The 121,896-nt window shown below is 42.8% G+C and overlaps 2 protein-coding genes across 6 annotated transcripts; one reads left to right on the forward strand and one right to left on the reverse strand.

Moving 5' to 3' along the window:
• Positions 1-18,000: 18,000 nt before the first annotated feature.
• NICOL1 (NELL2 interacting cell ontogeny regulator 1) lies at positions 18,001-47,565 on the reverse strand. 5 transcript variants are annotated; one of them, XM_063125908.1, is made up of 5 exons: positions 47,219-47,565; positions 33,061-33,173; positions 30,613-30,759; positions 22,532-22,620; positions 18,001-20,224 (listed from the first exon to the last, which is right to left on the reverse strand). In XM_063125908.1, exons 2-5 carry the CDS (start codon positions 33,158-33,160, stop codon positions 20,153-20,155), a joined length of 408 nt encoding a protein of 135 aa, XP_062981978.1. In that variant the 5' UTR covers positions 33,161-33,173; positions 47,219-47,565; the 3' UTR covers positions 18,001-20,152. The 5 variants fall into 5 exon arrangements, with proteins under 5 accessions (XP_062981978.1, XP_062981979.1, XP_062981980.1 ...); XM_063125909.1 differs by having other exon boundaries at positions 33,061-33,288; XM_063125910.1 differs by lacking the exon at positions 47,219-47,565 and adding an exon at positions 46,960-46,978.
• Positions 47,566-47,570: 5 nt separating this feature from the next.
• Positions 47,571-99,522, forward strand: NELFA (negative elongation factor complex member A). Its single transcript, XM_063125907.1, has 11 exons — positions 47,571-47,822; positions 62,413-62,584; positions 77,613-77,774; positions 78,409-78,498; positions 81,708-81,838; positions 84,856-84,925; positions 85,538-85,626; positions 87,248-87,371; positions 91,530-91,756; positions 98,187-98,286; positions 98,928-99,522. The coding sequence occupies exons 1-11, from the start codon at positions 47,571-47,573 to the stop codon at positions 99,110-99,112; spliced, it is 1,602 nt and encodes a 533-aa protein (XP_062981977.1). The 3' UTR covers positions 99,113-99,522.
• Positions 99,523-121,896: the final 22,374 nt, after the last annotated feature.

The following is a 121,896-nucleotide window of genomic DNA, read 5'->3' on the forward strand; positions in this document are numbered from 1 at the left end:
TCTACTGTACAAGTGTGATGGCTGCTCTGGATCATTAAAGTAATGTTAAAAGTCATCAAAAGTATCCCGATTGCTATGGCAACCACGTGTTGAAAACATTAATAACGCTGTAATAGTGCAAGAGGCTTTTGCTAATTACCAAAACACTTTAGTTAACTGTTGTAAAACTATTAAATTAAATTCTAAATTATGGATATTGAAGGGTATAATTTGTTCAAAAAGAACAGAAGAAAAAGAACAGGAAGTGGAGTTATTATTATTATTATTATTATTATTATTATTATTTATTTATATAGCACCATCAATGTACATGGTGCTGTACAGATTACACAGTAAATAGCAAGACCCTGCCGCATAGGCTTACAATCTAATAAAGTTGTAGTAAACAATAAGGAGGGAAAGAATGCAAACAGGCACAGGGAAGTGTAAACAGGCACAGGGTAGGGTGAAGCTAACAGTATAGAGTCAGAACAAACTCAAAGTTTAAAAGCTATAGGTAAAAGAAAAGTTTTAGCTGAGTTTTAAAAGCTGTGATTGAGTTGGTAGTTCTCAAGTGTTCTGGAAGAGCGTTCCAGGCATGAGGGGCAGCAGAGGAAAAAGGACAAAGCCGAGTAAGGGAAGTGGAGGTCCTTGGGCAGGCGAGAAGCATGGCATCAGAGGAGCGAAGAGCACGAGTGGGGCAATAGTGTGAGATGAGAGAGGAGAGATAGGCAGGAGCTAGACCGTGAAAAGCTTTGAAGGTCAACAGGAGAAGTTTATATTGGATTCTGGAGTGAATTGGAAGCCAATGAAGAGATTTCAGAAGCGGAGTGACATGGTCAGAGCGGCGGGCCAGGAAGATGATCTTAGCGGCAGAGTGGTGGACAGAGACCAGCGGACTGATGTGAGATGAGGGGAGGCCAGAGAGAAGGAGGTTGCAGTAGTCCAACCGAGAGATAACCAGTGCGTGAACGAGAGTCTTGGCAGAAGAGACAGACAAAATGGTCGAATCCTGGCAATATTATACAGGAAGAAACGACAAGATTTAGCTACTGCCTCGATATGAGGAATAAAGGAGAGCGAGGAATCAAATATAAAGCCAAGACTACGAGCTTCCTTGACCGGAGTAAGCGTGACATCGTTGACAGTAAGAGAGAATGAGAGGTGAGGAGAAGGTTTAGGAGGAAAAACAAGCAGTTCAGTTTTTGCCATATTGAGTTTCAAACGGCAATGAAGCAGCCAGGCTGAGATATCTGAAAGACATGCCGAGATACGATCGTGGACATCAGGAGAAAGTTCCGGAGATGAGAGATATAGTTGTGTGTCATCGGCATACAGGTGATATTGGAGGCCATGAGATTGAATAAGTTTACCCAAGGGCAGCATGTATAGAGAAAACAGCAGCGGGCCAAGCACTGAGCCTTGCGGAACCCCTACTGAAAGGGGAAAGGAGGAGGACGAGCTGCCGTTAGCCGACACGCTGAAAGAGCGACCCTCTAGATAGGAGGCGAACCAGTTATAGACAGAGCCACAGAGTCCAAGGTCATGGAGGGAATCTAAGAGAAGATCGTGATCAACCGTGTCAAAGGCTGCGGTTAGATCAAGGAGAATAAGGACGGAATAATGGCCCTTAGACTTGGCAGTGAGAAGATCATTGGTGATCTTGGTAAGGGCTGTTTCAGTGGAATGCAAAGGACGGAATCCAGATTGAAAGGGATCCAGAGCAGAGTTACTAGAGAGAAAGTCAAGACAACGAGAGTAGACCACACGTTCCAGAATCTTTGAGACAAGGGGCAACAGAGAGACAGGTCGGTAGTTAGACAGAGAAAGTTGATCAAGAGTGGGTTTTTTGAGAATGGGAGAGACAGTAGCATGTTTAAAAGCGGAGGGAAATGAGCCAGAGGACAGAGAAGAATTAATGATGTGAAGCAAGGACGGGAGGATAGCGGGGATAAGATTAATAAAGACGCGAGAGGGAATCGGATCACGGGAACAAGTGGAAGGCTTCGACGAGCGCAGTATTTTAGACAGTTCATCAATTGATAATAAATGACAAAGAAAAGGCTGAAATACTCAATTCCTACTTTGGCTCAGTCTTCTCCCAAAAGTGGGTCTATGACCCCCACTGGCAAAAGTGAAGTACAAGCTGAAGTGGAAGGATTGCAGTTTGAGATTGATAAACAAATGGTCAAGAAACACCTAATTTCTTTGAATGAGCTCAAATCTCCAGCGTCCAATGAACTGCATCTTAGAGTAATAAAGGAACTAGCAGAAGAACTCTCAGAACCACCATGATCTTTGCAAAATCATGGGAGTTAGGAGAGGTGCCAGACGACTGGAGGAGGGCTAACATCCCTATCTTCAAAAAGGAGGCACCTGGGAACTATAGACCAGTTAGTCTGACATTAATCCAAAGGGAGAGGCAGGTAATAATAATAATAATAATAATAATAATAATAATAATAATAATAATAATAATAATTATTATTATTTTGGAGCAGATTATAAAGAAGTCAGTCTGTAAGCACCTTGAAAACAATGCAGTGATTACAAGAAGCCAGCATGGATTTGTCAAGAACAAATCTTGCTAGATTCATCTGGTCTCATTCTTTGATTGGGTAAACTCCCTTACGGACTCTGGGAATGCTGTGGACATAATATATCTTGACTTCAGCGAAGCTTTTGACAAAGTATCACATGACATTCTGATCAGCAAACTAGTTAAAAGTGGGCTAATGGAACAAGTATTAGGTGGATTCACAATTGGCTAAAAAATCGGACTCAAACAGTGCTTATCAATGGTCCCTTCTCAAACTGGGGGAGGTAATGAGCGGGGTACTGTACAGCTCAGTCCTGGGCCCAGTGCTCTTCAACATTTTTATTAATGACTTGGATGAGGAGGTACTGGGAATGCTTATCAAATTTGCAGATGACACAAAATTTAGTGAGATAGCTAATACCCTGGAAGACAGAAGCAAAAAAAGTGATCTTGATAAGCTGGAGTGCTATTTGGGCTGCATTAATAGCTTCCAAATCATGCAAAGTACTGGTTCCCCTCTATTTGGCACTGGTTATGCCTGATCTTGAGATTACTGCTGAATTACTGAATATTTTGATATCAATGAGGGCACTGCGAGTTATTGTGCCATGGAATGGGAGGCCATCAAAACCTTTATCCAGGTCCAAATCATTGCTTATGCTGCATTAAAAAAAAAGACATAGAATAGCACAACAGGTGCTTTTAGAAAAGAAGTTGAAATCTCTTACAATCCAGTTCGCTAGTTCTCTATCAGTACAACTGCATCAGGATACAAAAAGTTAAATGAGAACTAAATATTTTTTCTCAGCAAGCGGAATTTGCCTTAACTTGTTTGAGACAGTTATACTGGGAAAATGGGGGACATCCTGGTAAAATTCTGGCACATCATCTTAAACACCAAAAGCATCGAAATATTATTTCTGCTATTAAAGATGGAAAAATATGATTCATACTTCTCCTGTAGATATAAATTTACAATTCTTAAGGTTTTATACAAAGTTGTATAGTAAGGGTAGTGACATATCGGAGCAGGATATGAATACTTTCTTTGCTCAGATCAAGTTCTCTTGCTTAGATTCTTCACAAAGGCAACACCTTATGGCTCCTATCAGACGCGAAGAGATAACAAAAGCAATTACGAGTATGAAAAATGAAAAATCCCCAGGTCCAGATGGGTTTCCAATTGAGTGGTATAAAACCTTTTCTACTTTTCTAGCTCCAAAACTTTATCAACTTTACAAATATATATTTGATACGGGTTTGTTTTCCTCATTAAATGATGCTTAAATCACAGTCATCCATAAGCCTGGCAAGAATCACACTAACTGTGGTAATTATCAACCAATTTCACTAATAAACATTGATATTAAAATATTAACGGCAATTTTAGCTGTTAGATTGCAACAGGTTATTATTACATTGGTTGGTCCAGATCAAGTGGGATTTATTAAAAACAGACAGGGGGCTGATCATTTGAGATTAGTTATGGATCAGATAGCTTTAAATAGAGATAGAATGGACCAGGCAGCCATTGTCTCTTTAGATGCTGAGAAGGCCTTCAACAAAATACATTGGAAGTTTATGCTTGCTACACTGCATCATTTTGGCTTTCCAATAGAATTTTTGAAGTGGGTTAGAATTCTATATTCAACGCCAGGAGCAAGAGTTATGACCAATGGTTGGTTGTCGCCATTTTTCATGCTTGAGCGAGGTACTAGACAAAGATGTCCGTTTTCCCCATTGATATTTGATCTATGTTTGGAACCCTTGGCTTGTGCTATTAGACAGAATAGTAGTATTCATGGGTTTGTACATACTGACTTAGTTTAAAATTATGCTGATGATCTTTTATTGTTTATTTCTAAACTCCAGGCATCTATTCCTGCTGTGATGGAATTGATTAACACCTTTGGTGATCTTTCCGGCTACTCAATTAATTGGTCAAAGTCAGAGTTGATGCCGACTGGAGGTAGTATATTTCCTAGTGTGTTGGATAATGGTCTATTTCTGTGGTGCCTTGATTATATTACCTATCTGGGAGTACAGCTCCTGACTTGGAGCTGAGCAGAAGCAGGGAAGAGCAGCTGGCCCAGATGAAGTAGAAGGTAGAAAAGTAAGCTAGTTCCCAGAGAGCGAGCGAACAGGAAGAGCAAACAGGAGTTTGACAGGGGGAGTGTAGGGGAAGAAGAGACCAAGGTAAGGGGGAGAAGAGAAGCCTCAAGGAAATCCAGGAGGCTGCCAATTCAAAGAGACCATGTGCTTGCCATGTGCTCCTGAGTGCTGAGGGAAGAAGGGAAGGGGTGGGTGTGGAGAGTGTTGGGTAATCACTGTACTTATGCGTGCTGTAAATTACAGACCCACAGTGATAGCAGAGTATACAGGTTTACGGAACAATGAGAAGGGAGCTGCTGGGGGCGGGGTTAGCGTCTTTGCATCTCTCTGACTGGCAGAGAGGAAGGAGAGAGGCTGGAAGCAGACAGGGCTAGCCCGGAATCGCATTCTAATACTCTTAACTATGAACACAGCAAAGACCAAAAAATATAAGGCAGATTTTTGTTTGTGGTGTACAAAAATAAATACTTTACTGACAGAAATAATTTAGTTATGGCAAAACAATGTACAATTCAATACTCACACATGGTCACAGAAATACAGCTTACATCAGGGTTCCCAGCAACGAGAGTGATGATTTAAAGAGATTAACAATGGTTCCAAACACTCTCCTTATATACATTTCTCTGTACAAATGATGCAACCACTAATTGGCAATCATAGGAACATTAACGCTATGTCATAGTCCAATTATTCAATCAAGCCCATCTGCAAAGTTGACCTTTGTCTTTTGCTGACTCTTCACTTCTTCCAGGATTTGCAGAATAGTCCAGAAATATGGAAAAGGAAAAAACAGTCCAGTTTTTCGCTGCAGGGCCTGAAGGGGGTGTGGCCTGATTGCTGATTGTTCTCAGCAATCAGTGGCCTGATTGCTGTTGGCCTCCCAGTGACCTCATTCTGTTTCCTGACTTGGAGCTGAGCAGAAGCAGGGAAGAGCAGCTGGCCCAGCTGAAGTAGAAGCTAGAAAAGTAAGCCAGTTCCCAGAGAGCGAGCGAACAGGAAGAGCAAACAGGAGTTTGACGGGGGGAGGTCAGCGGGGGGGGTGTCAAGGGGGAGGCCTCTAAGAAAAGAAAAAGGGGGGACAAAGGAAAACATCTAGAGAAAAAAACAAACCCCAAAACACACACACACAAAAACCAAAAAATCTATGACCCCCCTGGAAAAAGTGAAGCAGAAGTTGAGGGGGCAAGATTACAGTTTGAGATTGATAAACAAATGGTCAAAGAACACCTAATTTCCTTGAATGAGTTCAAATCCCCAGGGCCCGATGAACTGCATCCAAGAGTAATGAAGGAGCTAGCGGAAGAACTCTCAGAACCTTTGTCTATTATCTTTGCAAAATCATGGAAGACGGGTGAGGTGCCGGACGACTGGAGGAGGGCTAACGTTGTCCCTATCTTCAAAAAGGGCAAAAAGGAGGAACCTGGGAACTACAGACCAGTCAGCCTGACATCCATCCCTGGGAAAATTCTGGAGCAGATTATAAAGAAGTCAATCTGTAAACACCTTGAAATCAATGCAGTGATTACTAGAAGCCAACATGGATTTGTCAGGAACAAATCCTGTCAGACTAATTTGATCTCATTTTTTGATAGGATAACCTCCCTTGTGGACTGTGGGAATGCTGTGGATGTCATATATCTTGACTTCAGCAAAGCTTTTGACAAAGTACCACATGACATTCTGATTAACAAACTAGCTAAAAGTGGGCTAGATGGAACAACTATTAGGTGGATCCACAGTTGGCTACAGAATCGGACTCAAAGAGTACTTATCAATGGAACCTTCTCCAACTGGGGAGAGGCAACGAGTGGGGTGCCGCAGGGCTCAGTCCTGGGCCCAGTGCTCTTCAACATTTTTATTAATGATTTGGACGAGGAGGTGCAGGGAACGCTGATCAAATTTGCAGATGACACCAAATTGGGTGGGATAGCTAATACCCTGGAAGACAGAAACAAACTTCAAATTGATCTTGATAGGCTGGAATGCTGGGCTGAAAACAACAGAATGAAATTTAATAGGGATAAATGCCAAGTTCTACATTTAGGGAATAGAAACCAAATGCACAGTTACAAGATGGGGGACACTTGGCTCAGCAATACTACAAATGAGAAAGATCTTGGAATTGTTGTAGATCACAAGCTGAATATGAGCCAATAGTGCGATATGGCTGCAAGAAAGGCAAATGCTATTTTGGGCTGCATTAATAGAAGTATAGCTTCCAAATCACGTGAGGTACTGGTTCCTCTCTATTCGGCCCTGGTTAGGCCTCATCTAGAGTATTGCGTCCAGTTCTGGGCTCCACAATTCAAGAAGGACACAGACAAGCTGGAGCATGTTCAGAAGAGGGCAACGAGGATGATCAGAGGTCTAGAAACAAAGCCCTATGAAGAGAGACTGAAAGAACTGGGGATGTTTAGCCTGGAGAAGAGAAGATTGAGGGGAGACATGATAGCACTCTTCAAATACTTAAAAGGTTGTCACACAGAGGAGGGCCAGGATCTCTTCTCGATTCTCAAAGAGTGCAGGACACGGAATAACGGGCTCAAGTTAAAGGAAGCCAGATTCCGGCTGGACATCAGGAAAAACTTCCTGACTGTTAGAGCAGTGCGACAGTGGAATCAGCTACCTAGGGAGGTTGTGGGCTCTCCCACACTAGAGGCATTCAAGAGGCAGCTGGACAACCATCTGTCAGGGATGCTTTAGGGTGGATTCCTGCATTGAGCAGGGGGTTGGACTCGATGGCCTTGTAGGCCCCTTCCAACTCTGCTATTCTATGATTCTATGATTCTATTATTCATTTGGGGCATAAACATTAACCAACGTATATGCTTTACCTTCAATTTGACCCTTTATCATAAGATATCTGCCATTGCTATCCTTTTTTATGTTATCTAAAATAAGTCCACTTCTTTTTGAAATCAATATAGCCACTCCATTTTTTTTGAAGTCCCCAATGACTTTTCATAGTAGACTGACCATTTCATACTTATTTCATTTACCCCATCCCTTACTTGGTGTGTTTCTTGCAGGAAAATAATATCAGATCCTTCTCTATTTAGCATTTGTTCAATTCTCCTCCTTTTCACGACTGCCCCCAGACCTTTAACATTAAGCGTTGATATCTTTATTTTCTTATCCATATTCAGCCTTTTAATAATCCTTCTGATCCCTTGTGCTCTGCAACTCAAATTCACATACATAAAAACATAAAAACCCCTTCAAACCCCTCCCTCCCACCCAACCATAACTCTCCCCCCCACCCTCCCCCCACCTCTTCCACCCCCTAAATCCCCGTAAGTCTATCACTCTGGCCATTATTTTACCCTTGGGGGGGAGAGACAGCCCACAGCCCTGAACCAGTAAGCCCTCTATTTTTTTAAAAAAAACTTCTATACTATTATCTCATTATCAATTTATTGAAAGTATCACATCCCGGATGCTCCAGCTTCACTTTCTCCCCCACCTACTTTTTTTGGACTTGCGCCATCATGCAACCCCAGACTCTTCAACAACTCCTTGCCCTGATCCAAAGAGGTTACTCTGCATTGCTTCCCACCATGCGTAAACCTTAGAAAAACAGGGTAACCCTAGGAATACATTATTACATTCTTCCTTAATATTTCAGTTATTGGTTTGATGCTGCGTCTCCAGTTAGGTGTTTGCTGACAAAGATCGTTGTAAATTTGCACTGAAGTGCCTTGAAATTGCATCAGAGCCAAAGACCTCAATTTCTTCATAACTTGCTCTTTTTTATAATAGTTGCCAAATTTCATCAGGATATCTCTTGTTGCACCTCTGAATTTTAATCCTCCCACCCTGTGAACCCTGTCCACTTCACAATCCTTTATTTCCAAATCAGGCATCATTTCTTTAAACCAACGCAAAATTACTTTTCTCAAATCTCAATTCTCAAATATTTCAACAAAAATTTTAATCCGAAGCGTAGATCGGCGATTCTGGTCTTCTAATTGGATCAATCTTTTCTCATGGGCATCAAACTCCAAGTTATATGTATTTTCAAATAGCTCCTGACGTTTCTCCAGTAAATTTACTCCTGCTTCCAATAATTTTATGCCCTTGTCATTTTGAACAATCTTGCCAGCTAACTCATCCGTTCTTTTCTCAGCCTTTTCCGCATGCTCATCCATTTTTTTTAAAATGGTGGCGTTGTTACTAATTATAAACTGCTTGATTTCTTCCATGGTAGCTGGCTGCTTTCCAGATTTTGTCGCCATTTTCGTTTCGCAGTCTGAATCTTCCTCCGAAGACAAAGACTGTTTCTCGAGCCGAGCGACGTTATGGTTTGTGGGACGATTGTGTCTTTGTCAGATAACCTTATCCGCTTTCTTTTTTGATTTTCTAATGTGCGGCATAAGGCATAAATCAACTATTTAATGTTCCGGGCAAAGATCAAAACAACTTCCCAATCCGTCAGAATAAACAAACTTCTCTCTCTCACTGCTTCCCGGTGGTTAGATTTATTACCAATTACTTGCTCCGCACAGATAAGGAGTGATATATTACAGCAATTTTAACTCAGTTGTCGTTGGAAGAGATCCAACAATAACAGTCCCAGTCACTTTCATTCTCCACTCCTACAAACTTATTTGCTGAGACCTACCAAGCCGCGTTATTTACACCACTCCGTATACAAACTATGCTTTCAAAAAGACCACCAAATCTTCACCACCATCAGCTGAGAGAGCCATAAACATTTACATTAGAAATTCTTGCCCATTTAATTGAGATAATTATACTTTCGGCTTCCCGGTCCGGGAGTCTCAGAAGAAACCTTACCGGTGCATTGGCTGTCAGGCTCCGCCCCCCTGAGGTGTTTGTGCTGATATGCTGTGTTTGGTTTTCGCCAAACGTGGTGCTGTGCATTATGGCCAAACATCTCCACTTTGGTCTCGTCTGTCCAAAGGACATCGTTCCAGAAGTCTTGTGGTTTGTTCAGATGCAATTTTGCAAACCTAAGCCGTGCTGCCATGTTCTTTTTAGAGAGAAGAGGCTTTCTCTTGGCAACCCTTCCAAACAAACCATACTTGTTCAGTCTTTTTCTAATTGTACTGTCATGAACTTTAACATTTAACATGCTCACTGAGGCCTGTAGAGTCTGAGATTTAACTCTTGGGTTTTTTTGCAATTTCTCTGAGCATTGCATGGTCTGACCTTGGGGTGATTTTGCTGGGACATCCTCTCCTGGGAAGATTGGCAAGAGTCTTGAATGTTTTCCACTTTTGAATAATCTTTCTCACTGTAGAATGATGGACTTTAAATTGTTTGGAAACGGCCTTATAACCCTTCCCAGATTGATGGGCAGCAGCAATTGCTTCTCTAAGACCAGTGCTGATGTCTTTCCTCCTTGGCATTGTGTTAACACACACCTGGATGCTCCAGACCAGCAAACTGAAAAAACTTTGGCTTTTATAGAGGTGGTCATACTTGCTGATGATCAATTAATCACAGGCATTTGATTAGCAGCACCTATCTGCTACTTAGCATCTTAATTCCTATGGAAGCATTAAGGGTGTACTTACTTTTTCACACATGACTTCTCCATTTTGGCTTTATTTCTGTTAAATAAATCATGACACGGTGTAATATGTAATGTGTTGTTGTTCATCTGAGGTTGTATTTACCTAATTTTTAGACCTGCTAAGAAACAGATGATTTTTATTATGTCCTGATATGTAAAATCACACAATTCCAAGAGGGTGAACTTTCTTTTTCACATGACTGTACCTCGAATTCTTTATGTTATGCATGGGATTCCTTTACTTATACCTGGCAAATGTTTTCAACAATTTAATGCTTTGTTTCGTAATTTTTTCTGGGGTTCTTTTCCACCTTGAATATCTCTGAAATGGATGCAGCTTTCAATTAAAGAATGTGAGTTTGGTTTTCCAGACCTAGCTTTGTACTGTCGGGCTTACCTATTGGCTTGTACTAAGTTCTGGTCATCTTCTGCTTCCTCAGAAGTGCCACCATGGTCATCTCTGGAAGCCTTATGGTTAGAACCTCTTCCCAAATGGACAGCCCTCAGTTCTCGTTATATCAGAATAAGTAACCCCAGTCTTACAATTCTTTTTTTTTTAAGATTTATTTTCTACAATACTTAAACATACACCATTACAATTAAAACAAAAACAACATACTATATAACTGTTGAATAACATCAATATCATATCTATATACCGTATTTCTTCGATTCTAAGATGCCATCGATTCTAAGGCGCACCCCATTTTTAGAGATGTTAATTTGGGGGGAAAAGGGCATCTTAGAATCAAAGAAATACGGTAGTTTGTTTCCTGTCAAAAGCTGCCTGAATTTCCTGTCTGTGTCTGCCCTCCATCTCGGAGTTTTGTTTCTGCTGCAAAGCAAAACCCCACCGCCCTCCCTGCACAAACGCAGGACGAAGCCAGAGCCCTTCTGCCACCCTCCTGCTTCCTCCCCGCTGAGCCCAGGATCGCGGCAGGAAGGAGCTGCAGAGGCTGCAGGCAGGAGGGGGCCGGCCGAGGGGCAGCCTGAAAGGTTCGGGGGTCCTGAGCACAGAGGGGGAGACGAACCCCGAAAGGCCTCCAGCCGCTCTCCGCTGCATCCAGGGCGGGAAACACCAGAGTTTGGTTTCGTGCCTAAGAAGGGAGGGAGAAGGGGCGGGGAAGACGGGAATGGGTCCATTTCCTTTATTGACTCGGAGTGACTTCTGCGCCGCCTCAGGCAAAAGATCCTCCTAAGTGCCGCCACCACCACCCCAAACCCTCATATAGGGGGGCGGATTCAGTCGTTAACCCTCGTTGGAGCTCAGAGGTTAAAGCAGCAGCAGGTTTCCAGGAAGGAAAAGCAACGCCCCTGCAGAGGAACTTAACCACCAGGACTAAATAGCTTTGGATAGCCTTCTCCTCAGAGGATTTATCAAACCCGCTTTTGAGCCATCCAAATCGGTGATGGGACGTACTAAAACAAAGGACAATACCGTATTTCTTCGATTCTAAGACGCCATCGATTCTAAGACGCAGTCCATTTTTAGAGCTGTTAATTTAGGGAAAAAAGTGCATCTTAGAATCAAAGAAATACAGTAACATAATCAAACTTAACATATAAGTGCACCCCCCACCTCGGGATCTCATTCCTGATTCCAAAATCTCATACTTTCTTCTGCTGGTGGTTTCCCACTTCCCTTTGAAAACACAAATATTAGGAACTGTTTCCAAATTCCTTCAAAATCATTTGTTTTAGCTATACCTCTTCTCCATTTAATATTACAAGTCAATTTATCATTAATAGCTATATCCCATACTTCTTTGTACCATTCTTCAATACAATATTCCCCTTGAATCTTCCAGTTTCTAGCTACAATCAATCTTGCTGCAGTCAGCAAATTCGATATCAATTCCTTAATTTCTTTTTTACATTTTAAATCTTCAAATAGTGACAGTAATGCAACTTTTGGTGTTCATTCTATCTTCATTCCCACAATTTCTTCAATCTCCAAAAACACCATCTTCCACAATTTTTGTACATATTTGCATTCCCACCACATATGTAAATACGTTCCTTTCCCCCCACATCCTCTCCAACAATTTGCTGAGTGCTGATTATTTATCTTATTTAATCTAACCGAGGTTAGGAACCACCTCCATATAATTTTAAAGTAATTCTCTTTTATTCTTACTGACATGTTTCTCAACACTCTTTGTTTCCATAGTCCCTCCCAGCTCTGTTGTCCTATTTGCACATTCAAGTCTGTCTCCCAAACCATTTTACCTGAACTATCCATCGACCCTTTCTCCAACAGTATTCTATATATTTCACTCATTAACTCTTTTGACACTGTTCTTTTTCCCTTATCATTTTCTTTCTTAACTATTAATTCCTCAAACTTCGTCAATTATCTACAATCTCCATTTTCTTTTACCCACTTTTTGGTCCACTGTTCTAATTGCCAATAATTTAACCAAGTTAATTTTATATCTTTTAAAACCTCTTCCATATCCTCTCTTGTATTCATTTCTCTTAACCATTCCCTTAGTTTCATTTTATTTTTTTTCTATTAAAACTTTACTTAATCCACTCTTTAATTCCTCCAGGAAATTCTTTAACATTATTACCAGTGATAAAGGTGAGTTGCTCGAGAGCAACTCCCCTTTGTATTTACTCCAAATTTCCCAGTGAAACCTGAAGAGTGGATTACCTATACTTTCAACCCATTTTTTTCCCTTCCCTAAAAAATATTTTCCAAATTAATCTCTATATTACTTGTAGTTTTATCATCCATCCAATCTAATTCTCCTATTCCTATAATTGCCTCCACAATATGTCTTAGCCTATTAGCTATGTAATATAGTTTAATATTTGGGAGACCCAATCCTCCCTTTTTTTGACTTAAATACCATTTATTCTTATTTACCCTCACTTTCTTATCTCCATTACAATAATTATTTATGATTTTTTTGCCAACTTTTTATCTCTGATTCTGAAATTTTTATTGGTAACATCCTAAACATAAAATTAATCTTTGCTAAAATCTTCATTTTTATTAATGCTATTCTTCCAAACCAGGATAAATTTAATCTTTTATATTTTTCCATTTTTACTAAAATCTCTTTTTTTAAACTATTTAAATTCTTTCTCTAAACTCTCTAAATTTTGTGTAATTTTAATTCCCAAATATCTAATCTGTTCCTTAACTCTCATTTCTCTTCCCTTTTCTTCCCAATCCTTCTCTTCCTTTTTAGTATAATTAAATAGCATCATCTCTGATTTGGACCAATTTATTCTTAACCCAGTAATTTCCTCAAATTCTCTCAATTGCTGTTTAATTCTTCCCATCTTTCCTATTGGATTTTTAATAGTTATCTGCAAACATATTCAGTTTTATTCTTTTAATACCACCTATTCCTTCTATCTCCCCATCATCTCTTATTGCATTCACCAATAATTCCATAACCATTACAAATAGGACCGGTGAGAGTGGACATCCTTGTCTTGTCCCTCTGGCTAGTCGTATCTTATCCGTAACTCCATCATTCACTACCACTATGGCTGTATTTTGAGAGTACAACTGTTCTATTATAGCTTTAAATTTATTTCCAAATACCATTTTATTTAAAACCATCTTTAAAGCTTGCCAGCTCACACAATCAAAAGCCTTGAAAATATCCAATGCCAAGATTCCCGCTTTAATTTTAGACTTTTTTATCACCTGTATTACATTTAAAACTCTTCCCACTAAATTATGCATTTGTCTTCCTGCTACAAATCCACATTGATCTTCCCCTATATATTCAGCTATAAATTTATTCAACCGCTTTGCTAAAATAGTTGAAAAATTTTTAGCATCTTGATTTATTAATGAAATAGGTCTATATGAATCAGGGACAGTCAAATCTTTATCTGGTTTTGGAATTAAAATTATTAATGAATGTTCCCATGATTCTGGTGTCCTCTCTCCTTCCAATATGGAGTTGTACAGCTTCAATAATTTTGGTACTAAGAAGGTTTTAAAAACCTTATAATATTCCGGTCCTAAACCATCTACCCCAGGTGATTTACCCACTTTCAAATTCTCAATTACCTCTTCAATTTCTCTTTGAGTTATTACCTTCTCCATTAACTCTTTATGTTCTATTTTTATTCCCTTCTTTATATACTTTTCTATATAGGCTTCCAACTTCTTTTTTTGGATATCCTTTCCCTTATATAATTCTTGATAAAATTCTTGAATTTTTTTTATTTTACTCTTCATTATATGACAATAATTCCCTTGTTTATCTTTCACTATTCCTATCCCATTCCTAGCTTTTTCCTTTTGTGGGAGTCTGGCTAGCAATCTAGAATTTTTATTGCTATTTTCAAAATATTCCCTTTTCATATAAATTAAATTTTTCTGAACTTCCTCCAGGTTTATATTTTCTAATTCTCTTTTATTTGCTTGTATTTCTATTAGTTTATGTTTATTTTTAAATTGCCAATAGTCTTTCTCCAACTTCTTAATCTCTACCTCCAACGTTTCCTGCGCTGCAAACGGTTGCCTCCTTAAATTACACATTTCTCTAATACAAATCCCTCTTGCTACTGCCTTCATGGTATCCCAAACAACTGCCCTTGTTGTTCCTCCCTTCTCATTAATTTCCCATGTCTCTGACAGTTCCCTCTGCATTTTTTCTACCACTTTATTATACTTCAAAATTTTTGTATTTAATTTCCATCTAAACGCTTCTTTATAATTTTTTCTAACTGTAAACTCTAAAGTTAGCAATGCATGATCTGTTACCTTTATTACCCCCGTTTCCATTTTACAAACCTTAGTTGCAAACTCTTTTGAAACAAAAATATAATCTATCCTAGAGTATGTATGATAAACTGGCGAGTAATAAGAAAAGCCAGGATTCGCCCCACTAAGTAAACGCCAACAATCCACATAATCTTTTTCTTTTACTAATTTATTCAATATAGTAATATTATTTCTCTTTTCCGCATTAGTGGGGTTTGACCTGTCCAATCTATTATCCATTACCATATTAAAATCCCCAGCTAAAATAACATACCCCTCCTTAAACTTTTCTATTTCTTTAAATAATTCCATATAAAACTCTCTATGTCTCTCATTGGGGGCATAAACATTAACTAATGTATATGCTTTGCCTTCAATTTGTCCCTTTATCATAAGATATCTACCATTATCATCCTTTTTTATAGTTTCTAATATAAATCCGTTTTTTTGCAATCAAAATAGCCACTCCATTATTTTTTTTTGGTGTCCCCAGTGACTTTTCATAATAAACTGACCATTTTGTGCGTATTTCATTTACTCCATCAAACCCCTGATGTGTTTCTTGCAGCAGGATAATATCAGATCCTTCTCTATTTAACATTTGTTCAATTCTCCTTTTCACGACTGCCCCCAGACCTTTAACATTAAGCGTTGATACTTTAATTTTCTTATCCATATTTAACCTTTTGATACTCCTTCCGATCCCGTGTGTTCTGCAACTCATAATCACATACATAAAAACAAAAACCATAAACCCCCTTCAAATCCCTCCCTCCCACCCAATCAGACCCCTCCACCTTCCCATCCCACCCCCCACCTCTTCCCCCCCCAAATCCCTGTAAGTCTACCACTCCGGCCGTTATCTACCTTTAAGGGAGGGGGGGAGGCAGTGCTCCGCCTGACCAGCAAGACCTCTATATTTTAACAACTTTTATGTATTATTATCTCATAGTCAACTTATCAAATTTATTGCATCCCAGACGCTCCAGCTTCACTTCCATTCCCAACTGCAGCTTCCGGACTTGCATCATTAAACAAACCCAAACTCTGCAGCAACTCCTTGCCCTGATCCAAAGAGGTTACTCTGTGCTGCCTCCCACCATGTGAAAATCTTAAGAAAACAGGGTAACCCCAGGCATACTTTATTGCATTCTTTGTTAATGTTTCAGTTATTTGCTTAATGCTGCGTCTCCATTGGAGTGTTTGCTGACAAAGATCGTTGTAGATTTGCACTGCTCTGCCTTTGTATTTTATCAGAGCCATAGACCTCAATTTCTTCATAACTTGCTCTTTTTTGTAATAGCTGCCAAATTTCAATAGGATATCTTTAATTGCTCCTCTGTAGTTTACTCCTCCCACTCTATGAATCCTATCCAGCTCACAGTCTTTTATTTCCAGATCAGGCATCATGTCTCATTCCGGTTCCTGACTTGGAGCTAAGCAGAAGCAGGGAAGAGCAGCTGGCACAGCTCAAGTAGGAGCTATAAAAGTAAGCCAGATTCCCAGGGAGCGAGCGAACAGGGAGCGAGCTAACAGGAGTTTGACAGGGGGAGTGTAGGGGAAGAGGAGACCAAGGACAGGGGAAGAAGAGAAGCCTCAAGGAAACCCAGGAGGCTGCCAATTCAAAGAGGCCGTGTGCTTGCCATGTGCTCCTGAGTGCTGAGTGAGAGGTCGGTGTGAATAGTTGCTGCAGGAGCTGAAGGGGGAGTGGCCTGATTGTCAGTTGGACTCAGCAATCAGTGCCTAATCGACAATATGGATGGAAAGGAGTCCCTAGAGGTGGTGACCTGCAAAGGGTGTGCAATGTTCGTGTTTCTGCCTGAGCTCAAAATGGCGTATACCTGCAACAAGTGCAAGCTGGTGGCACTTTTGGAAGAAAAAGTGAGGGGACTTGAGCAGCGAGTGTCCACCCTCCAAGGAATAAAAGAAGTCGAGGAGTTCTTAGACCGAACGGTGGAACTGCAACAGCAACAAGAAGCACATGAGATTGAAGAACAACAGCCAGCTGAAGCAGAAGTGGAGTATGCTGAGGGGAGGAAAGCCAATGAAGAGGAAACTCCTTGGAAAAGAGTGACAGTTAGGAGAGGAGGAATTAGAGGGCGTTCTGCACCGGTGGGGCCATTGGAGTTAAGCAACTTGAAATTATTTCCAAGCCTTAGAAGTTCTCTGACTTCTGCTTTTACTCTTCACATGCCCAGAGGAACTTCAGCATAGCTTTTAGATTCAAATAGTGCAGGAGGAAGAGTAGGGAGAGTTAAGTACTATGTTTTAGTATTGCAGAAAATGTTTTAGTTTAGCTGTAAATCGCAAATAATAAACAGAAGCAAAATAGGAGGAGTCATAACAATGCTAGAAGCTCAAGCCATTATCTTATTAGCTAAATTTGTAATACCTGCTTTGGCAATTGCAATTCTTTTACTTAATCTTGTCTTTACATTTCATTCTCTTTTCTTGTAACCACAGAGAGAGAGAGATTGTATACATATAACCACCATGCCAATTTGTTTAATTTTACAATTTTTACAATAAATAGATTCTTATTTACAATCATGTTTGTGGTGGTATTAAATGTTTGTCTGTTTGGATTAGCACTGATTACCCACTGGGGTGTTTTGGACCCAATTTGGTGTAGGTTCTGAGGTTAAAAGGACCAAATTTACAGGCAGGGCGGAAATGGAGAGACAGGCGGAGAGAAGAAAAACAGTGAAATTCAACTGAAAAAGTGGAAGGAAGAAGGAACAAGCAAGGAGAGAGGCTGAGTTGTTCCCTGCAGTGATGGGACTTCCGAGCAAGGTGGGTGGGGTGGGAATGTTTCTCTGTGCCTGATGGTCTCCATGCCCTTTCCTTGCTGACATCCTCGGCCCAAGAGGGGGCCATGAACCAATGTGTGCCAGATCTGCCTCCTGGGTGGCCAAAGCTACCCCCAAATTGACTGAGGAACTGGGCTAGGGACACGTCTTCAGGCCCTTCAGCCGACCTGGTGCAATCTGTACAGGGAGTTCATATGGAGGCCCACTCTCTTCTTTCATCAGCAAGACACGCCCCAACAAAAAACGGGATGGTCCAATATAGCACAAGGACAGCAATACATGGGAGAGAGGAACAGCTTTATTGCGCATGGAGGGGAAAAAACAGTCTTTCCCTACTGCAAAAAGAAACAAAACATAGAGGGGAAGAGGCAAAATGAGTGCAGGACAAGGACGTGATGTGAGTAGCGGGCTGCAAAACCGCATACCAGGCATGGCGAGTGTGTGATAAATCGCTGGTGTGATGGAGTTCTTAGTCTTAGCTTCGTACCTTGAAATTAAGAAAAGAACTGAGTCTTGTCACCAGAAACAGAATGTAGTTTCTCATGGAGATAACAGCTGCAATAACTATGTCAATTATTGCTTCTATTATGTGTGGATCATATTTTGGTCAATCACATTTGGTACATAAGTACAAGGATTTTCTTTTGAAGGACATATAAAAATTGGAGCAGAAGTCAAATAGTGCTTCTGATTTCTGAGCATTCATATATCATTTATTACATGTTTCCAACCTAGCTGCAAGTTTATTTTGTCTTCTAAAATGAAAGTGGACATTCCCTGAACTGGTTCTTATGAAAACAGCATAATAAGAACAAGAGAACAGCACAAAATAGTCCAAAAAAGTAGAAGGTAAGTGCCAGAAATGGTGCCAAAAATATTATTGCAAATATCAGCTTCGCAATAAAAATGCTATGAATTTGAACACAGCAATGTAATGGCATGCTCTCATATCATTATTTTTAAAAGTACATCTCTCCAACGCTGGGGGACTTTTATTGGATTTTATTCCAAAACTGGGGTACAGTCCAAGGGTGGGGGGGAATTATACAGTAGTGGAAGAACATCTGGTCAACCAAAGTCTTTAAGGCCATTTGTCCAAACCTATGAAAGTTTAACCTACAAAGTGGCATGGAAATGGTATATGACACAATGCAGATTACATCATATACTGAGGCACAAAAATGTTAGCAGCAGTGTGGCCAGAAAGGGTCTTCCATATGCCTGTGGTGAGAAGGTGGGAAAGTGAAAGCTTTCTGGATCATCCTCAGTAACTTCTAAAAAGCTATAGGCAGTTCCTGAAGGCCCACTGTTTTGTTTAAAGAAAAATCTTGAGGATTGAGCTTGTTTCATTTCATTGGTAAAGCTGTTCTTGACAATAAATATGATTTTCAAAGCTGTAAAATTTATTGAGAAATTTAATTCTTCAATTATTGGAACCATTTATTTATATTATCAAATCATCTCAGGTTTGCTTTTTGCTTTTCTTTATTTTTATGTGTTACTATGAATCGATCTAGTGGAATACAGCAAAATTTTGGTGCAACATACTGAGACAGAGAACCATTTACTTATTTAGTTTAGGGCAGCAACATGACTAAAGACATTTTAAACAATGGTTCATATGAATTTTAATCTATTGATCAATTAATCTAGCAACTGCATTTACAAATGGAGATAAACAGTATTTCTAAAACAAGAAGTATCCTTTTTTTATTTTTTAGATGTTCATAGCAGATTATAATCTTAGAAGAGGCATTTCCCCTGTGTGTCAGAGAAAGAAGAATACCTCTTTTAAGATGGTGTTTCTCACCTGCAATTTTTATAACCACCTGACTGTTTTGAAATTTGAAAAATCTGCTGCCTGATAAATGGGGGACACATTTTCAGTTGATTAAACAAACAAACAAACAAATTAACTAATTGATTAAATGCTGCACAGCTAGTTTGCTTCATTTGTTTTGCTTCATTTTCCTTTATTTTCTTAATCTCCTTTGTGTAAATTATTATATAGTTATTTCTGAAATGCAGGGGAGGGGAGAAAGTGAGGAGAAAATCTGAAGAATCCTGATGCACTGATGTGTTTTGAGTTTCTCTTCAGTAGGGGAAAAATGGAAACTTAAAAAGGAGATTCCAAAAATACATTGTTCATATTTTTGCAATAAACGCTAACAGCACCCTTTTCAACTTTTGCCTTTTTTGGGGGGAGGGGGGCATCTTGGTATTTATGATGACATCAACACAGGTGGAAAAAAGGGAATTACATAAGCATTCAGAAGCCAGATCTACAGCTATCTCATACCGAAATTGTAAGATTCATAAGTGCCCTGTGGATTACATGTTTGCAGTATTTTATTTCCTACAGCTGTCTGCATTAACAGCAGCATTCTAGAAGCTGTTGAAGTACCAGTGACTCCTAGATGGATCGCCAGTATTCAGTTCAATGTATTTGCAGTTAAACAGTCACACAGAGTTCTCTTCTCCACTTTAAAAAGCAATGTCTCTGTCTGCATGGAGGGAGAGGGAGAGAGAGAGAGAGAGAGGAGGAAGAGGAGGAGAAGGAGAAGGAGAAGGAGAAGGAGAAGGAGAAGGAGAAGGAGAAGAAGAAGAAGACAACGTTAAGGGCAAAAACTTTGCATCAACAGGTTAGCTCACAAACTCCTGCTTTTTGTTACAAATGAGGAAACTTGAGAAAAGTAGCCGGATGTGTTGTTTACTGTTTCCAAGCAGCAATTAAGCCTCCCTTCAATATAGCACTAATTTTATACAGCTATATATAATTGGGTGGGCTATTTAAAGGTGGGCTATATAAAAACAGGCTCTCCACATGGTGTTATGCGCATAGCCCAGCCACATAGCACTTGACTAGCATTGCCAATTGACAGCAGCCCGTTGCATTAGATGGAGGGCTCCCCAATGCCTTCCACCTCGCACTCCTCCAAACAGGTGAAAAGCACTGTAAAAGCTCACCTCTGCCAATAATCTGTTTGCTGCAGCACATAGTTTCTAGTACTAGTATCCTAAGGCTTGAAAGCGGCCTTGTAGGCCAGATAGTTCAACCCCCTGCCTGATGCAGGAAATCCAGTGCTGGAGCATCCCCAGCAGATGTTTGTCCTGCTTCTGCTTGAGGGCATCCAGTGAGGAAACTAAACACATCCAGTTCCTTCAACCAACCTTTCCTCATAGGATTTATTTTCCATTCCAATGATTAGGCTGACCATATGAAAAGGAGGACAGGGCTCCTTTATCTTTAACAGTTGTATAGAGAAGGGAATTTCAGCAGGTGTCATTTGTATGCATGCAGCACCTGGTGAAATTCCCTCTTCATCACACCAGTTAAAACTGCAGGAGCCTTGCCTACAGTGACCAGATGCAAAAAAGAGCAAGGCTCCTGTAGCTTTAACTGGTGTGATGAAGAGGAAATTTCACCAGGTGCTGCATGCATACAAATGACACCTGCTGAAATCTCTCTACAACTGTTAAAGATGCAAGAGCCCTGTCCTCCTTTTCAAATGGTTATCCTACCAATGATTATGTTTGTTGTCCTCATCTGAACCTATTCCAATTTATCTATGTCCTTAAAGTGCAATACATGGAACTGAACACTGTACTTAGAATCATAGAATAGCAGAGTTGGAAGAGGCCTACAAGGCCATCGAATCCAACCCCCTGCTCAATGCAGGAATCCACCCTAAAGCACCCCTGACAGGTGCTTATCCAGCTGTCTCTTGAAGGCCTCCAGTGTGGGAGAGGCCACAACCTCCCTAGGTAACTGATTCCATTGTCATACTGCTCTAACAGTCAGGAAGTTTTTCCTGATGTCCAGCTGGAATCTGGCTTCCTTTAACTTGAGCCCGTTATTAAAGGAAGCCAGAATGACATCTGACTTGTCCAGTGTTAGGGGGTACCTGCAAAGATGAACTGTCATGGGAGAGACCATAGCTCAGTGGCAGAGCACATGCTTTGCATGCAGAAGGTCCCAGGTTCAGAATTTGTTTGTTAGTCTTTAAGGTGCCTCAGGATTCTTTGTTGCTCAAGTCTCTGCAATGGCTTAGGAACCAAGGAGCTTGCTCTCCCCACCCCCACCCCTTCCCCTCAAAGCTATTGCAAAGGCTTGTGCTAGACTGGATGGAGAGTGGGTGGGGTGGGCAGGAGGGAATTAAGCTACGAAGAATTATATCCATTTATTTATTTATTTATTTATTTATTTATTTATTTATTTATTTACTATATTTATATCCCAAATTTTGACTCTTGCAGGAACCCGAGGTGGCTTATATAACCCTCCTCTCTATTTTATCCTCACAACAACCTTGTGAGGTAGGTTAGGCTGAGGCCTGGTTCAGACAACACACTAAACCATGCTGCTTAACCACAAAATGGTAACCATTTTGTCGTTAAGCAGCATGGTTTAGCGTGTTGTCTGAACCAGGCCTGAGAGTCAGTGACTGGCCCAAAGTCATCCAGTGAGCTTCATGGCTGAATAGGGAGTAAAATCTGGATCTCTTGAGTCCAGTCCAACACTCTAGCCACTACAACACACTGGCTTTCCTATGAGGCAAATTCCCTTCCTCCACACAGACCGCAAGCAGAAGGAAAGCAAATGTCAAGCTCTTACTTCTCTTCAACCTGACTCTAACTTCCAGAAGCTTAAGGCTTGTGTCTGTGCATTACTCTCTACTGTTAGTGTCATTCCACTATCCTTGCCTCCAGATCCCTCAGAGAGGCCCTGCATCCCCAAGCTGACTTCAGCCAACTTGCTGTCTCCCAGTTCAAGCACTGCTTTTTTGCATGTAAGAAGATAGAAGCCTTACCCGTGAATCTAAATTGTATGCTGTCTTCTTTAAATCTTGCAAAGCCCTCTGCATGAATTCAAATGCATGACAATCAACACACGGGCGACCTAGAAGTGGATTTTAGTAACGTTATTGGTAAAGAAAGATGAAATATTGATGAGAATGAACGCAAGGGCCTTTCAGACAGGGCTCTTAGTGCTAACAATGAGAAAGTACAGCTATACCATCTTTCTCTCCTTAAAGGACACAAAAAAGCTGTGGAAAAACATGGAAGGGTTATGAGTGGGAGGCAACAATGTCTGGATCCCATAAAATTCAGTGAATCAGGCAGAGCAATGGCACGATAAAAGGCTTGTCTGTAAGCACCCTGAGTGTCTTGACTGAATGCAACAATGACCAAAGGTGCACAGAAATATACTCTTATCAAGATAGAACAATGTCAGCTTTCATGTTCAAGTCCCACCACTTTTGAAAAAGTTGAAATGCCCCCAAAATATCTGGATAAGGTTTAGAATGGGGCTCACTTGTTTGATGACAGAGCATAGTGCTCTGCATGGCAATGTTGCTTCTGAACCTTCAGTCCTGTCCTCCTGACCCTTCACACAAACAGCACCAAAGTTCCATGCAATGCAATTCATTCCAACTTCCCTTCCTATACAGCCACCAAATACGGCAGTCGCTGGCTAATCATGTGAAAACAGCACATGCCTCTTTCCAGAAGGGTAGCCAGGTTAGTCTGTTGCAACAAAAACAACAAAGTTTTGTGGCGCTTTAAAGACTAACAAATTTATTCTAGCATAACCTGTCCTACATGGTTCACATTGGCCAGATCTACACCAAGCAGGATATGACACTTTGAAAACTGTATACGGTGTGTGTCCTGGGCCCCAACAGTTGTCACGACTGTTATAAACCATTTTAAAGCAGTAGTGTAGATCTTGCCAATAAAAGATGCATGAAGTGTTACTTCATACTGTCATATACAAATACACACACACACACACACACACACACACACACAAACGTTCACACCCCTGTTCACAGTACAAAGAACAAAACTGGGTTTGACCCATTTTCTTTCATTTTTTGCCTAAAAAACGACAAAAACAAATTTCATCACAAGTCATGACATGTTTTGTAGCTTATGTAAATATCTTTCCAATGAGAGCTTACACATTCAAATCAATCAAACACTCAGATAATGAGTTTGGGAATGATAGCCATATGGATGATGCAATCACAGCTATGCACCACACATGAGAGAGTGGCACCATGGATATTTTTCTACTGCAGAGGATTAAGAATCAAGTAAAACCATTCCTATCAATACAGGTTTTCATATATTATTCTCCCTGCCTATTCCCCAGAATACCATTCCAATGAAGGAGCATTTGTGTCCTCTTTTAAAATGTAACAAAAAAGTTGGTAAACTCCCAGTGTTTTACCTCATTTTACTTGAAATAATCCATTATTCTTGCTTACTTTTCTTTTACAGGCTGAATGCTCCCATGGAATAACCCACAGAGGGGGTGAAATTACACAGTGTGAGTTGTGATAAAACTAAAACACTTGAAGGAAGTCTTGGGGCTTCTCTAAATACGCTATTTATAGCATTCACGTGACTCACAGAAATTTCCAGGGTTGGAAACCTCAGGGCTTCTCTCATACTTTGGAAGGATTTCCATGGCTTAATTCGAAATTGAAAAAATCTAGCAACAAAAAGACTCCCTTTCTGTTTCAGCTTGATAAAAGAAAAATGTGATAGTACAATGTGTAGTACAACACAGATGCTGTAGATTCATCTGTTGGACTGGATTGTGTAAAAAAATGAGTCAAAATCACATTTTTTTAGTATTGGTAACAGGTGTGCAAGATTTTTTGCATTTATTAAATGTTTTGTTCTCCTCACTCTTATTCAGAGTCTTCCAACATCATCAACCTTTCTTCTTCGTCTTGCTTCTTCTCCCTTCTTTTGGGGCATTCATTCTTCCAATGGCCATTTTGTTTGCAGCTTGCACATTGTTTGGGTCCCAACCTGAATCCTTGTCCCCTTCCTCCCAGGGTGTAGTTCGCCCCCCCTTCCTCTGCTTCCTCCTCCCCGTCCTCTTCCCCTCTGGTCAACTATTGCCACTGCCAGCAATGATGCCTACATTTCCACTCTCTTGTCTTCCTTCTTTTCCTTAACCTGGTCATGGTTAGAGTACACTCTATAAGCAATTTCCACTAGCTGGCTGATGTTCTTCTCTGCTGCCCCTTCTACTTTCTGTAACTTTTTCCAGGTTGTATGAGATCCACCAGGCACCTAAGGAGGATCCCTCTAGCTTCTATGGACGGTTGTGTGCAGCCACTAAGCAATGGACTGATTTAGATCCAGATCAGGCAGATAATGCTAAGATGTTTAACATGCTGTTTATTGGGCAATCAACCCAGGACATCAGGGGGGGACAGAAGAAATACCTGGCTCCCCCAATGAGTCCCTGGTTAAAGTGCAAGTAGGGAGAGAACTTGGTGACTTTTTAGTAGATAGTGGAGCAACTCGCTATTGACAAATTTTAAAGTGCCTTTATCCAGAGCTAAGATCCCCATCATTGGGGCTACGGGACAACGGACTTATCTCCCCTACGCAGCCCCCATGGAATGCAAGTTTGGAGGCACGAAGGTGTCTCATTAGTTTTTACATATGCCAGAGTGCCCCCTTCACCTTTTTGGATGAGACTTGTTGTGTAAATTGCACACTCAGTTTACTTTTTCAGAGGGCAGGATTACAATGAAAATTCCAGCTGAAGAAGCTTAGAAGGCTCAGATGAAACCAGCAGAGGGAGAAGTTATTCCCTCTGAAGAATAACTGAGAAGAAAATGCTGTTGTGCTCTGGGTGTGGGCTGGAGAGAAACCGGGGAGAGCAAAATCCCCCCCCCCCATCAAGATTGACCTCAAGCCTGGAGTCATTCCGCCCAGGGTTCCTCAATATCCATTGAAATGAGAGGCTCGGAAAGGCTTAGAACCACTGATCAAGTGATTCCTTTTATATTTATTTATTTATTTATTTATTTTATTACATTTATATACTGCCCAATAGCCGAAGCTCTTTGCTTCGAGTGCAAATCGCCCCTCGAGCCAAATTGGGAGTTAGCCCCTTTGAATTAATGTACGGGAAACCATATCCTAGAAATCCAGTGGTGACACACAGAAATCAAATGCATGTAAGGGGGAAGCATGGGTAAAAGATTATTTGCAGTCTCTGTCTGGTGTGTTGTCCTCTCTCCACAGGTATATTGTAAACTTTGCCATTTGATACACCTGTCCATAAGTTCCACATAGGAGATAAGGTCCTGATCTGGTCGTGGAAGGTGATCCCCTGCAACCCAAGTGGAAGGGACCTCACCTTGTGATCCTCACCACCCATCCGGCAGTAAAGGCCCAAAGAGTGAAACTGTGGATCCACTACACTCGAGTGAAGGCAGCTCCTAAAGTGTTGCCAGAGGACAAAACCAGTGTGAGTGTCACCCCGGAAGCCAACACAACAGGACAATGTTGGAGCGCTGAACATATAGAGGGACTTAAATTCTTATTCAAAAAGCAGTAACTATGTTAAAAATCATTTTCTTCCTATGTCTAACTGGGGTGGGAGGATTACTGAACACAAAGTTTGAGACAGGACAAAATGCATGGGTTTATGTAGCTCAGCAGATTTCGTTTCGCTGGGGGGACATCAGTCCAAGAGGACTTTACTTCATGCATGATAGGAATGCCCACTCCCCTCCAGTTCCTGAAGAATTTGACCTGGGTTGGGCAAAATAGTGCCGCCCCTGTCACTTACGGAAATTATTTTGACTGGGGACCTGGAGGGAAAAACACAAATAACATGAGCAAAGAAATGTTCCATTTTCAGGAGTTAAAGGTGGCTCAGAATCCCAACCATACCTAGTGTGTAAACTTAGTAAACTGTACTCAGAAGTGTGTAAATGTAACAGGAAAAAGGGATCCCCCTTTACAATGCTATAATCAGACACAAGAAACATATGTCTACTCTCACACAGTGTTGCCTATAGGATGGTTTCTATTGTGTGGAAGACAAGCCTATTCTTATACTCTGGCCAATGTCACAGGTGGGCCCTGCTCATTGGGTAGACTCACTCTTTGGCTGCCAGAAAGGCCAGGAGGTCAGCCCAAGCCCCATAGCGCATCCGGCTCTAGGCTCATCCGACAGAAACGAGGTGTTATTCTAGATGAAACCTGCAACAGTGATATAGATCTAATGAGTAAAGCAGAGGCAGTGTCTTTAGCTGTGTCTCTAGTAGGAGTCCTGGGTTTGGCTGTAGCCAACAGCATCCAGATAAGCCGAGTAGCCTGCGCCCTGGCCAAAGGCCTGAATTACACTTTACAAGCCTTGGCTGCCCTGAATGTTAAGGTAAAAGGATTGAGAGAAGCCACTTTGCAGAACAGAGCAGCCATAGACTCTACCTTTTACTGAGACATATCTATGGGTGAGAAGAATATGAAGGGATGTGTTGGTTTAATTTGTCTGATAATTCCGAGTTAGTAGAATCAAAAGTGCAAGAGCTACAGAAAATCATAGAACACATCGAGCAGGATAATGGGCTTGATTTTTCATAGCTCACCTCCTGGCTTCTGAATTTATCCAGATTAAGACAAATCTTCCTTTTTATTATAGCTATAGTATGTATCTTTTTAATGATCTGTTGTGGAATACAGTGTGTGCCTATGTGTTGCAATGCAATTAAGAATATGATTCCTATCTCACCTAGCCAAATAATGATCATGAAAACAGGTGTATTAGACCCAATCCAGAAGAAAAAAAGTTTCTAGAAATGACAGAAGACTAGTAAAAGCTATAAGCCTTTGGACTTGAGGAATTTGGGTGAGGGTTATGAGCCTATTCACAGAGAGTCATAGCCTCAAAAGGGTTTTTTAACTTCAACTGGTATAAAACAGGGCAGCACGGTTACTAACAGGGACTGGTTGACGAGACCACATCACGCCAGTCCTTTCCAACTTCACTGGCTGCCAGTCCAGGTCCGGGCCCTATTCAAAGTGCTGGTATTAACATTTAAAGCCCTAAACAGATTGGGGCCAGGCTATCTGAAGGAACACCTCCCCCCATATGTACCTGCCCAGACCCTAAGGTCATCCTCAGGGGTCCTTCTCCACGAGCCCCGGCCAAAGGAAGTGAGGCAGGCGGCTACCAGAGGAGGGCCTTCTCTGCTGTGGCACCCCGGCTGTGGAATGAGCTCCTTAAGGAGGTTCGCTTGGCACCTACATTATAGTCTTTTAGACGCCAGGTGAAGACCTTTTTATTCTCCCAGTATTTTAACAGTGTATAAATTAATTTGAACTTGCTGTTTTAAATTTGTATTTTAAATTTGTATTTTTGCATTGCTGCTGTTTTTATCTTGGTTGTGCTTTTATATTGTATTTTATATTATGGCTTTATACTGTTGTTTTATACTTGAATTGTCTTAATTTTGTAAACCGCCCAGAGAGCTTCAGCTATTGGGCGGCATAGAAATGCAATAAATAAATAAAAAATAAATATTGTGGAAATTCCTAACTTGCTGACGTGTCCTGCTGTGCTATTTACATTTGCTATGTGAGAGAGAATGGTCAACATGGTGTCTGGCACAGGCGCCAGGAAGATCGTTTGCCTAACAGCTTAGGTGCATGTGTAAACTGTAACCTATGGGAAGCATACACACTGGCAAGTTTCCAAGACTATATAAGGGTAGCGGGCACTAAGTCGTGTGTGCTTGCTTTGCAAACGATCGCCAAGCACCCCTTTCTGCACCGATTGAGAAAATAAAGATTATGTTGGATTCTCCATCCCTGTGTGTTTTATTGGACCTAGCACACTGGGCATGGGCCCTCCTGTCCTTTCGGGGGACAACAATTGCCTTAGGGGTAACAGGAGTATGTCCTAAATCATCTTTACTAGCTGCAATACAATTGCAGGTATGTGCTTGTTTTAGTTTAAAAGCTGGCAACTGTCCCACTTTTTCACCTGACTCCTAATAGTTCTGTTTGATACAGGTCAGAGTAAATTCAACCCATGAGGAAAGTAGCTTATTGTGAACTGCCCAGAGAGCTTCAGCTATTGGATGGTATGGAAATGTAATAAATAAACTGATGTTATAGCTAAGCTGCATCAGTGTGTCAGTTTCCAGAGGTGGGAGTAGTGTTATAATTTATGGTGGCCACTTCTGGTGGGAATTTAAGTCTATTCAACCCTTTAGAACATTAATGGCACCCCGGTTGTGGAATGAGCTCCCCAGAGAGGTCCGCCTGGCGCCTACACTGTACTGCTTTCGTCGCCAGCTGAAGACCTTTTTATTCTCTCAGTATTTTAACACTTAACTTTAACTTAAATTTAAATTTTACTGTTCTAACTATGTTTTTTTAATCTTATATCAATTTTGCTGCGTGGTTTTATCTTGGTTGTGCTTTTTATATTGTATTTTGTAATTGTGCTTTTAACATGTTGGTTGTTTTATTATGGTTTTAACTTTTGTGAACCGCCCAGAGAGCTTCGGTTATTGGGCAGTATAAAAATGTAATAAATAAATAAATAAATAAAATAATTAGTGCTATATAAGATAATAAAGCCCCTTAAATATGCCTTAAGTGTGTCCCAGAGAAGGGACCAAATAACTCCAGGCATGATGTTGGTGTAGAGATGTAAAATTTCTGTAAATTTTGAGGCCGTGGGGGGTATCTCATTTCCCCCCAGAAAAAACAAGAAATTTGGGGAAAATTAAGGGGGGATTAGAACACCCCACCAGCACAAATTTGTTTATTTACTACATTTTTATACTGCCCAATAGCTGAGGGCAAATAAACCCTACTCCAAAAAGTATCACAACAGCCCTAACACTACATCAGCGAACCCAGCTAACCCAGCACCCAACTCTGAAGCTGCACAGCTCCGGAGCTCAGAATATATCAGAGAAGTGAATTAACAAAGTTCCAGGGTAAATTAATGCAGAAAATGCATAGACATCTCTCAATTGGAAGGCTAAAGGAGTGAATGGGGGAAGGACCAGCCCACGTCACAGCCAGGTCACAGGCACGTCCTGCTTAGAGGCTAAACAACCCAGCACTCCGGGTTTGCATATCACACTAATAACCTGAGAGCAAGCCCCAGTGAACTTCTGAGTAGACATGTAAGGATTGCGCTGTCAATGTTGTTAGGAAGTGATGATTCAGGGCAACACCAAGCACAATAGCTCAGTGCGAACTTCCAGAACACCCACAGTGATTCTGAAGGAGATCAAAGGGTAAACAGACCTAATGACAACACTTAATGAAGTATAAAGTGTTCTACATCTTACTCAGGATCAGTTCACACATTACAATTTTAGTTATACACCTAATATTTGTTTTAGTCATTTTTATCCTGTCATAATACCCTCAAAGGAAGGTTACAACAATAAATAAAAATACTATTAAGAGACAATAATCTAAAAACCAAATCAGATCTATTCAAACTAGAAAGAGCATAGGAAGAGAGCATACAGAAGCCGTCCATCTTTTTCCCCCCTGTAATGCTCCAGTGGGCGTTCTGGAGCATTATGGGAAAATCAAAATGGCAGGTGGCTTCCCAGCTGTTGCTGCTGCTGCAGTTAAAGGACCAGGCAGGCAGGTGGGCCAAACGGCAACATTGGTGGGCCCTGGCAACCCTGAACAGAATAGCCATGGCTTGCGCCTCCCTGAGCTGACCCTATAAACTTCAGAGGCCAGTCTGTTCCATAATTCTGGTACCTCAAAAGCCCTAGTTGATGTCAATATCACTTCAAACCATGATGGCACGTAGAGTAAGACTCCATCTGAAAAACCTCCAGGGAGTCTTATATGGGAGAAGGTGCTTCCTAAGATGTCTTAAATGTACACCTACAAATGTGAAGTGTGAATGCAACACCAAACACATTTTCAAATGTGCATGTTAGGAATACATGTAAGGGAGACATGATTGACTAGAATTTCTTGCTGGATGTAGGGTCAGTGGCAAACTCAGATTTGCCTTAGAATTTTGTGAAATCACTTGTGATGTGTTGACTTGAGAGGCTAGATAAAATTCAGTACATACTTTCAGCAGGGACTGTTGTTCCTGATTCTTCTTCAGCTGTAGTTGGATTTGTAGAAATAAGCCCAACTATGAGTATTAAAGGCACTAAAATGACCACTTTGCTTACACAAGCCTTCAGCATCTTGCTTGTTAAGTCTTCCTCCTTCACTGAAAAAACAGGAATACAGAGAGAAACAGTACAGACAGTAATCATTTGAATAATATTATTTGGATGGATGATAAGAGAGGCATATTTTTAGCAATCCAAGTGAGTAGAATACCTTTTTATCTGCAAGATAGGTTTAGCAGCAGCAGCAGCAAATCAAAATTCCCTAATAATTGACACATCTTATTCAACTTTGTCTCCAACCACATCCATGGAACTGTAAACAGTACTAAGTGAGATAGGACTAGACAGATATCAAACAGGTTTCTTAGCAGAAAGTTGAGAAAATAGTTGTGCCTAGCCCTATCTCAATTATTACTCTGTCAACTGTTCCATGGATGCAGCTAGAGATGAAGTTGAGATAATTTCTGAAGAGCTTATTTGTTACAGATGGCTAAATTATTGGAAGCTTTGAAGCTCCAGTTCGTACAAACTCCACTGTACTTTTTTGTTTTTACTAGAGCTGTTATATTTCATATAGAAGCACTAACATACAGTTGAAAATGTGTTTTGGGGTTGAACAAAGCAGTTTCTTTGCACAGAAACAGGTCAGACTGCTGACCATCCCAACTTCTTCCATCCAGAAGAGTACCAGCTACAACAATTAAAACTGCATGCCTAATATTTGCTTCTACCATTTTAAAATAGGATTGAGAGAGACACATAACATAGCAAAATATCACTCACAGCACTCTGAATGCCATAACATCTGTGTTTTTGAACAATTATTATCTGCAAACCCAGAACATCAGTATATTACTATACAATAGGGCTGTTTGCACAGCACTATGGGTTAAATTACCCATGGTGATTCTGTGGCGTGGGCAGCCACCATTTTGAATATGCAACCCCCGCTCAAGGGTTGTCATGTCATGTGAACCCAGTGACCATGGGTTAACTGAGGGTTAAATAAAGATCTGTTTTAGGATTATGCAGGAGTTGTTTAACTTTTGCATAACCCATGTTTCACATTACATTACGACCCTGAGCAGGGGTTGCATATGCAATGTGGCACCTGCAGGCACTGTGGCTGCCCCATGACCACTAGGGCGATGTGAAATGGGATCATTTATTTGATCCGTTAAACAGTTACAATGGATCCAAGCTTTCAAAGAGTATAAGAACATTCTTCTTCAGGCAACAGATGTTCACAGTAGCAATAATATTAATTAGGAGGATGGGGAATGTGGCCTGAACCAGTCTTACAGTCATAAGCTAGGAAGCAGTGCTCTGAGGGGACACAATGTCTAAGCATGATGAATCAAAGATATAAGAATTCTGATTTAATAAAGACAGAGGGCAAGTCTGGAATTTTGCCTTTTAATATTCCAAAAACCAGATAAAAACTATGCATACACAGCTCTTCAGTAACTGGCACCTGAACTAAAGCTGCTTCACTAAGGTAGCTATTTTGCTCACTGCTGCATATCAGTGGTACAGATGTCTATTTGCAAAAGCATTGAATAAGGACACTCATTTTGCAATCCCAAAATAAATTGCTTAACAAAATTATATTATAATTTCATATAATTTCCATTTTAAAAATAGTATTTTGACTATGAAAACCTGAGTATGTTTTTTAAATCATCAACAATTTGCTGATCTATTACATTTTAGTCCTTGCATCTATCTACAAAAACAGAATGTCTCCTTCAATATATGTTAGTGCTGATCCCTGCCTAGAAGTGACTTCAGCTTCAGTCTTTGTTGCATTCAGCATGAAGGGAGCCCTTCCCATTGCTTCAGTGAAGCAAATGTCCTCTGCATTTTCAGGCCAGCTTATCATAACAGCCTCAAGCAAGGAAGAATTACCAGAGGAAATTAACCTGTTTTAGATCAGTTACCTTGCAATTCATTTACCATAGCAAACAATAGCATCTGTACAGCATAATTCAATGGCAAATGACAACTAATGATAATTCAATTTACAAAATGGGGAAAAAGCATTTCAACAAATCAACAAATTTTAAAATAGATGTACCTGATCTCTCACTTGCCTTTGTGATGGTCTCACTCTCTTTGAATGGCTGCTGCAAACTGCTAGCAAAACATGTACAGCCGTATCTCTGAGCATGTGCACTGCCTCTCTTTATTCTTGCCTGGAAGAATCTGCCATGGCAACACTGCAGAGCACACCACTAAAAGGGGGGGGGGAGCTTAAAGAACAATGGTTTTCCTGCTTCGTTATGAATGGCAGTACTTTAAAGAGGGAATCCACATCCTATTAAAATCTATATCAAGACTTGCACTACCCACAATACATAATACTTTTATAAGGATCAACAAAAATATCAGAAACTCACAAGCCACTGTTTGAGTTCTCCAGAAGTCTTTATCAGCCAAGATGTTGAATGTAACAAGGTGGTGGTGGTGTTGGGGAATAGGGATGATATTTTTATCCATCAGTCTGCTGCTCCTAAGATGGAGTATAGGTAGTATCAGATAGTTGTAATTGAATTAGCCTCATTGGGTGCAGGGTAGGTTGCAGGTGGCATCCGGGGCTATTGGTACCAAAAGGCTATTGGTACAGGCTATTGGTACAAAAAGGAATAATGATTGACACTAGTATATACATTCTGCTAGTTACAAAGGTCTGTCTTCAGCCATGGAACACAGATGGATCATAATTGCTCCGGATCATATCATACATTTTAAACTTTAACTACTTTTCCTTAGTCCAGCCACATAAGAATCTCCAGAACATTTTCTCCAGAAGTTTGGACTGCAAATTGCTGGATGCAGATGATCAAAATAATTGATAATTGTAAAAGCAACATAATGATAAATGAACCTCACTAATTTCATGCAATCTTCACATAGGCTTTCTGATCAAATCCTGTCCCAGTTCAATGCAGAGGCAGAAGATTATTTATAAATACATTTGTAGTAGGTTTTATGCTAATAAACATGATCACAAAGTATGGATTAAATATATTTTTTTAAAATGGGCTAAATATATTTTTAAATATATTTTTAAAAACAGGTTACTCAAGAGTACATGGTTTCATCAATATCTTTTTTCAAAATTCTCAGTGAACAAGCATAAGGCCCCCATAATTTTAAGATTTACAAATACATTGTATACTATTCTTATTGTCTGGGAGATTTCTTTGTGACTTGGACAAGACATATTGTACTAGGGTGTAATCTCATGCTCCATTGTGCCAGATAGAGAGCTTAAGGATTTGGTGTAGGCCCTCTGCACTTGTATCGCCGGTGTGGCGCACCAATGTAATTTTAATTCGGAGATCAAAAATAGGGTGACCATACATCCGGTTTTGCCCAGACATGACCAGAAACAGGGGGCCCAAACCTGATCCAGGGGGAAATCCCCATTTTTTTCCTGATTTTGTCCGGGCAAAAATGGGTTGGGCATGTGTTCTCAGACTTCTGACAATGTGTGCGCTGTGCAGCAGCCCTCCCAGAGCTGCTCTAGGCTTCAGCTGGGGGGTGGGTTGGTGCATGTGTTCTCGGAAGTCCGAGAACACATGCGCCATGCAGCAGCCCTCCCAGGTTGCGCCCACACAGCCGAAGCCTACAGCGATGCTGGGGCAGCAGTGGTACACGCGTTCTCGGACTTCCGGGAATGCATGCGCCATGCAGCAGCCCTACCCAGAGCCTACCAGGTGTCTGCTGGGCGGGCACAATCGCACCTGCCCAGGCCCATGGGGGGAGGGCAGAGGATGTGTTCCATCCTCCAGCTCTCCCCCCAGTGCAATTTAGTCCTCTTCTCCTGGGCTGGTGCGATCATCAGCCGAGGAGGAGGAGGAGGAGATGGAAGAAGAAGAAGAAAGCAGCAGCAGCAAGCAAGCAGCAAGAAGTAAGAAGGAGGAACAGGCGGAGAAGCAGCAGAAAATAGGAGGTAAGACTGAGGTGTGTGTGTGTGTGTATGTGTGTGTGTGTGTGAGAGTGAGAGAGAGAATGGGTGAATGGGGTGCATGGGGTGTTCGAGTGAATAGATTCTGTGATCCTGAGTGTGTGTGCGCGCACACACACATGTACTGGCAGTGTGAGTGTATTGATGTCTGAATGGGATGCCTGGTTGTTTGACTGAATGGATGCATGTGCATGTTTGTAGTGTGTGGGGGCAGTAGTTTTCTGTGAGTTGGGGAGATGATTTGGAGGTGATGTTCCTATTAAATAATGCATTTTAGACCCATAGACGTTCCTTTCCAATTCGTTAGATATAATTGGCATGATGTATATTTTGTAACAATGGCTGACAATTGTTCATCCTTCTTAAAAAAAACTTTTAAAAAATTAACAGGGCTGCCATTATTATTATTATCATCGTCATCTATCTATCTTTTCTTGCTTGTAGTGTTTTTTCTCGATGAACATGATGGGCTTTGCCAAGTCATGTTGTCTTTTACTGATTCAGCAATTTCTTGACTATTGAACATGTTTTAAGTATGACTGCTTTCTGGATGTTGGTGTGTATGTATTTTGGTAGGCCTAATTTCTGAAGGGTTTCTGTAGAAAAAAAATGATGTGATGCTGGTGACTGATGTGACTAACGGAATAATTGTAACTTTTTCCTGTAGCTATAGTTCTTTAACTTCCATAGCCAGTGGTATATATTTTTCTCTCTTGTCCTCTTCCTTTTCTGCAACATTTTGTAGGTAGGTATTGCTATGTCAATAAGGTAGGTGTGTTTTTCTTGGTTGTTTTTGACTGTTATGTCTGGTTGAAGTTGAAACAAGCTATGAGGTGCTAGCTTTAATCCATTTTGTTCTATGGCTAATGAATGAATGAATTCCTTTATTTGCATCAGCCACAGGCCTTAGCATTTGAAATGAGATGTACAGAAGAATAAAAGCAAGATTGTGCTTGACCAAAATTACACAAGTTGCATTCTAAAAAATTACATTAACTACAAATTCCAAAATTAATACAAGTCTTTACACATAAAATAAGAATAAGTAAATAAAACAAATAAACTTCTGTTCAGTCAAAGGAGCTGTGAGAAATTAAGTCTCTGATAAAATGGTAGATCTTATTTTGATAGCACCTGCTAAAAATTTTGCAGTTTTTGCTGTCACCTGCTTATTTTGGTCTGCAAGAAGGAAAGACACAGAAGCAGTAACTGACTGCCCTGGAATAGATAACAGTAGTGGAGTGATCACCTCTTTCCTCAAGTCTCCGTAAAAAGTACAAAATAATAATACGTGAGCTACTGTTTCGATACTTCCATCTCCATATGGGCATATGCGGTTTTCCAATGGGATTCTTTTAAATCGGCCCTCAAGTAGAGCTGATAGGCATATAGGCATTGTCTAATTACATCTTTTGCTTTGCTCAACCCGAGTTAATAAATGTTGTGGTGATAAACCAGAGGAGTAAAGTTTTAAAGTGGTGGTCTTCATCCAAACACTCTCATGTCTATGGCTAATGTTTGCAGGGGAATAGGAGTTTATACTCTTTCTGAATGCTTGGTTGCTAGTTTGTTGTACTAGATCAGTGGTTCCCAAACTTTTTCAGGTAACCGCCCCCTCGGTTCCACAAACTCATGGCCAGTGCCCCCTACCCTACACTATAAAAATCATTATTCAGAATAGCGGTTTTCAATGGCCCACTAAAGAAGATAATAACAATAAAATTCAAAACAGTAACAATTAATTGACTATTTATTCAAAATCCAATTACATTTTTTAGTTTATTCAATTAAACATAATTGATGAACTTGATCCAGTGATATCTTCTTTTCAAAGTCTGATAGTCATTTAGCAAGAATATTAGATATCACATTTAATAACTAGGGTAGAGTACCTCACTATTCTGTAAATTCTTAATGTGATGGATGGGCTTGATGAAGCAATACCACTTTCTCAATGTCTGGTTTAAAGTCACTTAACATGAGTCTTAAATCACCAGATTTAGTAATCTGGAGTCGATTTCTTTGCTTGGAGAGAAGTAGGCAGACCACACTAAAACTATATTCCACCAAATATGATGTTGGAAATGCAACCAGAAGATTCTGTACCACTCTCCACAGTGCAGGATAGCGATCAGAAAATTCCTTCTGAAACCAAAACTCCTGGTACGATTTCTTAAAACTTTGCCTTCAGCTCAATGTCATTTTGTAGCTCAATTGGCCCCTTTAAATGGGAAGCATCCACCGCAGGCTTGCCGAAGGAGGGAGGGAAAAGAGAGCAAACACCTGTTTTGCAGCCAGCATGGCAGGGCACACCAAACAGGGTATGTTTCTTCATTACCATTTGGTGCTTTTGAAACATTTCAATTCACTTTTTTCAGGGGGGTCAATTACTGGTGTTAGAAGATACCCTTAGCATAGCCTATATACCCAACAGCAATGACTTTGGAGAAGGACCCAGACATTGAGTCAATCAACCTGTTGCACTATCTCCCAATTGCATAGAATCATAGAATAATAGAGTTGGAAGGGGCCTATAAGGCTATCGAGTCCAACCCCCTGGATTTCAATTTCAACAACTAAGCGCAATGAAATTAAAGAGGCCACTGAAAAAGACATTCAGCTGCAGGCAATCAAAGAAGCAATTCTGAAAGGATGGCCTGAAGACAAAAGTCAGGTACCATCAGGAGCAGAACCATATTTCCTAATCAAAGATGAGCTCAGTGTACAGGATGGGATTGAGGACAGAGAGCAGTTGTTCCAGCTTCCTTGTGTAAGGAAGTCATGCAAAAAACTACATGCATCACACCTGGGCATTGACAGCTGTCTTAGGAGGGCCAGAGAGTGTGTTTATTGGCCAGGAATGAACTCACAACTTCAATCCTTGATAGAAGGATGTGAGACATGCCAGTCATGTGATAATAGACAACAGAAAGAGACTCTTCCACCACATGAATTACCTATCAGACCATGGGAAAAGATTGGAATTGACTTATTTAATTTTAGGGACAAAAAGTATCTAGTTACAGTTGATTATTTATTTATTTATTTATTTAGAATATTTATATACTGCTCCCCATTGAAAATGTCAGAGCGGTGTACAAGATAAAATGAAAATAAAAACAGAATAAAACACTTAAAACAAATTTTAAAAGAAGCAAATACAGTGACTCAAGGCTGGATACTAAGGAAAGGCTTCCTGGAATCAGGAGGTGCCGAAAGGAGTACAAAGTTGGAGCCTGCCTGACCTCCAGAGGCAGGGAATTCCATAGGAGGGAAGCCACCATGCTGAAGGCTCTTCCCCTGGTAGACTCCAGTCGGAGGATGGATCTATGTGGAACCACCAGGAGCAGACCCTCAGATGACCTCAGTGACCAGGCAGGTTGGTAGGGGAGAAGGCGCTCTCTCAGGTATCCTGGTCCCAAGTTGTTTAGGGCTTTGTACACAAGTACAAGAATCTTAAACCTGGCCCAGTAGCAAATAGGCAGCCAGTGCAGTTCCCTCAGCAGAGGAGTTACATGCTGGAAAGGGGCAGCTCCAGACAACAGCCGAGCTGCAGCATTCTGCACTAGCTCCAGCTTCCGGAGCAGCTCCAAGGGCAGCCCCACATAGAGCGTGTTGCAGTAATCCAATCTTGAGGTTACCAATGCCTGTACCACTGTGGCCAAGCTATCCCTGTCCAGGAGAGGCCGTAGTTGGCGAATCAACCGAAGATGGTAAAAGGCACTCCGAGCCGTGGCGGCTACTTGAGCCTCCAGCGACAGAAATGGGTCTAAGAGTACCCCCAAACTACAAACCTGATCTTTCAGAGGCAGTGCAACCCCAGCCAGAATAGGCAATGAGCCTGTCTCCTGGACTCAGGAACCACTCACCCACAGGGCTTGCCGTCAGTCTCAGTTTCTTGGCCCTCATCCAGCCCATTACTGTGTCTAGGCGCTGGTCCAGGACCTGCACAGCCTCACTTGATTTAGTTTTCACAGGGAGATAGAGCTGCGTGTCATCAGCGTATTGATGGCATTTAGCTCCAAATCCCCTAATTAACATTCATATAGATGTTAAATAACATTGGGGACAAGATGGTGCCCTGCGGCACTCCATAGCTCAATTGCCAGGAGACCAGGACTGGTCACCCAATGCTACTCTCTGAAAACAAGCCCATAGGTAGGACCGGAACCACTGTAACACAGTGCCTCCAATGTCCATCCCACGGAGTCGATCCAGGAGGATACCATGGTCGATGGTATCAAAAGCCAATGAGAGATCGAGCAGGATTAACAGGGTTGCATTCCCACTGTCCCGCTCTCGATAAAGGTCATCCATCAGGGCAACCAAGGCTGATTCAGTCCCATAACCAGATCAGAACCCAGACTGGAATGGGTCTAGATAATCAGCATCTTCCATGAATGCCTGCAGTTGCTCTGCCACAACTGTCTCAAGTACCATCCCTAAAAAAGGGGTGTTTGCGACTGGGCAGTAGTTGTCTAATACCATCAGGTCCAGGGTGGGCTTCTTCAGGAGTGGTTGCACTACTGCCTCCTTAAGGAAAGCAGGGATCACCCCTTCCAGGTGGGAAGCATTTATCACCCCCTGGACCCACCCAGTCAAACCTCCTCAGATTGCTTTTATAAGCCAGCAGGGACAGGGATCGAGAAGGCAAGTGATTGGTCGCATTGCTGCAAGCACCTTGTCCACATCATCAGGCTGCAATAACTGGAACTGATTCCACAAAATCGGGCAGATGGTGGCATCAGACGCCTCAACTGGAGCTGCACTAACAACACCATCAAGCTCGCTGAGGAGAGAAGTGATTTTGTCCTCAAAGTGTGATTTGCTGGGGAGGATGTTAGCAGCCCATGGACCACCCAGAAGAGCTCTGCTGGACAAATACTTGAGGACGCAATGGAGGCAGCAAAATAAGCCTTCTTTGCTGCCCGCACTGCCACACAATAGACACGATTATGCACTGTACAGCGTGCTCGGTCATCTTCGCTTCTAGTCTTGCACCATTTGCACTCTAGCCGACGTCCAGCCTGTTTCATTGACTGCAACTCCTTAGTATACCAAGGAGCAGAGCAGGCTCTACAGGACTGGAGAGGACACTCAGGTGCAATCAAGTCGATGGCCCTCCGCATCTCACCATTCCACAGTGAGGCTAGGGCCTCAGCTGGATCACCAGCTCTCTCCACTGGAAAATCCCCAAGAGCATTCAGAAATCCATTGGATTCCATCAGTCTCCTGGGTGGACCATCCGAATGGGTCCCCCACCCTTGCAGGAGGGTAGTAACACCGTGAGTTCAAATCTCACCAGGAAATGGTCCGACTATGACAATGGGGTTACTTGGAACCCCCCAATCTTAAGACTACCCATCTCACAGCTTGGAGCAAAAACCAAATCAAGAGTATGCCCTGCTTCATGTGTTGGGCCAATGACAAACTGAGATAGCCCTATGGTAGTCATGGAGGCTATAAAGTCCTGAGCCAGAGCTCCAGAGACGGCCTCAGAATGAAAGTTGAGGTCGCCCATAACCTCCGTCCTGTGTTCCTCCAACACCACACTCAAGACCGCCTCCACCAGCTTGGTCAGGAAGGATGCTGGGCAGCAGGGTGGGTGGTACACCAGCAGCATCCCCGATCTGTCTCTCTGGCCCAACACCAGGTGTAAACTCTCAAGGCCAAATTACTTCAATTTCTGGGAGGCCAATGCTCTCTCAAACATGAGCAAGGCAATCATGAGCAAGGCAATCACGCATCTGGATTAAAATAAATGGGGCAAGGAATAAAAAGAACTTGATAATCGGAATCTACTACCGACCACCCAATCAAGGAGAAGACGAGGATGAAACTTTTGAGAAACAAATTGCCAGTGTTTCAAGGAAGTGTGATGTAGTAGTGATGGGGGACTTCAATTACCCTGATATCTGTTGGGAGACCAATACTGCCAAAAGCGGCCCTTCCAAGAAATTCCTGACATGCATGGGTGATAACTTTCTCCTACAGAAAGTGGAGGAAGGAACTAGAGGAACGGCAATCCTTGACTTGATATTGACCAATAGGGATGACTTAGTGGATAAAGTGGCAGTTACGGGAACTCTGGGGGAAAGTGACCACGTCATACTTGAATTCTTGATTATGAAGGAGACAAAAGTTGAGTGTAGCCATACACGTACTCTGGATTTTAGGAAAGCTGATTTTAATAAACTCAGAACTATGATAAGTAAGGTCCCGTGGCAAGGGAGCCTAATGAGAAAAGGAGTGCAGGATGGGTGGGAGTATTTAAAAAAGGAAATTTTAAAGGCACAGTTACAAACAATTCCAACAAGGAGAAAAGATAGAAGACAACAGAGGAAACCAATGTGGCTCCACAAAAAGCTTAGAGATGACCTAAAAACAAAAAGGGATACATATAGGAAGTGGAAGGAAGGCCAGGCTACAAAAGAAGAGTACAGACAAGTGGCGCAGAAGTAACGAAATGGCGTCAGGAAGGCTAAAGCTCAGAATGAGCTGAGATTAGCGAGAGATGCTAAAAGCAATAAAAGGCTTTCTTCAGATATGTGAGTAGTAAAAGACAGAGGAAAGAAAGGGTGGTTCAACTGCTTAATGACGATGGCAAATTGATAACAGATGTCAAAGAAAAGGCTGAAGCGCTCAATTCCTACTTTGCCTCAGTCTTCTCCCAAAAGCGGATCTATGACCCCCTGGAGAAAGTGAAGCAGAAGTTGAGGGGGCAGGATTGCAGTTTGAGATTGATAAACAAATGGTCAAAGAACACCTAATTTCCTTGAATGAGTTCAAATCTCCAGGGCCCGATCAACTGCATCCAAGAGTAACGAAGGAGCTAGCAGAAGAACTCTCAGAACCTTTGTCTATTAACTTTGCAAAATCATGGAAGACGGGTGAGATGCCGGATGACTGGAGGAGGGCTAACGTTGTCCCTATCTTCAAAAAGGGCAAAAAGGAGGAACCTGGGAACTACAGGCCAGTCAGTCTGACATCCATCCCTGGGAAAATTCTGGAGCAGTTTATAAAGAAGTCAATCTGTAAACACCTTGAAATCAATGCGGTGATCACTAGAAGCCAACATGGATTTGCAAAGAACAAGTCCTGTCAGACTAATTTGATCTCATTTTTTGATAAGGTAACCTCCCTTGTGGACTGTGGGAATGCTGTGGACGTCACATATCTTGACTTCAGCAAAGCTTTTGACAAAGTGTCCCATGATATTCTGATTAACAAACTAGCTAAAAGTGGGCGAGATGGAACAACTATTAGGTGGATTCACAGTTGGCTACAGAATCGGACTCAAAGAGTACTTATCAATGAAACCTTCTCAAACTGGGGAGAGGCAATGAGTGGGGTACCGCAGGGCTCAGTCCTGTGCCCAGCGTTCTTCAACATTTTTATTAATGATTTGGATGAGGAGGTGCAGGGAACGCTTATAAAATTTGCAGATGACACAAAATTGGGTGGGATAGCTAATACCCTGGAAGGCAGAAACAAACTTCAAAGTGATCTTGATAGGCTGGAGTGCTGGGCTGAAAACCAGGATGAAATTTAATAGGGATAAATGCCAAGTTCTACATTTAGGAAATAGAAACCAAAAGCACAGTTACAAGATGGGGATACTTGGCTCAGCAATACTACAAATGAGAAGGATCCTGGAATTGTTGTAGACTGCAAGCTGAATAGGAGCCAACAGTGCAATATGGCTGCAAGAAAGGCAAATGCTATTTTGGGCTGCATTAATAGAAGTATAGCTTCCAAATCACGTGAGGTACTGTTTCCTCTCTATTCGGCCCTGGCTAGGCCTCATCTAGAGTATTGCGTCCAGTTCTGGGCTCCACAATTCAAGGACGCAGACAAGCTGGAGCGTTTTCAGAGGAGGGCGACCAGGATGATCAGGGGTCTGGAAACAAAGCTCTATGAAGAGAGACTGAAAGAACTGGGCATGTTTAGCCTGGAGAAGAGAAGATTGAGGGGAGACATGATAGCACTCTTCAAATACTTAAAAGGTTGTCACACAGAGGAGGGCCAGGATCTCTTCTCGATCCTCCCAGAGTGCAGGACACGGAATAACGGGCTCAAGTGAAAGGAAGCCAGATTCCAGCTGGACATCAGGAAAAACTTCCTGACTGCTAGAGCAGTACGACAATGGAATCAGTTACCTAGGGAGGTTGTGGGCTCTCCCACACTAGAGGCCTTCAAGAGGCAGCTGGACAAGCATCTGTCAGGGATGCTTTAGGGTGGATTCCTGCATTGAGCAGGGGGTTGGACTCGATGGCCTTGTAGCCCCTTCCAACTCTGCTATTCTATGATTCTATGTATCATTGTTAAACTGAAGGTGCATTTTACAAGATATGGCATCCCTGACACAGTATTTTCAGAAAATGGTCCTCAGTTTGCATCTGAGGATTTTTGTTCATTTGCAAAGAACTGGGAGTTTGATCACCACATGTCCTCTCCAGCATACCCACAAAGTAATGGCAAGGTGGAATCTGCTGTGAAAACAGCTAAACAATTGCTACATAAACCAGTGTTATAAGACTCTGACCCTTGGTTAGCCTTTCTGGCACACAGCAATACACCATCACGGGGTTACAGACTAGTCCAGCACAAGCATTGATGGAACATCAATGGGGAAACTATTCAAAGGGGGAAATTATTCAAAGCAACCCCTCTCAGCCTCATTGGGGGAGGGGGTGTACTGGCAGTTTTGAATAAAACTTTGGTTGTAGGCTTAGCTGTTGCTGCATCTTTCTGTTTACCACTTAAACAAATATTAGAACATGCACACTGGACAGCTTTGTTTTCTCTTCATCTTTCCATGTTGCTCCTCTCTGGCCTTAGCCCATCTCTGCCCTCACAAAAACAAAATAGTAGAAGGTAATAAATCTCAATTCATTATAAGCATAAATAGCTTTTAGTTATAAAATTAACGCATTACACTCCTCTCTGGCCTTGTTTTCCAGCTTCTAATATAAACAGATTGATATAGAAGGAGGCTAGTACAGTATTCTGCAGTGATTACTAGAAGCCAACATGGATTTGTCAGGAACAAATCCTGTCAGACTAATTTGATCTCATTTTTTGATAGGATAACCTCCCTTGTGGACTGTGGGAATGCTGTGGATGTCATATATCTTGACTTCAGCAAAGCTTTTGACAAAGTACCACATGACATTCTGATTAACAAACTAGCTAAAAGTGGGCTAGATGGAACAACTATTAGGTGGATCCACAGTTGGCTACAGAATCGGACTCAAAGAGTACTTATCAATGGAACCTTCTCAAACTGGGGAGAGGCAACGAGTGGGGTGCCGCAGGGCTCAGTCCTGGGCCCAGTGCTCTTCAACATTTTTATTAATGATTTGGACGAGGAGGTGCAGGGAACGCTGATCAAATTTGCAGATGACACAAAATTGGGTGGGATAGCTAATACCCTGGAAGACAGAAACAAACTTCAAAGTGATCTTGATAGGCTGGAGTGCTGGGCTGAAAACAACAGAATGAAATTTAATAGGGATAAATGCCAAGTTCTACATTTAGGGAATAGAAACCAAATGCACAGTTACAAGATGGGGGACACTTGGCTCAGCAATACTACAAACGAGAAAGATCTTGGAATTGTTGTAGATCACAAGCTGAATATGAGCCAACAGTGCGATATGGCTGCAAGAAAGGCAAATGCTATTTTGGGCTGCATTAATAGAAGTATAGCTTCGAAATCACGTGAGGTACTGGTTCCTCTCTATTCGGCCCTGGTTAGGCCTCATCTAGAGTATTGCGTCCAGTTCTGGGCTCCACAATTCAAGAAGGACGCAGACAAGCTGGAGCGTGTTCAGAAGAGGGCAACCAGGATGATCAGAGGTCTAGAAACAAAGCCCTATGAAGAGAGACTGAAAGAACTGGGCCTATTTAGCCTGGAGAGAAGATTGAGGGGAGACATGATAGCACTCTTCAAATACTTAAAAGGTTGTCACACAGAGGAGGGCCAGGATCTCTTCTCGATCCTCCCAGAGTGCAGGACACGGAATAACGGGCTCAAGTTAAAGGAAGCCAGATTCCGGCTGGACATCAGGAAAAACTTCCTGACTGTTAGAGCAGTGCGACGGTGGAATCAGCTACCTAGGGAGGTTGTGGGCTCTCCCACACTAGAGGCCTTCAAGAGGCAGCTGGACAAGCATCTCTCAGGGATGCTTTAGGGTGGATTCCTGCATTGAGCAGGGGATTGGACTCGATGGCCTTGTAGGCCCCTTCCAACTCTGCTATTCTATGATTCTATGTATAAAAACTGTTACTCAATCTTTTATTATATGTATAAACCCCATTACATAGAGCATCATCAGACAGGGTGGGGTAGGGAATTGCATTTCCCTACCGTTGCTTTGCCTCTTGCTTCTGTCCTACAGTAGGGACAAGGAAGCAAGCAACGACATGGTCCGTTCAGTGGGTGTTTTTATTTTCCTGCACACAGCAGGAAATGGCATCAAGTTTCGTTACAGCCCCCAAAATTGGATTTTCTGGGTCTTTTTTGTGTGTGTGATGGAAAAACGAGCAAGGAGCAGGAGGTGGATGACTTCATCAAAAGGACCAGTGAATATCTGTGAGTGGCCAGTAATGAGCATGCTATAAAACACTTCTCTGATGATGCTCCTAATTTTTTAGTTTATGTGCAGCACTTCTCTCTACAAGATTATCTTTGAGTTTTCAGCATATAGTTAATTGTTCCCTGAACACATTTGGTAATAGCGTCAATGCTTTTCAGTGGACATTCTGTAATTTGGATTGGATCCTCTTTGAGGCTTGAGACAAGCAGTTGGAGCAGGCCAGAAGGAGCATTCCATGAACTAAGACATCCATGAATTATGTAATTTGAATTATTATTTATGACCTACAGCATGTGCACAATGCACAGCTGGGATTCTGTGTAATCTCCTCTCTTTGGTCCAGACAATGTTCTCTGAGGAACAAACTACAGTGCTTATGCCTTGGGCACTAACATTTTCTTAAATTTTAGAGAATATATAAAGTTTATCTCAACCTCAAAATGTGGGACCCAAACAGTACTCCAAAATGGTTAAGGCATCTCTAGACCATTTAGAAACTGCTTTTAAACAAAACGTGTTTTGTGAGTGGTGTCAAAGCCCATTGAAATGCATTCCCTTCACTATTTTGTGTGTTTTAATCTTTATTCACTAACCCAATGTGCTGTTGCTTTGGGCTTCGTTTTCCTCCTGTAATTTCAACCAATTAGGGACATTAGCCAATCAGATGTGACTACCTGTCAGTGTCACTGAGAGAAAACAAAACCCTCACATTGCCTGGACAATGGGACACAGCCCCCACATAGTGCAGGCACTTATTGGGGCCCTTCTAGTGAAGGCTGAGCTGCCCACATATACTCATAGTAGTAAATGCTTCATCTCAGTAGGTGGGGATGCAAAAGTGTAGTTTATTGCCTACTGTGCAGGCAGTGTGGACAATACAGAAGTATCTTAACTGCTGAAGCAAGCAATGCAACCCAGTGTATTTTATTAATTAATTATTGCATTTTTATACCGCTCAATAGCTGAAGCTATTGTAGTATTGTATTGTAGTAGTGTAGTATTTTACATTGCCTTACAGAACTAAACAAGTGGGACCTGCAACATAACCTTGGAGTGTGGATTGCTTCTGTTCATGATATTCTAATCCATTGCCTCTATCTGCAGTTTTTTTCACCCCCAAAATAAGTTCTCCTCACTTGGTTGTTTGGTTCTCCCTGGGACTTTCCCTAACTATTTTTGTACTTCTACAAATCTTGGGCTTCCCTTGTGCCTGCTAAATACCTTCCTCTTGTGCATGGATAGTGCTGTTTTGCCTATATAATCAATAGCTCTGGAAAAATTGAGGTCATTATTAGTAAATGAGGATGACAATGGTTCGTTGATAAGGAAGAAATAGAGAAAATACTACGAAGGGACAGAGATGCTTCCAAAACCAAGGCTGCTCCTAGTGCTACGAGACATGTGCAGCTTATTGTCTTTTTCTCCTTACACCTTTTCTGGACCTCCTGTAAAATTTTGTGAACAAGGCAGTGTGACTGCACGGTAAAAGCCTGGTACTGAATCATCCTTAGTGGATCTTTTGTATAAAGAAAAAAGACGGAAACCGTGGGGAAATACAGGAGGGAGATTAAACAATAAAAGACTCGTCCAGAAGAATCGAGTCATATAGCAAGCTACAGAAATAAAGTGGGTGAGCCACTGGCACAAGGGCTGAGAGCATTCCCTCCCCCCCCCATTTTTTTTTTTTTTTGAAACAAGTAAATATTGTAACATTTTATTTTCACCTTCTATAGAGGCGCGTGTCTGCTCCGGGGGCGAAAAAAATGTTGATTATAACGATGAAATAGTTGGAATCTCATTCAGCCACACCTATTATTATTATTTATTTATTCATATAGCACCATCAGTGTACATGGTGCTGTACAGAGTAAACCAATAAAATAGCAAAACCCTGCCGCCTAGGCTTACATTCTAATGATAAAGTCGCGTTCTTGAACCGTGGCGCCTGAAAACGGGTGCCCACTTAGCGTTAATTAATCATACCTGCTTTATTGTAATCGCAACAGGCGGACTTTGAGGGGAGGGTCAAGAACGACACGCGGGTGGAAGACGACAGCGCAAAGCGCGACGCTCGCGGCCACTGCCAGCACGTCAGGCGGGGGCCATATTTGCGTACGGAAACCTCGAACGCGCCATTTTGCAGCCCGGAAGAAACCTTTTCCTATGAGGGCGCCGCCATTTTAACCCACGAGCTTTGCTGTTCACTTCCTTCCCGTGTACCGCGTCACGCTTCTCTCTCACCAACGGCGACACCATATTGCGTTACGGACGAAAAGGCGGCCCCACAAGGGGCTGGGGCCTTGTTCCCCCTCCCTTTTTTAGGTGTCTTCATAAAATGCCCGCCGAGAGTCCCCTTTTCCCCCCGCTCTGCTCCAAGATGGCGTCGATGCGGGAGAGCGACACTGGCCTGTGGCTGCACAACAAACTGGGTTCTACGGACGAGCTGTGGGCGCCTCCGAGCATCGCCTCGTTGCTCACGGCGTCAGTCATTGACAACATCCGCCTCTGCTTCCACGGCCTCTCTTCGCCTGTCAAGCTCAAGCTCCTGCTGGGAATACTGCACCTGCCCCGGCGGGCTGTGGACGAGGTGAGGGAAAGAGGGCACCCGAGACGCGACCGGCTCCTCCTGCCCCCCAGCCCAGCTCCTCTCGCAGCTCCGCCGGGGCAAGGCGCCCAGAACGCCCCGCTTGGCCTGTTCGCTTGCCCCGCCCACCCCGACGGCAGCCCCCCTGCCCCCGGTCCCTTTCCTTTCCGCCCCGGTAGCGTTTCTCTTCAGCTTCCCCCACCCGATAAAATCAGCCTCAGTGCGTGCGTGTGTTTGTGTGCGTGCGTGCGCAGTTGCTCTTCCAATCGGTGTGTGTCCCTGAGGGGAATGGGGAAGAATAACTCGCTCGTTATCTTAGACCGAGCCATATGGGATGGGGAGTCAATGTCCAGCCTTGAGTGGTGTCCTTGTTTTTCTTCTTATTTTTCTACAGCCGTTGTGATCGATCATAGAGTTTTAAATTTACAAAGCATGAGTCCGTGCATAGTTGGGCTCTCTCAACCGCACATTTAACCTATGTTAAGTGATCCTACTTAAGAACATTAGAAGTGTCTTAGGGGTCAGATCAAGTTCTACATATTCCAGCATTCTTTTTTGTGAGCATCTTAGCGACCGGCAGGGTTTGGGTGGTTCCTAGAGATGTAAAATTTCCGGAAATTTTGAAGCCATGGGAAAAAACCGTTTCCCCCCCGAATTTTCCCGTTTTTTTCCAGGGGCTTCACATCTGAAGTCATTGGCTGAGTTCGGAGGACACGCTAAACAACGGTTGTTTACCCTTCTGTTCCTATTACCCCCACCAACCGCACCCTGTTGATTAGGGTGTCGTCGGAACTCAGCCATGGTCTGTGTGGTTTCTTTTGTTTTTGTTTTTTGGCCATATCACATCAGGCCGTCTCAGCCCATCTCTGAGGGCTTTTGATTTCTTGTTATTTTTGCCTTTCCTGCCTAGCTTCCTCAGGTGGGTGGGTGTGGGGAACATGCAGCAGAGGCAGTGGCAATATTGTACTTGCACTCTTACTTCAGGTTACAAGTAGGAGTTCATAGATTCAGTGCTGTTCCATGGAAAAGCTCCACAGACTCAGAAAAAAATAACATGTGATGGAGAAAGCTGGGGCAAGATCCCTTCTCCTGGATATGCTATATTTCTATGTGCAAGGAGAGATTTTTTTAGGCAGTGGGAGAACTTTTCAAACATGTCAAGTTGTACACTCTAGGAAAAGCACATTCATTTAAAAAGCTGCATGTATAAATTGTGTCCAACTCTGGTAGTTTCACTGGCAGCCTTCATTACCCACCCCTAAATTCTCAGTTTTACCTTGGACAACAAACAAGTGTAGACCAGTAAATAAAACTGTCCTCGGCATGGTTCCAAAGGCACTTAATTGAAGCAAACACCTGCATGGGAGACTGCCTGGGAACCCCATGTACATCATATTGAGCTCCCTGGAGGAAAGGCAATGTATAAATGTAACAAAGTGAGTCATTCCACCCATTTCAGCAGTTGTGATCCACATTCTCTATCTCTTTGTATAGCATTGAGATAATGGGCCAAGTTCGCATGATCAAATAAAACCATTGCGGCACGTGTAGGTAGCTATTTTAACATTTAAGCTGCAACTTGTGTCGATTGAACCTGGGCAGCAGAGATTGTGTGAGGGTTAAACAGTGGCCTGTTCTAGGGTTATAGAAGGATTTCTTAACCCTCGCACAATCTCCACTGTCTGGGTTTGGTCAACATGACAAGCCATGGCTTGAATATTCAAAAACTGCCTGGCACGCACTGTGGCTCACCGTGCTTTAAACAAGCCATGGTGGGCTGTCAGTATTGTGCAACCCAGGACAATATGTAGGTGAACTGTGTTGCAGGTTCACGGCAATCCTGGTTTGCCCAAATGTTATGCTTTCCATGATTGGCGTCTGGACTTGGAGTTTAACTCATCACCTCTGGGATTGGTAAATTGCACCAATTTCTTAAAGAATGATGGAATTTTTTAGCTTAAGGTAGAAAAAGATGGGTTTTAAAAAGCTGCATTTTCCTACTGAGTGATTTCTAAACACTTCCTGAAAACAAAACAGAAAAGCAGGATTGATAGGATGAGGCAAGGAGAGAACTGTTCCAAGTCTCAGTTCTTTTTCTGAGAGCCTTTATTTTATTTAATATGTTTTATCCTGCCTTATTAACAAAATTATTACTAAAGCGTCTCAAAGGATTCCTACAAGAAAATATCAAACATGGTAGTTCCATTCTGTTTTTAGGCAATACAGTAACTTAAATGCAAAATGATAAAACAACCATCAGTAACTTTATGCTGGCCCTGTTCAGAAGACACCTTAAAGCATGGCTTTAACCATGGTGAAGAAGGCAAAAAAAAAATCTTCTGAACTGTTAAAGCAGCAAGCATGTAAAATATTCCTGAATTTAAAGGTCTGGGTAAATAAAACTGTTTTTACCTAGCACCCAAATTTTATTAGAGTGAGGATATTTATTTAAATCAAGTTTGAATTGGGAAAGTTCTCTTCCCTTTCAATGTTCTTGTGTATTGTAAAGGCCTTTGGCTATATACAATAAAAGTACTTGAGAGGGAGAGTATTAGAGAGTTCCCTATTGCCCTGTCACCACTTGCCTAGTTTCAGTACCCAAAGAAGGACCACCTGAGAATGATCTTAAAAAGACAGGTTTCCTACTGGAGCAAGTCATCCTTGATAGCCTGGTTTCAAGCTGTAGAGAGCATTATAGATCAGCACCAGTACTTTAAACCAAATATGCTGGGAAGTCAGTGAAGTTGTTCTAAAACTGATGAGCTATGTTCTGAAAAAATGATGCAACTTAATAGTCAAACTGTTCTACTGCTCAGAGATGAATTCCCAACCCAAAGTGGCATGCATTGGCTGGTTATAATGGGGAAGTGAGACGAAATAATACAGTTTACATGTTGTAACAACCATGGTTAACAAACTGGCTTATTGAGAAGATGAGCTGGAGTGAGTGTGCATGTTGGTCGCCGTAGACTCACCCAATCCAATAAACAATATAGGAGTGCTCTGTGATGGTAGAACCTGGTACACTTGTTTGTTGGGGGTGCTCATGGGTTCAATCTCTGGGTTGTATGACCTCAAACAACCCAGAGTTCTGGGTTTGGATGTCATGATAAATCCAGGGATGGAGCGGGTTGTTCATCCAAGTGGCCAGATGCACAGGATGCAGCACACTTGTAAGAAGAGCCATAATGGATCAGTCCAATGCTCCATCTAGTCCAGCATTCTGCTCACGCAGTGGCCAACCAGCTGTACGGGAAACCCACAAGCAGAACATGAGTGCAACAACACCTTCCCTTCATGTTTCCCAGCAACTGGTGTATATTGGCATACTGCCTCTGATGCTGGAGGTAGCATATAGCCATCAAGACTAGTCGCCATTAATAGCCTTCTCAAGGAATTTGTCCAACTCCCTTTTAAAGCCATCCAAACTGCTGTCCATCATCACATCTTGTAGTAATGAATTCCGTAATTTCACTATGCGCTGTGTGAAGAAGTGTTTCTTTTTATCTTTCCTGAATCTCCCACCAATCAGCTTCATGGGATGATCCTAGGTTCTAGTATGAGAGAGGTAGAAAGATATCTTCATATCCACACCATGCATAATTTTGTACATCCCTAGCATGTGTTCCCTTGCTTGTTTTTTCCCCAAGCTAAACAATCCCAGCTGTTGTAACCTTTCCTCATAAGGGAGTTGCTCCAGCCCCTTGATCATTTTAGTTGCCCTTTTCTGCTCCTCTCGTCTTTTCAACAACCCATGGTTTATTAACCGTGGATTCTTAACCATGTGCATACTGTGCCTGCATGTCCCCCAAATGGCTACTGAGCCACTGATGCCATTTCTCCCCTCCCCCAGCATTCTATTATTTCTCATATATAATGATTGATTTCAATGGGTTCAGAGTCCCTACCCTGCAAAGGATTGCAGTTTTAGGATTTGTGCAAGAGCATTTTGAAATAGTGCTCAACTAGAATTGATGTACTTTACTACTTCTGTTGCTAGGGCATTGGTGACCATTTCCATGATTGGTGCAAGACCTATCAGAGGTCTTGATAGGTCCAGAAAATAGTCAAACAATCACTGGAATGCCAGAGGTAAATGCATATCTCCATCAGCTGTGGTGAAAATTGATTGAGGAACTCATGATGATGATGAAACTATGGATCCCTAATTGGTATCCTTTCCTAGATGCTTAGAATCATGCTAAAGGGTTCATAGAATCATAGAATAGCAGAGTTGGAAGGGGCCTATAAGGCCATCGAGTCCAACCCCCTGCTCAATGCAGGCCTACCCAGTTGAATTTTAAGATGCCTTTTTAATAATGTGTTGCTTTTAATAATGTATTAATTTTAAATGTTTTAATTAGTTATATGTATTTTGTGGTGTTTGCATTTGTGTTGTGCCTCTCCCTCGATCCAGAGGGAGAGGCAGGTAACAAATAAATAAATTTATTATTATTATTATTATATTTACCTTAAAGCATAGCTGACAGATGGCTGTCCAGCTGCATCTTGAATGCCTCTAGTGTGGGAGAGCCCACGTCCTCCCTAGGTAACTGGTTCCATTGTCGTACTGCTCTAACTGTCAGGAAGAGCAGTACGAATCTGGCTTCCTGTAACTTGAACCCATTATTCCGTATCCTGCACTCTGGGATTATAGGGACCTTTCTGCTAATTCCCTTGCTTTGACTTTTTTCAATCTGAGGGCAAATGTGAGTGCTCCAGGCAGTTGTCTTTATTTTGTCCATGTTACTTTGGGATAAACAGCATTTTTTTTTAACTCAGAGAGGTTTGCTAAGATGAGAATCCCTGGAGTAATAATTATGGCAGCACATGTGCCAAAGCATTGACACAGTACTTTAGGAAAGCTTAAGCACTGGTTTTGGCTGTGATGCAGATGCTATTTCAGGAGGTGCTGGTCTGCTCCCTGCTTTTCTTTACTGAGTTCTGCACATCTGCCTTAGATGTACAGCTTTCTGCTTGGTTTTTTCTAGGAGATCTTCTATTGATTCTTGGATATTGCTGCTTTGCTGCAAATTGGCACTTCCAACAAATTCCCTGCTATACAAGATCCTGTCAGACCATTTTTGAATCTCCTTGGTCAAAGGCCACGACAAGCAAAATCAACTCAGTAGGGCTTTCATCTCCTATGTTACTATCAAGGGATCTAGCTAGTGCCAAATCAATTGTGAAACAGAGGCTGCTTGATATAGACATGCAAGACCTTCAAAGTGCTGCTCGGGGTCCATGCTCCCCACAGTCCCTAGGCCTACCAGTCTCCTTTTGCAAAGTCGGGATGCCCTACCTGCACTGGTTAACAATCCCCAAATACAGGAGAGCATTATCACTAGCCAGACTTAACGTCCTTCCCTCTAAACTTTTAGATGGCAGATACAACAAAATCCCACTGCTCAACAGATGCTGTCCCTGTAACAATACTGAGGTGGAAACCATATCACACGTGTTACTGTCCTGTCGATTTTATCAAGGGGCTAGGAATGATCTTCTGAACCCCATTTTACAACCTTTTCCTGGTCACCCAACTGAATTCTTAATGTCCCTATTACTTCGGAACACAGACAAATCAATCACGGAGCCAGTGGCCAAGTTTTTGAACTTGGCCATTTCTATTAGATCCTCTATCATTACTTGTCTTTTTAATAGCTAACTGTACTCTTAAGTGTTTCTGTATGTAACTTTTGTTGGAATGGTCTATTGACTGCAATAATTTTTTGAATCTTGGATATTGTTTCCCTCCCTCTGTCATTACATCCATGGTGATCCATTTCAACCCAAACCCATTTAATTAATTAATTAAAACTTTTCAAATTGGGCTGCCACCCTAAAAGAATACTACATGTACAAAACTGATCTAATAAAATATAATGAAGTTGATGGCAAAAATAAACCAGCAACTGTGTGGTGATATAACATATATTGCAGTCAAAATATATCCAGAATAATAATAATAAAAATCCTTTGCTTTGTATCTTTCAGATAACCTAGCAGAACTACGGAGGGATTTAGTACCCAATTATTTCTGTAATAATTCTTAAAAACTCTTTCTGAGAGTTTGGATTGTTTTAAATAGCTTCCAATTTTGAAATCCATATTTTTCTGAACAAGCATGCTGGCTTAATTGTTTCATGTACAATTAAATATTAGTTTGTAACTAAATAGTGCCATTATACAGCCTAGGACTATAATCTAAAACCTTTGGTCATATAGAACACATGCCTTTTATTTTATTTTATTTTATTTATTTATTTATTTATTTTATTACATTTTTATACCGCCCAATAGCCGAAGCTCTCTGGGCGGTTCACAAAACCTTTTCTCTCTTTTTTTACTGCAGAGTAATATCTGATTAGCCACAAGGTAGTGAGCATCACTGTTTGAAGGCTAAGGCTGCAATTTTATGCACACTTTTAAGTAAGCAACCTTGATCAAAATGGAACTCACTTCTGAGTAAATATGCATAGGAACTTTCAAGATGCAAAGGAATTGGTTTGTTACTGTCCTACAGTTTTACCATATGTGAAAGAGGTGGGCATTTTGAACACAATAGTCTTAGTTTCATTACTGTAGCTCAGTGGTAGAGAACATTCCCATCTTGAGTAATGCTCCATCCAATTGGCTCATCTTACTCTGGCAGATGTGCAATGCCATCACATGTAGGATTGCTCCTAATTATATCTTGCACCACTTTTTACTGAGACACAAATCCCTTTCCCATAACTGATTATATTTAATATCTCACTCTAATTCTACCAGGATCATAGAATAGTAGAATTGGAAGGGACCTATAAGGCCATTGAATCAAACCCCCTGCTCATTGCAGAATTAGGCAATAGGCCTTTGTAAGACTTTGTATTCACCATATACTGTTGAAATTTACTAAATGGTTTCTTAATATGTGATTTCTGAATTTCAGTGATTAGATTTTTTTCAATTTGCATATTTTGGAAAAAGGAATATATATATATTCATGTATTTAATTAAGGGTGTGATCTTATGCATGTTTAGACAGAAAAAAGTGCTGACTGGGGAATGCTGGGAGTTATTGGACTTTTTTCTATGTAAAGGATTGTGCCCTGTGTGTAATAAATTATCCCTTATACTACAGTTTTATAAAGTAGGTGATCCTGCCATGCTGTAAAGCCACTAATGCTTCTGCCACATCAAAATCTTTATTGTAAAAGACAGTTGCTAAAGAAACATTTTTGGTGCTAAAGGTTTTTTATGTTTAGCCAGACATAAAACACAGCTGTAATGATCTTCCTTTTTTGTGTCTCCACCTCTACTGCCTTTAGCTAGATATCTTGGAAAGTGGATAGCCTGGCCCCATGCATGATTACTTAGGGGGAAGTCCCACTGGGTTCAGTGGGGCTTATTCCCAAGTACAGAAGGCTTATTTTCAGAGTTTGCTATATTGCAGCCATAGTGTCTGAAGGGCTTGATTCCATACAGCAATTTTAACTAAAGACATATGTATTTATTTATTTATTTATTTATTTTAAAAAATCATTTATCACCCTGGATGTTAGACTGTCATAAAAAAGTGTTCCTGGAATATTGTACTTTTAAAAATTTTATAGCCTGTCTGAGTGTACAAAGTTCTTTACAATTCTTATATTATTTGTTTCTCTTTGTTCTCACAGTAACTTCTGATGTAATGCCACCTGTTGAGGTTTGTAACTGAGTGGGAACTTGAATCTGGGTCTTCCACAGTTATACCAAATGTGTTGGTTGGAACCCAATGAGCCATTAAATCCAAGTGCCTAGTCTAAGGCAGGATATCTGCTATACAGATACGTGGTTGTCTAAGCTAGACTCTTCAGAGGAGGATGTTCACAGCATCCCTAGTCACCTTATTGAATTGACTATAATTCACACCTATTCCTCCTTGCCATATCCTCAGAATAATAATAATAATAATAATACATTTATTTCTTACCCACCTCTCCCTCTGGATCGAGGCGGGCTCTGGATCAAAGGACAATTGCTTTTACTGCTCTGTGTTTTTTTTCATATATTTGTAGTTTACCTTGTTCCCTCAACATTCCAACTCTTCAAGTCTCTCTATCACCTTTGTACTTCTCTTTTGTACTTTTTCTGGATTGACAAGATCTGTGAATACAGTAGTCTTAGTTTTATTAGTATAGCTTAGTGGTGGTGAACATGCTTTGTATACAGAAGTTCCTGGGTTCAATCTCCAGCATCTTCAAGTAGGGCTGGAAAAATCCTGCCTGGAACCATGGAGAGGTGCTACAAGTCAGTATTGACAATACTGACCTAGATGGACCAAGTAACTAACTTGGTATAAGGCAACTTCCTATGGGCAACTATAAGGCAACTTACTAAGCTAGATGTGCATTTGGATGGGAGGGAAGGAAGGAGGGGTACTACTATTTCAGTTATAACGGGCAAATGAAGGCATGTCCAGTGCAACAGACCGCTGGATGAGAAGAGAAAGGAGACATTTTGACTGGGTTTGGATGTCACAATAACCCATGATGGGTTAATTAAGCCATTGTGGGAGTTTTTTAATCCATGATGACTTAATTGGCCAAAATAACCTACTCTGATAACCCATGGTCTGCAGAGTGAGATATTTAAACCATTGTGGTCATCATGTCATCTGGCGGCCACCATGGCTTATTTTTGTTGACAAGAGCAGTCAGACCGTTACCCCTCCACTCCTTTCCAGCAGTCAGTGCCAGGGTGCAGGGTTTTGATGGTGCATCGGGTGTCTCTTGAGTAGAGGAGGCTGTGTATGAAGTATTTTCCTGATCCTGCAAATTCCAAGGTTTTCTATCTACTATCCACTTGGGATTTTCACTCCTCTGGAGTAAATGCTCAGTGGGGTGATGGTGAATTGGTTGCCTCCTGACTAGGAGAGACTGTGTATGGAGTTTTGTCTCGATCCTGCAACCCTCCAAGGTTTTCTAGCCACTTCCCCCTTTTTGATGCACTCAGGATTTTCTCTTCTTGGTGAGTGATCATGCAGGGGTTTTGATGAGGGATCAGGTGCCTCCCGGCCGGGGGGCACATTATATGAACTTTTGTCCCAATCCTGCAAACGTCCAGCATCTCAGAGGTGAAACAGTGCTGCTGCTGCTCCGGCGGGAGGACTGCAGCAAGACAGAGGGTGGAGAGAGTCCAAATTACATGCAGTTGCTTATCAGCCTGCTCGTGGTGGTTGGGGTTCATGGGCTATTTAAAAAAACAAGCTACTTATTTTTTAATAAGTGAGTAGCTTATTAACCCATCGTGGGCTATCATGATATCCGAATGTGGCCATTTTGTATCTTTCGGGTGTACCAACCAACATATTCCTGTCTGCTTTTGTGGAAACCCATCAGGTTACAAAATGCTGTGGCATTTTGTAACCTGATGGGTTACCTACCTGAAGTTACCAGGTAGGTAACTTCAAAGATCTATGTGATCCAGGGTTTGATACTGGATGAACAAGGTGACTTGGCATGTCTGACTGAAATCTGGTTAGGTGAAGATGTGGAGGTCAATGGATTCAGAAAGATTTGTAAATGCTATAGGGGATTATTGAACTCCTAGAGCTGTTGAAGTCCTGGTTGAAGTCCTGGTTGATCTGTGGAATTTGATCTGTGGGAATTTGAGACAATCACTCTTAAGTCTCTTACCTAAGAGCTCAGGGCATGGGTGATGGAAAAAGGTTCTGGATGAATCTGATGAGAAACAGGTTAGAGCCCATTTTGCAGTCTACTTTGTGGTGGTGAGGCCAGTGAAGACATTAGTCTTCTTTGCTTCCATTGCATCAGCACAGTGTTGTCCAGTGGAGTCATTTCAGATGATTAGGGGGCTATTACATTTTATTTATTTATTTATTTATTGCATTTCTATACCGCCCAATAGCCAAAGCTCTCTGGACAGTTCACAAAAATTAAAACCATTCAAAGTATAACTATACCCTAGGGTCATGAAGAAGTCCTTGGAAACTCTCTGTGATGAATTTCTAAATCACTTTGCTGATAAAATTGTTCATAACTACTCAGACATGGACTCCACATTAAGGGTAGATTCTGATGAGGTTATGTGGGTTGTCCAGTTTTGATGTGTGAGTTTCACTTTGTTCATCCTGAAGATGTGGGCAAGTTGCTTTGGGGAGCAACATGTTACACTCGTATTTATCCTGGTTGATAAGAACTGCCAGAGGCCCATTTCTTCTTTCACTGTTCACCCCCCATCCCCATTTTTCTCTGCCCATTTTTCCTTTTTCTTTGCACAGAGAAAGGGACTTGGCTTCTGCTTGGAGGACCGGTTCCTCCAAGTATTGGCTGTTGTGAACCTCTTTCATGTGCCACTCACCCTCCTGATTAGTGTGGCAAGTGGTATGTGAAGGGAAGGGGCTTGGCTAGTGCTTAAAGGAGCCGATTCACCAAATGTCAACCAAGTCGGGCACCTCTTTCATGTGTTGCTTGCCATCCAAAAGGAGGTATTCAGCTGACACATGGAGGAGCAGCTCCTCCAAGTGCTGTCTGAGTCAGGTGCCTTCTTCACCTGTTGTTTAAAGTGATATTAATAGCCTTTGAAACTAAATTAATGGCTAATTATAAATGGCTAATAGTTGATTGAAAACAGCTGCACATGGCTAATACCCCCATGTCCTGCTTTGTGGCTTCTCACTGGCATATGACCATTGTGGGGTACAGAACACTGGACTAGTTAGGCTTTGGTCTGATCCAGTAGGGCTCTTGTTATGTTCTTGAAGTAAGCACCACTGCCTCCCTGGCACCACCGTAGCTCACATTTACATTTCTATGCATCTCTCTCTGCATAGAGAAAGGGACTCAGACAGCTGTCCCTTCCGTTAGCCATTGAGAGCCATTGGTTTAAAAGACGAGCTACAGAATCAGTTTACAATTCAGTTGTCAGAATATCTTTGATCATGTGTATAAATTTAATTCATTATTTAGCCCAGGCTGCCTTATTGCAGGATTTTACAACAAGCTGGTTGTCAAGGGATTGCAAAGTTTATATTTCGCTTGATTTAACAAAAAATGTTAAGAGTTGGTCTTGAGATATTTATTTATTTTATTTATTTATTTATCATACTTATACCCCGCTCCTCAGCCAAAAAAGGCTCTCAGAGCGGCTTACACTTAGGAAAAAAGACAGTCCCTGCCCTCAGGCTTACAATCTAATAAAGACATGACACACAAGGAAAAGGAGTCAAGGAGGGAGGGAGGGAGAAGAGAGAAAGAAAGAGAGAGAGAAAGAGAGAGTCCAGCAAGAGCAGGCTCCGATGTTACTTCTGCCTGCTCCTGTCCCCTCGGTCCTTCTTCTTCCCCACAGGGCCAAGATGGCAGTTTGCCCTGTGGGGGGGGGGAAGAGTCCAGCAGGAGCAGGCCCCGATGTTACTTCTGCCTGCTCCTGTCCCCTCGGTCCTTCTTCTTCCCCACAGGGCCAAGATGGCAGTTTGCCCTGTGGGGGGGGGAAGAGTCCAGCAGGAGCAGGCCCCGATGTTACTTCTGCCTGCTCCTGTCCCCTCGGTCCTTCTTCTTCCCCACAGGGCCAAGATGGCAGTTTGCCCTGTGGGGGGGGGGAAGAGTCCAGCAGGAGCAGGCCCCGATGTTACTTCTGCCTGCTCCTGTCCCCTCGGTCCTTCTTCTTCCCCACAGGGCCAAGATGGCAGTTTGCCCTGTGGGGGGGGAAGAGTCCAGCAGGAGCAGGCCCCGATGTTACTTCTGCCTGCTCCTGTCCCCTCGGTCCTTCTTCTTCCCCACAGGGCCAAGATGGCAGTTTGCCCTGTGGGGGGGGGGAAGAGTCCAGCAGGAGCAGGCTCCGATGTTACTTCTGCCTGCTCCTGTCCCCTCGGTCCTTCTTCTTCCCCACAGGGCCAAGATGGCAGTTTGCCCTGTGGGGGGGGGGAAGAGTCCAGCAGGAGCAGGCCCCGATGTTACTTCTGCCTGCTCCTGTCCCCTCGGTCCTTCTTCTTCCCCACAGGGCCAAGATGGCAGTTTGCCCTGTGGGGGGGGAAGAGTCCAGCAGGAGCAGGCCCCGATGTTACTTCTGCCTGCTCCTGTCCCCTCGGTCCTTCTTCTTCCCCACAGGGCCAAGATGGCAGTTTGCCCTGTGGGGGGGGGGGAAGAGTCCAGCAGGAGCAGGCTCCGATGTTACTTCTGCCTGCTCCTGTCCCCTCGGTCCTTCTTCTTCCCCACAGGGCCAAGATGGCAGTTTGCCCTGTGGGGGGGGGGGAAGAGTCCAGCAGGAGCAGGCCCCGATGTTACTTCTGCCTGCTCCTGTCCCCTCGGTTCTTCTTCTTCCCCACAGGGCCAAGATGGCAGTTTGCCCTGTGGGGGGGGGGAAGAGTCCAGCAGGAGCAGGCCCCGATGTTACTTCTGCCTGCTCCTGTCCCCTCGGTTCTTCTTCTTCCCCACAGGGCCAAGATGGCAGTTTGCCCTGTGGGGGGGGGGAAGAGTCCAGCAGGAGCAGGCCCCGATGTTACTTCTGCCTGCTCCTGTCCCCTCGGTTCTTCTTCTTCCCCACAGGGCCAAGATGGCAGTTTGCCCTGTGCAGGGGGGGGAAGAGTCCAGCAGGATCAGGCCCCGATGTTACTTCTGCCTGCTCCTGTCCCCTCGGTTCTTCTTCTTCCCCACAGGGCCAAGATGGCAGTTTGCCCTGTGGGGGGGGGAAGAGTCCAGCAGGAGCAGGCCCCGATGTTACTTCTGCCTGCTCCTGTCCCCTCGGTCAGATAATTTAATCATAAATTATCTGATCCAATTTGAAATGAAATCACCCCACTTCCTTTTTTCCATGCACTTTGAACTCTGCCTTACAGCTGTAGTCACCAGGGTATACTGCATCTCCCGTCTCTGCTGTGTACTTTGCTACAACTGCAGGGCAGAAAAAGGTCAGAAGCATCTGGGCAGTCAGTGCAGTGTATTTGTGACCATGTTTTAGCACCCCCAAATAAGAAGCCGGGTTATCTGGACAACAAAATGCACATAACGTTAGAAGTCATTTAAAAAAGATGGCGCCAACAGTGTCAGGATATGACCTCTGCCTTGAATGTGTTGAACAGAGCCATCAGGAAGACATCTGGTATGGTTTATCTCTGACAATTCTCAGGAAACAGGATTCATGATTCCTCTGATCAGGACAGAATGCTATGTATCATTTTTATTACAGTTTTAAAACAACAAATTAAAATCATAGATCTAATGCCTGCCTAAAAAGGAAGGTTTTTTTCTTGGAAGATCATCGGTGCGAAAGTGAAATGGGCCTTCCTTGGAAGTGAGTCCCACAGAGCCTAAAATTGGCTTAAATAGGAACAGTGGGTTGGATCCAACGTCGCATGAGCAGACTTCCACTTGTGCAACAGGACTTTTGCTTATATAACAGGACTTCCCTGTAGCCTCCCCGCCCCTGCAGCCCACCACATACCCCCAAATTTGCTCTGGAGGATTCTCTAACCCTCCCGAACTGATTTGGAGAGGTTTGAGGGGAGCTATAGCGGGGGGGGGGGGGGAGGGAAATCTGACTTGATCGCAGTTTCCCTTCTACTGACAACATAACACCACTGTATCCATCCCTTGAAAGCTGCCTTATACAGATTCTAGTCCAGTTTGTTGACACTGGCCTAGTTCACACATAACAGCAATTTATGGTTTCAACCAGTGAATTGCCGTTGTAGAGTGGAATGAGCAATTGCATTGCTTCCTCTGCACTCGTCACTTCTGCTTTACATCCAGCTTTATAAGCCACCCAGGAACCATAGGCTAATGTTGGGTTTAACCCTAACCCCAACCAAACCAGATGCTGGTTTCACACATCATGACAACAATATAGGAACAGGGTTGCCTACAAAGCTGGATGTAAAACGGAAGTGACAGGAGCGTGGGAGGCAGCACACTCATTTGCTCCAGTGCACTGATGGCTAACTATTGATTGTTTAAACCATAGTTAGTTGTGATGTGTGACCTGGGTTGTGGCTGGGTCAGGAGTGGCAGTGAATTTCCAGGGTTTTTGGTAGGATATTTTCCAGCCCCTTCTGGAAATGCCAGGGGTTGAACCTGGGACCTTCTGCATGCAAAGCAGGTGCTCTGCCACTGAGCTACAGGCTTGACCAATGTCATTACCTCCTTTTTAGATGTTCGCTATTGAAGAACTTACTGTGCAGAAGCCACTATTTCAGTTAACGTTTCATCCTCCAGTGAATCATGACAGGATGCTGTCAGCAAGCATTTTTACTCTGGTTCTTGCCCCACCTGGAGTCAGGCTCCTTCTTTGCAGGTCTTCAGGGAGGTTCTGAAGACCCACCAATTTTCACTCAGCTTCCCATAATATGTGGACTATATGTTTGGTTGGTGTGTTCTGTTTTATAGTGTGTTATACTATTTTATTGTGTATCATTATTTGTATATTTTCGTAAGTTTTTAATTCCTGTACAACACATGAGAGTTTCTAGCTTTAAAGCCAGCCTATAATTTTAAACAAATAAAATGCAATATATTTAGGAAGTACAGGCTAGGTCTATTTATTAACATTTTCAGTAACCAGCTCTGACTTGGTTTGAACATTCCACTCTTGATTTTTTCCCCCTCTTTCTTGTTAGATGAAAGGTGCACTGACTGAAATTATCCAGCTTGCTACCTTGGATCCAGACCCCTGGGTCTTAATGGTGGCTGATATTTTAAAATCCTTTCCAGATATTGGCTCCCTTAACCTTGATCTGGAAGAGCAGAATCCCAATGTTCAGGATATTTTAGGAGAATTGCGAGAAAAAGGTAAGTCACCTTTCTTGTACATTCCTCTGTAATAGTTGTATTGCATTTGCTTTGTAAAAAAGAGGTTGGGTCTAATCCTGTGGGGATTTTTCTTAAAAAAACAAACCAAACTAATCCTGTTGGGTGTTCTGAATCTTGAGACTTGGAGAGCTGAATCTTAGAGGTGGACCCCAGTGATGTAGGAGTGCAGTGCAGCAACCTATGGTAGAGGACATCATAAGAACATAAGAAGTGCCCTGATGCTGGATCAGGCCAAGGGTCCATCTAGTCTAGCACTCTGTTCACACAGTGGCCAACCAGCTGTCGACCAGGGACCAACAAGCAGCACAGGCTTACTGCCTCAGATACTGGAGATAATCCATAACCATCGCTAGTAGCTGTTGATAGCCTTCTCCTCCAGGAATTTATCCAACCCCCTTTTAAAACCATCCAAATTGGTGGCCATCACTACTTCTTGTGGTAGTGAATCCCATAGTTTAACTATGTGCTGTGTGAAGCAGTACTTCCTTTTATTTGTCCTGAATCTCCCACCAATCAACTTCATGGGATGACCCCACTGGGTTCTAGTATTTTGAGAGAGGGAGAAAGCCTGACTCTCTGTCTGGCTTAAGGGTAAAGCCTGTTTGACGAGGGATGGAGCTAATAAAAAGGCCTCCTTCTCTGCCACAACCCCTGGAGACCTTGAGAAAGTGGCTACACCCCTAAAACTGGCAAGCTTATACATGAGGGTTAGCTAGTTACAAAATATAAATTTATTCACATAATAAGCCACCCTAAATTAGTTAACTGATTAAACACTGGGGATTTCTTGTGTATCTAAACTAAATGAAATATTAAATAATAACGATATCCTGCCCTTTAGGAATAGCTTTTAGGGCAATTCTTTCTTTCTTTTTTTGCTTTGCAGTGGAACTATGTTTCATAATACCACATTTCCTCTTTTGGTTAATAACAATTAATAATAATACATTTACAGGCATTCCTAAACAGTGTTTGGGCTGCACTAGTGAGACTTGAAAGAACTGCTTATGTGCTATGAGAAATAACTAAGCTGTTAGGAAAGCAGTAAAGCTCTGTGCACACCTCCTTTGGCTTTGCCTTAGGAGTGGCTGAATGACCCCATCTTTGCTGATGCAGAGAAGTACCAAAATTATCTGCCCTCACCTGTTGCTTGATTCTGCTCTAAGGGCTAAAATAATTGTGATACTGGAGATCTGTGATGAGGATCTCTGTCTTACCCTCCCCCTTAAAATTAATAGCCATAGGGATGGTGGAGGGTTAGGCGCAATGGCATTTCCTGCTTTTCCAATAGCTTTCCTGAAGCTTTTTATTTGCTCCACGAAGAGAAATGTTTGGATATGTTTTCCCTGTGGGGTATTTTAATCAACAAAATAGTTTAGGGGAGAAAGGGTAAATCCCTCAGCACCATGATTCAGGTTAATTCCTCCTCCCATCCCCCATGGCTGTTTTTTTTTTTTTTTTAAATGATGGAATATCCTCTGTTTCCTGACTTGGAGCTGAGCAGAAGCAGGGAAGAGCAGCTGGCCCAGCTCAAGTAGAAGCTAGAAAAGTAAGCCAGTTCCCAGAGAGAGAGCGAACAGAGAGCGAGCAAACAGGAAGAGCAAACAGAAGTTTGACAGGGGGAGTTCGGCAGGGGAGGTCAAGGGGGAGGCCTCTAAGAAAAAGAAAAAAAAAAGAGGGGGGAAAAAACAAAGAAAAACATAAAGAGAAAAAAACCACACAAAAAAACCCCAACCAAAAAATCTTATTTTCCCTTAAGACATACTCATATAGTTGTGTACCTTCAGAGAGAACAGGACAAAGCAAAGGCAATTCCACTATAATCAGAAAGGAAAAAACAAAGCAGAAATAGACATTATGGATGGAAAGGAGTCCCTAGAGGTGGTGACCTGCAAAGGGTGTGCAATGTTCGTGTTTCTGCCTGAGCTCAACATGGCGTATACCTGCAACAAGTGCAAGCTGGTGGCACTTTTGGAAGAAAAAGTGAGAGGACTTGAGCAGCGAGTGTCCACCCTCCAAAGAATAAGAGAAGACGAGGAGTTCTTAGACCGAACGGTGGAACTGCAACAGCAACAAGAAGCACATGAGATTGAAGAGCAACAGCCAGCTGAAGCAGAAGTGGAGTATGCTGAGGGGAGGAAAGACAATGAAGAGGAAACTCTCTGGAAAAGAGTGACAGTTAGGAGCAGAAGAACTAGAAGGCATTCTGCACCAGTGGAACCATTAGAGTTAAGCAACCGCTTTCAGCTTCTGGAGGATGAGACTGAAGGACAGTTTGCAGAAGAAGTACAGGAGACACCATGCAACAGTGAACAAGAGGCAGTAGGTAGGTCAACCAAGAAGAAGAGAAGAGTAGTCGTTGTGGGAGACTTCCTGCTGCGTGGGATTGAAACCCAAGTATGTCGTGAAGACCCATGGACTCGCCAGGTGTGCTGTCTCCCTGGAGCACAGATTAGAGATGTGACTGAAGGGTTACCGAAGCTCATAAAGCCCATGGACACATACCCCTTTCTTCTCATCCATGTGGGAACAAATGATGTCGCCAAGCAGAGCTACGAAGAAATCATTTCAGACTTTGAAGCTCTGGGAAGGAAACTGAAGAACTTTGGGTCCCGGGTAGTTTTCTCTTCCATCCTCCCGGTTCTTGGAAGAGGATTAGAAAGGGAAAGAAAAATACTCCGGATGAACGACTGGCTACAAAGGTGGTGCCGACGTGAGAGTTTTGGATTCTGGGACCACGGGCTACGCTACTTGGAACATGGACTGCTGGTAAGGGATGGGTTGCACCTCACAAGGTCTGGAAAGAATGTGTTTGGCCACAGCATGAAGAACTTGATCAGGAGGGCTTTAAACTGAATCTTACGGGGGTGGGAGACGTAAACCTCGAGGCAACAATGGATGAAGGCCAAGGCACCACAATAGAACAGCTCCAATAGTGCCCCAAAATAGTGTACGCAACAATGTAGGAACAAAGCCAGACTATAAAACACATGGTCTTCGATGTCTATATACTAATGCCCAGAGCATGGGAAACAAACAGAATGAACTCGAACTCTTATTACATGAAGGCAAATACATCTTGATAGGTATAACTGAAACTTGGTGGGATGACTCCCATGACTGGAATATAGCAATTGAAGGATATAACTTGTTCAAAAAGAACAGAAAAAATAGAAAAGGAGGTGGAGTTGCGCTGTATATTAAAAATACCTATCCCTGCACAGAAATACGGGTGGATCAGACTGGGAGCCCCATCGAGAGCATCTGGATTTAAATAAATGGGGCAAGGAATAAAAAGAACATGATAATCGGAGTCTACTACTGACTACCCAATCAAGGAGAAGACGAGGACGAAACTTTTGAGAAACAAATTGCCAGTGTTTCAAGGAAGTGTGATGTAGTAGTGATGGGGGACTTCAATTACCCTGATATCTGTTGGGAGACAAATACTGCCAAAAGTGTCCCTTCCAAGAAATTCTTGACATGTGTGGGTGATAACTTTCTCCTACAGAAAGTGGAGGAAGGAACTAGAGGATCAGCAATCCTTGACTTGATATTGACCAACAGATGACTTAGTGGATAAAGTGGCAGTTATGGGAACTCTGGGGGAAAGTGATCATGTCATACTTGAATTCTTCTTCATGGTCTCTGTGCATCACACATATGGGGGCTCTGCGCCTGCGCAGGGCCAGCTTCGGAAACTTCTCTAGCTGAAAGTCTTTTAGGTGGGAACCCCTCCCCCACCGTCCACTGAGCATGATCAGGGGTTCCCGCCTAATCCCCTCAGTTCTCTTCAACCGCCTGTAGGGTCAACAGCTTGTGGAGACTTCTCGTGTGTGGTATACTTTACCTTAGCTGAAAATATTCTATTTTCCTTCTTGTCTTTTCTCTCCAGTTTTCTAACCTTTTCTATTTAGTTATTAAAAAAAAGAAAAGAAAAAAGAAAGAAAAAGGACTCATTTGTTGTTAGTTAGCCTTGTGGCTTATGGCACATCAAGGCCTCTTCAAGAAGTGCCCCGTTTGCAAGCTGAAGATCACACAAACCGACGGACACTCACTTTGTTTGCTTTGTTTGGGGGAAACACACATTGTGGAATCTTGTGTGTTTGTTTATGTTCTCGAGGCAAACGAGAAAGAACCGCTCAGGCCGCCTTCGGGCGATACTCTGGGATAAGGCGTTGGAGGTAGTGGAGAAACCGAGACCATCTCGACGCTCCAAATCTCCTATTGTAATGGAGTCTATGCCCCAACTTCTTCCAGCATGGAGTGAGCCTTACCGGTTCCCCCTTCCTCCTCCTCTCAGTCCGCATCCGCAAAGGCGGCAAAAGATTTCTAAGAGAGCGAGAGAGTGTTCTGAGGCACACGACCCTCAGAGGAATAAGAGCAAACTCAAGAATATAAATGTGAGGAAAAAGTCGTCGATACCGATTCGTCGATACCGAGGAGCCCGGTACCGAACACATCGGTACCGAGGCATGCGGCAGGGCATAGGAGCCCTATGTGGAGCCTTTCACTGCAAAGGTCTCTGCCGCTACCGATAAGCCCGATACCGAGGCTATCGCTTTCGCTACCAATAAGCCGATACCGAGGCTATCACTTTCCCTACCTATAAGCCTGGTACCAAGGCTATTGCTTCCGAGACCATACTCGATACTGAGACGGGCGACTCCATCCTCGCCACCGGTACTGAACCCTCTGCAGCAAACAGAGCGGATTGCTGACTCGCCGGCACCGTCTCCATTATGGATCATCACGGTACCGGCTGACAACCCTACCATAAGGGCATCGGTCTCGGAAGGCGAAATTAGAGGTTCGTCCATGGATAATACCTCGGGTGATGGGGGCCCTCTTTCCCCTCGATACCGAGAAGAGCCACAACCCATTGATACCGACGGATGTCGGTACCGATAAATGCCACAGCAACTGTCAGTCGATACCGAAGGTTATCGATACCGACACGCTTTGCCTTATGGTTAAGCCCGAGACCATTCACCGGCTTCAACTCATTCAGGTCGCCAGTATGCCACCCATGGCAAACGACCTATGTCCCCTCCAAGAATGCAGGACTATTACACTGATTGGCAACCTCCCCAGTATCCTCCGTATTATTACGAGGATTGGAGACACAGAAGGCACCTAGATTACTATTATCAGTGATCTCCTGTCCACCTCTCCCGGAGGATGTCATGGCCATGCCACCGCCGCTTCTACCATTGGTACCGAGGCGCGCTCCGCAACCGACGCAAACCACAGTACCAACCGCTCGGTACCGTCGCAAGCATTGCAGACGTTGCCTACATCAGACATGGGACTGGATGTTCCATCGGAGGAGGATTACCAATCGGACTCCTCACAAGATACATCACCACCAGATGACCTCGTGGTCACTGCAGACATGGTGTCCCCTTCAGAGGACTTAGCACACTTTACTGATCAGGTACAAAGAATGGCAATGTCCCTAAGGACTCAAATATCCCAACCTATAGAGAAATTTAATGACCCAGTTGACGATGCCGTATACTGTGGGTCATCAACCCCAGTGACTATTCCATATTTGCCTGTGCTGCTGCGCACAGCACAACACTCATGGAAGCTGCCCTCCTCTATGCCACAACGTCGAGGAGGCTAGACAACATATATATATATATATATATATATATATATATATATGATGCAGGACTAAATTGTCCCGTTCCTATTTACACACCCAAAACCTAACTCAATAATACTCAAATAATGCACCAGTGGTCAAAGAAGGCCGTAGGTTGCATGGCCTGGGGAGAAGAGTATACTCTTCTACAGCTTTATCCCTTCATGTGCACAATTACCAAGCCACAATGGCAAAACATAAGCTCTTGTTATGGGAGAAGATTACATCTCTCTCCGGATTCTTGCCAGATGACTAAAGGGAACTGGCAGATGTTTTTGTACTGAGGCTATGAGACTTTCTTGACAATAGCTTAATACAGCACGCCACGCTATGGACTGCGCCTCAAAGCCATGGTAGTTTCCATTGCGCTACGAAGGCATGTGTAGCTAAGGTCCGCAGGGCTGTCCCAGCAGGCACGCACCCGCATAGAGGACCTGCCGTTCAATGGAAGCCAGATCTAACCACTACTGTTAGAGTCCCCATGGCTGGCCTCCTAGGTAGCAATAATATAACTAGTTTCTTCAGTACACTGAAACTCTCGATACCGAGACTGGCAACAACATAACTAGCTTCTTCAGTACCGAGCCTGAAACCTCTCGGTACCGAGACTGCTCTCAATACTGAGACTGGCAACAATATAACTAGCTTCTTCGGTACCGAGACTGAATCTCTCAATGCTGAGACTGGCAACAATATAGCTTCTTCGGTACAAACTGGAACCCTCGATACCAAGAGTGGCAATTACATAACTAGCATCTTCAATACAGACGCTGGAATTCTTAATGCTGAGACTTTCAATAACATAACTGGCTTTTTTCGTACCAAGGTTGGAACTTTTGGTACTGAGACTGACAATAACATTTATTTATTTATTTAATTATCATACTTATACCCCGCTCCGCAGCCAAAAAAGGCTCTCGGAGCGGCTTACATTTCGCAAAAAAAGACAGTCCCTGCCCTCAGGCTTACAATCTAATAAAGACATGACACACAAGGAAAAGGAGTCAAGGAGGGAATGAGGGAGGAGAGAGAAAAAGAGAGAGAGAAAGTCCAGCAGGAGCAGGCCCCGATGTTAGTTCTGCCTGCTCCTGTCCCCTCGGTCCTTCTTCTTCCCCACAGGGCCAAGATGGCAGTTTGCCCTGTGGGGGGGGGGAAGAGTCCAGCAGGAGCAGGCCCCGATGTTACTTCTGCCTGCTCCTGTCCCCTCAGTCCTTCTTCTTCCCCACAGGGCCAAGATGGCAGTTTGCCCTGGGGGGGGGGAAGAGTCCAGAAGGAGCAGGCCCCGATGTTACTTCTGCCTGCTCCTGTCCCCTCGGATCTTCTTCTTCCCCACAGGGCCAAGATGGCAGTTTGCCCTGTGGGGGGGGGGGAAGAGTCCAGCAGGAGCAGGCTCCGATGTTACTTCTGCCTGCTCCTGTCCCCTCGGTCCTTCTTCTTCCCCACAGGGCCAAGATGGCAGTTTGCCCTGTGGGGGGGGGGGAAGAGTCCAGCAGGAGCAGGCCCCGATGTTACTTCTGCCTGCTCCTGTCCCCTCGGTCCTTCTTCTTCCCCACAGGGCCAAGATGGCAGTTTTCCCTGTGTGTGGGGGGGAAGAGTCCAGCAGGAGCAGGCCCCGATGTTACTTCTGCCTGCTCCTGCCCCCTCGGTCCTTTTTCTTCCCCACAGGGCCAAGATGGCAGTTTGCCCTGTGGGGGGGGGGGAAGAGTCCAGCAGGAGCAGGCCCCGATGTTACTTCTGCCTGCTCCTGTCCCCTCGGTCCTTCTTCTTCCCCACAGGGCCAAGATGGCAGTTTGCCCTGGGGGGGGGAAGAGTCCAGCAGGAGCAGGCCCCGATGTTACTTCTGCCTGCTCCTGTCCCCTCGGTCCTTCTTCTTCCCCACAGGGCCAAGATGGCAGTTTGCCCTGTGTGTGGGGGGGGGAAGAGTCCAGCAGGAGCAGGCCCCGATGTTACTTCTGCCTGCTCCTGACCCCTCGGTCCTTCTTCTTCCCTACAGAGCCAAGATGGCAGTTTGCCCTGTGGGGGGGGGGGAAGAGTCCAGTTATATAACATAACTGGCTTCTTCGGTACCAAGACTGGAATTTTTGGTACTGAAAATGACAATAACATAACTGGTTTCTTCGTTACCAAGGCTGGAACCCTTGATACTGAGATTGGCAATAACATTAATAGCTTCTTTGGTGCAAACACTGAGACTCTTGATACCAAGAGGGCATCTCGCATGCAGCTTCAATGTTAGAGGGTGAGATGTAATATCTCTCCCCTCCAAAGCCAATGGACATCTGTCCACCACATCAGGCAGTGTATACCTTGCAGGCTAACCACCAATTTCAAGGTCTCCATTCCAGAGTCTCTACGCTCTGAGTGCTTTGCTTTCAATGGAGAGCGTTTTATTACCATGATGTCTGATGTCATCATTTTTGGGGGGGCCCCTCCCTTGGAAGAGGAGGGGACACAATGTTAAATGGGCCACGTCTCCTGAGAATACCATACAAGCATGGGTACTGGCTTCAGTACCGTGATGGGGATATGTACAACCGAGATCACTGTCATTGCGACCGATACACAGGGCTCAGCTGTTACAGCCACAATGCGTCAGTACAATTACTTAGCTCTTCCCCATTCCACCCCCATTCTGTGGGGCATCAGGAGATCAACTTGGTGAAGATGAGTTGGAGCATAAGAATAGACCTGATTCCCCTCAATCCTTTGAGGACTATCAGTCGGCCTCAACATTGCTCTCTTCTGCATCACCTACACAGGGCAGAACCTCCTTTGGAGGACTTATACCACTTCCCGGTCATTGAGGATGACCAGGCTTGGTATTGAGACACATAACTGGGAAAATAAAGTGTAGATTTTTGTATCTCATGCTGTATGTACTGAGAAGCCAACTCCAGTGTCGATATTTTTCCTCCCAGCACTGCTTCTGACAGTTAAAAATTCCTGGAAGGGCCCTTCTTTGATGGCTCTGACATTGGAAAGTGCAGAATCTTTACATAAGGTCCAGTAATGGACATGGGTTTTTTTCTTTATGCACCCGTGTTCCAATTCTATATATTAGTTCAGTTAGCCCCAAGGGGAGTTTTCAGAACATATTCATCTGCTTTGGGCCCCAGAGTCATACACTATCTAGTTATGATGTCCAGATACAACTTTTCCTCTTGTCAGCAACTTTACATGACCCGTCACTTCACTGTGAGTTGAGAGCGATGGTGCGCGCTCTGGCGCTTCGCATGCATACCTATGATTAGCAGGTCTCACTCTGTGAACTAGATTGGGGACCTCCCATCCGATGGTGAAGGATTGTTCAATCTCATCGCTCATCTCGTTTCCTGCATCAGAACCAGCAAATTACGGATGACACACTGTTTTTCTTAATGCTGCTCCTCAAGAAGGGAGTAGGTTTTGCCCCATACACATAAGTATGCATACTTCCATATAGCCATTCAGAACACTCGCCAGAGGTACCTTCGGTTTATCATAGGTCCCAGTTTGGGTGCTTCTATTGGACCTAAGCACAGCCCACCGAATGTTTGCAAAATATATGGCAGTTCATTTGCCTACACAGGGTGAAAGTCTACCTATATTTAGACAACTGGCTTCTCGTGGCATCTTAGAAGAGGATGCTATTGAAGACAGTGGGACTAATCCTCAATTTATTGAGCTCTCTGGACCTCATAGTAGAAACCACAATATTAGACTGTCAATCCTTACCCCCTGATATATGGGACATAATTCTAGCAGCTAAGAAACTAGCGACTAGAAAGTCATATGCTACCAAATGGGAAGCTCACTCCTCCTTTGCACTAAGCAGGAATGAGAAACCCCTTTCAGAGCCTATTTCCACCATCCTCACTTTCCCTTTTTCCTTGTTAAAAGAGGTCTTAAGTTTCCTCACTTAGAGTTTATCTGGCAGCGATTTCTGCCTCACATTTATGGATTCAGGGCTGTCCGGTCTTCACTCATCCACTGGTTAAGCGCTTTATAAAAGGGATGAAAGATACAGTTCCACCCTTCGTTCCTTTGTTCCGCAATGGAGCCTTTCCGTGGTGCGCAAAGCACTGTCTGCCAAGCCTTTCGAACCGTTGGCAAAGACAGATTTGCGTTTACCGACTTTTAAGGTGTTACTCCTTGTTGCCATAACGTCTGCTAGACGTGCATCAGAGTTAGCGGCACTCCGTATGGACTCACCTTATACGGGTTTTCATGCCGACAAAGTGGTCCTTAGACCGGACCCAGCTTTCTTCCAAAGGTTGTTTCTCCTTTCACCTTGGGCAGGATTTTACTCTGCCAAGCTTTTTCCTTGCGCCGACAACTCTTCTTGAGTCGACACTACTTACGCTGGACAGAACAGTGACTCTCCGGAGATCCCTAAGATTTTTGTTACTTATGGGTCAAACAAAAGTGACTCCAAGTATCTCCGCAGAGAATATCTGCTTGGGTTTTTCAGACTATTAAATTAGCCTATGAACTTGCTGCCCCCCCACTGAAGGGGAAAGTGCGCTCTCACTCCACCAGAGGAGGGGCCACTGCTACAGCTTTTGAAAGAGGTATTGCCATACCAGACCTCTGCAAAGCAGATACCTGGTCGACACCTCTGACTTTTGCCAGTCACTACCGTCTGGACATCAGAGCGCGTAGAGACTGTGCCTTTGGGCGTGCCGTCTTATCGGCAATCCGTTGAATTTTCATCCATTACCTGACACCACCCACCTCCGGGTAGTCAGCTTGTTATTCGCCCATATGTGTGATGCACAGAGACCACAAAGAAGAAAGACAGGTTGCTTACCTGTAACTGTAGTTCTTCGAGTGGTCATCTGTGCAGTCACACAACCCTCCCACCGTCCCCACTATGGTGTCATTTTTTGATTACCTGGTGGTTCACCTCAGTGAGACTGTTTAGGCGGTTTCAGGAACTGAGGGAATTAGGCGGGAACCCCTGAGCATGCTCAGTGGACGGTGGGGGAGGGGTTCCCGCCTAAAAGACTTTCAGCTAGAGAAGTTTCCAAAGCTGGCCCCGCGCAGGCGCAGAGCCCATATGTGTGACTGCACAGATGACCACTCGAAGAACTACAGTTACAGGTAAGCAACCCGTCTTTCTTGATTATGAAGGAGACAAAAGTTGAGTGTAGCCATACATGTACTCTGGATTTTAGGAAAGCTGATTTTAATAAACTCAGAACTATAATAAGTAAGGTCCCATGGCAAATGAGCCTAATGAGAAAAGGAGTGCAGGATGGGTAGGAGTATTTTAAAAAGGAAATTTTAAAGGCATAGTTACAAACAATTCCAACAAGGAGAAAAGATAGAAGACAACAGAGGAAACCAATGTGGCTCCACAAAAAGCTTAGAGATGACCTGAAAACAAAAAAGGATACATATAGGAAGTGGAAGGAAGGCCATGCTACAAAAGAAGAGTACAGACAAGTGGCGCCGAAATGCCGTCAGGAAGGCTAAAGCTGTGAATGAGCTGAGATTAGCAAGGGATGCTAAAAGCAATAAAAAGGCTTTCTTCAGATACGTGAGTAGTAAAAGACAGAGGAAAGAAATGGTGGTTCAACTGCTTAATGAGGATGGCAAATTGATAACAGACGACAAAGAAAAGGCTGAAGTGCTCAATTCCTACTTGGCCTCGGTCTTCTCCCAAAAGCGGATCTATGACCCCCCTGAAAAAGTGAAGCAGAAGTTGAGGGGGCAGGATTGCAATTTGAGATTGATAAACAAATGGTCAAAGAACACCTAATTTCCTTGAATGAGTTCAAATCTCCAGGGCCCGATGAACTGCATCCAAGAGTAATGAAGGAGCTAGCGGAAGAACTCTCAGAACCTTTGTCTATTATCTTTGCAAAATCATGGAAGATGGGTGAGGTGCCGGACGACTGGAGGAGGGCTAACGTTGTCCCTATCTTCAAAAAGAGCAAAAAGGAGGAACCTGAGAACTACAGACCAGTCAGTCTGACATCCATCCCTGGGAATTTTTTGGAGCAGATTATAAAGGAGTCAATCTGTAAACACCTTGAAATCAATGCGGTGATCACTAGAAGCCAACATAGATTTGTCAGGAACAAGTCCTGTCAGACTAATTTGATCTCATTTTTTGATCAGGTAACCTCCCTTGTGGACTGTGGGAATGCTGTGGATGTCATATATCTTGACTTCAGCAAAGCTTTTGACAAAGTACCCCATGATAACAAACTAGCTAAAAGTGGGCTAGATGGAACAACTATTAGGTGGATTCACAGTTGGCTACAGAATCGGACTCAAAGAGTGCTTTTCAATGGAACCTTCTCAAACTGGGGAGAGTCAACGAGTGGGGTACCGCAGGGCTCAGTCCTGGGCCTAGTGCTCTTCAACATTTTTATTAATGATTTGGACGAGGAGGTGCAGGGAACGCTGATCAGATTTGCAGATGACACAAAATTGGGTGGGGTAGCTAATACCCTGGAAGACAGAAACAAACTTCAAAGTGATCTTGATAGGCTGGAGTGCTGGGCTGAAAACAACAGGATGAAATTTAATAGGGATAAATGCCAAGTTCTACATTTAGGAAATAGAAACCAAAGGCACAGTTGCAAGATGGGGGATACTTGGCTCAGCAATACTACAAACGAGCAGGATCTTGGAATTGTTGTAGATTGCAAGCTGAATATGAGCCAACAGTGTGAAATGGCTGCAAGAAAGGCAAATGCTATTTTGGGCTGCATTAATAGAAGTATAGCTTCCAAATCACGTGACGTACTGGTTCCTCTCTATTCGGCCCTGGTTAGGCCTCATCTAGAGTATTGCATCCAGTTCTGGGCTCCACAATTCAAGAAGGATGCTGGAGCGTGTTCAGAGGAGGGCAACCAGGATGATCAGGGGTCTGGAAACAAAGCGCTATGAAGAGAGACTGAAAGAACTGGGCATGTTTAGCCTGGAGAAGAGAAGATTGAGGGGAGACATGATAGCACTCTTCAAATATTTAAAAGTTTGTCACACAGAGGAGGGCCAGGATCTCTTCTCGATCCTCCCAGAGTGCAGAACACGGAATAACGGGCTCAAGTTAAAGGAAGCCAGATTCCAGCTGGATATCAGGAAAAACTTCCTGACTGCTAGAGCAGCACAACAATGGAATCATTTACCTAGGGAGGTTGTGGGCTCTCCCACACTAGAGGCCTTCAAGAGGCAGCTGGACAAGCATCTGTCAGGGATGCTTTAGGGTGGATTCCTGCATTGAGCAGGGGGTTGGACTCGATGGCCTTGTAGCCCCTTCCAACTCTGCTATTCTATGATTCTATGATGGCTCTCCTACATAATGTGCACCCTGGATTATACGCTTCCAATTAGGAGTTTCACTCAGAGCAGTAATGTGTACAGTGATGTAGCACCAGGTGAAATCCTTTTTGAGGGCCAGTCATTCCTTAATGTTGAAATTATAGTTAAATCAAACATAATTATTAATATCTCTAGTTGTATATAGATAAATTCATAAACTTTTAGTAGGCGTGGTTTTAGAATTTACTTTTCTCTTGGAAAGTGTTAAATATTTTTGTTTTTAAAAGGTTATTGAACGTTTACCCCTATTTTTACCAGTAGTCAATTCGGTAATGCTAGGTACACTTGGAAATTCCATTTGAATCAGTGAGGGGGTTATGTCAAAGTAAACATTTTGAGGTTCATGCCACATATTTCTGTAGTTTTGGGATCATATTTGGAATTTTCAGAAATTTTTCTTTTCTTTTTCATCTTTCCATCATTCAGTCATGTTTGGAAAAGGTTGTTGTCGGTGTCCATGGGGTGGAGCCTTGGGGCAGGTGACGAGCCCAAGAATGAGCTGTGGGCATAAAAGCACCTTCCTGGGTTTACATGTACACGCAGTGCCTGTATTCAACAGGAGAACCCTTTGGGATTAAATGCTTCGTATTTAAGGCCCACTTTACATGGTGTTATCCTGAACTGCATATATGCATATAGATCCAGATGGCAAAAAGGTTGTGAAAATTAGGGCATAACAGACATGAAATGCAATACAGTCACTGCACTAATTTAACACATACAGAAGGAACAATTACTGCCCCATGGTGAAAATGGTGCCTCCAGCCTTGATTGACTCCTGACTGAATAGAATTAGAACTTGCCGATAAATTCTGGTTCAACAATTTAAATCTGGAACCATCTTCTGGAACCTTTTATGTTGAAGTATAATGACCCTGAGGTCAGCAGCACAATGTCTGGACAATAGAAACATTCTTCAGTTGGCTTTCAAATATTGCCATTTTTTCATGTCAAATGTCATACAACTTAAGTTCCAGGTTAATTTCTGAATATGGGTGAATAATTATGTGAGTTAGTTTTTACATGTCCGCTGTAAGTAGTTTATGCATTATAGGCAGGAACATCTGAGATCCAGAATATGATAGCCTAACAACAAGATTTCTTGAATGATCTGCATTCGTTCTGAAATCATTAAATGTTTGTTGGTAGCTCATATTCCACCCTTCCTTGACAATCCTCCACCCAGTTTACATGTGAAAAGAAGCCGCCATATGTGACTTTCCCCACACAGCTTCTTGTTGTGGCACCGGCCGCCTTTTTAAATATTCAAGCTGCAGTGGGGGCACGCTGCACCTCATCATTACATGTGAACGAGTTGTTGGGTTGATTACCCATCCATCCACAGCCCTTAAAACAGGCCGCAGTTTTGGGGTGTCTTGTTAACCACCCCAACAACTCACCCTCACTAGGTTTGGAGCTGCAGTGCACTCCTAGTAGCTTGAGTTTTTCAAATGCAAAATGGCAGCCCCGCAGGGTAATTTACCCATGGTGGCTTGCCATTACATGAAAACGAGTTCGCTGGCAGCTAGGTAATATGACATGTAAGCGCCCTTTCTTCCCAGAATATTACACCTGTCATTTCCAGTTCCCCTGGCATGAGTAGCAGTTGTTCCCTAGCAAGCATGTGAGAGGGAAACCACTTTGTACGGTGGCAGACCCACAAATGTCTTCACTGTCTCCTTTTTGTGTTCAATGGCTGCCATCCTTCTGAGGATATAAAAGAGAGCTCTGTTTGTGTCTGACTTTGCACTTGGCAGGCTAAGCCATCTGTACATGGGGCTTGGACTAGGAGGTACAGAGCTGTTTGTGGAGCACTGGCAGGACAGAGCGACAATTCAGGGGATGGGCAACCACCTCTTAATTTGTTGTTGAAGGGTGAGAGACGTGAGAGGAACAAAAATGAAATAACTTGATACTACAGAGAATAAAGCATTTTGCCTTCAGGCTTAGCAGTTTAAGGAAAACTGTCGTTGGATACCTAAGCTATGGAAGCTGTTGTTGTTTATAGGAATTTATTTCCTGTGTATTTTCACTTCCATATAGTGAGTGAATGTGAAACATCAGCCATGTTGCCATTGGAATGCCAGTACTTAAATAAAAATGCCTTGACCACATTGGCTGGACCACTTACACCTCCAGTGAAACACTTCCAGCTGAAACGGAAACCAAAAAGTGCCACTCTCCGAGCAGAGCTCTTGCAGAAGTGTAAGTATCATGCCAACCATGGATATGAATTGACTGATTGAGGGATGGTCTTAATATTATTCACAGGCATGTGCTTTGAGGGGGGGGAACCTCCTTTAAAAGAGAGAGGGAGAGGAGAAGGACAGTGAGCCCTGATGCAAAGATGAAGCAGCCCTTTTACTTATTATAGAAATGCAGAAGAGGGAATTTAGACAAGTGCAGATTTTGCTTCCTTCACTTCTGACTGACAAGCTACACATGTTGAAATTCTTTCTTGTTCTACAGATGGTACAGTAATTCTGTCCTCATTTGCGTCTGACCACCTTAGCTTGAGAGGGAAAAAGATAGACATATTCAGTAATGTTTAAAAGTGGGTCTCATTTTTTTATACAAGTGGATCTGAAAATTGAAAACTTAGTGGCTTAGAACAATTGTCAGCATGCTTTAAAATGGAAAACATGCAGATTCCCTGGGTCTAGGAATTCATCATGCTTCAGATATGGCCCTAAAAAGTGGGAACTCTGTATGTAAACTTACTCCGTTAATTATTGAGCATTTTGATCTTTCTGGATAGCTCATGTTTCAATAGTTGTGTTAAAGCACTATTTAAGAATGGGACTTTATAAATGAGTATTAATTAAAATTATTTTTCTAGCTACTGAAACTGCACAGCAGCTCAAGAAGACAGCTGGAGTGCCTTTCCATGCCAAAGGAAGGGGGCTGGTCAAAAAAATTGATACAACAAGTAAGATAAAATGTTTCTTACTACTTACATTTATTTATTTATTTATTTATTTATTGCATTTCTATACCGCCCAATAGCCAGAGTTCTCTGGGTAACTTACATACTTACTTACATATAATCAATTCATGCCTAAACACTGCTGTTTTGAAGGATGTTTTTGCCAGATTAAGGGTGTGACCCTGTTGTCCCCTGGAAGGCCTTCCGAGACACCTAGGATACTGCAGGTCTCCTCTTCAGCGGAAGAGACAAAGGTCTGCCTGTGGCGCCCTGCCTGGACAGTTGCAGAGGTTTTCATTGCCGTGGCTGCCCCAGTAGTGGGGCTGAAAAGGGGCCAGTTTGGGGTGGGTGTGTTGGTACTGGGAGCAGTCTAGGGGCCTAGGCTACCTCATTCTCTGACCCACATCCCAAACACCCTGACCCCCCCCCCTCCACTGGAGGCAATTGGGGGAGGGGGGAAGCTAACTGCTGGTAGGACTTAGCAAGTGACATTTCCTATGGTACGGACCCGCCCATCCCCATTTTAGGATTGCTCTGTAATTCTTAATTCTGTAGCCCCCAAAACTTTCTGGAATTAGCTCACATACATTATATTAGAATATCTTAGAATACTCAAAATTCTGACTTTAAAACAATATTTTCTGGCCTCACAGATAAAATTGTATATTGTTACTATCAGATTTTTGTAGTTGCCCCTTTCAAAGATGTTTCTTTAGTCTGACTTAAATAATTTAACAAGATTTTTTTATTTGGCTTTTTGTTATTGCATCTTGCAGTGCTCACATTGGAAGGAGTACATTTTTTTCCCCAAAGTGTGTATTGGATTTCTAAGAAAAACACAAGCTGCTGCATGATTATGTGATAAGAGAATAGAAAAGCATGCTTTAAAAAAAACCATTCAAGCTTTTTGGGATATCGGTGAACAAAGTTCTGCATTGGGCATTCTATACACATTCCATAGAGTTTTCAATTAAAATGTCAAATTTTGTTTTCCCCCCCAAGCTTGATGTCCAATTTCCTAGAAGATACTATAAGAACAGCTTTTCTATTTCTAAGCATTTAAGAGCAATTGCCCAACTACTCAATGACATGCTGACATAAACATAGAGTTGCCTTAAAAAGATGGTGGAAGAGGAGGGGAAGGAGTAGTGTAAAGGCTTTTTAATACGTGTTGGCCTTTCAAAAACCAATTTGTTCTTTTTCATATTAACAGTATGTTCCTACAAAATGCATTAATCTTTTCCCTCACAGTCTTTGGCTTTCTATTCTCTTTTTCCTTCTAAATTTTTATCGTCATATCTCTATCTGTTCATGACCACATCTTCTAAATGCTGTATACAGACATGAATCAGGTACTAATGAATCAGGCACCAGTGTGGTGTAGTGGCTAAAGTTTTGGACTGGGAGTCGGGTGATCCGGGTTCTAGTCCCCACTCGGCCATGAAAACCCACTGGGTGTCTTTGGGCCAGTCACAGACTCTCAGCCCATCCCACCTCACAGGGTTGTTGTTGTGAGGATAAAGTGGAGAGGAGGAGGAGGATTATGTACGCCACCTTGGGTTCCTTGCAGGAAAAAAGGTGAGATATAAATGCAATAAGAAATAAATAAAAGCATGTACATAGACATTCTATTAGTTAGTGCCTGATTAATCCCCCATCCCACCCTCCTGGAACTCAATACATATATTTTAATTGCAACATCAACTCGTCTTTTCTGCCTTGTGTGTGGCTTCTGCTTCTTCTTCTTCTTCTTCTTCTTCTTCTTCTTCTTCTTCTTCTTCTTTCTCTCTCTCTCTCTCTCTCTCTCTCTCTCTCTCTCTCTCTCTCTCTCTTGCTGCAGCAGCTTCTTGTATTAACAGTGCCGTAGGCTGCAGTATTTAGTATCAGGAAGAATGGATGGACCATCACAGATGGATTATTAAGCCATCCATGTATCAAAAATCTGGAAAACCACTAGCATATGATGTCAGCTCCCCAACACAGAGATGGGGACAGTTAGAATCCAGACTCCCTGATATTACTGAGAACATACAATTGCAAACAAAATGCAAAACACTGGAGAAGATTACAGAATCTTCTGTAGCAGAATCATGTTGAGCCATCATGGATGGCTTAATAATCCATCTGTGATGGTCCATCTATGATGGCTCAACATGATTCTGCTACAGAAGATTCTGTAATCTTCTCCAGTGTTTTGCATTTTGTTTGCAATTGTATGTTCTTAGTAATATCAGGGAGTCTGGATTCTAACTATCCCAATCTCTGTGTTGGGGAGCTGACATCATATGCTAGTGGTTTTCCAGATTTTTGATACATGGGGCATAGTTCTCTTCCGACACCCCTCAATTACAATTAAGTGCAAAAATGACACAATGGTTTGGGGGCACTCATGATGTTTCTGGGGTTCTCACTGGGTTGTCAGGTGTAGTGAGAGCTGCATCAGGGAAACCTGGTGCATGTTCCTTCTTTGGGACGGTATCACTATCCAGATGTTGGAATGCATTGCTGTGCTGCCTCATGTTGCCTTGTCTGTCAGGCAGTGTGCTCTCTACCAGCCCCAAAGTGACTTGCGATGCTTGGTTTCTTCTGGTAGAATCAGCCCTGGTTATATGTATTCTATTAGCAGAATCGCAGACTCCAGCAATATTACTGAGTCTTTTTTGAGTTGGAAGGATACCCCACCTGCCCCCTCCCAGAAGAGATTGTAAAACTGAATTATGTTGTTCACTCTGATACTTTTAAAGGAAGGCCTTTCTGTAAGGTAACTTCTAATAGTGAGGTATCTTCTGTTTTTGTACATGATATCTTAAATTGTCTTTCATCTCCCGAGTCTTCATGGGCAGCCAAAGTAGCAACTATATTTTCCTGTTTTTATAGAAATACATTAATGACAGTTGACAGAGTAGGATCAATGCATATACAGTTTCAGATTTTAATAATAACTCAAAGAGTGTTGCAAAACAATGCAAATAAAATATTTTTGTTTTTAGTATCATCTGTGTGAACTATGACAATATCTGGCTTATGTTTTAATATTTTAATCAGTCTTAAACATAATGGCTAAGTTTTGCTGATACTGTGGATAAAGGATGTAATAAATTGATCCAAATATGTAGCTAGTGATGTTGGAGAGATTTGGCATTCTTTAGTAGAAGTGGTGTTATCACTGATTTCAGTGAATTACGTTTTTATCCTTATTGTTTTGTTTTTAGCTCCACTCAAAGGAATACCGAAACAAGCTCCATTCAGGAGTCCCACAGCTCCGAGTGTATTTAGCCCTGCTGGAAATAGAACTCCTATTCCACCCTCAAGAACTCCTCTGCGTAAAGAGAGAGGAGTAAAGGTATATACACCTTTTGAAAAATGTGTTTTCCTCCTTTCCTCTTCCCCAGGATGAGAAGTTCACTTTCTTCGCAGTCTTATATAAACATTCAGACATGTGTATTTGGACAAACCATTAGTCCATGTAGCTTGGGTACCTGGTCTTTCCCGGTGGTGGTGGTGGTTGGAACCTTTGGACAGGAGGCCTTGCTGACTGCACCACCTGAGGCCGCTTTTCCCACTGCAGGGCTGTGTGGCATCATCATCATCCCATTCTGTTTACAAACCATCTCAAAATGGTTTGTCACGGACCTTGTTTCCGTGAGAGGAGGTGGTTTGATTGCTCTGTATGGGATCAGGTATGGGATGAAGCTGAAGCCCAGGAAGTAATACTGGCTTTTAGCCTTGTGATCTTGTGAGGAAAATATTTCATAGGTGGCGTTCTCTTCTTTTCTCTGCCTGGAGGCGCTTTTTGATCCATACTACACCAGAAATAAAAATGTAAAATTTCTGGAAAGTTTTAAGCAGTGGGTGTGGTGGAATGTTTTTGGAAAAATTGAAATATGCTCAAAATGTTTTTGTTTATCAAACCCAAATTTACTTTGCTATCTTAAGATCCTGAAATGTACCATGCATAATTAAGTTATCACATGAAATTGCACAATTTGGCGTATTTATGAAATTTAGAAGCATACATCTTTTAGTATTATTCAGACAGTAGTTGAAATTGTGCCCAGTATTAGAAGGTAAAGCTGAGGGGTGGAGGAAGGAGCATATGAGACTTCCAAGAGAATTGGACTGCTTGTTCACATTGTGCCAAACCATGTTTAGGTGTTAACGTCTTCAACATTATCATGCAGAAACAAATAAATTCTTATTTTTAGAGAAAAGACTCATAAAATAAGCATCCCTATGAATTGCAATAAATTTAGGTCTTGGAATATAATTATTTTGCACAGTAAGGCTGCAGCCCTATGCCCAGTTAATTGGATTCCGTAAGATTTGGCCCGACATAAGCATGCGCAGAAGCAAACAAATGTCATTCTATTGATTTAACATCCACATTTTCATTTTCTAAACTCAGCTGTCTTATTTACATCATTAGGAAATCATACATTTTATAAAATGAATATACTGGTGTTTGTCCCGAGCCCATGTTTATTTTTACTTACATTTCATTGAGTTTCACTAAATAATATTTCTTTGTAAGTACTCGCACATGCTTATTTCTCTAATCAGTGTCTGACAAACTTGTAGTTTCTGATTCTGAACATTCAAAACATGGAAGCTTTGCATGAATTGAAATAAGCTTCACAAGTCTTTCATGTGTTAACTTGGTCCTTGATTGTCTCTGAATATTTTCTAACATTCATTAGTTCTTCATAGTCTCTGTGCAGGCATTCATACAGGATAGATTGCACAGTGCATGTTTGGAATATTCCACAACTATAACCTAGGCATCTTTGCCAGCAGGGCACACTCCCAGGTCCAATTCAGCTGCCCAAATGTGTGGATCCCATGCCTTCCCACTCAGTTCTTCTTTGACTGCCACAGCAGAATAGTTTTCTTAAGCTAAGCCTGCATTCTACTTCTCTCTTTTGTTTCTAGTTCCTCCCTTTCTGTTCATTTCCGTCATTTTCTGTTCATCTTGGCTTTGCTCCATGCTTGCTGTCATGTACCTTATGGTTCAGCAGCCTTCCTTCTTAAGAAGTGTAAAAGTGCAGGGGGAAATTACTGCTGACATTACTGTCGAACCTTCTGTTACAAGGAAGAGCGTTTGGTAGACCTGTGCATCCCCTGTCACCAAATACTACCTGTCCAAGTAGTGTGGCACAGGGTTGCACTCTTCAGTCACCTGAAAGGGGGATTTCACTGGAGAGGAGGCCACAAGGGTGGAATAAGTACCCATGCAGGGTACAGACTTTCCTATTTATTTATTATTTATTTATTGCATTTTTATACCGCCCAATAGCCGAAGCTCTCTGGGCGGTTCACAAAAATTAAAACCATAATAAAACCCTTGTAGATTCTACCAATAACTTTGTTACGTAAAATATTTTTTCATAATGATGTGAATGAGAGAGCTGACCATCTAGAAAATGAAAATGTGGGCAATAAAAGAAATTAACAGGTACACTATAGCTATACTCTATAACAAGTGAGAATGCTACACTTTTCTTTCTTTGCTCTCAGTTGTGACTCCCTGGCTCAGTTCGGATGACACATTAGTCAGCGATGGACTATTTAATCAACTCTTGCTTAAATAGTCCACCATTGACTAACATGTCGTCTGTTGGGCAAAAACACGTGGTTATTTTGAAAAATAACCAATGTAGATAACCAATGGTTTGCAGAGTTGTTTTTCTGCACAACCTCCACAGAAGGAGGCGGCTCCGGAGCAGTCTCCTTGCATATCATGTGATGGAGAGCCATCTGCCAGCAAAGGACGCATCAGCGCCCGCAGCACACCTGTCCCTCTGCGCCAGCCATAGTGGGAACCAGTGGGCGTGTCGCCTCCAATAACAGGGGAGCTGATGCTCCTGCTGCAGCAGTGGCAGATTAATCTCACCTCCAGTCATGAGGAGAGATGGCTCCGCCGGCACTTCTTTCACCGGCGATGGCGCATCTCAGCGCAGTGTGTCTCTCCTCCCCCCTCCACTCCTCCCCACGGAATGGTGGCTCCCTGATAAGGTAAGTGGTTACCCGTCCCGCCATTCAATGGGGAGGGGATGACAACTCAACGGAGTGGTGATAGTCCACTCCACGGAGCAGCACTTCCGTGTTGCCACAAATAGTCATCCGTGGAGTGGACTATTCCCACTCCATGGACTCCATGGACCCCCTGTTGCATAGATGGATTTAACAAGGTCATATAATAGTCTTGGCTATTATGAAGTTCAACATGGGTTTGTAAAAAGTGAAGCTGTCCTGAGATTAAAATTCTTTGCATATGTGGAACTGTATAAGACAAATGGTGCAATCCATCAGACATGATTCAGATGAACTCTGTAATAAATATGATTATATATATATTTGTAGTTACTAGACATCTCAGAGCTGGATATGGTTGGTGCTGGCCGGGAAGCAAAAAGAAGAAGAAAGACCTTAGGTAAACTATACAGAATTAAGAACTTCAGCCTTTTATAGTTCATTGCCAAATTAAAGTTTTTAAAAAGTCAAATACTTTTCTTTTGGTATGCAATTTTCCTATAAAGCCAGTGTGAAACTATGAGGTGTTTAGATTTTTGAAAAAGTGGAAGAATTTGTCTTGTTATGTTTGTTTATGATTAGCTGGCACATGGTCACAGATTAGCACATAAGGCGGCACTTGCCGTAGTTGTACAAATAATGTAATCTGAAAAAAAACTTGCATGACGAATGAAATATGTCAAAGATTACTGATGATGCCTTTTTTAATGGTGTGCTGCTTTTAATGATGCACTAGATTTAAACATTTGAATTCGTTGTATGTATTTTATGGTGTTTTTATTTGTGTTGTACCCCGCCTTGATCCAGAGGGAGAGGTTGGACCTAACTCTGTTTTCATTATTGAAAAGAAACATCTGAGAAGTGGTTTGTACTTGAGTTTGCCTAACAGAAAAAGTCAAACTATTTATGTGTGTACATAGGTATAGACATTACCATGTTTGAGCATTAGTAAAATGAAATACTGTTGTAAAACGGCCATCATGACTTCATTCTGGTTTTTTTAATTGAACAGATACAGAAGTGGTGGAAAAGCAGGCAAAGGAGGAAACAATTGTAGAAAATGCTACCCCAGATTATGCTGCTGGGCTCGTTTCTACTCAGGTAGGAGTTTAATTTGCAGTAATATTACATGTCCACAGCATAGTAATGTTCTCTTAAGTTCATACTGAAGTCATATCTATAAATGCAGAGTGGGCAACTTGAGGTCCTCCAAATATTTTGGCTGACAGCCCCATCATCTGGCTGGATAGGGCTGCTGGGAGTTGTAGGCCAAAACTTCTGGAAAGCCACAAATTGCCTGCTTCTGTTTTTATTTGTGGAGTAACATGTGTATGAACTTCTAAACAGAAATATTTTGCAAAATGTTGGCAATTCTGTGTTGGCGATTTGTCCTCAAAGCTAAAGGTGAGGGGCTGGCTGTCTCGAAGATGCACCACTCCCTGCTCCCAAATTCCAACATTTGTTTCTTTTTTAAAATGTAATTCTCTAGCTCTTTTTCTTTCAGAGAGCGAAGGGGAAATTTGTATGCAGCACACTCCCCAGTTGCTCCTCCCAGGGCGGGACGGGCAGGGGAAGCGAAGGTGTCAGTGCAGCTTCTGTGCTGAGTCAGTTAACCCCTTATTGACTGAACTCTTTTGCCCTGTTCCATAACCTCTCCTTTTCCCTTGTTTACTTTCCTTCCCACTTCGGCAGAAAGATTGGACTAGATCCATCCTATTTTGGAACTGACCTTTTGTCTGTAATGGGGAATTGCCTTAGGAATACTTTGGGCCATGGGAGTGGGGGCAGGAGGAGGAGAACAAGAGCCCCGTCTCTCAGTCTGACTTTTACAAGCCATCTTGCTGCACCATGCCTATGTAAAGGAATGTATGCTTCTGAGTATGTACACAATGTCTTTCACGCACCAATGAAGAACCACACTCTAGCTTTTGTTCTAGATGTTGTGCATATGTATATATGACTGGGTTTGAATGACACAATCATCAACAGTTCATTAAATAGTCTACGGGTGATTAAATAGTCCACCGTTGACTATTGTGTCGTCTGTCAAGCATTCCCCACACAACGACTGGTTATTTCCTTGAAATAACCAATGCAAATAATCTATGGTGTGCAGAGTTGACTGTTTGCACAACTGTTGATTATTGTGTCGTGTGCTGGGCTCCGCTGACAATTTCATGGGCCTACAGAGCTGCAAGGCAAGAGTGGAGGAAGCCTCTGCTGCTCTTGCCCAGCAGTGCTCTATAGGCATGTGTTAGCCCGGGAAGCGCGTGGGGAGCCGCCGATAGGTTTTATTCATTCATTAGGTTTTATTCATTCAAGGGTCATGCACACGCTGTCCCTGGGAGGGGTGCTATGGTTGGCAGCACCCCTCCACATGTTCCCAGGGATGTGCACGTCCCTTCACGCGCCACCCTCTGTGCGCAGTGCATTTGGATATTGGCTCAGGATGGAAGAATGCTGCAGATATGGGGGGTACTCCAACGTGAACATGCTAATAGTCATCCGTGGAGTAGACTATCAACTCGTGGTTGACTATTGTGTCATCCAAACGTGGCCTGTGTGTGTGTATATGTGAAGCCAGGTAGTAAAGGACTGGAGGGAATGTAGGGATGGACCTGGAATGCCCCTTCTCCAAACGTGAGGGCTTCTCCCATTTGCGGAAGCAGACGACATCCAGCCGAGTTTTAAGGATCTGTGTGCTTCCCCCACCCACCCCCAGAAACTTGCGTCTTTGAATAATGACCCTGCCCTGGCATCTACAAGTTATCTGCCAGCAGCACCCAGTGTCGTGCCATCCTCCGTGCCATCCTCCTCCTATGTACCAAGTTCTGACACACAGCCAGGTAAGTGACATGCTTTTTTGTTTTGTGCATTTCTGCATGCAATGATCTCTTAATATATTCTATGTTGTAACCCAGTGCATTGCTGCTAATGTGTGATAAATTTGCATTATGTGAAGTATTAAGCACTTCTGAAAGGACTTGCATCAGAAGAGATTTATTTTAATGTCTTAAAGACCCTATGTTTGTATAATAGATCAAATTAGAACCTGTCTCACATATCAGACTTTAAAATTATTCTGCAATAGGCAGAAGCCCACAAATGCCTAAATTCAGTAAAGTTATGCAAGACATCCATTTCTACAGTGGCTCAGGCTACAATCCTATACACTTACCTCTAACCTGTCCAGCACACGTGCTTAGATCGGAAGTCGGTATTACGGCAGTCTAAGATCAAATACATTGCAGGCTATTCAATTATTGGTTTAAGTTAGTTTTGATGAACGAGGCCAGGCTGCCCAAGAAGTGTCTTCTCGAGCAGATGGCTAAAACCTTGGAAACCTCCTGGCTGTATAAATTTATAAAGATGTTACCAAGCTCTGGTTTCAGTCTGCTGGCAATCAGCACCCCCAATACTAACATAAGACATGCTGTTAAACTTAGGATCTCAGATATTAGAAGTCGGAGTGATGTAGCCGCAGTGGCAAATTCAAGGGCCATGAAATGGCTAGCAACATCTAAAGTCCATTTTAAAGAAGAAAAATACCTGTTCTTTGATATGAAACGGGTCCATCGAGGAGCCTTTACTTGGCTTCGCCTTGAGCTGATGGATACAATGATGCTGCAGGGTAGATTTCTAGGCATCCCATCAAAAGATAGGTTATGTAAATGTGGCATCCCTGCTATTGAAGATCTAGCTCACTATTTACTCGAATGTTGTTTGTATTCAAAATGTAGAGAAATCTATCTATGTTTTTAATACGCATGAGAAACTGGACAGTGAAGGATAAATTGTCCTTCCTCCTACGTGGTTCTAATTATTTTGTGACTCAGAGGGTTGCCCTTTTTGCTCTCAAAGCAGCCAGCATAAGGAAAAAAGAATTAGAAAAATGGCTTAATAAGTAGATTTTAATAAATCTCGCAACACAAGTGGTTTTATTAACTGTTAGTCTTAAATAATATATCATATAGAAACTGTATATTGTTTTAAATTGTAAATTTTAATTAATGCCTGTATGTTTTTAAAGATGATGTGATCTTTTGAAATGGTCGGAAGACTTATTCAATAAAGTTTTATTCATTCATTCTATACACTTACCTGAGAGTAAGTCCCATTGAACTCAGTGGGACTTATCTCTTGAGTAGACATGCATAGGATAGCACTGTCAGCAGATAAAGCAGGAGCATATTCTGGAATTACAGTGCAAACATATGAAATGATAGTAGAATGCAGCTTTACAACATTTGTTGTTACAAATAAATAATATACTACCTTGTGTGTGACCTCAAATCCTTTCTGGACATAATCCATCTACTACTAACTTCCTTAGAAGAAATTGCATCATTCCATTTAAAGTTGATTATTATTATTATTATTATTATTATTATTATTATTATTATTTATTATTATTGATAGAACCCTGTCAGCTCCCAGGATACAAAGAGAGGGAATGATGGAGATTGTGAAAGCCTACTTTAAAAGCAATGAATCAGTAAGGCTAGTCAGTTTTTGACAGAAGTGTCTCGACTCTTGAGAGAATCTTCAAGATAATGACCTGGTTCACATGGCACAACAACCCATGATGGTTTGTCAGCCTTGGTTTTTTCAGAGTGTCTTGTCGCACTGTCCAAACACCGCATGATGGCTTAAGTATGAGTTGATAACTGTGCACAAGCCACCCTGAGAACTCATGGCTTGTTCTTGGGTAGTTCGGGGTGGCTTGTTTTTAGAGCAGCTTGTCATGACATGCAAAACCTGACATGATGGCTCATGGCTGGTATGTTTGAAAGAGCTACAGAAATGCCTGGCAAGAGCAATAAAAAACCCGACTGCTCCTTGCAATGTCCTCTGTTCATCTTTCTCCAGCTCAGTGCTTCATTTAACAGTGACTGGTTTTTTTTTCCTTGTGAGCAACCTTGAAAAAGGTGGGCATTTTTCCTATATAGCCTGAACATGATTTAGCAACTATAGTTATATGGCCACTTTCCTCTTCCTAGCACAGCTGTGTGAGTATGCATGATTGAGTTTCCATTTAATTTGGGGAGAATTTTGGCATGAAAACAGGAAGGGGGAAAGCTTAAACCAGCCCTTCCTGAACTGGGGCTGTGTGTGTCAGCCGTGCTTACACGCATAGCAGTGCTAGGAAGAGGAGCATCGCTCATCTAAAGTGCTAAGAAAGTTTTATTTGTTTTTGATCTGCCACCTCACCCTAAAAAATAAGGTAAGCCCCTCTGCTCCACTCCAGAGATGAATACCACAAACTTTTTGTGTTGCACCACAGATATATATGGCATGTATGTATGTCAACTTATTATTTATTTATTTAAAACATTTAATCCTGCCCTATATCAATAAGTTCTCAAGGTGGTGTACAGATAAAAGCATACAGTATAAATTAGTAAATATACACAGCTAAAAACAAATTAAACCATAAACTAAGTTAAAATGATATATAATTTAAAAGCAGTCAAACTATTAAAACAGTTAAAACAATGTGCCTAGTGAATTCAACCATTAAAACTACCTAAAAGCTTAGGTGGTTTGCAAAGCAAGCAAGTGGGAGCGGAGCACGGGGAGCATCTCATCACAGCAGGACTAGTGGAGGGTTGTGCCACAAAGGCACCTGGGATATGTGTCAGCAGGACAAAGGACCAAACAAACCACGGCAAGTGGCAGCGCAGTGCTTAGCGAGTGACTAACCAACCCGCCGTGTCTTGTTTTCAATGGGGCTTATGAGTTTGAGGTGTCATTATGTTTAAACCAGATTCTGCCCAGATGGGTAAAGTTCTGAAGCAAACCATCAGAAGAAGAAGACGGGACTCGGATGGTGTAAAGAGCCATCCTGGTCTCATTGTGGAGCTGTTTGAATGATCATGGGGGTAAAGAAGCCATCATGGCTTCTTTACCCCCATGATCCGGTTCATGATGTGTACGTGACTGTGATTTGCATAATTACCTGCAATGCAGGGCGGATTAACGTGCTGTCCAGACCTGGTGCAATGAATGGTGGCAGAGGGTTATTAGCCACGCCACAACCTATATTACAAGCCATTGGTCAAGGTTCAGATGTCACAGCAACCCGTTCTGCATCGTGGGTAATTAAGCAAATCGTAGTCTGGGTGGGGCAAGGGGAGAAACCATGATGGCTTCTTTTACCCTCATGGTAGTCCAAACCCAGTCAGTATATTGGATCTTGGGCTTTGTGGTGCCAGTTTATTTTTTCACAATTCAACAGAAGTGTCATGGGGATAGTCCCTTCTATATCTGGCCAATATAGCATGAACTTTTAGTTCTTCAAATAAGTACATATTTCTAGGCTTAATTCAGCTGGTTGCCTGCCTGACTCTATCTTGGGATGAAACAGGTCTGTTTTATCAATGTGTAAAATTCTATGAATTAGAACAGTGACTCAGTGAGATTCTGAACCTGTTCCTAGTACTGCGCCTGTCTTTGCACCTTTTAGAATATCTTTCGATTTGGAATTAGGGTTATTCCAGGGGTGAGACAAGGTTTCAGATATGGGAGGAATAACCAAATTGGGCTTTCTCAGGAAATTGGTGGTAGTAGTGAAGTTTTTCCTTCCTGGTAAGTTGCAAGTATAGTGTTTCTCTTTCTGGTAAAAGTCTTTGGCTGAGTGATTTCAGTCTGTACCTGAAAGGTTATTCTAACATCTATGGCATTGATTTCACACAAAATTCTCATGGACCCAGAAATTCTTCCTCACAGGTTATTCCCAAAGCACCTAGATGCCTACCCCAAATATGCAAATAAGGTAGAGAGGGAAAAAGACAAAGTGATGGTCTAAGCAAAGAGGGCTGGGCTATCACAGAGGTCAGGAGAAATCATTGTCTGTTGCAACAAAGAGCCATTTACTAAGTCATTCAGTACTTTCCCTTGTGAACTTACAAAAGTAAGTAGTGATGTGTTAAAGTTTGTAACGTTAGCATAGTACGTGAACACCTTTTCACTTCTTCATAATGACATCCTTTTGCTTCAATTAGCTGGATCTGTTCGGGAACCCTTGCAAGCTAAAGAAGAGCCTGCTACGCCAACCACCACTGTTGTCCCCACTCAATTTAAGCAAAGGACGCCCATGTACAACAGTAATGCAAATGTTGCTTCAGTGACACCTACCTCTCCTGTGACCCCTCCAGCCACTTCTCCAGCGGTGCAAGGGCCACAGGCGGCTCCTCAACAGGCCGCACCCAAGAAAAACCTCTCTTTAACAGTAAGCAAATTGCTTTACTCCGGTTTTGTAAATGATTTTCTTGAGTGTTATTAATACATTGCTACTTCTGAAATGGCCATGGTCATTTTTTAGTAGCAGGAACCATGTAGTACTAAACAATAAGACAATTAATATTCCAAGATATGTAGCTCATTGAGATTGTTTTCATAATTTAGATCTGATACAATACACCCAAACTCTGATAAGGACTAATCAGTTCCAGGCCTACACAACATCTGACTCACTAAGCCAGACATAACCTACCAGTCTTTCATAGATCATTCACTTTTTCTTTGTGGTCTCTGTGCATCACACATATGGGCTCTGCGGCTGCGCAGAGCCACACTTCAGGAAACTAAAGCTGAGGAATGTTCTTTTGGGCGGGAACCCCTCCCCCACTGTCTCACTGCACATGTCCAGCCGGTTCCCACCCATCTGCTCAGTTTCTCTTCAACTGCCTTGCTGGTCACATTGAGGGAACTTCGCTACTAGTTAGTTTAACTGTTTTCGGATTTCTTGAGGATGTTCTTACTGTTTTTCTCTACAATCTTTTCTATTTCTCTCTTTGCTATATATACCTTTTTTAAAAAAATTCTCTATGATCTTTTTCTTACTCTTATTTTTCTTCTTTTCTGGGGCATGTGGCACTGAAGTTTATGAAATGAGTTAAGTGTGGCAGCAAATTGCCTCTGGCAGATGGACATTTGCTTTGTCTCGTCTGTTTAGGCAAGATGCATATAATTGGATCATGCTCACACTGCATGAGTTTTTCTAAACAAACTTAGAGTAATCATTCTGATTGCCTGAAGGCTCTTCTGTGGAAAAAAGCATTACTCGCTGTAGACACTCCAGGAAAGAATATGAATCTTACAAGTAATCCTGCCAGGTTGCCAACCCCAAACACGGGCCAAGCAAATCCTTTGACTTCAGGTCATCCATTGTCCACATTGACCGCCAAGAAGTTATCTAAGAAGACTAAAGGGACACTGCAAACCTCAAGTGTTTTGAAGGCAAAAAAGAGGAAGTCTAACGTCTCTAATACAAAGCATGATTTCTAGAAGGCGAAAAAGACAGGTCATTTCTACACCTCCACCGCCTACTTTCGGTTCGCCTACCCCGTCAGAAAGGCGTCCACAACACTGATAATAATACCATGTCAAGGCAGGACTCATCGATGCCAATGCCCTTGGTATTGAGAACCAATCACTGCAATAAGCAGAGCTTGTCAACATTGATAACTTCGATGGCAAGACTGGGCATTGCATGAGACTTGCCACCTCTGACACCTTCAGTGTCGAGACCCAAATGTGGCAATGTAACATCGATGTTGGAGGGAGAAGTAAGAGATCCCTCACCTCCGAGATCAATTATAGTGATTGACTTGCCACAACAGTCTTCCCCCAGACACCACCGTGAATACAGGGAGAACTCTTCTCTGACGTCTTCTAGATCAGGCCACACCCTATATGCTTCCAGATCGAGATCACTGAGATGAGTTCAAGATTGAGACCACTATTCAGCTTGGTCACTCCCGTCACAACACCTCCATACATATGGCGAATGGCATCGAGACAGGGAAGAACAGAGAGATAGACAAAGAAGTCTACCTAATGTACTCACTTCAGCGATATTGTCTAGACCCCCGGACAATGTGATTTTTGTACAGCCTCCACCTGTTCTACCTAGGGGAACATCACTTACCAGGGGTCAATGTCTAGAAAAATTGCTAACAACTAGAGACTCTCCACCATCAATATCATATCAAGGGGATCACCCACTACCTATGTTGGAATCCTGGAACGGATCCTGGTTATGTTTCCATTGATTTGCTAATTGCTGAGGAGCTGGAAGAAACAGAAGACTCAGCAGAAAACTTAAAGGTCAACTTTGCACCTGGACATTGATGTCATAATTGAATAATTGGTAAACTGATTGTCTTCAATTAAGGGTTGCAAGAAGTTGCATCATTGTACAGGTAGTCTATAAAAGTAAATGTATTTCCATGTACATGTATCACTCAGAATGTATCACTCAGATGTATCAGAGCTGTATTGAATGACCATGTGTAAGTATTTGTTATCTGTGATTGCCATAACTAAATTATATTTTTATATGCCAGTAAAGGTTTGTTTAAACCAATTCAAATCTCAGTCTTAATCTGTGTCTTTGCTGACTTGGCTGGAAACCGCTGTAATACTCTGCTACAAAGTTATTGGCCAGAAGCCTAGTCTTTGCAATAACTAATGAGGTTGGAAAATCTCCCATAAACCTCAATCATATAAAACCTCAACAGGTTACGGGCCCAGAAAACGATAAGCAAGTACAGTGGGTACAGCAAGTACAGTAGGACTGAAGAATTAAGCCGTGGTTGATTAAATTCCTGAGTGTCTTTGTTGAAAGTCGTAGGAACAGACAGCCAGTAAGCTATTTCGTATAGTAGGTGTCTGAAAATCACACGGAGAGAACTGGCAAGAGTGGTTTTAACTTTAAAGGGGGCACTGAGGAAGCTGAATCTGGATAGCCGGTCAGGCCCTAAAAGAAATTAAACCACTGAAGGGGTTGTAAACCAAAACAACCTGTTAAATTGAAAGTATGGCATTAAACGTTGGGAACACTTGTCCCTATTGAATTACTTACAGACGAAAATTATATGTCATGGTCATTTAAAATAGAAATGAGCCTGAGAAATCTTGGCCTGTGGGAAGTTGTAACAGATGCCCCAGCAGCAGATTTGAATGCAGCAAATTTACAGGAGTGGAGACGTTGCGCTGAGCGGGCGAAAGCCCACATTGTTTTGTCCATGAGGAATGACCAACTGTCTTATATAAGCAGAGAAGACACTGTTGATGTTATCTGGACTAAACTTAGAGCTGTTTATGTCAGAGATACCGCAGGAGCTAGAATAAGTTTAACCAGAAAGCTCTACCATACACTTATGAAAGAGGGAGCAGATGTAAAAGCCCATTTGCAGAAATTAAGAGACTGCTTTGAAAGTCTAAATGCAGCAGGCTTACCTCTGAGTGACGAAATGAAAGTGTATGTGGTTCTGTCAAGCTTACCACCGTCTTGGGACGTGCTGGTGACAACTTTAGAAGCAATGCGGATCCAGGACATAACTTTAAATATGATATCGGGCAGATTGATAGAAGAATGTCAAAAGAGGACTTTGAGAAAGTCAGCCCAAAGCAGTTCAGGTGACAAACCAGACGCATTTTCAAAATGGTCTGGGTATGAAGGGTAAGGCTTTGGTGAAGAAGGAGGAAGATGAGTCAGCATTTTCAACTTCGAGAAAGCCCAAACCTAAAAAGCCTCTACTGTGCTTCAGGTGCCAGAAGTTGGTACATATGCAAAAGGATTGTAGAGTCAGATTACAATCAGAGCCCAACAAAGAAGAAAAACCCCGAGGGAAGAATAAATCAGTGCAGCTAGTCACGGCAGAAGCAAGGAGTCAACTCTGCAGGCAAGCGGAAGGAAAGAGCTTCCGGTGGATCATAGACTCTGGGTCTTCTACTGTAATTTCGAATAGACCTGAGTTCTTCTGGGACTTCAGGGACTCTTCTGAAAAATTTATCACGTTTGCTGATGGCAAGAGGATCCAGGTGTCTGGCGAAGGAACGTGCAGCTTACCTTTTTTGAAGGAGTGCTTTGAAAATGCATTGTTTGTTCCCAGTTTGAATTTTTCCCTTCTAGGAATGTCAAATGTAACAGAAAAAGGTTTCTGTGTGTCTTTTGAAAAAGACAAATGCTTTATTCGTAAGCATGGACTCCTAAGAGGAACTGCAAAGCTGCAAAATGGATTGTATTTCATAGAGGACAATCCAAATGAGGAAGAAATTCCAGAGGTGCAAGCAGGTTGTATGGAAACTTATGAAAATGTTCCTAACCATGACAATTGCATCCATGTTTTACATAGGAGACTTGGACATTCAAGTTTTAAAGTTCTGAACAAAACTCTGAGTTTTTCAGAGGGTGTAAAAGTTCAGGGGTGCAAGAAATACTTAGATTGCAAGATATGCAAGGTTGCCAAATCCAAGGTGAAGAATATTCCACGTGTCAGAGACTGGCAGAGTCAACACGTTCTGGGACTGGTCCACATGGATTTGAAAATCTCCCATAAACCTCAATCATATAAACCTCAACAACCTATTCCCCTGACTGACCATACCAGTAGAGATGACGATCATGTCTCACTTTCCTCACATTTGTTAGAAGAATACATGTCAGAATATATGTCCCTGACATATGTTGTGCAGGGACATGGTCGAAACCGACTTTTATCACTCACTATAGACTCAATACCAGAGCAAGGAGTGATTGCAACTTTGGGAGAGCTGTGCTGTCTTCCATCCTTTGATAACGACAAATGACACCTACCCTCCACCGGTAAGTAAGCTTGTAAATCTCCCATATGTGAGATGCACAGAGACTACAAAGAAGAAAGACAGGTTGTTTACCTGTAACTGTAGTTCTTCGAGTGCTCATCTGTGCATTCACACAACCCACCCACAGTCCCCTCTTTGGTGTCAATCCCAGAATCGGCATTGATAGAGAGTTCATCTCTTCAGACTTGGGACAAACAAGATGGTCTTGAGAACTGAGGAGAAGGGCGGGAACCAGCTGGACATGCACAGTGAGATGGGAGGGGAGGGGTTCCCACCCAAAAGAATGTTCCTCAACTTTAGAAGTTCCCTAAAGCATGGCTCCACGCAGATGCAGAGCCCATATGTGTGAATGCAACTTTTGAAGAATTACAGTTACAGGTAAGCTACCTGTTTTTTTGCCCTCTAGCTTTTTTCAGTCGTAATCCTGGCCCTCAGAATCACCCCCAGAAAGATCCAAGTGATGGAACATTCTGCATGTCTATTATCTCTACCTATAAAACTGAAATGTTTACCACTTCCACATATGGTACTGCTTTAACACTGTTCACCCAGACAGGTCTTCGTGTACATGGATCAGAAAAAATATAAAAACATGAATTTTAGGGTTTTAAGTATTTTTTAAGAATTTAATAAAAACCTAGGTTTACGCCTACAACTCCCAGCATGCCTTGGGTAAGAGGCCAGACTTACCAGCCTTTGGTGGCCACTGTGATTCCTAAGGTCAGTCTTGAGCAGTCAAACCAATTCCACATAAAAGGAAACAACCTACATAAGTGGGCTGCATCCATTTGCGGTGCCTCCTCCCACCTGCCATGTGTGGTTTAAAATCATAACTAGATACAACAGCGTGTCTTTGAGAGGCTGAACTCTGGACATGCTCAAAGGCACCTCGTCCTGATATCGCTGTTTCTCAGAAACTGAGGGAAGCACACATGCAGCCTTCAGCCTTAAGAGGGAGAGAGGGAGGAAAGGGAAGCACTCTGTGCATGCCCAGAAACAAGCTTGACGAAGGGGAGCAAGTGCCCGGCCCAGTCCCGACCCTTCAGTACAGGCTCCTGATGGAGCACTTCGAGGGTGAGAAGTGCAGGCTGAGGCAGTCCCAGCAGGGCTTGGCGGGAGCTGTGGTCATCCACTAAGAGCTGCTTACTCCCCTCCTTGGCTGGTAGAAAGGGTGTTGTGTGTCTTGGTTGCTTTTGAAGTTTAGACGGCTGCTCTGGCCGAGGCGTGATGGGAGGTGTAGGCTTTTCAGGTAAAACAAAAAATGTGGTTTATCACGATGCTCTAACTTAAAATTCAGTTCTTGTTAACACGATTTTCCATTTATTCTAACAAAACAGTTTACTAACTCAACCAAACTAAAAAGACCCAGTCAATCTAAAGATGAATAAGTTGCAAAGAAATTTATTATTTATCAAATAAATGTTAAAAACATTATTCACGGATCCGAACAACACCGGGCATATCAACTAGTGGAAGGTAATTGTAACACACACACAGGTTTGTTGAAGTGAGGGCACTGGGCTGTAACAACATAAAATTCAGTTGGATGAAGAGTATGACACTGTCTAGAATTTTTTTATATAAAAATATTTTGACTATTGTCTTCTCAGTCTTGTTTCATTCCATGTTTGATGAATTGGAGAAAGGACAATTTGCAATAGGGGCTTTATAATGCTTATTTTAGATAACAAAACAAATTCCAATATTTCTAAATAAGCAAAATGCGTAAGGTGGGTTATGCAGATAAAAAGTTATCTGCTTTTTTTTTAAGTTCGTCTAGAAATGTGCATGATAAATGAACTATATAAAAATATTATTCTTGCCTACCTGAAAATGGAAGAAGGGTGAAAACTCTAAAGGGTGCTGCTGCAGTTTTTCATCTATAGAACAAGAAAAATGGGATTTGTCAATATAGAAATAAGACAGTAAGATATTAATAAGATACTAATAAGATATTAGTAAGACAGTAAGATATTAATAAGATACTAAGTTATTCCCCTACTTATATAATAATCCCCTGAAATATAATACTCTTGAATCTCTTGCAGAGAGAACAAATGTACGCAGCACAAGAAATGTTCAAGACAGCAAACAAAGTGACAAGGCCGGAGAAGGCTCTTATTCTTGGATTCATGGCAGGATCCAGAGGCATGTATTAAGGCTGCCGTTCCTTTGCTTAGAAAATCAGAGCCAGGTAGTCAGATATCTTGGCTGACTGTGGTAAGGATCACTTCCAGCTTCCGCTGTAAACGAGATGCAGCACAGAAGCCAGGGGCAGGAAGGGCTGCTTGGCTGCCGCCAGAGGCATCTCCGTGGCTTGTGCTGGAATGCACAGCTCTCCCTCAGCCTGCTCAGTGGCATGCTTTCTGCACAGCTGCACACATAGAAGTGGGCAAAAATTGCTCCCTCTTTCCCTAGATGGTAGGACTTGATCTAATGGGCTTACGTGGCAGAAGCATAGCTTTTAGTTGAACATGTTGAGGTCACAATGACTCCGAGGGGGAGTGGGGGCCCCCGCCCTCCCTCACTGGAGGTATCCAAGCAGAGCCTGGACCTCTCTTAGGAAAGTTCTAGCTCTGGATTTCCTGTGTTGAGTACAGAGTTGCACTATGAGATGGGTTGTAAGGCTCCCTCCAAATTGGATTCCCGTAGGATGGCAAATAAATGTGAAGGGATGCTGGTGGTGCACAGCAGAGAAGATGTGGGTTTCTGCATAGCTTCTGTTCTAAACTACTTCTCTAACGCTTTGACGCATCTGACCTTGAAATGCTTACCTTTTGCCTCCACAGAAAACCCTTGCCAAGAACAGGGCGACATAATCCAGATCAAACTGAGCGAGCATACAGAAGTGCTGCCAAAGGCTGATGGTACTGGAAGCACCACCATGCTAGTTGACACAGTCTTTGAAATGAACTATGCTACTGGCCAGTGGACCAGGCTAAAGAAATACAAACCAATCACAAATGTTTCTTAAACAATTCAGTAACAGAAAAGTGTCGACCAAACAGACCATAGCATAAGCCAGCTTGTACGTTGTGTGTCGACTAGGCAGAACAACATTCCTGTGTGGGCCTCATTGTAACCATCCAGCGTAATAGCTGTGATCAGCTAAAGTAGCAGGAGAGAAGGAAATGGCGGTGCATATTTTATTAAAGGATTGGGGGTAGGTGCAGTGATTCAGGAAGGTCGAATGTTCAGAGCTGAAACACTTCTACCTTTAGGAGAAGGGTTAATCTTCCTATGCCTTGAGAGAGCCTTCCAGCAGGACGGATTTTACAGTAGCAGCGCTTGGTCAATTCTCTAGATTCTGTGTTTAAAAATGGGCACTGCTCTTTATGTGAAGTTTCTTTTTCTCTTCTGCAGCTGACTGTAGGTGGTATATGCCATGTGTCCCATATATATATATATATATATATATATATATATATATATATATATATATATTCCTGAAACCAAAAGGTTAAGCTTTCTGTCTGGATAATACCAAAGTTACAAACATCTTCACTGTCAAAATGAATCCAATTGCTGTGCTGCAAAATGACTTGTTCCTTTACATTGGCCAGCCCCGAGCTCTTCTACGCTTGTTGAAGTGTGTTGCTTCATGTTGCAGCCACACTTTATGTGTCTGACTAGTGGCCTTTGGAATAATGTCTGTGATGTATTAATGAGATGACATTTATTGGAATGTCATTCCTGGGCCCTTGTTGGAATGTGTTAAATATGAGTCAAAATGGCAATTGGATCACTCATCTCGAATTTTTCCAAGAGGAATGGCACCCTTCCACGTATGCCCATACACAGAAATAGTTTACCATCCCGGAGGTTTAAAATATGTCCAGAAAGTGACCTCACCTGCAGCTTCATGAGACCTGAAAGCAGCAGCGTTCTTTCAAAAGCTTTTCTTTTCAGTGGGGGAAGCTGAAGAGGCTCTGCCTTCAGAGCAATTTCCTAATTGCTGTGCCTCCTGGAAACATCCATTCTAAGGCATTGGGAGCTTAACGTTTGAGAGTTTAATAGTTTAGGCACAGGAATAATAGAACGAATCACACTTCCTTCTGTTATTTCTGGGAGATGCAAAAGATACAGTAGGGTACTTTTGAAAAAATTAAGCTGAAGTTGAGAACGAGCACAGAGATCACTGTAGCAGTCTGAGATACAAGAAACCTTTGAGCTGGCCCAGGCTTAAAATGGTAGCAAAGAAGAAACAAAATGTGAACTCTTAACAAGGTACCCATGGGCTCTAAATCACTTTGAACTCACTTTGGCATTTTCGGTACCTCATCCGGGAATCCGCTTAGAGAATTTTAAACTAGAAAGACAGAAAAAGTCCTGTTTTACATTTTATTGTGACGTAACTGAGCTGTGTGTCTCTCAATTTGTTAAACAGAGAATATCGTACTTGTTCTGGAATGTAGTACACTTTGATTTGATGTTTCTTGCCCTGAACTTGGCTGCCTAAGGGTGGTGTTGGAATATCAACAAGAGAGTGATATATAACTTTTATGTTGTAACTTCCGTTTCAGAACTTTTATTCACCAGCCAAACAAGTATTAGGGGAAAGTAGCAAAAGTGTAGTTTCAGAATGGGTTCCTTGTAAGATCGCACGTCTATTTAGCACTTTGTACACATTGCTGAAGTTAGAATATGAAGTAGTAATTTAAGGATTAGAGCAGGATGGTGTTATTTTATTTTTGGTTTTACCATTATTATAACTTTTTTGTTTTTTACTAAATAGGTTTTATGAGATCACAGAAGAAACCAAAACATCAGATTGGCTAGTGTTTCATACAGGCAATACTTCCTATATTTTTGAAATTGGAAGTGTGAGAAATTGTGTGTGAGATGCAGACTCTACACTAATTTTCTAGCATCCAAGTTTCACCTAGAATAGGAAGGCCATATGTTTAGTAGGCATGATTTTTAAATATTTAGCAACTATTGCTAGATATGTCATTGTTTTAATATGGTAAAAAAATATTTTTTAAAACGTGCTCAGTTATTTTGTAGGCCAGTTCTGACCCACAGCAAAACATTAAACTTAATGGCAAATCTTATGTGAAAACTTTGCTTAAAATACGAAATTGCAGGTTATAGTTTTCCTTAAAATGGTTGAGAAGATTGAAATGATATAAATCAGTGCATCGAAAGTCTTGTATACCACTATCCTTATATACAGGAAGTATGATCAGGCAGTTACAGAAAGTGGAAGAGAAAGTAAGCATTTGAATGCTTTGTGCGGATATTTTGCAAAGTAAATCTGAAGATTCACTTGAATTTACTGAAGGTGTTTGTGTCTGAACAGCAGCTTATAACAAAAACTGTGAGTGTGTGTACGGACAGCAGAAATGAGTGTAAATGCACATACAGACATGCTTATGGATAACAGAGCAAAGTACATATTAGTTTCAACATGGTAGAATGCTTATAATGTATGCACAATATTGGACATCTTGGCTATCAAGAAAGGCTTAACATTCCCTTTTCTGCTAGTTAGATCCTTTAACTTAGTCAACATAAGTTGCTTACTTGGGTGTCTGACATTCAAAGTAAGGGGAAGAGGGCCGGAACTGAAACTATGTAGCATGGACACAAATTGAAGTACTGATACCCTGTTCTGTAAAGAAGTTCATATGAAACCTACATCTTTGGTAACCTAGTAGGACACAATTATCCAAAACTGTAATGTGCATTTTGTTGTAGCCAGATGCCAGTAAATGATTATTACATGTTTAAATTACAGCTGAGGTGGATCCCAATAACATGGTTGTTACATGTATTACCTTTCCTACATCCTGGCACACTTCTTAAGATAGGTTTGCCTGTGTTTTCAAAGTAGCCTAGGACTCTTGAGAGGGAGAGAAATAAGTCTTTCCAAAGGGAGAGAAGGCATATGCAGCATATAAATACAAACTGATATGTGTGATCTAATTAAGTTGACATGCAGACTGTTCCAGCCTGGAAAGCATGTAGACAGGAGCCACCATAGTAAAGCAAAGAAACCCCTTATCTTCATGCTGCTGTGCTTCTGCCCAAAGCCATTTCCCACAACTTCAGCCTGGGTCTGAATCTGATGGAAGATGCCAGCTGAAAATGGCTGTACCAAAGTTCTAGTTACTTTTCAAGAAGGAATTTCTTTTCAAATTACTATTCCAGGTATCCACAGTTAATATTGACCATTCAAAAATACTGACGAAGCTTTAACACAAACCTAAAGCTTACTAAAATTTGGAAAAAATATATACACAGCTTTACTTCTGCCATATTGGTGAACGGGCAGTGAAAATAGTCACTATAGTATTTGGCAGCCATACTACTTTCCCCCATGAATCATGTTGAAGTGACACTTAACAAACTTATAAAAGGTACTTTGATACCACAGCTTGAATTGTGTTGTCATAGAGAGATCTGATGGAGGGAAAAGTCTAGAGAAATGATTTAAGCCAGAGGCCTCTGGGAATCTTTTTTTTACAAGCAATGTTGTTTTGTAAAATGTTGCATATCTAGCATAGGCAATCCATGTTTTCTATCTATTTTGTTTTTGTACAGATGTAAATTTAAAACCTCATGTCCTTGAGTACATATTTTCAGCATAAATATGCACAATAAAATTCAGATTTTTCTAAAAATCTTCCTTCTTCCAATAGCATCATACTTATCAAAGTGCAGTCACCCTTTACATTTTATCAGGGTTTCCACGAGTTAACCATGTTAATTATCTGGTTGTTCTTTGTTCAACTGGCTCTGATGAGCAAATTAAGTGAATGGTAAATATTACTACTTCAACATTGTCAGCTCTTAGCATAGTGCCTGAAAAGTTGTTGAAATCTATAGTCTGCAGGTAGAAAAGTCATGCTTTGCAGAAATGCTGTTCAGTGAAAACTGTTAAAGGAATAGTCTCCTTATGGAAATTCTATGGTAGAGAAGTAGCTGCCGTAGACATTTATAATAACACTTAAGAGGTATAGATGGGAGTTTATGAACGGACTTTCCTGCAACTTTCTGAGGCTACCATTTCACAGACAACAACCTAGAATGAGGATATGCTGATGAAAGTGCAAGGCTGTGCATTGAAGTTAATGGTCTGCAGTCTCGGATACTGATGAAGAAGCAAATCTGATCCAACGCCCTGTCCTAGTTGAGACATGAGCAAACCATTATTTGGTTGTCAGGAAGGTACAGTGGGTACCTTCATAGGTTGACAACTCTATGAAAATTATTGGCTGCTGTAAAGAAGGCAAACTCCGTATAAGGCATAAATAGAAAAGGAATATCATACTGCCTTTATACAAATCTATGGTGTGACCACACCTAAAATACTGTGTACAGTTCTGGTCACCACACCTAATAAAAAAAGTTATTGTAGAGCTGGGAAAAAAGTGCTGAAAAGGGCAACAAAAATGATCAACGTGCTGAATCATCTCTCCTATGTGTGAAGGTTAAAGAGTTGGGTTTGTTTACCTTGGAAAAAGGGAGGGCAAGTTGAGACATGATAGAGCTGTACAAAATTATGTATGGTGTGGAGAATGTGGACAGGGAGACATTTTTCTCCCTTTCTAAAAATTCTAGAATCCGAGATCATCCCATGAAGCTGATTGGTGGGGCGATTCAGGACACATAAAAGAAAGTACTATTTCACACCATGCATAGTTAAACTGAAATTCATTGCCACAAGATGCAATGATGGCCACCCAATTTGGATGGCTTTAAAAGGTGGTTGGATAAATCCTGAAGGCTATCAATGGCTACTAGCCCTGATGGTTTTGTGTTTACTCCAGCCAGCATCAGAGGCAGTAAGCCTATATATACCCACTGCTGGGGAACATGGATGGGAAGGTGCTGTTGCACCAGTGTTCTGGCTTGTGGGCTCCTGTCGACAGCTGGTTGGCCACTGTGTGATCAGTGTTGGGCTAGATGGACCCTTGTTCTGACCTAGTGTGGCTCTTGGGTTCATGTTTTCCTCCTCCTAAAGTTCAGAGATTACTTCTCCATTTCCTGGTTTGCAGTAGCCATAATATTCAAACTATAGGAAACTATGGTTGCCACTAACCATAATTTTGTCTCCTAACCAGAATTGGAAACCTACTTCATGGTTTCATGGGGAAAATAGATTTAAAAATTAACAAGAAATCTGTGAGTTGATCCCCCAGCTTCTTCAAAGAAGCTGCTTTGGATCTGGATGTATGACACTGAGGAGGGAATAACCCATTTCCCTCCACACTGTTTTCCTGATCTAAATTTCTCACCTGAAGTTGCTTTTTGCCTCCTTGGGGGGAAATATTCAGGTTAGAGATTAGTTGTTTGGTGTGATGTTCAAATAGGATCAAACTATGGTTACTACAAAGCAGGCTATGGAAAAAGGAATTTGTAGACATGGAGCCTTTCCCAACCTGATGCCTTCCAGATGTTTTCCATTTCAATTCCTATCAACCGTAGCCAGCATGGCAAATGAATGCTGGGCATTGTAGTCCAAACTTCTGAAGGGCACCAGATTGGAGTGTCCAACTATGGTTTGTTTGTGTCATTGGAACTAGATGAGTGTGATCAAAAGGGGCAAGAAGCAGATTTAGCCATCGGTGGTGACACCTACTCTCTGGAACTACTTATAAAGGAGGATTATAGCCTGCTCCCTTCACCTTTCCCATGCAATCCCTTTTGTACCCGTAATGCAACGGTTTAACTGCTGTAGAGTAGAGGGAATAGAGTAGAGGGAAAGAGTAGAGGGAATCTTTAAAGACAATATACCTCTCCTTGGGCTGCAGCCCTTTCTTGTAGAGTAGAACTGTGGAGCATTGCAACTCTTGGTCTTAGGTGAAGAGGAAAGGAAAGCAGCGAGGCAAAGCATGGCAGCTTGCTCTCGCAAGCTGGAATCTGTAGTAAGCTCAAAAAGAAGAAGCTAGCCTCTCTTTCCCCTCCCCCTTTAGGGGGTCTTGATATGATCTTGTTTAAAGGTCTACTTGCTATGGGAACAAAAGAGGGTGATTTGGGGATGATGGCTGTACTTGATGCAGCTTGGAGTTCAGCAACAGGGCTACATTAGCATGTGTATGACCAGGTAAAACTCTTGCCATCCAGCATTCATATTCTGCTTAGTTTTACCCCTACCTTTGTCTCTGGGGAAGGCATTTGAAGACGTCTATCAGGAAATGGTTACTCAACCTAGGCCTTCTGTGAATGCTCTCAGTCTATAGGTGGGGTTTTGGGTCACTTCAAAATGGAGTCAGTACTGCTCACAGAAGCTACCTTGTAACAAGGCTAATAGTAGTTTATGCTCTTTCTGAATGTTTGGTTGTTGTATACCTGTCAACTGCTTCATTTGTTCAGTGGTAACAGTATGCAGTAAGGTGATGGGGAAACAGTGTTAAATGTTAGGAAAGGTTAGGCTATGGTCATCCAGTGAAGGATTTGCAGTCAGAAAAGATATTTGAGGGAAGGGAAGACTGTATCACACACAGGGCTCATCTACACCAAGCAGGATATTCCACTGTGAAAGTGGTATAGAAAAGCCAGGAGCCACACTACTGCTTTATAGCAGTATTGAAGTGTACTGACAACTGTTGGGGCCCATGACACATATCATATACCACTTTCATAACACTTTCATAGTGTTATATCCTGCTTGGTGTAGATGTGTCATGGGCCCCAACAGTTGTCAGTGCTCTTCAGTACCACTATAAAGCAGTAGTGTAGATCCTGCAGTGCAGCTGAATACCTCTATAAAGTAATAGTATGGCTCCTGCTTTTTATATACCGCTTTCATAGTGGAATACCCTTCTTGGTGTAGCTGAGCACACAGTATAGCAAAAGCTTCAACGTACAGCAAAAGCTACAGAAGTAGGAATGAGTGAACTTAATTTCAGATACATTGAATATCTCACTTATACTTTATTCCAGTGATTTATTCCAGGCACAGTTACAAAATGGGGGATACTTGGCTCAGCAATACTACAAACGAGAATTGTTGTAGATCGCAAGCTGAATATGAGCCAACAGTGCGATATGGCTGCAAGAAAGGCAAATACTATTTGGGGCTGCATTAATAGAAGTATAGCTTCCAAATCACGTGAGGTACTGGTTCCTCTCCATTCGGCCCTGGTTAGGCCTCATCTAGAGTATTGCGTCCAGTTCTGGGCTCCACAATTCAAGAAGGATGCAGACAAGCTGGAGCGTGTTCAGAGGAGGGCAACCAGGATGATCAAGGCTCTGGAAACAAAGCCCTATGAAGAGAGACAGAAAGAACTGGGCATGTTTAGCCTGGAGAAGAGAAGATTGAGGCATGATAGCACTCTTCAAATACTTAAAAGGTTGTCACACAGAGGAGGGACAGGATCTATTCTCGATCCTCCCAGAGGGCAGGACACAGGCTCAAGTTAAAGGAAGCTAGATTCCATCTGGACATCAGGAAAAACTTCCTGACTGTTAGAGCAGTACGACAATGGAATCAGTTGTCTGGTGAGGTTGTGGGCTCTCTCACACTAGAGGCCTTCAAGAGGCAGCTGGACAAGCATCTGTCAGGGATGCTTTAGGGTGGATTCCTGCATTGAGCAGGGGGTTGGACTCGATGGCCTTGTAGGCCCCTTCCAACTCTGCTATTCTATGATTTTAACATTAAGATGTAATGTAGAACAGATCTGTCTTAATTGTGTGCTGTGAAATCAGACCTGTGACCAAGGCCATGTTTGGGTGGGCATGTTGGTGGGCACGCCCCCTTGGGGGCTGGACATGTTGGTGGGCACACCCCCATGGGGCAGCCATGTTGTCCTCCTTTTTGGTTTCCAAAATATGGTCACCCTAACTTTAGCAGGCGTGGGTGGGGTGGCTGAGGTATTTTTGTCTGTCTAGTTACAGCCAAACATAATGAACAGGGCCTGATGTGCCCTAAAAGGCCTGATACAGATGATGTGAACTTTAAGAATCCTGTGTAGGTCAAGGAAGTGCCAAGCATTCTTGGAAGGAAGCTGCAGAATGGTTAGAAGGCAGGACCAACTCCTGTTCTCTGTGGAAGAAAAAAAGCTTAGCGATGACCTGAAAACAAACCTATGAGTCATAGGTTACATTCAATGCTCCATTGGTTGAAAGTTTTCCCTTTGTCTGCTAGCACATATGTCCACCATTAAGGAATGCAAATCTGGCATGTAGCCACCTATGATGGCCCCAGGGAGAGGTTTCATCTCTCTAATGAATGTAATGTGCCAAGGGTTAAAGATGGCTTCTCTGCCAAAGGGTGGCTACATGTGGCTGTTAGAAATATGGCAGGTTCTTGTCCCTGACCTTAGGTACGAAAGACGAGCGTAGAAAAAGCACTGCAGAGGACACCACGTATCAGTATACTGAGGTGCGACTCGAACCGGGTCGGACCCTGATCGGAGCTTGCACACCACTTTTATTCACATAGGGTCAGCTGACAATGGAAGAAGGGGAGTGGAATGAAGGGGGTGGGATGCACAAAGAAAAAAGGGGAGTGGAATACATTTACACAACCTGTGTGAGAGAAGTGGGATACAATTATAAAACCTGTGTGAGAGGAGTGGGCTAAACAGGATACCTTTACTTAATCCCATCTCCCTTCCCTGCCATTCCACATCTCTCTGGAATGTGTGAGTCAGCCACTTCCTCTTGCAGGGTCCACAGAAAGCACAAAGGGCAGCTTAGAGTTCAATTAACCCCTTCATTTCTTACAATCCCCCCTTTGAGACTCACTTCCTCTTTAAAATGATGTGAAGTCTCACTTATTTCTTCTACTCTCACGGGGTATTGTAGTGTATTCTTCTCTCAAGTCTCGATCTTGCTGGCTTAGGGCCATGTAGGTAACTCTTATTTGCTTTTGAGTGACTGACTCAGACACATTACGAATCAAAACAGTAAGGCAGGAAATACAGCATGGCAATAAAAGAAACAATAATAACACCATGAGCACTATGGGAACCAGACTGCGAAGCCATCTAATATCAGGCAACCATGACCATAGCCAAAAAAAGATAGAATCACTTCCCTCATTCTTCTAAGGGCTTTCTTGAATCAGCGTTTCCATATGATGGATAGTGCGGTCAATACTTGGTGCATAATCAGAAATATACATACAACAATGGGACTTGATCAAAACACACACACCTCTTTTCGCTGCTAAAATAAAATCGAGGGCTTGGCGATTTTGTAAGGCCACATTCCTAATTTCACTTTGTTCTTTGGCCAACATTTTAATACTAGAAATTGTATCATTGAACAAACTCTCCGTCCAATTGGATAATAGGTGTAAGTCTCTATAGTTAAAGGCAACTCTCACTCCTGGAATTATTCTTCTAGCAACTTCCGTCCCTCAATTAAATCTTAAGGGAGAGTTAACTTCTCTTCGATTACGAAGCCTTCTTTTGACTGTGACCTATGATGAATAATTAAAGGGGATAGCATGCACTACTAATCTTTTACTCCCCCCCTTCCCGGTGGAACATGCAGACACATCTAACAATCAGATACATTTAGGGTTTTTGACAATTGCTTAATATCTTGAAAATATGCATTTTTCTCCTATAGATGTTTTTCTTTATATTCAAGAGCATATACCTGGGAAGGAATGGCAAAGAACAACACAATAATTGCCCACATTCTCATGATTTCGCAATTGCAAACCCCAATAGATTTTCTTGTGTGCTACTGTTCATAGGTACAGATTTTAAGCTTAGCTTTCCCAAGGTGCTTTGACGTGTATGTCTTTTCCTTGCTGGCTTCTTGTGTGGGACCTCTGTCAGCTTCCGGTACTGTGGCAGAGGGACCTACGTTGGTGTCCTCAGGGATGTATGGCTTTAACCTATTACAATCTGTCTACTTAGTTGATCCTAGCAATTTTATACAGGCATGCGTCACCAGTCCAACCACATATGGCCCTTCCCAAGACTCCCCCAAAGTCACTTTATTCTACTTGTTCAGCCACACTCGGTCTCCTGGCTTGTATTGATGCAAGGGGGTGTCCAAGGGAAGTGTCTGGGTCGTCACTGCATATTCTCGAAGCTGTAAGAGACATAACTGAAGGCCAGTTAAATGTTCTCGTAATTGGCTGTCTCCTATCTCCCATGTAACTCCAAATGAATGTGGCCAGGGAATGGGGGGGTGGAAATCCAAAAAGCATCTCAAAGGGAGACACCCCCAACCCCTTTCTGGGCATGATTCGAGCTTTTGTCAGGGCTATTGGTAACGCCTCTACCCAAGACATCTGAAGTTCTATTTGTAATTTTTGCAACGTGCTCTTCAGAGTCCTATTCATTCTTTCAACCTGCCTTGAGGCCTGAGGCCTCCAGGGTGCATGCAGCTTCTACTCAATTTGCAAAGCTTGTGCAAAAGCCTGTGTTACTTTTGAAGTAAAATGAGACTTTAAGTCACTCTCTAAACATTCAGATACTCTATACCTGGGGACAATCTCTTGTAACAGTTTAACAACCACAATGCGAGCTGTACAGTTTCTACAAGGAAATGCTTCTACCCACCCCGTAAGCTGGCAAACAATAACCATAAGATATTTATATCCCTTGGAGGGCGGGAGCTCAGCAAAATCAATTTGCACTAGTTGGAAAGGGTAATATGCAAGCAGCCGACCACTTGGTGGCACTTCTTTTGCAGAAGGTCCAGCCTTCTGACATACTTGACAACTCTGGGTGACCCGCTTCGCTGCCATGGTGATCCCTGGGCAAAACATTTGCCTTTTAACATATTCAATCAGGGCTGTCATTCCCGGGTGCCCCAACTGGGCATGAATCATTACAGCAAGGGGGTGCACTAAGGCCTCTGGGATATAAATTCTTCTATCTGGGAGCTTCTATCTTTCTGGGAGGTCCGTCACGGTCAGCTCTTTTTCTAGCGGCCTCTTGCGCTGCCTCATATGCTAGCTGGTTTCTTTTTCAAAGGTATGGATCAGTGCTCTTCTCGTGTGCCCGCACATGCACTATGGAGACTTTTTCTGGAAGCTTGACAGCCAAAAGCAGTTGTTCTAGCAAACTCTGGTGTTGTACAGGCTGTCCATGTGAAGACACAAACCCCCGAGTGGACCAAAGTCTAGCATGGGCGTGGCAAACCTCAAATGCATACAAACTGTATAAATGTTCACTTCTTGCCCCTTTCCAAGTTCAAGGGCTCTCATTAATGCCATTAACTCAGCTGCTTGAGCTGAATATTTACTGGGCAATTTCTCCAGGTACTTTCGAGCAGGTTTAATCATGATTACAGCACATTCGGTATATCTCTGTCCATCTTTAACAAAGCTGGATCCATCCACAAACATCTCAAGGTCTGGCTTCACAATTCACCTGGTCCCTTCTTCTGCCCCTCTCCTTCCTTCTAAAATGCTGCTATCATCTTCACAGTTCTCTTTTCCTTCGCCCTTTCTTCTTCTTCGTCTCTTCTCTCAAACACCCCCCTTGCTATCTCTAGTAAGGCCAGCAGGGGCAATCTCAGAGCTCCCGGAGTCTTTTGGAGCTTTCTCTGAATATCTGGGGCAGCCTGCCCGATAAATTGCATAGTCATTAAATGCAAATTCTCTGGTAGGCTCATATCAAGGTCCGTATATTCCTCGAACCCTGTCTTCAGCCTTTCCAAAAAGGCAGCTGGAGTCTCATTCTTCTCCTGCCTGATATCAAGGGCCTTACTGAGATTCGGGGCTTTCCTGGCTGACTTTCGCATTCCTTCTAGTAGCAGAGAAAAATATCTCTGGTGCCTTTCTCTTCTTGCATCACTATTCACGTCCCAACCAGGGTCTTGTGTAGGAAGGGCAGCTATAATTTCATTTTTAGTGGCCCCAGGCTTCCCGGACAGAAACTGCACTCTTGCTCTTGCCAATATCGTGGACTTAATCTCCGGCAGGCAAGAATTAAGGAGCGTTTGGGAGTCATGCCATGTGGGGCAGTGGATACCAGAGAGAGATTCACTCTCCTGACGCGGATGCCATGGGGGCCGTGGGCATGGTATATGGAGGAGGCACAAGATCATCATCTTCTCCTTGCTGAAACACTTCCTTTTTCACAGAATGTTTCAATGATTCTTCTTGAGGTTTTATTCTATGGATCACCATGACAGGGTTGCAGGCAAACACCCATTTGGGTGGTGGCTTAGAGGTGACCACAGTCTGCCAAGGAATCGATATAGGGAAATTGATCTAGTCTCTTTGCGTCTGTCACTATAACATGAACAGCGCTAACAAGTGCCGGGGAGAAAGAACCCCCCTTTTGGCCAAGAAGGACACAGAACAGGCCATTCTTTTTCACATAAGTGCTGCAACCTATCCCTCTTCATCTTAACACTATAATCACCACAAAATGCCTTAAAATTCTTCAAACAACATCCTAGAGGCGTTTCCCCTCCTGAACGGGACTGTGCACCACCCATCGTGACGGGGTCCTAGGGTCTGCTCCCAAACACTCTTGCCAATCGCTTTGCTCCTCGCCGGCCCTGATCCGCCTTTCAGCTTGCAATCAGAGAACCGCGGCTAAGAGCTCCACACTCGCTCGGACCGTCGGACCCTGCTCGGAAGGTCTCCTTAGTGTCCTTCAATCAACTCCACACAAGCAGACCCTGCCCTCCCTCTATGTGTCTGGCGTTTCACAGATCACACTCACCGGGTCTCGGTGCACTCCTTCCGTTCCCTCGGCCGACCCTTTAGGCGCGTCTGCAGTGGCTCGAGCCTAGCCCGTTTCTGACCAGTGGGTTCTACGGAGCTCCAAAGCGCGGTCCCACGTTGGAGAGACAGCTGAACTCAGCCGGTCGCGACTTCTCTTCCACCGTGCCTTCGCAGCTTTGGACTACCGCAGCCCACTCAGGGACGGATCCGAGTCCACGGCACCAGAAATTGTTAGAAATATGGCAGGTTCTTGTCCCTGACCTTAGGTACGAAAGACGAGCGTAGAAAAAGCACTGCAGAGGACACCACGTATCAGTATACTGAGGTGCGACTCGAACCGGGTCGGACCCTGATCGGAGCTTGCACACCACTTTTATTCACATAGGGTCAGCTGACAATGGAAGAAGGGGAGTGGAATGAAGGGGGTGGGATGCACAAAGAAAAAAGGGGAGTGGAATACATTTACACAACCTGTGTGAGAGAAGTGGGATACAATTATAAAACCTGTGTGAGAGGAGTGGGCTAAACAGGATACCTTTACTTAATCCCATCTCCCTTCCCTGCCATTCCACATCTCTCTGGAATGTGTGAGTCAGCCACTTCCTCTTGCAGGGTCCACAGAAAGCACAAAGGGCAGCTTAGAGTTCAATTAACCCCTTCATTTCTTACATGGCTATATGCCAGATTTGCATTCCTTAATGGTGGACATCATGTCCTAGCAGACAAAGGGAAAAACTTTCGACCGATAGAGCATCCAATGTAACCTATGACTTGTTGAGATTGTGCACCTTAACTTGAAAATTGAATGTAACTTAACTTGCTAATCCAGAACTGACCAATAGAAGGGTTAGAAAGAGACTAACACCCTCTTGTGGTCAGGGCCTATATATACTGTGAGATTCCTTTGTTCTGGGTGCCTCCATCTTGTGGATCCGGAGAGCACCCCCATACTGCAGTTTTGGAAGTAAATGAATTAAGTGTATTCTCCAGCCTCGTGTGTTTGATTGGCTATTAACACACCGGGGAAGCGGGCCTTTTAATCCCTGGTTAAGGGACAACAATTTGGCGACCAACACAAAAGGATGGCTTTGCTGAGTTCCGCGTAGCCTCCCTGGTCCACCTTGCTAGCTCCTGTGTCATTTTGGGAAGACGTGAAAAGCCAGCGCGCACTGGAATGTTTAACCAGAGGTTAATCCATCAGTCCATTTCTGGGCTGGGGCTAGCAAGGGGTACAAAAGGCGTATGCAGGAGAATTAGCTTAATCCAGCCAGACGTAGTGGGGCACGCCTGAAATCCAACAAGGAGGAAGGAATTCTTCTGAGACTGGTAAGTTTTTTCTTTTTACCCTGGGTTAAAAATCAGACAAAGTGTCTGAAAGTAGTAAGGAGGCAGCTTTGAAAAGACCCACTTGCAACAGGCATCAAGAACAGGTTCCAGTCCTGTGAGTTGCCTTGGAGAGCATTGTATCAAAGGGAAAACTAAAACCAAGGAGATTTGCTTTAAGGTGTAAGCTGCCACCCAGTAGTAAAAAAATGGGAGCTAGTTGGTCAAGAAGAATTCCTCTTTCAACCCCAGCCCCATTGAAGTGCATTTTAAGAAATTGGTCTAGATTGGAAGTAACCCAAATGTCCAAAATGTCAAATGGAATTCCTGTGTTCTAGAGTATAACCACAAAAATGAAACTTGAACGTGAAGAGGTTTGGCCAGAAACAAGTAGTTTGAGTTATAATGTAATGTTGCACTTAAGTTTGTTTTGCTGGCATAGAGAAAAAATAAGGAAAAGTGTGTTACATGTAAGAGAGAGTGTGTGTGTTCATGTTTTTGTTACATGATGAAGTTGACTCAAATATCTTGTGAGTTATGAGGGGGAGGAAGGGGGGAAGAGAACATGGCTTTCTTAGGGCTTTACTAGACCTGCCGGGATAAGCAGGCAGGGAGGCGGGGCGATGGCGCGCTAACTTTAAAGCGCGCTGCCCAGCCTCCTAGACGGACGACGCATAGGGACGACGCAAGCCCTGCAGCGTTGGCCATGTTTTCTTTTTTGAAAGGGGCCATGTGGGGCCCGAAGCCACCAGAGAAGGTAAGGTTTTTTTTTATTTAAGCCCCCCCATCTGCCCTCCCTCGCCGTCTCCCGTTCGTCGCCCTCCGCCCCCCCCCCCACGTCTCCCGGTCGTCACCCTCTGCCATCCCCTCGCTGTCTCCCGGTCGTCGCCCTCCGCCCCCCCTCACCATCTCCCGGTCGTCGCCCTCCGCCCCCCCTCACCGTCTCTCAGTCGTCACCCTCCGCCCCCCTCACCATCTCCCGGTCGTCCCCCTCTGCCATCCCCTCACCGTCTCCCGGTCGTCGCCCTCTGCCCCCCCTCACCATCTCCCGGTCGTCGCCCTCTGCCCCCCCCTCACCATCTCCCGGTCGTCGCCCTCTGCCCCCCCTCACCATCTCCCGGTCGTCGCCCTCTGCCCCCCCCTCACCATCTCCCGGTCGTCGCCCTCTGCCCTCCCTCGCCGTCTCCCATTCATCGCCCTCCCGTTCCTGCCGGTCCGGCCTTCCCTCCCCATCTCCCCTCCGGATCACCCCCCCCGGCACGATGGGCACAGTGCTCGTATGAGCGCTGTGCCAGGTCCGTGGCTTTTTGTGGCTACTCGCGAGTAAGCGAGTAGCCGCAAAAAGCCACAGACCTTCCTAGACGTTTCGCAGCCCCGGCCGGGGCTGTGAAAAAGGCGTGCCATAAGCGACTTCGCTTATGGCGCGTTAGAGAAGGCCTCAGTGCAGCCTGGTGCCGGATTCCCCTGTGCGTCATCTGGACGCACAGCAGGGAAACCGGCCCACAAAGCGCGCTAAGGCCTCGTCTAGGAAGGCCCTTAGTTTCTCCTTCTTCAGCCCCTGCCCGGCAGTTGCCTGAGCCCCGTGTTTCAGCCCAGGCACTGCCCCCTGCTTTTGATGTAAAACCTTGCATCACCAAAGAGGCAGGGAGGTGGAGAGCCTGCAAGTCCCCCCCCCCTTCTTGCCCTGGAGCTGGCGGATGGAGAGAGAAAAATTTAGAGGTTTAGAAAAAAATGAGAATTAGAAAAAGCCTTTCAGAAACCCTCCCTCCCAGTGGCCACTAGAGTGAGAAGAAAAAGACAAAAGAAAAGGATGCCATGCTAGCCCCACCATCACACACACACCCGTCCATATTTGGCCCAAGGTGCAGGCTTTGCTAGCAGCTCCCCTTGCCCCTGAAGAGAAAAAGTTAGTTTTTATGGAAGGTGAATGCTATGAATCTACAGTAACTCAAGATCCAGAGAAACAAAGAGAATTTTGTGTTCCATGCTGTTATCTTGTCCCTTTGGACTCTGGCCAGCTTATCAGTGTCTTGCGAGAACATAGCCAGACATTCCTTTTCCTGATTGCTATGCAGTGAGAAGTTAACTCACAGTTTTCCAGGAAAGAGGAAAAGAAAGAGAAACACACACACACACCCCGACAAAGCCAAGAAGACCAAAGTCCAGTGCGGGGTCAACAGTCACAAAAGTTCAAAAGGCACAGGTCACAGAGAAAAAATAAGGAGACGAGCAACTTCACGAAAGTTGTAGCAAGCACCCACCCAACTGTCTTAGCCAGCTATTTTTAATCATAGAATAGCAGAGTTGGAAAGAGCCTACAAGGCCATTAAGTCCAACCCCTGCTTAATGCAGGAATTCACTGTCAGCGTTCACCAAGCTACATTTCTACAGCCGCAGATTTCTTACCAGCCGCACCTGCTGTAGACGCCTAAGTCTCCTTCTGTCCCGGGGGTGGAGATTGCTTTGTTAGAGACAGGAAGATGAAAAGAAGGAAGAGGAGTGGCAAAAGGAAGAGGGGGAAATCACCCCCTCCCTTGAGATGTACCCAGTGCGTCATCTGTAGGCAGAATGAGCACTAAAAGGGAAAAAAATGAGTGTCCTGGCAAGATGCCACCACGGACAGTGAAGGGGTACAACAATGGACTGTGGAATGTTGAAAAGGCCTTGAAAACTTGAAGCAAGATTTAAGTTATGAGTTTTTCCCCAAGGAAGGGCCAGCAAAAAAGAGATATTTGGGAACAATTCCAAAGAAAATGTTCCCACTCTGAGAGACTTTTAACCCGGATGGAGAAAAGGCACTGCTATATGTCCTCTTTACCACGTTTGATTAGTTTAATTGGTGAAACCAGAACCCTCCTCTTAGAGAGGATCCCGTAAAAATGCGAGGGATGTTTGCCTCAATCTTCATAAGCCATCACCCACCTGGGGAGATGTGCAGACCATGCTAAATGGACTTTTAAAAATGCATGGTGGAAACACGAGCTAGGCCACAAGCAGAGGCAGAGAGGCTGCCAGGAACAGGACCAGCTCTGGCTGAAGCCCTCCCTGACAAGGAACCTGACTGAAACCCAAAATGCAGTTGCAGGGAGAAAACGCCCTTGTCAGATATAGAAGGCTGATCATGGAAGGCCTTAAAACAGCCATTCCAAAACCCACCAATTTGTCAAAATTGGAAGTCAAGCAAACTGCCACAGAAGACCCAGAGCCTTCTTGCAAAGATTGTTTGATGCTTTTAGGTGCTACAGTGACATTAACCCAGAAGCCAAAGAAATTTACAAGATGCTAAACACCATGTTCATGGCCCAGTCAGCCCCAGACATTTGAAAAAAAGCTGAAGGAAAAGAGAGGGGCGACTGTGGCCATGGCACAAAGAAGGAGGCCAATCAGGATTTGGCTTTGCTCCAGTATACCTTCTAATCGCTGCAAATTCAGAAGAAAGATGTATAGAAGCTACTGTGTTTTTGCTAGAAACCCTAAATGAAAAAAAGTTATAAGGTATCAAGAAAAAAAGCCCAGTTCTGCCAAAAGGAGGTTGTGTTTTTGGGCTACCAGTTAACAAAAGAGACTCAGGCTTTGGGGAGTGAAAGGGTGCAAGTTATTCAACAAATGCCCCATCCACAGAGCTCCAAAGCCCAGAGAGCTTTCCTACGACTTACTGGTTTCTGCAGGCTATAGATTCCAGTTTATGGGGGGAAAGCTAAGCCTTTATATGAGTCCCTTACCAAAGAAAATATCATTAACTGGAGATGGAATAAAGAAATGGGAAAAGCTTTCTTTGAAAATCGTGATGGGTGCAGATACAGAAGTGCGCATGCCACACGGAGTTCCACAGATCCTTGGTGTCGCTAGAGAGAAGTTCCTGAACTCATCACAACCTGCTTGAGAGTTAATTCAAAACCCTCAAGACCACCTGCACCAGATAAAAGCAGCTTCATAGACAACAGAACCAGGAGGTCAGAGTATGCAGTAGTCACGCTGTGGGACATCGTGGAAGCAAGAGGCCTGCCTCCCTGTGAAGCATGATACTGAAATCTTGAACTTGCTTGAAGCTGTCACCAGGCCAACTCAAACAGCCGTAGTGCATTGCAAGGCCCAGCAGCACAGAAAGCAACAAGAGAGGGAACCTCAAGAGCTCCAGTATTAGCCCTTGTACCCCAGGTGAAGTTACCAGAAGAACCACCAGCATATACAACTGAAGAAAATGAGCTTGCAGAGAAACTGAGAGCAAGAGAGAAGAAAGATAGATCGTGGATCCTGCCAGAAGAACAAGTGTTGGTGCAAAAGCTAACTCTCAGCCATGAAATCCAGAGACATCATCAGAGCACTCACCTAGGAGCAGATGCCCTGACCCAAAGTCTCCAGAGAGTCATGGTGAGACCCAAGATACAGAAGATGGCTGACCAAAGAGTGCAGCGATGCCCTGTCTGTTGTGCCAACAATCCTAAAGTTTCTCCAAAGCTCCCTCCTGGAGCAGGGAAGCATGAACTCTTAGCAAGTGAATTGTAGCAAGTGGACTTCTCTTAAGACCCCAGGAAAAGACACTTGAAGTACCTGTTAGTACTTGTGAATACTTTAACCAATTAAACAGAAGCCTTGAAAAGACAGTTAGCAAAAATCTGTCAAGAGACTCATTTAAAATGGCCAGTAGCTTTGCTCCTAGCCTACTTAGGGTCTGCATAGCCCCTAGAGCCAAATTGGGAGTTAGCCCATTCAAATTGGTGTATGGGAAACCCTATCCTAAGAATCCAATGGTGGTGCAAGGGAGTGAAATGCATGTAAGGGGGGAAACATGGGTCAAAGGTTATTTGCAGTCCCTGTCTGCTGTGTTGTTTTTCTCTCCACAGATATTTCCACGAGCAGCTTGCTTTGCCAATGGATATGTCTATCCAAAAGTTCCAGGTTAAAGATGAGGTCCTGATCCTGTCGTGGAAAGACGAGCCTCTACAACCCAAGTAGAGAGAGCTGTATCTTGTAATCTTCACCACCTATGCAGCAAGTAAAAATCCAGGGAATAAAAGTTGTATCATACCAGAGTGAAAGCAGCCCCAGACATGTTGTATAAAGAAAAGAGTGTCACTCCCAAAGCTGACACAAACAGGACACACAAACTAATAACACTTAAGTTTTTATTCAAACAAGAAGAAAAAGTTGGAAAATGTGTTGTTCACCCATAGAGCATTTCTTAGTGCCCTAGACTGTTTTATGGCCTTGTCACAAAAAGCGTGGTGCAAATGTTTTCCCTGTTCTTTCTAGAATTACATGTTTTTGGTCTGTGTACTCTGAGCATATACAGAGTATAATTTTCCCAGAGCAGTTGACAATCTTTGTAATTTGCAAAAAGTCACTTCTCAAAAGCTAAAATAAAAGTTGGAACTGTTTTTAACACCATGTAGCTTCATTGCTGATAAGAAACTTGTCCTGCTGCCAAGAGAACATCATTCCAGACAAAGACAATTGTTTAACTTTGTTTGATTCCTCTTTCCAAAGAAGCTCCATAGTTAACCCATGTAACACCAGAACTCGTGTATTACTTTGTACAGAACAAGACAATGTTTTCCTAGTTTTCCCAATGTCTTAGAGGATTTATAACAACATCTTGAAATAGCCATAGCAAATGTCCCCAAGATTTCTTGGTTGTTGAAAACTATACTAGTCCAGTGTTTCTTATGATCTGTTATACAGTACAAACTGTGCTACATAGTGTAATGTCTTTAAGAAAATGTTGTCAACTTTATCTAATCAAGTATTGCTTGTAATGTCAGCTTGCCTGGTGAGGTTGTGGGCTCTCCCACTCTAGAGGCCTTCAAGAGGCAGCTGGACAACCATCTGTCAGGGATGCTTTAGGGTGGATTCCTGCATTGAGCAGGGGGTTGGACTCGATGGCCTTGTAGGCCCCTTCCAACTCTGCTATTCTATGATTCTATGATACTAACCCAGGACCCAATCTAGAAGAATCAAAAAGAAGTGAAGAAATTAATAGAGACGAAATACTTTAGTCAAGGGGTAAAAGTCTGTTCTGTAAGCAGGTTAAAACCCTCGAAAGGGGGGAGTTGATGGCCCCAAGGAGAGGTTTCATCTCTCTAATGAATGTAATGTGCCAAGGGTTAAAGATGGCTTCTAGGATTGGGAAGGAAGGGGAAGAGAGATCAGAGTTAAGAATCAGATTAGATATTTGGGAATAAAAATTACGCAGAAGTTAGAGAGTTTAGAGAAAGAAAATTTAAATGTGCTAAAAAAAGAGATTTTAGCAAAATTGGAAAAGTATAAAAGGTTAAATTTATCTTGGTTTGGAAGAATAGCATTAATAAAAATGAAGATTTTAGCAAAGATTAATTTTGTGTTTAGGATGTTACCAATAAAAATCTCAGAATTAGAGTTAAAAAGTTGGCAAAGGATTATAAATAATTATTGTAATGGTGATAAGAAAGCGAGGGTAAACAAAAGTAAATGGTATTTGAGCCAAAAAAAGGGAGGATTGGGTCTCCCGAATCTTAAATTATATTATGTAGCTAATAGATTAAGATATATAGTGGAGGCAATTATAGGATTAGGGGAATTAGATTGGATGGAAGAAGAAAATATGAGTAATATAGAGACTAAATTAGAAAATGTCTTCTTTATGGAAGGGGAAAAAAATGGGTGGAAAGTATAAATAATCCGCTTTTGAGGTCTCACTGGGAAATTTGGAGTAAATATAAAGGGGTGCTGCTGCCAAGCAGCTCTCCTTTGTCACCGGTAATATTGTTGAAGAATTTCCCGGAGGAACTAAAGAGTAGATTAAGTAAAGTTTTAATAGAAAAAAATAAAATGAAATTAAGGGATTGGTTAAGGGGAATGAGTACAAGAGAGGATATGGAAGAGGTTCTGAAGGATAAAAAGTTAACTTGGTTAAATTATAGGCAATTAGAACAATGGACTAAAAAGTGGGTTAGAGATAATGGAGAGTGTAGAGAATTAACAAAGTTTGAAGAATTAATAGTTAAAAAAGATAAGGAAAGGGAGAAAAGAACAGTGTTAAAAGGGTTGATGAGTGAAATATATAGAATATTGGTGGAGGAAGGGACGGTGGATAATTCGGGTAAAATGGTTTGGGAGACAGATTTGAAGGTACAAATAGGACAACAGGGTTGGGAGGGATTATGGAAACAAAGAGCGTTGAGAAATATGTCAGTAAGAATAAAAGAGAATTATTATAAAATTGTATGGAGGTGGTACCTAACTCCGGTTAGATTGAACAATCAGCAATCAGAAAATTGTTGGAGAGGTTGTGGAGTTAAAGGAACGTATTTGCATATGTGGTGGGAATGTAATTATGTTCAGAAATTGTGGAAGATGGTGTTTTTGGAGACTGAAGAAATTGTGGAAATGAAGATAGAAAGAACACCAAAAGTTGCATTGCTATCACTATTTGAAGAAGATTTTAAATGTAAAAAGGAAATTAAGGAACTGATAACGAATTTGTTGATTGCAGCAAGATTAATTGTAGCTAGGAACTGGAAGATTCAAGGGGAATATTTTATTGAAGAATGGTATAAAGAAGTATGGGATATAGCTATTAATGATAAATTAACAAGTAATATTAAATGGAGAAGAGGTATAGCTAAATCAAATGATTTTGAAGGAATTTGGAAACAGTTCCTAGTGTTTGTATTTTCTAAGGGAAGTGGGAAACCACCAGCAGAAGAAAGTATGAGATTCTGGAATCAGGAATGAGATCCCGGGTGGGGGGGTGCACTTGTAGGTTTTATTTGATTATGTTATTAAGATAAGATATTTTGTATTCAAAATTGAACATTATGTAGTATGTTGTTGTTGCTGTTTTTTTTATGTGAATGTAATGTGTATGTTTAAGTATTGTAGAAAATAAAAAATTATTTAAAAAAAAAAAAAAAGATGGCTTCTCTGCCAAAGGGTGGCTACATGTGGCTATATGCCAGATTTGCATTCCTTAATGGTGGACATCATGTCCTAGCAGACAAAGGGAAAAACTTTCGACCAATAGAGCATCCAATGTAACCTATGACTTGTTGAGATTGTGCACCTTAACTTGAAAATTGAATGTAACTTAACGTGCTAATCCAGAACTGACCAATAGAAGGGTTAGAAAGAGACTAACACCCTCTTGTAGTCTGGCTTATATATATATAGTGAATCTGATCGAACACAGGCTAGAGCCTATTTGAAGGCCTATTCTGTGGCAATTCGGGCAGCGAAAAAACTTTTTTTCTCTGCCACTATTGCGTCTGCAAAGAGCCGTCCAGCAGAGCTGTTTCGGGTGGTCAGGGGGCTTCTACACTCTGGCCCCCAAAAAGTGATTTCAGACCTTTCAACAGCCTGTTGTGACCAATTTGCCCAGCACTTCCCAGACAAAATCGCTCGGATCCGCTCTGACTTGGATGCTATTGTTGATGCAGATCCAGTGGATGTAACTTTGGCACCTGCTTGTCCAGTATTATTGGATACCTTTCAATTTGCACAGTCCGATGATGTGGACAGGGTCCTTGGATTGGTGAGAGCCACCACGTGTATACTAGATCCTTGCCCTTCCTGACTTATAAAAGCTGCCAGAGGGGGACTGGCTGAGTGGGTAAGCGGAGTGGTCAATGCCTCCCTTCGCCAAGGAAGGGTCCCAGCCTGTTTGAAGGAGGCAGTGGTAAGACCCAATCTGAAAAAGCCCTCCTTGGCCCCCACTGTATTGGATAACTACTGGCCAGTCTCCAACATCCCATTTTTGGGCAAGGTATTGGAGTGTGTGGTGGCCTCCCAACTCCAGGGATTCCTGGATGAGACGGATTATCTAGATCCATTTCAGTCTGGCTTCAGGCCTGGTTATGGGA

The sequence above is a fragment of the Elgaria multicarinata genome, chromosome 5, assembly GCF_023053635.1.
Source record: "Elgaria multicarinata webbii isolate HBS135686 ecotype San Diego chromosome 5, rElgMul1.1.pri, whole genome shotgun sequence".
In the NCBI taxonomy this organism is placed as follows: Eukaryota; Metazoa; Chordata; class Lepidosauria; order Squamata; family Anguidae; genus Elgaria; species Elgaria multicarinata.

Bases quoted from the DNA above. Each gene is read 5' to 3' on its own strand.
- NELFA (XM_063125907.1), top strand. From the start codon at position 47,571: ATGCCCGCCGAGAGTCCCCTTTTCCCCCCGCTCTGCTCCAAGATGGCG. The intron at 62,585-77,612 runs GTAAGTCACCTT...ACTTCCATATAG, and splicing joins AGGAGAATTGCGAGAAAAAG to TGAGTGAATGTGAAACATCA. The intron at 81,839-84,855 runs GTATATACACCT...ATATATTTGTAG, and splicing joins GTAAAGAGAGAGGAGTAAAG to TTACTAGACATCTCAGAGCT.
- NICOL1 (XM_063125908.1), bottom strand. From the start codon at position 33,160: ATGGATAAAAATATCATCCCTATTCCCCAACACCACCACCACCTTGTT. The intron at 30,760-33,060 runs GTGAGTTTCTGA...CTGTTTTTTCAG, and splicing joins GAGAACTCAAACAGTGGCTT to TGAAGGAGGAAGACTTAACA. The intron at 22,621-30,612 runs GTATGTACTGAA...ATCCACTTCTAG, and splicing joins AACAACAGTCCCTGCTGAAA to GTCGCCCGTGTGTTGATTGT.